We start from the raw sequence: 101,240 nt of genomic DNA, 5'->3' as shown, positions 1-101,240 counted from the left end.
AACCCATTGTTGATGAGGAATCAATAAACCCATTGTCGACGATGAATCAATATGTATCTTCAAAAGGTAACCCATACATTCAAAAGGTAACCCGATTCCAACACCCATGGTCGATGAAGAATCAGTAACCCATACATTCAAAAGGTAACCCGGTTCCAGCACCCATGGTCGATGAAGAATCAGTAGACCCCATTGTCGATAAGGAATCAGTAGACGAACCCATTGTCGATGAGGAATCAATAAACTCATTGTCGACGAGGAATCAATATGTATCTTCAAAAGGTAACCCATACAAATTTTTCTTCTTCCCTTTTTTGTGTCCTCGGTGAACTAAAAGGTAAGATTGGGATTAAGATCAAGTGTATTTAAAAAACACAACAAAGCAAGCCATGTCGTAATGGGGTGTCCGATGACTGACTGATGGGCACGTCTACCAACCAAACCAGCTTCAAGGACTGTCAGCCAGCTTCAAGGACCACCAGCGTGAAAAATTAATCAATTGCATCAACATATTTCCACACCCTAAATATCATTCTATCGATTTCAAATAATTGTTCTATAAGATTTCGATACAAGTATTAAAAATGATAGTAAAACTAAACTTTTCCACTATGTTTACATTTTATTTTGGTATTTATTAGTTAAAAGAGAAAAGTATTTTAAACTGGTGATAGATTAAATGAACAGTCATTTTTCCCTTCAAAACCACGTGTTAAGTAAAATGGGAGAAGTGATATTTAATAACATACAATCATCAGGTTAATTCAGACATTCTCTACATAAGGTGGACATTCTCTACATAAGATGACTCAATTAAATTCTAGAGTATGAACGCTTATTAATAGGTTAGTAGATAATCAAACTTTGTTACACATTTGTGGTTTAGTTAAAGACATGAAGAAAACGTTCCCGGATTTTTATCAAACATATGAATGCTATTTATTTCAAAATCGACTTGTATTACAATCTTTATAATATGAAAAATTTAAATTCGAAATTATCAAAATCTTTTGTACTTTTTGTTTCTCTAGTTTTCGATAATTAATCGAGACAAATTGGTTAAGTATCCGACTTAATTCAAAAGGGTGGGACCAAATGGCCCTTATAACCAAAGTATAGTGGGCCAAATGTATACACTTTTCAGTTGCTAATCGAGCCCAACTTTTATATAGTTGTTGGGCTTTACATGGTTCTTACAAAGTGAAACACACCGTATCGTAAATTTCTTACAAGATTTATTGTATTAAAAAGTTGGGGATTTTATGCATAAGTCCTCAACCAAACATTTTTATTATTCTAGGTTTAGGGGACATATCTCTTTCACCAATAAACTCATCCCTTTAATATTTATTATAACTAAAGGAAACATTCATGTATATCCCAATATTACCCTCAACCATTTATACTCAATTCTTAATTATAACCCCAATTTATCAATTTTGTCCACAAAATCCAATTTTGACTTTTTTTTTTAGCATAATTTAATGGGTAATAATATACGCAGGCCAAATTAAACATTCATGCACTTTTTTACCATGATTTTTTACCTTTTTAACCTTTTTACCATAACTATTTACCTTTTGTACTATTCCTACCCAATTAAAAAAAAAAAGAAAAAAAAAATTAAATTGTTGTGCTTGTGCAAAAACATGCGAGCATTTCAACAGTGCTCGTCTGATTTCACACGAGCACTGTTGAAATGCTCGCATGTTTTTGCACGAGCATCTTATAATTTAAAAAATAAATTTATAAAAAAAAAAATTAAAAATGCTCGTGTAAAAACACGCGAGCGGTTGAAAAGCGTTCGTGTGAAATCACACGAGCACTTTGCAACCGCTCGTGTATTTTTACACGAGCAAATTAAAAAAAAAAAAAAAATTAACAAGGCCTGCTCGTGTGGATTTACACGAGCGCAGTGGATGCGCTCGTGTAAATTCACACGAGCAGGCCAAAGTCCGATTTTTTTCGTTTTTTTTTTCGGATTCGTAATCTACATAACAAGAGGATCGTAAAAACGTAAAAATTACCTCCGATCTGTTGACGATTTGCATGGGCTTTGCGAAAGAAAATCGAAAGGTTGAGAGAGTTTTTGAGTTTTTTCACTTTTTGTTTTTTGAAGAATGGTAAAAAATGTGCATGACTGTTTAATATGTGCCTGCACAAATCATTTCAATAATTTAATATGCTCCAATTTCATCTTTAACTTAATTTAATCTCAATTTGACCCCAAATTTCACAATTTATTCAATTTTGACCCAAAAGTTTTTTGCCGCCGGATTCCGCCGTTGACCGACGGTCAATGCCGGTCTCCGGCGTTGACTTTTCAACTTTTTTTTTTTCTTTTTTTTTTCTCCCGGATTTTTTCGCCGGTTTCCGGCGGTCTCCGGCGTTGACTTTTTTTTAGTGTTTTTTTAAGTTTTTTTTTTTTTTGTTTGGTTTGTTTTGTTTTTCCACGTCCGCCGCTAAACGTTGACCGTAATTGTGCTGTCACTGACAGTAAATTAACTTAATTATACTGTCAATGATAGTTAATTAACGTAATTGTACTGTCGTTGACATTACATTTATGTAATTGTGCTGCCGTTGACAGTAAATTAATGCAATATTATTATTTTTTTATTTTTTATTATATTTTTTTTTATTTTGTTTGATTTGTTGACAAGTCAACGTAATTATATTACTCTCGTTGACAGTAAAATAACTGTAAACACAATAATATTACTGTCAACAACATCAATATTATTATTTTTTTGGGGTTTTTGTTTTGTTTGAGTTATTCACGGAGTAACGTAATAATATTACTGTCTATTATTGTAATATTACTGTAAACACAATAATATTACTGTGGTTGACGGTAATATTACTGTTGTTATAGTAATATTGTTGTCAACCACATCAATATTATTATTTTGTTTGGATTTTTTGTTTGTTTGAGTTATTCACGGAATAACGTAATAATATTACTATTTATTTATTGTAATATTATTGTTGCTATAGTAATATTACTGTTGCTATAGTAATATTATTGTCACTCACAGTAATATTAATTATTTTGGTTTTTTTATTATGTTTACATTTGTTGAACGGTCAACATAGTAATATTACTTTATTACACAATAATAATGAGTTTTGTTGTGTTAATATTAATGTGCTAGAGATTAATATAGCAATATTACTGTGTTAAACTATAGTTTAGTTAATTTTACTGTGTTTAACAGTAATATAGTTAATATTACTGTCAATCACAGCAATATTGCTGTTTAAACGGAAAAAAAAAGTTACAGAAAAAAAAAAAGAAGAAAAAAAAAATTGAAAAGTCAACGTCGGAATCCTGCGGGAAAAAAAAAGTTTTTGAAAAAAAAAAATTTGAAAAAAAAGTTTTGGGTCAAAATTGAATATTTTGTGAATTTTGGGGTCAAATTGAAGTTAAATTAAGTTAAGAATGAAATTGGAGCATATTAAAGTATGAGGGGTTATTTTAGTCATTTACAAAAAAATGGGCCATGTGTGGACTTATTGGTAAATGAAATTTTTGTCTGGATTTCTTTATGAATAAGTACCCATTGATGGACTTATTTGTAATATGCCCTAAAAAGTTTATGTGCATGAAACTAGGGGTGGGCATTCGGGTCGGGTTATTCGGGTATAACCCGACCCGGTCGGGTATTACCCGACCGGATCGGGTAATTTTTTATGAAACCGGGTTTTTTCCGGGTTCGGGTACCCGGTGCTCCCAAACCGGCTCGGGTCCGGGTATTAGAAATCCTACCGGGTTACCCGATCGGGTACCCGGTTGAATTTTTTTTTTATATATATATATATATATATATATATATATATATATATATATATATATATATATATATATATATATATATATATATATATATATATATATATATATATATATATATCAGTATATGTATATGTAATGCAGTATATGTATGTATATGTCTATATATATGTATAGTCTGTATCTCTGTATATATATATATATGTATGTCTGTATATATATACATATATGTCTGTATGTCTATATATATATATATATATATATATATATATATATATATATATATATATATATATATATATATATATATATATATATATATATATATATATATATATATCTTAAGTAAATTTAGTTACTATTTATTTTTCAAAAATGAAAAAAAAAAAAAAAAAATAGCAAAACCCGAACCCGACCCGTACCCGACCCGAAATAACCGGGTACCCGGTTGCCGGGTACCCGGTTATCTCGGGTCGGGTTCGGGTAATATTTTTTTTTGCAAAAAACCCGAATAACCCGACCCGAATAACCCGAATAACCCGACCCGACCCGAATGCCCACCCCTACATGAAACTAATACTTGCCAATGAGTTTATGTATTTTAAGTTTGGGAAAACTCTCTCTTTAATGGCTTTCTTTTCTTTTTTCTTTTCTATTTATTTATTTATTCATTTGTGTACATTTCATAAATATCTGAATTTTCGTTCAATTAATTGATTAGTCCAACTTTAGATTTTTGCGTCTTCTTTGTTTTTGTAAGACCTACGTCTGCTGAAATACACTATATAATTTTACATTATTGATCTATGATAAGTGTTCGTTTTGCACGATTTTTGCTTATCAAATCTTCGAGTTTTGGTCTTCGTTCGTCCGAGTTTCGGCTTTATTTGTGTATATTATTGCGTTTCTTGTTTTATTTCCTTTTTTAGGTTTTGTTAGCTTTTGTTGCCAAGTCGAAGCCATTTGGAAGCGAAACCGATTTTTTTCAAGCCGAGAAAGTGGTCATTAAGACCCAGATCGCGATCCAGGAAAGCCGGATCGCGATCTGGGGGCAAATTCCAGTAGTGTGCAAAGTTCAGACCCAGATCGCGATCCAGGAAAGTCGGATCGCGATCTGGTGACAAATTCCAGTGGCAGACTAGATTCAGACCCAGATCGCGATCCGCACTTCCTGGATCGCGATCTGGGAGGCGGTTCGCGTTTTTTTTAAAGAAGCCAGATCGCGATCTGGCTTTATTGGATCGCGATCTGGCGCGTTTTTCAAGGCTAGATATTTTAAATTGCAAAGCTTCTTGAGGAAGCTTTGCAATTTACTATAAATAGAAGCAAGCCCTCACTCTTCATTTTTCTTCGACTTTTTACGGTTTTCGACGGTTCTTCGCGGGAATCATCAACGGGGGTTCCGACTTGGGTTTTTCTTACGCAATTTCTTTACGTTTTGTTCTTCATTTCCTTTGTACATTCTTTTGATACTATGTTTGTTATGAACTAAGAACATTTTCTTCTAGGGTAATGAAGCCTTGTATATATTGATTTCGATCGTCATTTCTACTTTCTAATTGTCGTGTTTTGATTTCGTTTATGTTTTCCTGTATTAAATGCTTCTGATTGTGTTGATCAGCTCTCAGACTGATATTAAATAGGAATGAACTCGAGAGAGGATTTCTTGTTTGAAGTTAGGAAAACATAGCCCGGGGTGTGGAAACGGAGACGTGATGCACTTCGGGTAGCCCTTAAGGACTTGACCTAAATGCTCTCTTAATAGCAGGTTCTGAACGGAGACGTCGGACCTGTGGGTAGACTCTAGCTACACTGGAGACGGGGGTTAGAGTATATTAGCGTCTGGGTTAACGAATAGGAACGTGATTTTAGATGGTGGATTTGTCGATCGTTGTTGATTATACCTAGGTGGATTTGGCCCTAGAAGTCCCTTTTAAATCGAAGTCCCCCGCGTTGAGTTGTCGTTACTTTATTTTACGTACATTTTATATTTGCATGTTTACGTTCTTGCATGCTTTTAAATTAGGGTTTCTCACCAATCCACTTATTTACGATCGGCTAGATAATATAACGATAATATAATTACACTACTCAGCATTTGAATCTACAAGGTCCCTGTGGATCGATATCCGGAACCACTGTTCTGCAAAATGCGATACCGTATACTTGCGGTAATTTATACGTGAGGAAAACGCGTATCAAGTTTTTGGCGCCGTTGCCGGGGACCAATTTGATTTTATCTATGTTGATAGTGTTACCAATTATCCGAGTATTACTTTAGCCATTTACTTGTTTTATTTTCGATTTTTACCTTGATCTTAACCACTCACTTTGTTTATGCCCAGGCGTCGAAATTTGGAAATCATACCTTACGATCCCGAGATTGAAAGAACATTACGTAGACTAAGGGCCACGCGCAACCAACAAAGTGAACCAATGGCCGAAGATCAAGGAAATCCAGAGCACCTGGCCTTTGAGTACGATCAAGAGCCAGGACGAGATCACGAGCAGCCAAGACCGAACCTGCCACCCGAGCGAACAATGCGAGAATACCGAACTCCAGCTATGAATGAGAACTATTCGGGAATCAGGAAACCGACGATAGCCGCAAATAACTTCGAGCTGAAAACGGGGCTAATCAACATGGTCATGGCGAACCAATTCTCCGGAGCAGCCACTGCGGATCCGAATCTCCATCTTGCCAATTTCTTGGAAATTTGTGACACGATCAAAGTTAACGGCGTTTCTGATGATGCCATTCGGTTGAAGCTATTCTCATTTTCTGTCAGAGACAAAGCGAAGAGTTGGCTTCTGAGTCTCAATCCAGGATCACTCACCTGTTGGGAAGAATTATCACAAGCCTTTCTGGCACGATTCTTTCCACCTTCGAAGACCGCACAACTACGAAGAGATGTAGGCAACTTCAGACAGATGAGCCAAGAGCCGATGCACGAGTCTTGGGAGAGATTCAAGGACTTATTACGACAATGCCCTCAACACGGATTCAACCCGTGGGATCAAATGGAGTTATTCTACAATGGGCTCGATCAACCAGCCCGATCTCTAGTCGATGCTGCTTCAGGTGGATCATTACAAAACAAGACTCCCACAGACGCTCGAGACATTGTCGAGCGAATGTGTGAGAATGCGTACCATTGGCCGTCCGAACGGAGTGGTGTACAAAAGGTGGCCGGAGTCCATCAACTCGAACCTTTAGCCGCAGTTTCAGCACAATTAGCGATCCTATCAAATCAGGTCGCCCAAATTTCAGTTCGAGGGCCACAGACCGAACGAGTAGCAGCAGCAAGTACCTCACAAGCCACAAACGACGATTGGGAGCAGGCACACTTTATGAACCACCGATTCAACAATTTCCGAGGAACCAACAATCAGAACCAAAACCCTACTCATTACCACCCGGGAATTCGGAATCACGAGAACTTCTCCTATGCCAATCCGAAGAATGCTCTACAACCACCTCCCGATTTCAACCATCAAAGAGAGCAACGAGGGCCAACGTATGACGAGCGTCTTCACCGACAAGAACAGGAAATGGAGGGGCTGAAATCAACAATGAAGAACATGGAAAAGCAAATAGGGCAAATCGCCCAATCCATGTCCACAATGGCAAAAGGTGGATTCCCGAGCAATACCGAAGTCAATCCAAAAGAAAGCTGTCAAGCCATAACCACCCGAAGTGGTCTGCAAATGACCGATCCTCCTTATCCGACAGACGAATCACCAAGGCCAGCTGTACAACCGACCCCGGTCGAGCCGGAAATCACCGTTTCAGGGAGTAATACAAAAGAGGCTAGTAAGCCCAATAACATTTCTTTTCCTGATAATCCCCCTCTTTTGGTAACTCCTATTCCTTTTCCAGAAAGACAGAAGAAGAAGAAGTTCAAGGATCAATTGAAGAAGTTCATTGAAAAGATCAAGCAGATTCGAATCAACATCCCTTTTGCAGAAGCCTTGGAGGTAATGCCAAACTACACCAAGTTCATGAGGGAAGTCCTATCCAAGAAAATTCGAATCGAAGAAGACACACCAGTGACACTCACGGCAACTTGCAGTGCCATTCTTCAGTCGAATCTACCACCAAAAATGAAAGATCCAGGGAGTTACACTATTCCTTGTATTATTGGCAATTCCACTTTCGATAAAGCTTTATGTGATTTGGGGGCAAGTATTAATTTGATGCCTATGTCTGTGTTTCTAAAACTGGGCTTAGGAAATTTGAACCGCACTCGCATGACTTTACAGCTAGCTGATCGTTCATTGAAATATCCCGATGGGATTGTAGAAGATGTGCTAGTTAAAGTAGATAAATTCATTTTGCCTGTTGATTTTGTGGTACTTGAAATGCCTGAAGATGATGAAGCACCAATCATTTTAGGTCGTCCATTCTTAGCCACTGGTAAGGCGATGATTGATATGGAATTAGGATCTTTAATGCTTAGGGTAAATGGGGAAGAAGTTGTTTTTAATTTGACAGATGCATTTAAACACTCTGAGCATGTTGAGCATTGCAGTAGAATAGACGTGATCGAGGACTGTGTTTCCTCCTTTTTTGATTTGTATGAATTGTGTGATTCTATTGAGCACTGCATTGTTAATTCTATTGATTTGCATTCTGCCTCCCCCGAAACCCCTATTGAAAATGATGTGCTTGACTGCGTGTTGTTTCTTGAGTGTGCCGAGATTTTAGGCATAGACGAGGTAGGGATCGTCCCCGAGATACCAGTTAGTGTGAAAACGGCCCCCGTACTGGAATTGAAGCAATTACCGGATTATCTTTGTTATGCTTTTCTTGGAGCAGACAAGACTTATCCGGTGATTATTTCTTCTAGTTTGAGCGAGTCCGAAACAAACACACTGCTGGAGGTCCTTAGAGAATATAGGTCAGCTATAGGTTGGTCTATTGAGGATATTAAGGGAATTAGCCCGTCTATTGTTCAACACAAAATTCTAATGGAAGACGTCTATAAACCGAGAGTCCAACCTCAGAGGCGGTTAAACCCGTCAATGAAAGAGGTAGTCAAAAAAGAAGTCTTGAAATTGTTAGGCGCTGGTATGATTTATGCAATTTCTGACAGTCCGTGGGTCAGTCCGGTGCAGGTTGTGCCAAAAAGGGGTGGGATGACGGTTATTGTGAATGACAAAAATGAACTTATTCCGTCTAGAACAGTCACTGGGTGGCGTGTATGCTTCGATTACCGATTATTGAATGCAGCCACTAGAAAAGACCATTTCCCCCTTCCCTTTATCGATCAAATGCTAGACAGGCTAGGAGGTTTCGAGTATTACTGTTTTCTTGATGGTTATTCGGGGTACAATCAAATTTCAATCGCCCCGGAAGACCAAGAGAAAACTACTTTTACTTGCCCCTACGGTACTTTTGCATTTCGTAGGATGCCTTTCGGTTTGTGTAATGCGCCTGCTACCTTTCAACGTTGTATGATGTCTATATTTCACGATATGGTAGAAGAGTTTCTTGAGGTGTTTATGGATGATTTTTCTGTGTTTGGATCGTCTTTCGATCATTGTGTGCACAATCTAGAACTTGTTTTGAAAAGATGTACAGAAACGAACCTTGTTTTAAATTGGGAAAAATGTCATTTTATGGTTCGTGAAGGTATTGTTCTAGGCCACAAGGTCTCGAAAAAGGGTCTTGAGGTGGATAGGGCAAAAATCGAAACGATTGAAAAATTGCCTCCACCGAAGGATGTGAAGGGAGTTAGAAGTTTTTTAGGGCATGCTGGGTTTTACCGTAGATTCATTAAAGATTTTTCGAAAATAGTAAAACCATTATGTCATTTGCTTGAGAAGGAAGCTGTCTTTGATTTTGATTCTGCTTGTTTGCAGGCTTTCACGTTTCTCAAGGAGAAGCTAACCCAATCACCGATTATGATTACTCCCAATTGGGAGGAACCATTCGAGATCATGTGCGATGCGAGCGACTATGCTGTAGGTGCAGTATTGGGACAAAGGAGGGACAAAATCTTCAAAGCCATCTACTATTCGAGTCGTACACTTGACCAGGCACAGAAGAACTATTCAACGACCGAAAAGGAAATGCTTGCTGTCGTTTATGCTGTTGACAAGTTCAGACCGTATATTTTGGGGTCTCAGGTGATCATTTACACCGACCACGCAGCTATTCGTTACTTGTTCGCAAAGAAGGACGCCAAGCCCAGACTCATCAGATGGGTACTCCTACTCCAGGAGTTCGACTTGGAAATCAGAGACAAGAAGGGGAGCGAGAATGTGGTAGCAGATCATCTTTCCAGACTCATACTAGAAGAAGTTCCAGCTGAAGGAAATATTCAGGAATCCTTCCCAGACGAGCAACTGCTCGCCATTAGTACTCACACTCCGTGGTATGCTGATGTGGCCAACTTCTTGGCCAGTGGAATCATTCCTGACGATCTTTCGTATCACCAAAAGAAAAAATTCCTTCACGACAGTCGTTTCTATCTTTGGGACGAGCCATTGCTTTTCAGAACCGGCCCCGATCGTGTCATCCGAAGATGTGTTCCGGAAACAGAAGTACGTGAGATTCTCACACATTGCCACTCTTCACCTTGTGGCGGGCATCACGGGGAATCTCGCACTGCCGCCAAGGTTCTGCAGTCAGGCTTCTTTTGGCCAACCCTTTTCCGAGATAGTTACGAGTTCGTGAAACGGTGTGATCGATGCCAACGAACAGGGAACCTTTCCAACAAAAGCCAAATGCCTTTGAACAACATGCAAGAGGTGGAGCTTTTCGATGTTTGGGGCATAGACTTCATGGGACCATTCCCATCTTCGAACGGGAAGTTATACATTTTGCTTGCCGTGGACTACGTGTCCAAATGGGTCGAAGCGATTGCCACCACCACCAACGATGCTCGTACGGTCCTCAAATTCTTCCACAAGAACATCTTCTCGAGGTTTGGGACACCCAGGGCAATCATTAGCGATGAAGGATCTCACTTCTGCAACAAACTGCTCACTAATCTCACGAACAAGTTGGGAATCCGACACAAAATTGCGCTTGCCTATCATCCGCAGACAAATGGCCTTGCTGAGTTGTCAAACCGAGAAATCAAACAGATTCTGGAGAAGACCGTGAGCACGAACCGAAAAGATTGGGCATTGAAGCTCGATGATGCACTTTGGGCCTATCGAACCGCATTCAAAACACCGATTGGGATGTCTCCGTACAAACTCGTGTATGGGAAAGCGTGCCACCTGCCAGTGGAATTGGAGCACCGAGCTTATTGGGCAGTCAAAAAGCTCAATTTCGATCAAACAGCTACCGGCGATCGTCGATTGCTTCAACTCAACGAAATGGAGGAGTTCAGAAATGATGCTTACGAAAATGCCAAGATTTACAAAGAAAAGACGAAAAAGTGGCATGACAAAAGAATTACGAAGCGAGAGTTCCGGGCAGGTGACCAAGTCCTGCTATTCAATTCTCGGCTACGACTATTTCCGGGAAAGCTCAAGTCCCGTTGGTCGGGACCATTCGTAGTCCTGAGCGCCACCCCACAAGGAGTAATCGAAATACGAGGACGAGACGGTCCGTCGTTCAAAGTGAATGGGCAACGAGTTAAGCATTACTACCCGAATGGTGCTCCCGAGGAAGTGGAGCGTGTCGCACTAATTTTCTCCCAATAAATCCAAAAGAAGTCGAGCCGTCGACTGTAAAACAGGCGCTAAATGGGAGGCAACCCATTGTTGCTCATGTTCTGTCATTTTTCTTTTTTTTCTTGTTTTCGTTTTTATCTTTTTTAGCTTTTTCGTGCATTTTTATATTTTAGGGTTCAGCATCTCTATCTCACCCTCATTTAAAATTTTCGTTTTGGCAGGTTTTAGGCGTCCCAGATCGCGATCCAGGTAAGCCGGATCGCGATCTGGGGTGTTTTTCCAGTGGCAGCGAATTTTGGGCCCGGATCGCGATCCAGGTAAGTCGGATCGCGATCTGGGACGTTTTTCCAGAAGCTGAAATTTTAAGGGCCAGATCGCGATCCAGGTAAGCCGGATCGCGATCTGGGGCCTTTTTCCAGAAGCAGCAAGGTGAGCCTCCAGATCGCGATCCGGGTATTGTGGATCGCGATCTGGGGCCGAAAAACAGCTCAAAAGGCTGAACCCCCCCCCTTTCATTTTCTTATTTCCCCTTTTTCTAATTCCAAACCCTAACCCCTCCCCAATTTCAAAATCTTCAAATTTCTTTCATAAAAGTACATCAATCACACACTTGAACATCACAAATTCACGATTTGCACATTTACTCCAAGAATTTGTGGGTGAATCTTCAAGAAAAGGTAAATTTTCAATCTAATCTTCATTCCTTTCATTTTCTTCAATTCTTTCGAATTTCCCCAAAATTTCATGTTTTTTTCCCCTTGTTTGTTAATTGTGTATGCTAGTACGTGATTTTGTACTTGGTGTTGGGATTCAAAACATGAATTTGCGGGTGAACCAATGTTTAGATATAGGAATTGCCCTATTGTTCTTAATTTCGAACTAAAGGATAAAATAAAGATTTGAATGACTTGGGTTGATTATTTAGCTACCTATTGTTAATTGTGGTGGTAGATTCTCACTTGGGTGTTGTGATTGATGTAGGAGGGATAGGTACCGAACAACCGGTGGAAATCAAAAGGCTTACCAAGTTGGGCACGCCAAGTGTTCGACAAAATTCCCGAACCAACTTCCAAAGGTTTTCGACCCTCCATCTCGCACAAATTCGATCGAAATGACGTCGCCGGCCAAGAAACTCTTAAAGACGGGCGAAACCACCAAAAAAGCCCAACCCAAGGAGAAGGCACCGGCAAAGGGAAAAGCCGCACCGAAGAAAAAGGCGGCTTCTCGAGGTACGGGAAGCCAAGAAGGCACTTCGAGCGCACCACCACCATCTCAAGTGCCGGAGGAGCAACAAACCCCACGCACGGGAAACGTGCAACTTGAGATGGGATCCCGGGCTAATCAACACACCATCCTTGACCGCGTAGTCCTCGAACCGGGAGATGAGCTTTTGTACGTGAACGTCGAGGCAAAAAGGGAATTCATACGTCGCCACAGCCGACCGTTTGTTCCAGAAAGGGAATTAGATCTCGATGGCATGCCAAGAGAGTCGATCTTCGAAAACTTTGATCGCCGACAATGGAAGTACTTGGCCAAACGACCGGAGGACTACAACGAGAATCTAGTGAGGCTCTTCTATGCCAATGCCGGTTTTCACCCGGGGTCGGTGGTCGTTCTTCGAAACCAAGAGGTGCGCTATGACGCTGCTACAATCAACAAGTTTTTCCACCTACCCGAAGTCCCGACCGAGCCGTTTCAACAACTGAAGATGGCAACGACCTATGAGGAGCTGATTCAGACTCTTTGCCCGAGGGGTTCGAAGTGGGAAAAAGGAGAGCACTGGTTTCGTCGGGGAGAACTTTCAAGAGAAGCGAAGGTTTGGATGTACTTCGTCAGTAGCAGGCTAATGCCCACAAAATCGACGGCCAAGACCTATGCCCCACGTCTTACACTGATGTATGCCATAATGAAGAGGACACCTGTGAACGTGGGCGCGATCATACACTCTGAGATCCGACGATGCTTAGGTGATACCTCTCTAGGTCTGATGTTCCCTTCCCTCATCACTACACTGTGTGATCGTGCAGGGGTCCCCACATACGCTGATGACCGGCTCATCAGGTCACCACAGCCGATCTTCCCTTACCACAAGCTCCAGCCAGCGAGTGGACCCCTAGGCGAGGGCGACTCGGACTTACCAGATGCGGGTCCCTCAGGTGTTCATGCGGCTGGACCACAACCAAGGGCCAGAAGAGGCAGACAAGAAGCAGCACCACAGCTCCCGGAGTATGTCGGCCAATGGATGGATGTTATGGAGGAAAACGTGGGATGGTTCAAGAAAATGATAAAGGCCATGGCTGCAGCGCTTCAGTGCAGGACCGATGACATTGTCGAGCCACGGCCGTTCCCACCACGGCCTCGATATGATGGAGCATCAACCTCCGCCGCCGACGAACAAGCACAAGCGGCTGCCACTACACTGGTGACACAGGCCTGGGAGGAGTACGAGCGGGGACGACCGGAAGAGGAGGGAGGAGCCCACGAGGACGATCACGACAACTAGGGGACGTTGTGTTTTCTTTCCCTTTTATTTTTTATTCTGCTTTTGAGCATAGGGACTATGCTAGAATTTAAGTTTGAGGGTGGTGTGTGTTGAACCTGTTTGTTTTTAGTTCGTTTGTTTTGGGATGAGTCGTTGGATTGATATTTCGTTTACGATGTATCTTTGCTAGACTTTGTTTATTTTCTTTTTATTTTATTTATCTTATTTTGATTTGGTCTTTTGCATGCATATCATATAATTTAGTCTCGTTTATGTATTTCGATTTCCGTAATTGTGTTATGTTTGTCACATGCATCTCATTTAGGATCGAGTGTAATTTGCATTTCCGGGTTCTTTTGAAGCAAAGCAATTAATGAATTAGTAGATGGGCTAGTTGATTTTAAAATTGAAATTTTGGATCACCGGCTAATTATAGATGAACCTTCCGACTGCGTTTTTGCAACTTGTGTGGATAGCCTTTCGAATCCTTTCCGATTAAGCTTGAGCGCATTTTTCTGAGGGGTATAATAGCCTGAGGTTTGGGGGGCAGGTTAGAATTGAATTATGTGTTCACGATTTCGAGTTGTTGGCTAGAAGTTCTATCAATGGTCTTTACGTTTTTATTCGATATTGAAAAAAAAAAAAAAAAAAAAAAAAAAAAAAAAAAAAAAAAAAAAAAAAAAAAAAAAAAAAAAAAAAAAAAAAGAAGAAGAAAAAAAAAAAAAAAAAAAAAAAAAAAAAGAAAGTTGTGAGAAAAATCACAATTTATTGTTGTTGTCGTATCATATTGAATAAAAGGACCTACTTATGCCCAACTCGAGTTTTTGAATTTCAGAATCAAAACTTACTTTTCACCCACATTTCTACTCAAAACCCTCGATGATTGTGTTTATTGTTTAATTACGGATTCTTGAGTCTATCTTTCATTTTGGTGTAGAAACAACTAATTGCGTCGGTAGGAAAGTCGAATACCTTAAAGCCGGGGGCCACTCTGAGATTTTAGGTTATCTAGCTCGTTTTATCTTTCGAATTAATTGCAATGCTTTGACCAATCCGGCAACTTTGTGGGTGTGTTGTCTGAAAACCCTCACGAGACACAACTCGTCCTTTGGTGGTACCCAGGGGTTCAACGGCTTGTTGCATACGCTAAATGCAATCGTGTTTCCCTACGTTAGTGGCCTAGTTTAGTTTGTCGTTTTTATTTCATTTTTCGTTTTGATTTACTCGGGACGAGTAAAGATCTAAGTTTGAGGGTGTGATAAGTGTTCGTTTTGCACGATTTTTGCTTATCAAATCTTCGAGTTTTGGTCTTCGTTCGTCCGAGTTTCGGCTTTATTTGTGTATATTATTGCGTTTCTTGTTTTATTTCCTTTTTTAGGTTTTGTTAGCTTTTGTTGCCAAGTCGAAGCCATTTGGAAGCGAAACCGATTTTTTTCAAGCCGAGAAAGTGGTCATTAAGACCCAGATCGCGATCCAGGAAAGCCGGATCGCGATCTGGGGGCAAATTCCAGTAGTGTGCAAAGTTCAGACCCAGATCGCGATCCAGGAAAGTCGGATCGCGATCTGGTGACAAATTCCAGTGGCAGACTAGATTCAGACCCAGATCGCGATCCGCACTTCCTGGATCGCGATCTGGGAGGCGGTTCGCGTTTTTTTTAAAGAAGCCAGATCGCGATCTGGCTTTATTGGATCGCGATCTGGCGCGTTTTTCAAGGCTAGATATTTTAAATTGCAAAGCTTCTTGAGGAAGCTTTGCAATTTACTATAAATAGAAGCAAGCCCTCACTCTTCATTTTTCTTCGACTTTTTACGGTTTTCGACGGTTCTTCGCGGGAATCATCAACGGGGGTTCCGACTTGGGTTTTTCTTACGCAATTTCTTTACGTTTTGTTCTTCATTTCCTTTGTACATTCTTTTGATACTATGTTTGTTATGAACTAAGAACATTTTCTTCTAGGGTAATGAAGCCTTGTATATATTGATTTCGATCGTCATTTCTACTTTCTAATTGTCGTGTTTTGATTTCGTTTATGTTTTCCTGTATTAAATGCTTCTGATTGTGTTGATCAGCTCTCAGACTGATATTAAATAGGAATGAACTCGAGAGAGGATTTCTTGTTTGAAGTTAGGAAAACATAGCCCGGGGTGTGGAAACGGAGACGTGATGCACTTCGGGTAGCCCTTAAGGACTTGACCTAAATGCTCTCTTAATAGCAGGTTCTGAACGGAGACGTCGGACCTGTGGGTAGACTCTAGCTACACTGGAGACGGGGGTTAGAGTATATTAGCGTCTGGGTTAACGAATAGGAACGTGATTTTAGATGGTGGATTTGTCGATCGTTGTTGATTATACCTAGGTGGATTTGGCCCTAGAAGTCCCTTTTAAATCGAAGTCCCCCGCGTTGAGTTGTCGTTACTTTATTTTACGTACATTTTATATTTGCATGTTTACGTTCTTGCATGCTTTTAAATTAGGGTTTCTCACCAATCCACTTATTTACGATCGGCTAGATAATATAACGATAATATAATTACACTACTCAGCATTTGAATCTACAAGGTCCCTGTGGATCGATATCCGGAACCACTGTTCTGCAAAATGCGATACCGTATACTTGCGGTAATTTATACGTGAGGAAAACGCGTATCAATCTACACATAATAATACACACCCATATGTACGTGTGCTTAGTTAATAAACTATTAGTGGGGATATAAATTGACAAGACTAATGATTCAAAAGATAACATGAAAGCTAAGTTAGATTTTGTCTAACAAAAAAATCTGACTCTTTGATTTTAATCCAAAAACAACCTAAAAGATAACATGAATACTATTACTTTACAAGTATTAATTCCATCAAATTCTTAAAACACAAACGTTAATTCAATAATATATCATGAGACCAAAAAGGTTATAATCAATTTTTTTTTTCTTTTTTTTATAATGAGAAATATGTAGCCAATCAGATAGGTGAAATGAGTAACCTTTAACTTTCGTACAATAGCTCGTAAACCACACGAGAGATGTAAAATATTCATTAGGCTAACTATGTGTGATGAACTCATAGAAGAAACCGTTGGCAATAAAATTTAAATTTGAGTCAAGTGACACAAACTTTGTTGCTCTAACTGCCAGTCCACCCCTTATTAACAATAAATAGTCCAGAAATTGTATGTTGTACTTTAGACTCCAGCATACATGTTGATGAAGGACAGAGCAATACTCGACAAACGTGCGATTCTCAGAACTAAACCTCGTACCAAGATGTTCATTCTTCCACTTGCCCTAAAATCATCCATGCAAGTATCATCATCCGTCAAAGCCGCACTAACCCATGTTTGAATATCGTTCATTTGAAGCTCAAATTTCAGCCCCTTACGAGAAAAAAACAACTCTTTAAAGGACTTTTGAAGCTCGTACACAGAGTCACTCACCTCCTCCACACACTCGAGTAGGCCCTCCTTTTCGCCGGGATTCAAGGCCCGATTTCTCGATAAATTTCTCAGTATTTTGTACGTCGATTGTGTGGTGTTGAAGGCGACTAGTAGGGCAGCGGTGGCTAGGGTTTTGGGGTTTGTTTTAATTTTGGTTGAATATTTTGCAAGAGATTTATTGCACAAGTCCGGGTACAAGGTTTTCTTGCACGATTTTTGGATATACTCGGATGCGTGGTACTTTTTCGTCGAAGGCCTAACTATACCCGAAGACGAAACTTGATTTGTGATCATCGATGATAGAAAAATGCATAGAAAAAATAGGTTGCGACACAAATGAAGAATGTTCTTCATGCTTGGGGAAGTTTGAGAAGATTAAGGATTTAAGGTTCCCTATTTATGGAAACTATTTTGACACCAATTTTGTTTAGTGATTTTCATTTATTTATTTATTTATTTTGAAGTGATATTTAGTGTGAGGAATATTCTGGTGAGGATAAGAATTGGACTAGTTCAACTAAGGACTAAGAGAGTGATGTGACCTTGATAGAATTTTCTTCTTGATATTTGGTAAAAACAAATTAATTTTATGAGTGTGTCACAAATTTATTGAATAATTAGATATTGACACAATTCAAGTAACTCTTATATTTTTTATAAGCCAAATTTCATTAATGTTTCCTCATTTTAACATTTGGTTCCACTTTAGTTATTCATGTCTCAATTCTCTCATTTTCATCATTTATCTTTATAATACATTTATCGTCATTCATCTGTGTACAAATTTGTTAATTTTAACGAAATTCTTTTACGAACAGATGAAATATTCCATTGTTAGAATTACTTTTTGATAAATTATGATTTTTTTCAATCAATAACAAAAATTTGTAATTTAAAAATAATATTTGCTACCAAGAAACATATAACTTAAAAACTATTATTTTTACGAAATATCAATTTATATTAAGATAAAAAGAATCATTTTCTTTGTGGATGTATGACTTCAATTAAGAAACGTATTTAAATAATTATAATATGTCATCTACATATATTATCTATCAAAAATTTATTTTTATTTTTTATGATCTTATGTTAATATTTAAGTAACTAATTCAATTATACATGTTTTTTTAGTATTTATTAATTTGTTTATAGTTTATTACAAATAATTATAAAAAATAGAATATTCCATCCAGTAAATAAAATATTATGTTAAAATTAACTAAATTATACACCGAATGATTATATTGAGATATGCTATAGAGTTAAAAGGAATATAATAAGACAATAGATACAAGAAGGACTAAAGTGGAAATAAACAGTAAGATGGAGAATTATTAGTGTGGTTTGACATTTTTATAAACATTCGAAGGAATTCCTACTTAAATCTTTTTACTTAGCTTTTACTTCTTCTGCATGTGTTTACTAACTTAATTAAATTGAAGGGTTTCAATTATAGAGCTAATTAAATATTTGAAAATGCATGGTAAAACTAAATTCATTGGAACAAGTTGAATTGTTTATATAATTTTATTTTTTAATTCTAAATTCTTCCATTCAAATGTAATTTAAGCTAAATAGTTATAGTAATTTTGTTTTGAACGAGACTATCATAAAGAGACACGCATTTTATAATGTTAGGTCTTTAATCTCTCAACAATCAATTTTTTGCAATAAATTGATTACGAAATCAATTCCAAACAAGTTTGTGTCGTGCACGTAATTTAAAATCAAGATTGACAAAAAGTATATTATATGGGCAAATGGCAAAAAGGCACATCACAAGAGACTTAAACGCACATTAATCCGCAAAACAAACAGTCTTTCAAATAAATTCATCCCATGTCTTTAGTCTAAAATACCTTTTATAATATAATTCTTATTAATTCTATCCATAATGTTCTAACTTTTTTAATATTATACATTGACCCTGGATTTAAACAAATATATCACATTAATCCCCAAAATAATAATTTTTTGAAAAAACAATTTTTTTTTTCAGAAAATAATTTTTTTTCTGAATTTTTTTTCCTGCCAGATTCCGGCGTTGACCGCGCGGAGAGCTTTTTTTTTTTTTTGAAAAAAAAAATTTTTCTTAAATTTTTTTCCGGCCGGTCAACCGCCGTTGACAGCTGGTCTCCGACGTTGACTTTTTTTTTTTTTTTTCTTAGAAAAAAATATTTGAATTAATATTACTGTCTTGGCTGTTAAATTACTGTCTCAGACAGTAATATTACTGTTTGGGACAGTAATATTATGAATATTATATTTCCGAACATTAATATTACTAATATTACTATCCCAAACAGTAATATTACTGTCTGAGACAGTAATTTAGCAACCAAGACAGTAATATTAATTAAAATAATTTTTTTAAGAAAAAACAAAATTTCTAAAAAAAAAAAAAGTCAATTAACAGTTAAACTACTGTCTCCGACAGTTAAATAACTACTGGAGACAATAATTTAGCAACGAAGACAATAATATTAATTAAAATATTTTTTTAAGAAAAAAAAGGTCAATTAACAGTTAAAATACTGTCTCCGCAGTTAGATAACTGCTGGAGACAGTAATTTAGCAGCCAACATAGTAATATTAATTAAAATATTTTTTTAAGAAAAAAAAAGAATCAATTAACAGTTAAATTACATTCTCCGACAATTAAATAATTGCTGGAGACACTAATTTAGCAGCCAAAATAGTGATATTAATTAAAATATTTAAAAAAAAAAAGTCAATTAACAGTTAAATTACTGTCTTCAACAATTAAATTATTGTCTCCGACAGTTAAATAACTGCTGGAGACAGTTATTTAACAGCCAAAACAGTAATATTAATTAAAAAAAATTAAGAAAAAAAAAGTCAATTAACAGTTAAATTACTGTCTCCGACAGTTAAATAACTGCTGGAGACTGTAATTTAGCAGCCAAGACAGCAATATTAATTAAAATATTTTTTTAAAGAAAAAAAAATTATAAAAAAAAAAATAAAAATAGGTCAACACTGGAGACCGGCGGTCTCCGGTGGTGGTGGGTCAAAATTAAAATTATGGTTAAAATTGGTTAATTGGTGAAATTAGGTGTAAATCATGAAATTTAAGTTGAATTGAGGGTAATTTTGGTATATGTATAAAAGGATTTTCCTTATTTGTATAAGTTTGAATGAACTGGATTTATTTGAAAGACAAAAAAGTTGGATGTCCCTTTTTTAATTAAATGCTCTTGCCATGTGCCTTTTTGAGATTAACCCATATTATATATATGTATTGCAAACATTTTTTTGCAATAAGTTATTACTGAAGAATTTTTTTAGTTAAAAATAAATAAAATTTGTGTTGAAATCTTATTTCCATGTGATTTGTGGTTATTTGCACAAAAGTGTGGTTTATTGAGTGTGCATATGTAATTGCGAGTCAAAAAAGTAAATACATAAATTTGTGTTTATTATTAATAGGATGATTTTCAGGGTTTTGTAGAATCCCTGATCTACGTATAATAATATATATTCATGTGTATTTGTGTTTAGTGGACAATTATTTATGTAGATCTATAGTTTAAAATCACATGATAAATTCACCAGATGTAGGATTTCATAAGCCTGATTTCTAGCTCCCTGGTCCCCTAATTGTAACAAAATCGTGACAGCTCGTATTTCTTTTAGCAAAATTATTCGAACCTTCGTATTTTTGGTAGCGGGTTTTAAATGAGGCGCATCCCGAGAATAGCTCGAAAATCGATTTTTTTTTTTTGCCATCCCTAATAGAGACGAGTTAAAATACGACTTAATTCGAAGTGGTGGGGACCAATGGGACCTTATAACCAAAGTATATATATATATATATTAGTCGGCCAACGAATACACGTTCTTTTATACTAATCCAGCCCATTAACTTTTAAATGGTTTGCAAATGCCCTTGTGGGGCCCATGTTAAAAAAATTCACTATTATTTTAGTGTAAAGATAAAGATTTGCCAAAAATTGTTATGTTTGTATGTAATCTATTATCTACATATGCTTAGGGTGTTTACTTGGCTGGTAAATCGATGGAAACAAATTCAGTACGTACCAAATTCAGTTCGGTGTTCGATAAATATTTTTTGGAATTAGGGTATTCGTTACAATATATGGTATTGATACCCAGTATATACACCATACCGTGCCAAATACTGAAATATTTAATATATTATTTTTAAATTATATAAGGTTATAACAATTTATAAAATACTTTTAAATTGATAATTATTTTTCATTATTTACAAATTAGCCTCTACTTATAATCATTTTTTTTATGGTTGATTATTGAAATTTGTATGTCAAATTCAAGAATTAATTAGTTGAAATATATATTTTTTTATATTTTTTAAAATATTAAAATATATTTTCGATTTCACCGATAAAAATCATACCCAACCTAATACTTAGTTGAACAATACAAATTTTTGAAATATCCAAACTTCGATATACCGAAATTCCGTTACGATGCGTTAAGATATAACCAAATGAACACCCAGTGTATGCTTGGAAAGAAGTCTACTAGAGGTGTCTCATAAAATAATTAAGATAATATAAATTAATTGAAAAGATCAATATGCTATTAAGATTTTTATTGACTCTATTCCCACTAAAAACGGCGGGAACATCGAACATAAATTCAGGCATCTTAATTAAATATCTACCTTATTATATAGATATAGTTTATATTAAACAATTTATTAATATTTTCTTTTTCAGATTACTAGATAGGTATGAAAGAAATTATCAAAAAAAAAAAAAAGATAGGTATGAAAGATACTTTAGTTTGTTCTTCTTTTTGGTTTTTCTTTTTCCGGACATGAAAAAGCAGATTCTAACTCTAAACAATTGTATATCACTTTTATTAGATATATATGATATACACTTTATAATTATTTTTACATTTTTTGTCACAAAATTTAATTTAAATTTAATCAATTGATTATACTTTAGTTACCATCAATTAATCTATTCAATTATTTACTTGATGATTTCTTTTGTTGTACGTAAATTTTATTTATATAGATATTTGGATCAATAGATTTTTTTTATTGAAAATGCATGCAAATTAAACTTCACCTAATATATAATCTTACCACACACAAATATATACACACACCCACACATAAGTGTTTAAATCAAAGGGATATTATAAATATTGTTTCAGTTCTAAAAATACCATTTAGACTTCAAACGTGAACATTTGATCATTTCTAATACAAATTGAATTAACTAGACTGAATATCAAGTGAGAAAATTACTCATGAATCACAATAAACATTGTCCATAATTTTGATGTTTTGAGTTATCTAAAATTCAAAATGTAACTCATTCATATATACATTTATCACCCGATGTCGAATCTGGTTGGTTCAAGTCGGATTATACAGTTAACTCAAAGGACTACCGTTTCAGTGCTTCGAATTTCGCCAAACTACAAACTGATCGAAATCACATTCAGATTCATAAACAATATTAGTAAAATTGATACGACAGTTAACATTTCAGATCAATTAGTTTAGTGCTAATTATCTAACTTGAAAGCACACTTCACTAAATTTAGCATAAATAAAACACACTACTAATTAATTACAGCAACAACAAAATCAGACAACACTTGAGCTACAAAACTGAACCAACAACAACAACAAACAAAATTACACAAACATTAAAACAACTATACACAAGTAATTATTTTCTCAAAAAAAAAAAAAAAAGAGTTTAAAATATATAACAACGACTTTAATTAATTAAGGAAGTTTATGCCTAGTTGCAAAGCGATTAACCAAAGCCAGTGCATTACTAGTAACCTGCGCACAGTTCAAAACCCTTCTCCTTATCGCAGCCTTAACACTTCCGTCGAATGCGGGGCCCACAAACCCATCGACGCACGTGTTCTCATTCGTGAGGGCTGCACTGGTCCACGTCAGCACGTTGCTGACGTGCCAGTTGAAGTCCTGACCCGCGACCCGGCCCATCGACCCGAGTTCCTTCATGGACCGGCTGAGTTGATCCACCGTGTCGCCCATGTTGTCTATGCAATCTCTGACGGCTCGGTGTTCGGCTGGCTTCATTCCCTTCATCTTAGCCAGCCGGGAGATGAAGCTAGCCGAGGAGCGAGCTCGGGAGAGGCTCACGGAGAGTGCGGCTTGAGCCAGCTGGCGGTGGGTGAGCTGAGGTGTGGTGGTGTAGTTGGAGAGGCACTGCACGCAGAGGGCTGGGTAGCGAGTGGCTCTGCATTCGGCTTTGATGAAATCTGCGGCGGCGGCGGATTTAGGGTTTGTGTCGGTGGAAGATTTTGCTGTGTGGGAATGTAAGAGAAGAAGAAGAAGAAGAAGCGAGAAAATGGTGACGGCTTTTGCCATTAATGGAGTTTTTTTTTCAGTGTTGTTAGGTTTTTGCAGAGAAGTGAAATATCATGTTTATACTTTATATATATATAGAGAGCTTTTGAGGAGCCCTTTAGTTAATTTCAAATTTCAATAAAATAGAAATAAAAATTTTGGATAAATTACGGTCACCACTGAGGTAAGATCAAATTACAAAAAAATACATTATGTTTGGGTAATGTAACCATCTCCTAAACTATGGATCTTCTTTCACGTCTATTTCTACGGTGTCAAATTAATTTAGTGGAATCTACTAAATAATTATGTGTAATATTCTCTAGTTTGTACGCGTTTTAGTTTTTGCCCCATTCGAGCTCCACATTTTGAAACAAGATGATCATAAGATGTGTCTCTTGGCTTGTACATATCAGATTGTGGTACATCAGAAACTGCATTTTTATATAAAATGAGTACAAAGTAGAGAACATCCTACAAAATCTAGAAGATTAATTAAGTTGAATTAGACATCATACGCATAGACATGTAAGAAAATTCATAATTAAAGAAGGTAGTCGTAATTACCCAAATATGAGAATTTTTTTTTGTAAGTTAATCATACTCCACGGGTGGCCGTAATTTATCTTAAAAATTTATCATTTTCTTTTCCAAAAAAGAAAAGCAAAAGTTTTTAAATGCATGATGAGAGATGAGTAGATGACCATCTTTAATTACTATATTTTAAATTTGCCACACACTTTCTTTTTACTGGCTCTTTTTTTTTTTTCTGTGCTTATTTCTTTCTTTTAAATTATTCTTGTGTACTTTTTCATTTGTTAATCAAGAAAAAACGATAGTTGGCAAGAGAATTCGAACTTGCTCCAATCACTAGATCATCATTTGCGGAAAGTCACCAACAGTTTTAAAATGGTAATAAGTAGAGAAAGCAACTTACTTGAATCTTACTGTATCCAGCCAGAAATAAAAAATGTTAGATCTTGCTTTGAAAACAAATTGTGCATGAAATCCATATATAAAAGAAAATAAATAAATAATCACACAATCAATTATCTTGGTCTTGGTCAATTCTAGTTTAATATAGTAACTGACTTGTACAGGTTGGAGGTCAACTTGATCTTGGATGATTTTTGTCGATGGTTCTAGACTTTTCTTAGCTGTTCATACTAAGCTTTGTAATTAATGTACACAACATTGTTAATCCTTTGTTAACAGCTAGGGGTGGAAATTGGAACGAAAATTCCGATTTCCGCCGAATCCGATCCGAAATATTCCGATTTTGGAACGACTTTTTCAATTCCGAATTCCGAAATTCCGATTTCCGAAAATTCCGAAAAAAATCGGATCGGAATCGGAAATACATTACAGAATTTCGGAATTTCCGATTTCCGATCCGAAACTATTCCAATTATTTCCGATTATTTCCGATTTATTCCGATTTTTTCAATTATAAATTATTAATATTTATTACTATATATAATATATAATATATGTATATATAATATATCTATCCGCCTGTACTAATTAATAGTATATTACTAATATTTTTTTTACAATTATTATATATATATATTATTATTATTTTTTAATTTTCTAAAACATACAAAATTCAAAAACTCAAACCCTAATTTCCCGACTCTCTCTCTCTCAGCAATCCGACCGTTCTTTCTCCCCCACCACCACCAGCGCCTTCTCCGACGACCACCACCACCACTGCCTCTCGGTTCTCCGACGACCACCACCACTAGCGCATCTCGGCTCTCCAACGACCACCACCACCAGCAGCGCCTCCCAATTCTCCGACGACCACCACCACTTGCGCATCTCGGCTCTCCAACGACCATCACCACCAGCAGCGCCTCCCAATTCTCCGACGACCACCACCACTTGCGCCTCCCGATTCTCCAACCACCACCATCGCAACCAGGCCTCCCGGCTCTCCGACGACCACCAGCAAAGCCGCTCTCTCTATCGGGTATTTTTAGAATAAATTTAATTTAACTGATTCACATTTAATCTTCATTCAATTGATTTAATTTAATTATCAAAAAATTATAAATCCAATTATTTGCATAATTTATTTGACAGTATGTCAAGTATGTCTTCAAGTGAACCAAATCTTTCCAAAAGCACTGTGGAGACGAGTAAGAAGAAAAAACTTACGGGAAAATCGGGATTGTCTGGCCACCATGGTCGTTCTGAGGTATGGAACCATTTTGAAAAGATAATAGATGATGAGTCAAAAAAATGGGTTGGGAATTGTATGTGCATCAATAACCTCATATCAATAGAAAAGAGTACGTGTTAGTCTTTAATTTATAATATTTTAGTTTATTACAATTGTTTCTAATAAAAATGTTAATATATTTGCTTATTTTTTCATTGTAGATTTCAAGGAATTGAAGGTTAAGGATTGAGCAAAATTAGAGCATAACTCTACGTCTACGGTTGTTCGTTGTTTTTTCTTCTTTATATTGGGAGTTCGTGTTATTTCAAACTTGAATCGCTCTTTTTTTTATGTTTTATTTGGAGTAGCGTTGTTGATTTATATTTATCCTACGAAGTTGTGTGCTTTTAATTGGTTTAAGAAATTGTTTGTTGTTTTATTAAGAATATTTGTTTGGATTTTATTTTCAATTAAGCTATGTTTGTGAATTGTGAGTCTGTTGTGTGTGTTTATGGTGTATGTTGTGTGTTTTTGTGTGAGTGTCTGTTGTCTGTTGTGTGTTTTTGTTGTGTGTTATTGTGTGTTTTAAGAATGTTCTGTTTTGCTACTGTGTCGGTGCGCTTTTTTTTTTTTTTTTTTTTTTTTTTTTGGGAAAATTCTGAAAATTTCCGAAAATTTCCGAAAAATTTCCGAAAATTTCCGAATAATTTCCGAAATATTTCCGAAAATTTCCGAAAATTCCGAAAATGAATATTTCCGAAAAATTCCGATTTTCCGAAAATTCCGAAAAAATCGGAATCGAAATCACTTTTTGAATTCCGAAAAAATCGGAATCGGAATCGGAAGTCGTTTTGGAGTTCCGAAAAAAATCGGAAATTTTCCGAAACACCCAAATCCGATCCGATCCGTCCGATTTCCACCCCTATTAACAGCTAATGGATACTAATAAACTTAATTAATTAGTTAGTTAATTAATTGGCCTCGTTTTCCCAAACAAAAGCCTACATGTCAACCCTTGGAAATTAACATTAATTGTAGTGGCAAACATGTAAATGACTAGGACTAGTAGGGGTTTATAGAAAACTGTTCATCCCTATTTTAAATCTAAAGAGTCGGCTAAAACATATACTAATAATTTAACTATGATACGCCATTAGCCGTTAATTGTATGGATAAAGTACAAAGAACTCACTGAGGTAAGGCTTAATTACAAAAAAATCCTCATTGTTTACATAATTACTAACACCCTTTGAGGTATTTCCCGTCTAACGAATTTACCTTTACAGAGTTAACAATAATGGAATCAAATAAATTTCATGGAATATCCATTTTAGAATGACCAGAATACCCTTAGGGGTTTAATTGTAATGTTTGTAAAACAAGTCTATTTTATTTCTTAAACTCTTTACTTTTTATAATTTTTTTGTTTGTTTGCTGTTAACTAGCCTTTTTGTGTCATAAGGTGTTATGCCTGGGGTTTTACATGAGAGGCCAAAATGTAAGAAAATTAGAAAATTAAATTTATGACCGTTTTTTTTCACCCCGTTTAATTATTTCAACACAAAGGGTATTTTAGACAACTACATTTTCTATTACGGTTTGTTGCAGCCCGTTGGTTTCAGTGCAAACAAGGAAGACTTTTCGTAATTAGGCCTTACCTCAGGGAGGTCTTTGTAATTTGTCATAATTATGTTATGCAGCAGGGGTCAGGAAGCATCTTCGTACAGATTTTGCCAAAAGGCAACAGGGAGGATTAGTTAATCACTAATGACTTCCATTATAAATAATTTCCGGCTTCGATTTCCGATGACGCATTTTCGCGATTGCATCTTCCAAGAACACCACCACGAGAATACGTGTAAAAAAACTAATTAAAATCTAATAAGAATATAAGTTTAGAGATATTGTACTACAGTAATTTCTCCCTAACCACAGATTAAAACTCGAATCGTAAATCGAAACTTCCAGCACCTTTCATTTCATACTCTAACGAACCTTTCGTATTAGCATCTCATACAACTATTGTACAACATTAATCTTCTGTCGTAACATTAATACAGTGTCGGCCCCCGAGTTTCTAATTTTACAATAAAAGATAAAATACAACGAACAAAATTACTGCGACAAGCAAATCTCAACCCTCAAAAAGTAGTGTACATATTTATTTACCGGTGTTACATAAAATCAAACCGTTAGGTATTTGAGCATCGCTCCACGAATCTTTTCCATATACTGTGCCGCTTGTGTCTGCATTATCGAGAAAAAAATAATATTATAAAAAAAAATAAAAAAATAAAAAAATAAAAAAATATCGTATCGAAAGAAAACCTTAATTACGACTTTGCCCCTCTCACCTGGTTACCCTGATATGCAGTCGCAATATTTTCATCGAGAAGTGTCAATAAAGATCTGTTCAACTCGTTACTCTCGACCATGTCCAATAACTGCGCATTTTATAAAACGGAATTTACATTATATGCAATAAAATGAATTATTTACCTAAAATGTTATAAAAAAAAAATCGAAAAGAAAAGGAGTGGCATTACAGTAGCCTTGACATCTTTTGACGTAAAAAGTTTCATCAAGCTGCTTCTTGCTGTCACAAGTTCGGATTGCATTCGATCGTATGCTTCTGTATAATATGGCGAAATAGTTAAAGAGAATATCCTTTTTTTTTTAAATATATAATTATTTTTACGAGTGGTTTCAATCTTAACCTATTCCTTCTTGCAGGGCTTTCGAAAGTGTTTCCAGCTCGAATATTCTGTCTTCCACATCCTACAAATGAAACCGTTGGATATGCATTTCACGTGTGTACTTATCATTAATCGAGTGGATAAAATACAAAAAGATGACGACGAAAATACCTGAGTTTTGGAGACGGCAAATCTTAGTTTTCCCAGTTCGAGTTTCAGGTGAGAGAAAAATTCCTCGTTCAATCTGTGAAAACAGGTGGCAGTGCAAACACTAAGCAATCCAATTCACGAGATAAAAATTAAACTTATCCAAATTAAATTAATTTCCGGGTTTCTTGGAGACGACAGTCTGAAATTAGATGCATAGCAAATGATTGGTTGACCATGCTTAACAGTTTCTTTAATCTTTTCGTTGAATAAGATACAAGAAAATATATTAAATGCAATGGTACTGTAAGCTAAGTAAACTAAAAAAAAAAAAAAACTTTTATAAATTAAACGACTGCGCGTTTTTAGGATAAAGAAACACTGACCGAGGCCTCAATCTTGCAATCTCGAATTCAATCTCCTGTGCTTCAGTATCTAGAAAATACTCAACCAACTTCTCTTCAGTATCCGGTGCCACCCGATTCTAATTTAAATTAAACAAAAAAAAAAAAAAAATGGATGCGTATTAATAGATTCCACGAAGAGCAACAACAAATGCAAGCACTGCCACATTCATCAAAAATATCAAATTAATTCTGCATTCAATCAGTTCCTTTTTTTACTTATCTCCAATATCTCAAACATTCGTAAATCCAAATCATATTTCCCGGCAAAAACGATATACAGGACTTAAACCAACTGACCTATTTCATAAAATAAACGTATAATTCGGCCCTGCACATTGCTCGAATACACATGATAAAAATCAATTCTTTGAATAATATCCACATAAAAAAAAATTGATTTCCTATAAAAAAGAAAGTAAGCAGAAAAAATATAATCCACCTCGCGAAGAGCACGCATACGGTCCTTCTCTTCGCGGACTTGGCGCTCGAAAGCTTCTCGGGCATCGGCATCCTTATCGAGGCGTCGCTTGAATTCCAGCCTCGATATGTGGTCACCCTTCGGAGCACCCAATACGCCTTCTGGGTCCTTCCTTCACAAACAACAGACAACATTTTCATCAAGAAAAAACCATTTTCACAAAATGTGATCAAAGCGGCATTTTATCAAACAGTTTGTGTGCGTGGAGAGAGGAGAGAGAAAGAGAAGGAGAGCGCACCCATCCTATGCAGCGGATTTTAGTAGAATGAACTCTGGGCTTCGTCGGCTTGGAGATGGTGATTGGGATAGCAAGTTTAAAGCTGAAAGAAGTGGCCATGGATGGATGGCCGTTTGTTTCAGCAGCAGTTCTGTTTTGATTATCCCTTTGAAATTTTGCATTTTTTTTTATTTAAATATAAATATGAAATGGAGGATTTATTGGATCTATAGCCCATTTTGTGGCCCATTACGTTTTGGAACAATATTTTTAATTTTAATTTCTTTTCTTTTCTTTCTTTTTTTTTCCAATTTATTCTGAAAAAAATAATTCTGATAGTTTCTTATTTTGTTCCAAAGTTTATATTTATAATATCAATATTATTATTTATATATTTTATATTATAGGTGATGGAAAATAGGAATTTCGATTTTTGGTCGCTTTTGATAAGAATAAATCCGGATCATTTTTTTTTTCATTTCGAGTTCTCTATTTTTTAAAAAATTTCTGGAAATTAGTTTGAATTATTTTTTTACATACAAGGAAAATAAAAAAAGGAAAAAAACCAAAAGTATTAAAGACAATAAAAAACATGACAATTGTTTTTTTTTTCGGTCTTTTACAATTTTCATTGCATCAAAACGGATAAACTTTCAAATGCACGTATGACGTGCTCGATCTACATACCATTAGCAAAACGGATGCAAATTTGGATTAATTGGCACAAATTATTTTGCTCCAACAGCTAAGTCACTGATTGTTATAAAAAAAGAGAATTATATGCCCGTATGTATGTGTGTGTGATTTGACGTATATTATGGTGCAAAATTATTCCCGATGTATTTGACCAGGTATAATACTCAAGATCCTTGTCTATTGCTTAAAAAATTGAATTTGTAAAATAGACTAGGAAGTAGTTCATACTTAATCATATTCACGAGAGCGTGTCTTTATGGTCAATTCTATACTACACCCGATAAAGTGTACATTTGATACATTTTTACCGTCAATCTACACGCACTAGCTTACATGTATGTTTGTTTTTGAGTGAATTAATGATTGTGACACATGTCTAGCAAAAAAACCTTAGGTATGTAATTAGATTCCACTGTGTTTAAACACACTAAAAGAAATGACATATAATATTATATTCAAATATATTTAAAATTTTAAAAGTGCACAATGTTTTTGTACGTCTCATAATCGTACTAAATATTTTCGATTATGTCTCTAGATACACAACATCAACGAATTAAAATGAAAGAATATCATCTTCTCTTTTATATTAAATCGTTATTCGTTATCTAAAATGTTCGCTTAACAATCACTATAAATATTAGAAAAATAAGTTCGCATTTGCACGTATAATCACGTAATATGCATTTGATTTGCACTTAATTTCCAAGCTATTTTGATCGGGGTAAAATTATTGAATTATCATATTTTGTATCAACTCTTATTTTTGTGTTAACATTTTATTATAAAGTAATAAAAACATCTAAAAATATGCTGACAAGCGTGTGATTATAAATCAAAATATTGTATTAATAAATGATTCAAAATGTGGGTCATATTATATTTTGAAATAGGAGGTTATTTAGATAAAAGACTCAATTTCCATATTAAAAAAAACACTTTAAAATATATTTCTTACCAAACCCCATTAATTAATATATTTTGACACAATGAAAAAGCACTATCTAATGAAAGTACAAATAGAATATAAGTCAACAAATCTTTCTAATTGCCTCGTCATTAATCCATTGATTATAAGAGTAGATTATTATTACAAAACAACTTCTTAAGTACTCCAAACTATAGTTTAAGGTCCTAATTAAGTGTGCCGACAAGATTAGATTATGCTATATTATATTGGAAAATGGAATTACTCATTTGAATATTTAAAAGGTTGATAGGGATATTAAATTATATATTTGTATTTTCTTCATTTATAATCATTATATTATCACCCTCGAAAGCCCTAATTATTTATTAAACTTGCTGAGATTAATTAAATAATTATTTAGTGACGATGTCATTATGCACAAATTGCATCATCATTAGTCCTTTAATTTTCGTTTTATAATTCAAATTATAATCCACTAATCGTGGATATATAATATAATTGTTTTTTTCCCCAAATTGTTAGCTCAAAAATCCCTTTAAGTTGTTTTATTGATGTGTGCTTAAGCTATAATCGACAGTGTTGTCTTAATTGTAATTAGAACTAATGACTTCATGATTATGACTTAATCCCATTTTACATCCTTGAAATTTACAATTTTGGCACTCTACCTTTGAAATAAATTAATATATATATATATATATCTATATCTATCTATCTATATATATATATATATATATATATATATATATATATATATATATATATATATATATATTTTAAATGTGTAGTTGTGAATAAATTTGAACATATATATGAGAAAATGTTTCCAATTAGATTGGAGATGTTCCACCTAAAAATACTTAATTGAACGTTGTACTCAGTTGATTCATCAGTCATTCAACTCAAATAGTTATTCTTAAACAAAATGATTAATTACTAATAATGTGATTAATAATTCACAACCAAACATGTGCAAGTTGAAAATCTAACATTTTTAATTGAGTAGTATTATTATTTTCTTTCACTTGGTTTCTTCTGTCTCTATAACTCTATATTGAAATTAAATTCCATTTAATTGGCAAAGTTATAATCTTATTCTTTAAATTTGTCTACCTTTCGAAGACGATCGTGCGGCCATTCGGTAACTTTTAGGGGTACAAATTATAACGAAATTTTCGAATTATGTCGACTTGATAAAAAAAAAATCGATTTGGGGATCAACTTTTTCATTGTAATTTCTGATTCTTTTGGAATGTTTTTCTACGGAATTGTATACGAAATGTATACAAAAGTATTACGGCCCAATTGGTATGCATGAAAGGAATAAGATAGGAATGGAATAAGCATTGGAATGGAATAATGATGGGAAAGGAATGATAATGTTGTTCCCTTTCCTATGTTTGGTATAAACGAGGAATAAGAAAGGAATGAAATCTAATCATTTATCTTGTTTCAATCTTATGTTTGGTAACTTAAATAAAATGTATTGAAATGAAATAAAAAAATTTAGTGACCAAATTATCCTTTAACTGAAAAAATTTTGTAGCAATTTTTTTAATTATTACCTTGATTTTTAAATTTATAATTTTTAAAAATTTGTGATTAAACGTTTTTTACAATTCAATTACTCATCATAATATGTTATTTTTTGATATAATTTTTAACTGAAGAAAAAAAATAGTGAGTACAACAAGAACATGTAGAACACAACTAATAATGAAACACACCAATGATAAGAAAAAATAATAGTGATGATTAATTATAATATAAGTTATTTAAATACTTATTTAAATTTATTATTTTTTAAATTGATAGAAGAATTGATTAATTATGTTTAAGTTATATGGAATCTACGTGACAATTTTGTAAATAAAAAGTATTAATAAGGATAATTTTGTCAAAAGAAAATAATTGTTTATTCCCAAAGGATTGGGAATACGTAAAACCATGGGGGAGTAGAGGAATCACTAATCCTATAGTTTTGGGTATGAGCATTCCAGTAGGAATGGGTATTCCCATTCCCAAAACATACCAAACATGTGTTTTAGAATAAAATTGGGAATACGTATTCCATTCCTTGCCCATTCCTATATACCAAATGTGCCGTTAGAACTTTTGGAATCGGAATTAGATTCAATTTTTCCATTTACAAACGTTGAAACATCTTCCAAAAATTATTAAAACATAAAATACACGTGGCTGATCATAAATACTAATTATGGTTGGGAAATTTCAGGCAAATCGTATCTGTATATTTGTGAAGTGGACATGCAAATTATATATTACTTCCTCTCTTCCTAAATAAGTGTCGTTTTTTAACTTGATACAAATCTTAAGAATCTCAATAAATATGTCATGATTTTAGGAAAATAGATATTGATGGACCAAAATACCTTGTTTATTAATTAATGCAGGAAAAGTGCTATAGAGTTAATAAAGGTAAAATTGAAAAATAAACAATTAATGCAGCATTGTAATTGTAAAATGACAGATAATATGAAACAAAAAAAATTCTCAAAAGAGACAGATATTATGAAACAGGGAGAGTAATACACATTATTTATATTAATGCAAATTATTTGTCGATTTATCTTTCCTTAAGAGGAACTATGAACACATGCACGTACGTATGTAAAATTCTTTGACAAAACCAAAACAATTATATATAAATAATAATTAATTAGGACTTATAGAAGACAACATTTTGATTGTAATTGGCTTAATTAATTTAAATTCATGTCACGTCTATGTGTGTTTATATATAGGTTGCCCTACAATTGAATAAGCTACATGTCTCATGATGCAAACCATTTGTTCATGTGTCATTGGTTCGAAATTAAATATAATTGTATATATATGCCTCCATATATCTAACATATTTTAATTTCTTGGGTTGCGTTGTCAATGAGTGGCGAGTTCAGAAATTTGTTATATGGTGGATTTAATATTTTTTGGGGTGTTCGGCATGAATAGTCCATAAGGTGTCCGTCCGGTAGGGTGTTCTCTACTGCCGGATACAAAACGTATCTGAAATGCGAAAATATTAAGAAGTTAAAGATTCCGTACTATATATATATTGTCAGATAGTTATATTTTTAATTTTCACCAGCAAACATATATAATAAAGTTAGATCGCATGTTCCTATATTATGTAGAAAGAAATACATAGGTACAGTTTGTTATTTTGACACATAAATCAGAGTGAAATATACAGTTAAACATCTATAAATTAATACAGTTGGAATTATGGAAATTCTATTAATTTAGTGAATTATTACGTAATTGAGTTAATAATTTAACCTATTTTCACCGAGTCGGAACCGAAAGAAACTATTTTAATCGAGATTTTTAATTTATCGAGATTCAACTGTAGATAACAATTTATAAGTGAAAATGTCTTAAAGTTTGATGTCAATCACAAATTATCCAAAAAAAAATTTCTCCTTTCGAAATCAACTATCCAAATTGAACATGACCTAAATTGTAGGGAGCTATTGGGGAAAAATTGAGACTCATATTAATTTACAATATAAAAAAACTAAAATGTATATGTATTTTTTTTAATTTTATATAAAATTTAGAATTTATACCCTTATAAATTATAAACATCTTCTATAAATTTAAGGTCTTCATTTTTTTTTTATTATTTATATGAAAATAAATTTTATTTCTGGACATCTTAGAATCCAAACACTGCCAACATCGTCATCCTATACAGTTCATATAATATATATGTAATTATATGTTTTAAATAATCATCTACAAATTTAGAGGATATTTAAAGTAATTGCCTCTTTGTGTAATTATAACCACCCATAATCTATGTATTGTCTTATAAAAAATCTCTTATCCAGTAGGTAAATTCGACACTGTAATGGCGGGCCGTATGTTAGACAGCACATGGTTGAGGTATGAGGGGATAATTGTAATTACCTGAGCATGAATAATATTTTTTCTTTAATTTGAACTTACTTCGGTGGTAGCCGTAATTTGCTTATAATATATTAAAGGGTAAATTACAACCACCCCTGATGTATGGTCAAATTACGAAAACCCCCTCTTATTTAGGTAATTACAACCACCTCTGAACGATAAATATTCTTACACGTCTACTCTAGCGGTTTCAAATTTAGTGGAAACTTCTAGATTATATGGAATATTTCTCAATTTAGGACCCGTTATATCCCATTCGAGCTCCACATTTTGAAGTTAGATGATCATAAGATGTGTTTTTTGGCATGTATATATCAGATAGTGGTGCATCATAAACTGTATTTTTGCACAAAACAAGTTCAAATTAGAGAACATTCCACGGAATCTAGATGGTTATGTTGAATTTGACACCCTAAGGGTAAAGATGTAAAAAGATTCATAGTCGAGGAGTAAATGTAATTATCCAAAAATAAAAAGTTTTTTTCATAATTTGACCATATCTCAGGGATAGTTGTAATTTACCCTTTATTAAAAGTTTAGACGAATAAGTCTGGAAAAGAGACCCACGTTGAAAAATATCCACCTAAATTAGACCCTCAAGTCAAAAAAAATAAACCTAAGTATTGGGATTATTACCTGCCCCAATTCATATTCATCACTTAGATACATTTAACAATATTATTAAATTCCTTAATCTTGAAACGAAAATCTACATAATTTATTGGGATTGAAGTAATATATATTAATCAGACACGTAGAATTATAGGTCAAGAAAAAACCTTAAAGAAATCCTCAAACAAACTTGTACCAAATTATTCAACAAACTCAATTGGCCCACAAATATATATACATCCAATTTGCAGGACCCCCCTGACAAATTTGCTAACCTTAAATTAATGATTAATGAAATGGAGCAATATAGATATATTTAATCTTAAACGAGGAGACAATATTTTCATGCAACGTCGTCGTACGATCGAGCCACATTAACAAAGATAATTTTAATTTATTATTTGGTCATTTTCATATGAAATATTAAATATGGTTCGTGTTCACTTTTGTTTAAACATGCACGTATGCATATATTTAGTCTATTATTATTATTATTATTATTATTATTATTATTATTATTATTATTATTATTATTATTATTATTATTATTATTATTATTATTATTATTATATATGTATACATAATTTATTGTCGTTGTATTGAACTCCCATATAATTTTTAATAATTTAGTTTTATATAAAAATAAAATTAAGTATTTTTTTATTAAAAAAATAATAAATAAGTTTAAAGAGTAAGATAAATAAGTTACGAATCGTAATTTAGAACGAGGGGCGAACCCACCATTCGGTAAAGATTATCGGCCGATGGTAATAGGGGCTATTGGAGTACTTAAATAGATCACTAGATGAGTTATGACTGAATAATAATAATTTATTTTATTTTCTTAATTTTATTTATTTAAATTATAAAGAAACTTTCGAAAAAAGGAAAATGATCTCCAAAACTGATATAATTATAAGTTTATTCTCTTTTTATTATTATTTTTTTCTTCTTATCCAAACAACATTGAAGAATAATATAATTTTAAATAAATAAAACTATATAACTTTATAATTTGAGTTCCGGTCATAATAATAATAATAATAATAATAATAATAATAATAATAATAATAATAATCTTTGAAATATGAGAGTTGTACGTCAAATCAAACAATATATTTTACAAGTATGTATCGGTTTGAAGACATTGGGCGACTCAGTTTTTCATAATCAAAAGTGGATAAGAATTCAGAAAATAGACAGATGATAAATACTCTTGTCCTAACAATTAATTAACTTATTTCATTTACATAAGGAGTTAAAAAACTACTACATGTGACAGCATCTTCTCTTTTCCTTAAATTCTAAATTACCATGATTTCGAGTAATTTTTCAAACAATATTGTTGTCTTGTTTCATTTCGTAATAAAGAAATAGATACACATAAACCATCATATTTATTATCAGAAAACGAAATATGATTTTATTTATGAATTTATTTAATCTTTTAACTTAAAGAAGGGTTTCTTGTATTATATTCAATAGTTGTACTATTTTTATTGGCAAAAATACTTTAACAGACTACTCCATCAGTTCCTAAATAATAGTCGATTTTCAGCTTTGCACAAGTGTTGAGAATTCTAATAAATATTTTGTTTGATTTTTAATGATGTAAACGAGAAAATTAATAGAGTTGAATATATATATGCGCAAAACATGAAAAAAAAAATTGCTTTTATTATAGTATTTGAATTCTAAAGTGACAAATAATATGAAATAAAAATATTTCTCCAAAATTGCCAATTATTGTTGAGCGAAGAACGTATTAACTATCTGAAAAATTCATCGTTAATTCACAAATTGCGTGCTACAAAAAATGCATGTTAGAATTTTTTTATTTTGCTATATGAATAACAGTAAAAAAATCTTAGCAATTCGATATAAGACAGACGTATCGTACCGTACCAAACCGAATAAATTTTTTAAACATATTCTATCAAAAGTTAAAAATGAGAAGATAAATATATAATTAATTAATTATAAATTAATATTAATTAATATCCATCTATTGTTTCCTTCTTCACACACACACACACACAAACACACACACATAGTCACACACACGTAACGTGGCAATGACGAAATAGGTGATGTTATGCTGGAGTAAGATTGCATTCACAGGCTGCCACTCTGTAGCGAAACAGTGAAGAAATATATTTAATTATTTTTCTCTACTTTAATTAGATTTTTTTTTTTTTTTAATTTTATTTTTTGGGTGTGGGGTTAAATGTAGCTTTGTGATTGGGTCACCCAATGATTCACTATCTCCACTATCGTGGAGTCGATAACACCAGATCAAACACCCTTTTGTAGTTCATCAGTACCTTTCCCCAAAACCAATGGTGGGCCCACCTAAAAAACACACACACACACACAAACAACATATTAATAAATAATAATATTTTATTCAATCCGAAAATTTGGTACTAGTATATATAGGTGGGTAAGGGGGACTTTTGAGTTCAATTCAACCAAAGTTGTTCTTTTTTAATTTAAATAAATAAATTCAAAAAAAAAGATATTAATATTAATATTATTGTGGAAATTAATAAATAAAAAAAAATGGGGAGGCAGCCTTGCTGCGACAAGCTGGGGGTGAAGAAGGGGCCGTGGACGGCGGAGGAAGACAAGAAGCTGATCAACTTTATACTAACAAACGGCCAATGCTGCTGGCGGGCAGTCCCCAAACTGGCGGGGCTCCGCCGCTGCGGGAAGAGCTGCCGCCTCCGCTGGACTAACTATCTCCGCCCTGACTTGAAGCGTGGGCTTCTCAATCAGGCGGAGGAGCAGTTGGTCATTGATCTTCACTCCCGTCTTGGTAACAGGTATATATATATATATATATATATATATATATATATATATATATATATATATATATATATATATATATATATATATATATATATATAACATGCTTTTCGTTGGTTAAAATATTTTGTTGCATGTTTTTGTTTCCCCTTTTGCACACTTTTTATGTATATTAATAACAAAAAAAAAAAGGTTAGCTTTTTCAATCAAATCTTTTACCACCTAGGTATTTACATTTGCATGTAATTATATATACTAGGTTGTTACACATAGATATATTATGGATAGTCATTCACATATAAAAATACAAATTCATATTGATACTGATATTAATATATATATGCACAAATGGCTGATAATTTTTTATTAGATTCGATTTTCGTTTCATCAAGCGTAACATAAATTTGACCTGGTACAATTAAACTAAAAAGGTGACTCGTCGATTTCAATTTGTTCGTACTTTGGAGTAGAGTTGAAACAAAATGACCACTCACATGATGTTGAAAACCTTATTTTGTTTCTTTAATTTACAAAAAAAAAAAAAAAAGATATAGTATTTGTCTTTTTAGGTCTCCAAATGCATAATTGTTTTTTTTTACCAATTTTATCTTAAAAAGTGAAAAGAATAAAATGAGATTGAATATACAAATATGGTTGAAAAAATCAGCCACTCGAAGTGCGATGATTAAACTCTTTTAGTGACATATATTCATGTTATATATATTGCTTTTTTTCAAGCCAATAAAAATTTTGTACTAAGAAAACTTTTTGATTTATTTTTTTAATTTAATAAGGTGGTCGAAAATCGCAGCAAGATTGCCAGGAAGAACAGACAACGAGATCAAGAATCACTGGAACACACACATAAAGAAAAAGCTCATCAAAATGGGCATCGATCCGGTCACTCACGAACCCCTCCACAACGAAACTACCAACAAGGAAAATAGCAACGACAACGACCCAAAAAACACACAATCTCACACACCACAAGGTACTTCTCTAGGCCTGGAAAACGGCACACTGTCCCCAGAGGGGGCCACGGCCCCCTCTGCGGCCAGCCTGGAGGAAAATTCATATAATTCACCAGCATCGACTGATCAAAACAGTACTTCCTCCGAAGATACTGAATCGAACAATGAGAAATTATACGAAAACGATCCCTTGATTAGCTGCCTATTCAATGACGAAGATCCGATTATTGAATCTCCATGGGAATTATTATTACAAGCTCATAGTAATGAACAAGACAATTTGGACAGCTTTTGGGCGATGATGCCTTGGGAAGAAAATTGCCCATGGTTGTTGGATTGTCAAGATTTCGGGATTCATGACTTTGGTTTCGATTCTTTTAATGATTTGGAAATGGTCGACGATGATGCTTTTAATCCCGAAAAATAAATAAATGATCACCAATGAAGGAATCATCATGCACATATTATTATTTATATATATATAGTTTATTTTTATTTTTTGAAAAAAAAAATTGGAACCTTTTTAATTCCTGTGAAGAGGGTTCTCAACTGTCAAAATTAGAGAGGGAATTATGAATTTGAAATTAAATATATTATGTCATATGTGCCACAAAAAGAATGGGCACACATAGTGTAGATAGTGGTTATTATTATTATTATTATTATTATTATATATATATGTGACAGAATATAATGTACATGTAAATATATGTATATGAACATTATCTTATAATTTATGTGTTATTTGTAATTTATCATGCCAATAAAGAGGAAGCTCCTTTTGCTCTTTTTTTTCTTTTTTATTATTTTATTATTTTTATTTTTTAGGTTTTTGAAAAGTAAGATGATTGAGACCATACTTGCTTTATGCATAATTGTGGTAAATTTTAAGGTAATAGTGACAAAAGTTCGAGGCCAGAGCGTAGTGTTATTTGACTGAAGTTCGATTTATAAATTAATTATATTATGTTTGACACTTCTATATTGAATTTTAGGCCGATAAGGTTCTTAAAACTTCTTGCTTATACACAAATGCCGCAGTTATTTAGTGTATTGGGGCAAACTTCGTTCTTATAAAGTAGCTCGTAATCTATGGTTCCAGATTCCAATCGAATCGTGGAGTTTTTATTATATATGCAGAGTACTTCAATTTTCTTATTAGTTAATTAATTTTTATTTTATTTATATATGTTTAATCCTTTGAATACATAATACATGTCTAAAAATATATATAGTTATATTTACACATCCCACAAAGTTGAATATTATTAGAATGGAGAATGGGATTATGTAATTTGGAGTCAAAAGAAGTGAAAAGTTGGATGATGTGTGAAAATGAGCACTTAAATTAATTAGTTGTTAATTAGCTTAATAATTTTCAATGTGATGATCATTAAGAGAAACATACAAACTAAGATGTAGCTTTTGTCACCAATTAATTAATAGAGTGATTTTGAGTGGATAATTTAATCATGGCTCTTATAGAAATAATTAATGTTCACAAAGATACTCATTAAAAAAATTATAATTAAGGACCACTTCACCACACTTTTCATGATCTCCAATGGAGCTTTTTTTGTTGAACAAAAATAGATACTAAATTCAGTCGTTGGTACATTATACTAGGCATATATAATATGTGACAAACTCGTCTTATTAAGGCTGCTAAGGGAATTCAGACTCGAGTTATTTGATTCCGCACTTTCTACACTAACAATTAAGTCATCTTTACGAATGACTAATGCACGTATTTGTTCATATTGAGAGCTAAAGATTTGAAATACATTATCAAAAGAAACAATCCACACAAGCTTAATGAATTTGTTAACTATCGCAGGTTAATTAATTTAATTTGCAAGATCACATCCCTTATTAGTTATCGACGATCAAATGGTGTTAGGAAATGGGTGGTGCGTTGTTTGTTCAAAAATGCACAAGCGCCAACATAATTGGATTCCTGACGTAGCCTCTATTTGGGTTTATGCAACCACATGACTTGACCACACTCGAACTTCTAACGCCTTATAATAACTTACCGACTATGCTTTAGTCTATCGTGGTATCACGAGCTTCTGCTATAGTGTTGTTTGGTGAGAGGTTGAGAGTTCGAATCTGTTTGAGTGCGTGCGTTGTAATGCCATATTGTACGACCAATTTCTTTATTAAAAAAAAAAACACCTTACAACAACTTGAGCCACACAAATGGATTAATTATTGCATTTCACACTACATGCACCATTTTATCACGTTTGATGTTAGGAAAGTTGTACATGTACTAACAATGCAAATATCACAACGTGGCACTAGCCACGCTCAAACATTCACTAATTTACTATTTGACCCATGCTCATAGCGTTTCGTAAATCCTAGATCTGCTGAGATACACAATGTAAATTTTCAATTGTACAGTGCGATTATATTCAATGAATTTCACCAGATGTAAGTTCGGGATTAACAGAGACAATTGATTTCAATAATTTTGCCCACAAATTATACTTCAATATTTATATATATAAAAAAGAAGGAAATAAAAAAAGGAATCAATATCCAAATTAAATATTCCATGTCGGAAATTGGTAGTTAATTTATGTGAGAAGTGAGAATAAGAGCATGAGGATATATAATAGTGGCCCTACGGCCTACACCAAAGATTCACAATATCTCAACACTGGAGTTGGTTGCCCAACTATGTTTTTTTTTTGGGATAGTGGAATTTTGAATCATTTTTAATATTTAATAATAATATTGATTCTTGTGGCTTTCTTTATTTAATATGTTCATGCTTGCAAGATAATGTTGTTTGTGTCACACATATAATTAAAAATAAATAGCTATATACTTTTTATTTTTATTGTTTTTTAATTTTCGGTGTTACATAATTCTTTAATTCAAGAAAATGTAAGAGATAAAAGTTTATACTTTTAATCCCACTTCTAATAATTATGATGTCATTGATTTCAAAAAATATAAATAAAATCAGCCAAAACTCTTGTGATTGTGTATTTTTGGTAATGTTATTCTAGCACTTGGGTTTTATATTGTGACATTTATTGATGGTGGAGAAATTATTAAATTACCAAATTACCAGGTGAAGTATCTCTTTCATACCTTAAGAACAAAAGAATAGCTTCAGTGGAGTTGCTGTTATTATTATTATGTAATTGTGTACAATTGCAACAACAACAAGAAATAAAAATAAAAAAAAATAAAAATAAAAAAGGAAACAAACAAACAAACATGTGTAACAATCTACAGCAGACTACGAAACTTGGACGAATTGGTTTCTCATGCACCTAACCTATAACCATTAGGTCAATGAAAGAAACTAATTGCCACGTACGACATGACTTAGTCGTTGGAGCAAGTGAGCATATGTTAATTGACCCAGGTTCGACCCCCTTGTTAACAATAGTCTAGGTGGATTTTGTCACACATAGTTAGCTTAGTTTGCTTTACGTTTTTTGTATGATTTGCAAACTGTTATACGAGAATGTAGGTTTACCTAGTGCACCTATATGGCTGGCTGCAACTAAGAAATGAATTTCTTCAAACAGATTGTGGAAATCCTTATCCTTCAACCAAATCGTAGGAGAAAATGTTAATTACGTTTATTTTGAAATCGGCCGATTTGGAATCAGTTCGAAGTAATTTTATTCTTTATACTAAAAAATAAATAGTCGAACTGCCAGATTAACCCGTTAGAATTGTCGGTTCAAAACGACCAACGAATCGCGATTGTTAATCTACAACCGTCACAAAATCATGTCCGCTAAAAAAAATTGATTTAATCTTTGTAGAAAAATATAAATTAGTTTCTTTATTTCCTTTTCTTTCTTTTTATTGGGGTTTATGAAGTCATCATGATCACTATTGACATCACCAAAACATGAACTTTGTAGTAAAATGCTTTATAGAAAGAAAAAAGTACAAGTATTTTAAGCATGGTCATTGTTAAAGTCTATAGGCTCTTCAATGTTTGTTGAAAGAATTGGTAAAAAGTAGTACTTTGTGATCTACCAACCCCTACCAAATATGAAGTCGCATGCAAAAAATAAAATAAATAAATAAATAAATAAATAGATAATAAAAAAATAAAATAAAAAAGGACGTCACATACAATCTGTCTCAAGTACAAAAGTGTGAGGAAAAGGAAGACAATTAATTAAATTCAACTATGAATCACTATATCCACAATGGTTGGTCGATCAGGATGACAAGAAAACCCGATCCGCTAGCTACCCATGGATATCCACTTCGTTTAAAACTCGTTACCGTAACTATTAAGGGTTATAATGATTTTAATAAAAGAAATACAACCCGTCACATTCTTGATATGGTTCTGGTTTTATCTCATCAGTAATGGGTATCCAAACATTTAATATATATATATATATATATATATATATATATATATATATATATATATATATATATATATATATATATATATATATATATATATATATATATATATATATATATATATTTCAGTTAAAGTATAAATAAAGTATTAAATTAAATAACATAGAAATAATATAACATTCTAATGATTTGCTCAAGCATATAACAAATTACGTATGATTCCATTCAATTGTACATCCTAAGTTTCATACATCTGAAATTATTTATTTACATTTTTAAGATATTGTAGTAAATATTGCTATTGTAATCATCTTTTTGTTGTTGTGGAACTTCAATTGATGAAGCGTCTCATTTCATTTTATATAATTAGCTTAAAGTTATTAATTTAAATGGTAAATGGATATCCGATTGGTGGTGATGGTATTTAGAATGATTATAATTTGAGATATACTTAATGATAATGGTTTTACTATTTCACTTTTTCGAGGATAAAAGAAAAATAAACAATCATACTGTTACTGTGGCACCAGCTGCCCTTTTTTAGGCATGTCTAAGGGCCCGTTTGACAGGATTAAGTGCTGAATGCTGAATGCTGAATGTGTGTCTGAATAGCTAAGAGCTGTGTCTGAATGCTGAATGCTGATCAATTAAGTCCATTTGATAACTGAATATCAGTGACATCTGAATAATGTTGTTTTCCTATTATACCCTTATTTAAGTGCTGACATTTCATTTTTTTAATCAAATTTGATTAACCTATATGTATAAAATTTTAATGGAATGGAATAAAATATTGGCAAAAAACAAATATATGTATAAACACAAATTTTAAGCAGTATATACTTTATCAATAAAATATAAAATTTATCGGACATTAAACATCTTGAGATAGAATAAATTTAAAATATTTAACATAAATAAAATATAAATTTAAAATATAAAATTCCAATAATTAATAAATATATCATTCATAAATAAAAGTAGCTAAAATATAAAAATAAATTAAAGTCGCTAAAATTGACATAAAAGATTAAAGTCGCTTTCAATAAGTTATAATTGATCTCTCAATGCATCAACCTGGTTGCTATTTCATCGCGCACATTCGCCATATATTGCATATCTTCTTCCCCCCACCATGGACCAGTAGTTGTACCATCATTCTCATGGTCTTGTCCATCCTCATTCGGACCATCAAACGGCATATTAGGTTGATCAAGCTCTTCAAAAAATTTATCATTAATACGCTCTTTTCTTATAAAATTATGCACCGCAAAACAAGCAATCACGATATTTCTCTGCACATCAAACGAGAAAGGCGCCATCTTTTCTAAAATCGGAAATCTATTTTTCAGAACTCCATAAGTTCGTTCAATGACATTCCTTAATTGAGCATGAGCATGGTTAAATTTTTCTTCTTTAGTCAAAGCACGCCTACGACGATAGTCTCCTAACCAATATCGCACATTACGATACGGAGCCATAAATCCTCTAGTATGCGTGTATGCAGCATCACAAAGATAGTATTTACCTGTAATCATTATAAAAATAATACAACACCAGATTCAACGTATAAATAATTGGAATTTAATGTGAATTTAAAGTAATACCAGCGGGAGGCCATGGAAAACCGTTTCTCGGATCAGCAACTGTATCCGTTAAGACTCTTGAATCATGTGTTACCCCTTCCCAGCCTGCCCAAACGAACGTAAATATCATATTAAAGTCGCATATTCCTAAAACATTTTGAAAGCATTCTCCCTTTCCTCTACCCCTATACATGGTTTGTTTTGAAATTGGAACAATGGCATGTACCAGTGTTCCATCAAGTGCACCAACTGCTCCCTGTATTTAAATTAAAAAAAAGTTACAAAAACAAGAAGATAATTAAATAATTACCGAAAAAATGACATGATGCAATATCTACCTTAAAAATTCGTTGTAACCTCCTAAAATTTGCCGAAATATTTGGATTCGGATCAAATGTTGTAGGTACTATTATCTCCCTTGCCATATTCATCATTGCACTCAACACTTCGTGAAAATACACATGAACTGTTTGTGAAGAGTGTTGAAATCTACGCTTCACTACTCGAAGACGCTTATTATGCCCAATAATTTGCAAGAACATTGCCATTTTTTCTTCTACTGATACATGTTTACTATCATGTAGCCACCCTCGTTGTCTAAAATGCATGCTCAAACGAATATATGCAACACGAGACATGCGCATTAATTCAATACACTGTGTGTCTGATCCAGACAATAGCTCTAACGTGTAAGCATGTCCCGACAATGCTGAATTGTTGTCTCTGTTTCTTGGTACACGCATCAAATATTTCGGTCGAATTTGTGTGTACCAATAGATCATCATCAAAATCATAATCTCGTAAATTTCCATATTTTACCTGTCAACAATAAATGAACAGTACAACATTTGAGTATGTACATTTTATAAGCAAAATATTGAATCATAAAGCGAAATCAATTGACAAGGTAAATGTAAAACAAGTCTATCATTATTAAAAACGTAGCAAGTAAACAAGTCTATCGTTACTAAAAAATGAAACTAACAGCATAAAAAGCTTATAATGACTTACGAAACTTCAAATAAATCCACAATCATAAATAAAAAAATACTACTAAATTTTTAAAATTTGATAAATAATCCATTGCATGCGAGTTAAAATTCAAATCCCATATTTCGTCCAATTCTTTTAATCCACGCTTTCAGAACTCCCACATTATCCTTAGGGAGCGCCACCCAAGCTTCTCTATGTCCTGCACAACTACCAAAGATTACAACAGCTGAAACATATAAGTTGTCTTCTTTATCCCATCCAAGTTCATCCAATTTAGCAATGCAATCTGTAACTGAAGGTCCGCTATTATTTTTTATCATAAACTTCAGAGCAGCCGACATCTCTTCTACTAAATTGTTATCACTAGAAGAAGGTTGAATTTTTTTCTTTTTCTTTTTAGGCTTTTCTTCTTGAGACTGACGGCTGGAATCATTAGACTGAGTCTCTGTAGTAGGGGCAAAATATTCGCCTTCATCACCAAACAAAATATCTTCTATGTCATTTTGTACCGTATTTCGAACAGTCGAAGAAAATGAACTAGTGCCAGGATTTGGATCTTGGGAACTAGGTCCCCAAGAATGAACCCCTGTAGCAGTGGTTCCATCAAATAGTGCTCTACAAAGGTTAGGATATGGTAAGGGTGCAAGTCTTAAACTCTTTGCTTTAGGATGCGCCTGTATTTAGGTAACAAATAATTCTTAATATAGTGGAATAGTTAACGAAAAGTACTGAAATAACACAATAAAAAACTTAAGCATTAGACCTTTATATACTCCGTCCACTCATCCTTTGTCATGTTGATGGTGTTGGTCGCATGATTGTAAATGTTGCCTGTTTTCATAGTTAAAGGCAACCAAGCTTGATACTTTTGTTTTAAGTAATCGTATCTATTCTTCATTTGTCTTTGAGAAACCACAAAATTATAATTATTCTTGAGAGTATTCATAATCTTGCTCCAAGATTCCGCCTTAAGACTTCCCCCTTCTCTACCATTTAAAGCAACTTCTTGGATACACGATTCGAGGAAACATTTATCTACTTCGTTATTATTCCATCTGACTCTATTATTTTCATCCGATTCCTCCATTTCTAGACTTATGGATGTTCATGTGCAAAAGAAAAAATAAATCAAAACAACATCACATTCCATTACATCATACAAACAGACACATGATAAAACAAAGAATATGAAGAGCTAAGGGAAAAAATTAAACCCACAAACACATCATATATTATATAGCAAATATTTGGCAGATTAATTATTCAACTATGTTCAAATGAGAAATTTCTCTACAAAAAAATTTTGCACCAAAAAATAACCCCACTATGCAAAATTCAAGACTACCCAACCTGTTCTCCATATTACCGACATGACTAAAAACATTCTCAAAAATTCTTGCCAACAAAAGGTTGACAGTTTAGCACCTCTGTATTTTGTTTTGCTATTTTTGAAAATTAAATAATTTTAGATTAACTATTCTATTTGCAAGTCAAACCATAAGATTTATTAATATAATATCTAGAAATCTCAAATATAATAGGTAATGATTTTTCTCTTGTGTCGGCTCCATTATTTTTGCAGTACATTACATCTAAATAAACTAGATAGAAAAGACAACCCCATTAAATTATCTTATACATTCCTTATTGGTTTGATATAAATATTATTGTATTCTATATAATCATAAAACACTTCGTAGTTAACTGTCGAGAATTATTAAATTCCACTTCATTGAAAAAAATCACAGATTATTTATAACTATATATGCACAAGGTCCTCTGTACTCTAGTTTTAAATAACGTAATTATATATCATAACACAAACACACAGTATAATGACTTGTCGAGAGGAAGATTGATGAAGAACAAAGATATAACTTACTTGTGTGATCGTACAATTTCTGAGTATTGTTTTTTATGTGCTATCAAAGCCGTCGCTCAGAGCAGATTATTGTGGAGATGGAGAACAGAACAGCCGTGTTATGAGGTAGGTCAAGAATTTAAAGTTTTATTAAAGTATAAAAGAGTCCAAGATTCACTCATATATTGTGCTGAGCGAATAAGCGTCATATCTTTGACTGAATCGGTAAGAGATATTCTGTCCCATTCAGAAGTAATTACCAAACGCACTTAACGTGAAATTTGCTTACCGAATCAGCATAGGACTCATTAAGAGGTCCATTAAGTGCAATCAAACGGGCCCTAAATGAGATGTCACGTGTTTTCTATTTTTATTTAGAATTATATATGATTTTTTTTTTTTTTTTTTTTTATTTGGCCTTATAATACGGCTTTACAAGGCACACATGACAGACCCAACTATGGGTGGTAAACAAGTTGTGCCGCTCGTGAGCTCGATGAGTCGGTTCTAGAAAAGATCGAACTCGAGTTTTTCGAGCTCGAGCTTTTTGACGAGTCAAATTCGAGTTTTTTTTTAGTTCTTCGTGAGTTCGGGAGCCGGCTCGCGGCCTTATTGTTATTTATTTAAATAAGTTATAATAATATAAAATATTATAGAAAAAATATAAAAAAAACATATAAATATTAAAAAAATTAGGGTAAATTACAAACACCCCCCTGAGGTATGGCCAAATTACAAAAACACCCCTCTTGTTTGGATAATTACAACCACCCCCTCAACTCATCAAATTTGGTGGAATCTTCGAGATTATATGGAATATTATCACTTTTGTACCCGTTTTATCCCATTCGAACTTTACATTATGAAGCAAGATGACCATAATATGTGATTTTTAGCTTGTATATATCAGTTTGTGGTGCATCGGAAACTGTATTTTTTACACAAAAAGAGTACAAACTAGAGCACATTTCACGGAATCTAGATGACTATGTTGAATTTGGCACCATAAAGGTGGAGGTCTAAGAAAAAATCATAGTTGAGGGGGTAGATGTAATTATCTAAACAAGAGGGGGGTTTTTGTAATTTGACCATACCTCAGGGGGGTGTTTGTAATTTACCCAAAAATTTATTTATTATAGTTTATTGTTTATTTTGAATTTATTTTATTATAATCTAAAATTGTTAAATAATAAAAAAAAAAAAAAAAAAAAAAAAAAAAAAAAAAAAAAACCAAAAATGAGCTCGAGCCAAAAAAAAAAAAAAAAAAAAAAAGCTCGACCTCGGCTCGTTCACACCCTTACACCCTTACACCCAACACATACGGGATTTGAACATAGAAGATAAACCTGGTTGCTTTCTGAACTTCGTGTCAACAAGAATTGTAAGAAAAATAATTAAAAAAAGAAAATGAGTTATTAATTTTTTTTCGAATGAGTATAAACACGAGATAAAATTATAATGACTAGGGTTCATTTGATATAAAAAGAACACGGCTAACTCGATCTCACTTTACCCCTTATATTGTTAATTGTATCACTTGTTTCTATCTTCTTCTACAACAAAAGTTGTATCATTTTTTTGTGTGGATGGGGTGTATAATGAATGTTACACTTAAACGGGGGGATCTAGTTAGAGCAAAAGGGGGCTAAATAGAATTTGGTCTAAAAAGGGGGCTAAATAGAATTTGGTCTAAAAAGGTGGCTAAATAGAATTTGGTCTAAAAAGGGGACAAATTATTGACACCCCCTGAAGTATGCTCACTTACAAAAACCTCTCTCGTGTTTGAGTAATTATAACCACTTCCTCAACTATGTCTTGTTTTACATGTCCATCCTTACAGTGTCAAATTTATCTATTGAATTAGAGTTTTTTCATAAGACAATACATAATTGATGAGTAGTTGTCATTATCCAAATTGGAGAGGTTTTTTCGTAATAAGGGATTACCTTGGGCCCGTAATTTGCTCTAAAAAATATAATAATTAAAATTGATGTAACCAACTTTCTTTTCTAAATATTTTTTTTTTATCTTAAACTAATTGTATTATTTGTTTTCTTTTTGTATTCAGTGAAGAAATAAGAACCCAGTAACTTTAGTGCATATCCATAGACTAAAACAATGAATGCAAAACCTAAAACAAGTGCAGTATAACAGCAGAAAAATTAAGTAGCACACCTATATATATATATATATATATATATATATATATATATATATATATATATATATATATAAATAAAAAATAAAAAAGCCTTTAAATCCATTAATCTAGTTAATAGGATGGTAGGTTATGAATTTATTCAAAGTTTAGTTAATGTCACTTTGGTAATCCTAAATAGGACTACCTATGTACCGACAATTTTTTCACACTCAAATAACTCCAGAGGAAAACGAAACAGCAACAATGCAGAATCTCGAAAAAGAAAAAAAAAATAATAACTCTTCGAAGATTTTTCACCAAAGCAAAAACCCATCGAAACTTTGCCTCCGCTGCCACAAACAAGCGAGAATATAGGTTCGTTAATACGCAACAAAAAAGATAAAAATATTTCAAAGCCTAATAGTTTTGTCCGGCCATTAATTTTCCCAATGAAGGATAATACCTAATTACCCTCCGACGCATTGACTTGCTGCCTGAACCTGCGTGCACAATTTGCATAATTCTCGACGAATAGGGCGCATTTCAATGGATCCTTGATATGCTCCTTGTAACACTTCAAACAAGCATCTTTCTCATCCAAACAGGGCATTAGCTTACGATGTGGGAGCTTAAACTCTTTATCGTGAAGTTCCTTTGCTCGTTGAGTTACCTCTTGCAGCATATTCTCCTCTTGCTTCTGCAACTTCTCCACAACTTTCTCGCTCTCGTTAAGTACGGATAAGATTGAATCTAATTCCACGTTTGCCGATTTCTGAGGTGGAACTGGGAGGTATAGAGGAGGTGGCTGAATAGGCCATCCAGTTGAAGAGGGAGCTTTGTAAGTATTCGATTCATCGGAGAGTTGCTGCTTAGGATGTTCTTTCTGGGGTTGCTGTTGTTTAGGTTCTCGAGGAATCTTTTGCTTCGGCTTCCTTGTTTTCCTAGTTACCTTCTCGGAATCATCGGCCAGGTGTTTGACTAGATTGCTGCTTATTTGAATTGTAAATGATTCACCCATGATTGTAATTCGCTTCAAATATCTGCAGAAATTATTCCAATGCAAAAGAGCAGATTTCATATCAGTACCAAAAAGAACACCTTCATAGTCATTTGAGGTGAAACAACCTATTTATGACAGTGTATGGTAAGATTATCTGACCGGCAAATACAATAATTGCGTAGAGTACATTATAATATCTGCAGACGAAGGTAACGAGTGTCCACACAAATACGTCAAAAAACTAATTTAATACTTTTAACAGTTAACCAGTATAGCGCTATGAAGAATCAAGAACAGGGATGAATACATTTGTCATTAACAGCAGCAATTTCATTAATTCGCGACTCTCCAAACAGAAAGCAACCCTATAAGCACAAACCACCACATCAAAAAATTGGTTTTAATGATTTTAGTGGCAAGAGTTCAATTATTCATTGATTATAAGAAAAAACAAAAACTATCGGAAATTGTAAACCATTTCATCTTCATCCAAATACAGATCGCGAACTTCGCATCCGAAATTAGGAATTTGAGCAGAACCGGAGAGGGGATGTAAAATTGGAATCGCAATTCTATATAAATTGTAAAAGAAATAACATGCTAAAACGATGAGCTGCTCAGATTTATGAAGAAAAAACAATTTGAACAGAATCAGAAATTAGGCATCTGGTGTTTACCGCTGTTTGCACCGCCTCTCAAGGGAGTCGATGCTGCTGGTCGTTCTCTTTTGGCAGAATAAGGTTTTGTTTTTTTTCTTTTCATTCGCTGCCAATTAATCAATTTAGGCTCATAGGCTTTGGAGAAAAAAAATATTTCAATCAGGCCCAATAAACGAATTTCAGCCCAATTTTATTTGAGAAGTACAATCCTTAAAAAATCCAGACTTCCCGATTTTAGTACCTATTCTGAATGATTTACCTGTTTAGATATTTTTTTGCAAGTTATGGGATAGTAAAATCGTAAAATCCTACAATTTTACGAATTTTACTCCCGATTTTAACTAACATGAGCATATCAGAAAATTTCATGAGTGTGATGTACACATCAAACAACTAATCTAATTCTGGAGCAACCATTTCTGCAAGTATTGAGGACACAAAGAACAAGCTTATATAACAAATTGAAGTGTTGAAGAATACTCAATTAATAGTTTAATATTCTAGACCTTCTCCCTATTCATGTCTTCATTATTTTACGTTTAAATTATTACCAAAAAAAAAAAAAAGAAGCAGCCAAACATGTCTCTAGTGGTATGCATGATCACTACATAGACGAAAACAAAAATTTAGTCAACGATTCTAACATGTTCCCAAGTTTGTCCATGCTGAACACTGGTAGGAAGCCAGAGAGAGTGGTGATTACTTCTAACTACTTACCATATCATGGCAACTGCAACGAGAAATATAGAAGCTAATATATGTGCCCATCCTGATGCGAATAAAAGCCAAATATGTATAGATGAAAATGCGTTAACAAATAAAGGCTACATAAAGGTTTTGGTCTCATTTACTTTTATATTTTGCATTCCGGAGACTTGCTTTGACTCTCGGTTAAATCATCTTACATGTTAACAAGGTTTTTATTTTTTTTTCTCATTAATAAAAATAAGAAGGCTGATATAACTATGCAAATATTAACCAGACGCACAAGATAAGATCTAAAAACCATCAGAGCTATTAATTGATAAGGTCTCGGCCAATATAGAAATATAAAATGAAGCATATAACAAGAATTTCAGTCAGAAGGGAGATGTTTAAGGATATTATTACCTAGTCTTTTTGTAAGCAACGACGGTAATTTTACGTATCTGCACCCATCCATCACACTTCTGAACGCAATAGTCTCGTGCATGTACTTACGATCAAGAAGACTACAATATTCAAAAGGTACTACATCTAAAGGCAAAGTGTAATGCAGAATTGGGCTATCACACAGTTCGATAAGCTCTTCATATTGCATATTACGAATGACCATGCCCATAAGTAAGTCAATACGAAACACTAATTGCATCTTTACTATGATCCTGGAAACTTTATGGAACATTTTTAAAATACGTGTAACCATTGAAGCAATTTGTTCTATGTACTATCTTAAAACATAGTCTTCGGCATAGTAAAGTGCGCCCAGCCTTGAATTTTCATGAAAAGGGGAGGATTCTTCGAAAACGGACAGTTCATAGCTACTCTCACATGTCATAGAACTTTCAAATCATTTTCAATTAAATTAAAATTACATTGAGGAATGCAGAATTATGCCCTAATTTCTTCGGATTTTCCGTTGCCAATGCCACTCATACGATCTGATAAACCCCATTCATCAATAGCAATTCGCAAAAGGAAATTATAATAAAAAACATATATAATAAAAGTAGTCGTGCTAAAACGAATTAGAACCTGCGAATCTTATATCATCGATTAGTTTATCTTCGATATATGTTTATTTAGGATTGAAAGCAGAATTTCTAGGGTTATTGATCTTTACGACGACGGAAGAGAAAAATACCTTTTGCAGAAGCGCGAGCACTTAATTTTGAACTCTCCGTCAGTCGACTAGCGGTGGCGAGCCGGCGGCGAGTGGCCTCCGAGTTTGCTTTTGCTGTCGATTTCAATTTGCGCTCTCTCTCTCTCTCTCTCTCTCCTCTCTCTCTCTAAATGTTTGACAAAATAATGGAATCGATTTAACTGCATATTGGGCTGAAAAGTGTGAAGTATTCCAAAGAATTATAAGCTTAAAATTGGGCTCAATTTATATATTTTTCGTTTCCAAATACTCCATCCATTCTCTTTTAATTAGTAGTTTTTAGCTTTGCATACGGATAAAGAATTTTATTAAATGTGTCTTGATTTTATAAAAATGTAAACTTTTAAACTAAAATTGACCTTATCTTATAATAAATAAAAGTTAGAAATACATTAAAAAAGAGTATTACGAAGAGTTAATAAGATATAAACTGGAAATTAAGTAATTAATGCAGTATTGGAAATCTAAAGTGATAAATAATATAGAATAAAATATTTTTAAAGAGACGGTTATTATGTAACAGAGGAAGTAACTATTAGTTCAACTATTCAAGATTCAGAATTGTACAAGAAAAACTAATAAATATCTAATGATTATTTAGTTTTTAAAATGCTGGATATTTATTTTGTATGAATTGCATGTATGGCCACTATTTAGTGCGAATTGCGTGTCTAACTACACTTCAAAATATTTGAATATCCCACTATTGTTTTCGAACAATATGTCGTAATCTTCGTAATGGTAGTAAAATTTAACAAGTTCTACTAACGAGAGTAAGGTTACGAAAAGTGAAATATGGATTCCGAAAGTGAAGGATGAATGCATTGGAAATTTGGAGCATTTCGGTCCGATTCGATAAAATTTTCGGTTTCACGAACTAAATACCATGCATGAATAGAAAATATTTGTTTTTCAAAAAATATAAAACCAAACTAATGGTTCACTCTGGGTCGGTTCGTAATGCCTCGGTTTTTCATTCGGTTTATTAGTCTTTTTTTTCTCACCCCTACCCTAAACCCTTACTCTCTTGCGTGTTATTTTGTTCTGAGTATATCTTGAGATCGCTGAAAAAATCCCTCCCCGTTTTGAGTATATTTGGAGTTTCTATAAGCTTGCTGGAGTTTTTCAAACACTTGCAAGCAGTCGCCCTCAAACTAATCGAAATTCTCTGTTCAAAGGAAACTATGCATTAAATAAATTCCCCCAAGAGGAGGAGTTATATTATAAATATAGACTACATAGTTACTTATAAACTATAAGATCATTAAAATATATTAAGGGAAAATTGACTGTTATATTGAAAAAATTAACTATTCCCGGAAGTGAAATACCTAAATTCAATTTTGTCCAAACAATTCCCCAAAAAAAAAAAAAAAAAAAAGAAAACCTTAATCGGAAGCTTGTTTTAAAATCGCAAAATTCTAAATTAGAAAAAAATGACGGAAGTTCATTTTTTATTCACCTAAACTAAAATAGTTAGTAATATTAATATTACAAATATTACTTTAAAAAATCCAAATGCTCGAAATGACGAAGGAAAGTTGATCCAAAAGAAATTCAAAAATATAGAAATTAAAATTTCAAAATTTGTAACAAAAAAATTATTCAAAAGTTAATTTTCTATAGATGAAAACTATGGAATTTTGGAAAGTCCGTTCCAACTTTCGGTATTAAACCGCGAATGGCAAGTCAAAGATCCTTTAACACATGATAACTAAATTTGCAATGGAATCTAAAAGTTGGGCAGCCTTAAAGGATTCTTCTTCAAAATTTTAGCACATTCAAGGCAAACATTTTTGTCCTTGTTCTAACATCGGCCGTCACTGAATAATAGTTAGGGTAAATTACAACAAACCCCTAAGGTATGGTTATATTACAAACAACGCCCTCAAATATAAATTTTCTTATACGTCCACTCTTACGGTGTCAAATTTAGTGGAATCTTCTAGATTATATGGAATAATCTCAATTTTATACCCATTTTACCCCATTCGAATTTCACATTTTAAAGCAAGATGATCATCATAAGATGTGTTTTTTTGGCATGTATATATCAGATTGTGGTGCATCAGAAACTGCATTTTTTTTTCACAAAACGAGTACAAACTAGAGAACATTCCACAGAATCTAGAATATATTGTTGAATTTGACACCATAAGGATGAACGTGTAAAAAAATTCATAGTTAATGGATGGTTGGAATTATCCAAACATGAGGGGTTTTTTCATAATTTGACCATATCTCAGGGACGTGGTTGTAATTTACTGTAACAATAATATCGGCCGTCCAATTCCAATCTTGATTAAAGTTAAAATAGGATATAAATTTATCGATAAACTCGCTCTCCATTTATAGCAACTCTCTCTACCAATATACTAATTAATCATGTATACTAAAGCTTTGGATACCATCTCCGATGCCTGCTCACGGTGGTGGCGGAGCAGCGGCGGCGCCACCGATGATCGGGCCACACTCGTGCTGAACTCCGCTTTAGTCGTGCTTGCCGCCTTGTGGATTCTGATACTCTTCATCAAGAAATCAAGCAACCGGAATATTCCTCCACCGCCGCCAGGCCCAAGGGGGTTGCCCCTCGTCGGAAACCTACTCTCTCTCCAACCGGAACTCCACACGTACTTTGCAAACCTCGCCGAAAAATACGGCCCGATTTACAAGCTCAAGCTCGGCGGCAAGATCGGCGTCGTCGTCAGCTCGCCGTCAGTCGCGAAGGAAGTGCTCAAGGATCAAGACACCACCTTCGCAAATAGGGATGTTCCGGTGGCCGGAAAAGAGGCCACCTACGGCGGCGCCGACATAGTCTGGACGCCGTACGGCCCGGAATGGCGGATGCTGAGACGAGTCTGCGTCCGCGAAATGCTGAGCGGCGCCACCCTGGACTCCGTGTACGCCCTCCGCCGGAGGGAGCTCCGGCGGACGGTTCGTTACCTGTACGGCAAGGCGGGATCTCCGGTGGCCGTCGGCGAGCAGATGTTCTTGAACATGATGAACGTGATCACGAGCATGATGTGGGGCGGCACGGCGGTGGGGGAGGAGCTGGACGGCGGCGGCCTTGGATCGGAGTTCAGGCAGGTGGTGGGCGAGATGACTGGGCTGCTCGGGATGCCGAATTTATCGGATTTTTTTCCGGGGTTGGAGAGATTTGATCTTCAGAGCATACAGAAGAAGATGAAAGTGTTGGCCCGGAAATTCGACGGCATTTTCGAGACGATTATCGAGCAGAGATTGAAGATCAACGGAGAATTAGGTGACGGCGGTGAAGAAAGAAAGGATTTTTTGCAGTTTCTGTTGAAGATGAAAGAAGATGGAGGAGATGCCAAAACACCTTTCACCATGATCCATCTCAAATCTTTACTCATGGTAAAATTTTCATTTATTTTAACCTATGGTAAATATAATGTTATTCTTTCACATACATATATATATATATATATATATATATATATATATATATATATATATATATATATATATATATATATATATATATATATATATATATATATATATATATATATATATATATATACTATCGAGATTAGAATTTAGCTAGCGAATTTGCAAATCTGATTTGCTATGAAAGTCATTAGAGAAAAAAACCTGAAAAATAGGAAATGAAAAAATATTAATAATTAATATTAAAAAATTACAAATATGTCATTAGGGTTACTTACGTTGTCCTAGCTTTTCTTACTTTTATATGTAAGATATATTCACTGTATACACATTTTTAGGGGTAGTTTGCTAATAAAATTGAACCAGTGGATTTTACTAATATTTATGATAAGAAGACATTTTTAGACGATTATGTTAATATAGGGGTAGTACTAAATGCAATTAACCCTTATCGGAACTACTTACGGCATCCGTATGACCTATCAATTAGTCTTTTCGTACGTACATTTAATTTTTCATAATTAATTAGTTATTCGGAAGTTCTATACTTGCTATTGATCGTAAATAAATTCGGAAACAGGATATGGTAGTAGGTGGAACGGACACAACGTCCAACACGGTGGAATACGCTCTTTCCGAAATGATGAACAAGCCCGAAGTCCTCGAAAAGGTGCAACAAGAACTGGAGACGATAGTAGGCAAAGACAACATAGTAGAGGAATCCCACATTAATAAGCTCCCGTATTTATACACCGTCATGAAAGAAGTGTTGCGTTTGCATCCGGCACTTCCACTTCTCGTCCCTCACTGCCCGAGCGCCACGTGTACCATTGCGGGCTACACGGTCCCAAAGGGGGCCCGCATTTTCGTCAATGTGTGGGCGATCCATAGGGACCCATCCGTGTGGGAGAATCCACTGGATTTTCGTCCCGAGAGATTTTCGGAAGGGAAATGGGATTATAGTGGTAATGACTTTAGCTATTTCCCGTTCGGGTCGGGGAGAAGGATATGTGCCGGAATAGGTATGGCAGAGCGGATGTTTATGTATTCGCTTGCTTCTTTGGTTCATTCCTTTGATTGGAGTTTGCCTGTCGGAGAAAAAATGGACTTGTCTGAAAAGTTCGGGATTGTTTTGAAGAAGAGAATCCCGCTCGTTGCTATTCCGACTCCAAGATTATCTAATCCTAGTCTCTATGAGTGACAATGCAATCGATGTTGTCACTAAAATAAATATTTTACGCAACGTTTCCATATTTGTATCCAAATTTGTAAGAACTTTATGAAAATTGCATGAGAACTCTATAAAAATATCTTTTTTTTTTTTTTTTTCAAATATGAATTAGTTGAAGTTGTAATTTATATGGTACCAATTTTCTTAGATTTTAACGGTCGAATTCGAAAATGCGATCTTCACGTTAAAATTTTCTCAATTCCCCGCGAAAAATTGGCTAAAAATCTTACACTTATACCAGAGACGCGTCTTACACCGCTCCCAACGACTTTTAGCTAAAGAAAATACATGGGTCGTTTCGTAGAATGAACACATGATCAGGGACTTTTCATGAAACTAAAATATATATATCTTTTTTTTTTGTATTTTTAATGTTACAAAAAAATAGTTTCGAGGGACTTTAATTTTAAGATAATTTCCATTTAAAAAATCTATAATAAAATTATATAAAAATAGTTTGTTCTTAAAATGATGAATTCCTTCTTTGAGTATGAGTTTGTTTAGATCTGGATCCAATTATTAAAAATGATATGTACAGAAACTTGTGGATATAAATAGATTGATGTGGATCTGATCCAATTAGTCAACATGACTAAGAACACTACTGCTTCAGTAGTTGTCACAATTAATTTTTAGGCCCGTTTGTTTGGCAAGATAAAATTAGCCTAGATAAAATTAAATAATTTAATGAAACTCAATTATTTTATTGGAGTTTGTAAGGTCAAAAAACAAACTCATTGGAAGGCAAGATAAGCCAAGATAAGACAATATAAACCATAATTATATAATTTTGGCGGGTCGACCCGACAATTTATTGGGGATACCAAACATCAAATTAAGTCCAACTAATAAGTTAATCATGCCTTATATTGCCAACCAAACGGAACCTTAATGTACTATTACATCTGTCTACAACTATTTATTGTATTTATAGTTTCTTCGGTGCATGATCAAAATAATCTACGTGTCAGTATTTTTTAGATCGATCTTATCACGCATAACTTGATAACTTATGGTTCGTGTTCTACGTCTTTTTGTCTGATTTACAAATTATTGCACGAGAACATAGGTTTATAAATTATTAATGGTATTTAAAATATTTTATTTAATTAAATTTATAAAATAAGATGGTTGAATAAGAGAAATTGAGGATGGAGATAACACCAGTATCAAATTATCAATCTACTACAAAAAAATTGGTACATTTGATTAAGATAAAATTCTCTTTTGTTAATAATTGAATTTTCTTGGATCAAGAAAGTTTTGTCTCTTCATGAACAATACAATTTTAATATGATTGATTATCATAGAATTATCCACCAGCTGGCATTTCTTGGTATGCTCAATAATACGAGGCCTCTATTTCTTCTTAATATAAAATATGGATCCATCCTGAGGTACGGTCAATTTACGAAAAAAATTCTCATATTTGGATAATTATAACCACTATTCAACTATAAACTTTTTTTACGCGTACACCCTTATGGTGTCAGATCTAGTTGAATCTTCTAGATTATATATGTAATATTCTCAATTTTGTACTCGTTTGATCACATTCGACTTCCACATTTTGAAGGAAGATGATCATAAGATGTATTTTTTGGCTTGTATATATCAAATTGTGGTACATCAGCAACTGCATTTTTTCACAAAAATAAGTACAAATTAGAGAACATTCATGGAATCTAGAAGATTATGTTGAATTTGACACCAAAAAGATGGACGTGTAAGAAGATCATAGTCGAAGAGGTAATTGTAGTTATTCAAACATGTGGTTTTTTGTAATTTGACCATACCTCGTGGAGTAGTTATAATTTACCGTTTAAAATATCTATACTACTCCATCTGTTTCCTTTTAACTGTCTGCATGTTTAACTTTACCCTACCACTAATTGTAGATTGATGAATTATTTTAAAAAAAATGGAAAACATCAATTGCCAAAATGGTGCATAGCAAAAACATCCATTCAATCATAACCAATGTCGGAGCCATTTTTTCAACTATGGGGGATTCCATTCCACTCTCGATTTAGTTTCTACAGCATGTTATATCATGTTTGTTAATTTAGTCCACCCAATTTATATAATTAACCCACGAAATGATATTTTTTTTTCACAAAATAAAAAGGGTAATGGGAAATAGGCCCATGACAAGGGCACTTAATTAAAAGAGGGACACCCAACTTTTTTGTCTTCAAATAAATTCAGCTCATTCAAACTTATTTGCAAATAAGTAAAATCCTTTTATATATACCAAAATTACCCTCAATTCATTGAAACCCAATTTAACTCCAATTTCATGATTTACACCTCAATTTAGCCCAATTTCATCAATTAACCAATTTTAACCATAATTTCAATTTTGACCCCAATTTTGACCTGCCACCACCGGAGACCGCCGGTCTCCGGCGTTGACTTTTTTTTTTTTTGAATTTTTTTTTTCCAAAATTTTTTTTCCGGCCGGTCAACTGCCGTTGACCGCCGGGTCTCCGGCGTTGATTTTTTTTTTTTTTTTAATTAATATTACTGTTTTGGCTGCTAAATTACTGTCTCCGACAGTTATTTAACTGTCGAAGACAGTAATTTAACTGTTAATTGACTTTTATTTTTTTTTCTTCAAAAATATTTTAATTAATATTACTGTATTCGTTGCTAAAATACTGTCTCCAGTAGTTATTTAACTGTGGGAGACAGTAATTTAACTGTTAATTGACTTTTTTATTCTTAAAAAAAATATTTTTAATTAATATTACTGTATTCGTTGCTAAATTACTGTCTCCGGCAGTTATTTAACTGTCGGAGACAGTAATTTAACTGTTAATTGACTTTTTTTTTCTTTTTTTTTTTTCCTAAAAAAAATTATTTTAATTAATATTACTGCCTTGGATGTTAAATTACTGTCTCCAACAGTAATTTAACTGTCTTAGACAATAATATTAATAATATTACTGTTCGGAAAAATAATATTCATAATATTACTGTCCCAAACAGTAATATTATTGTCTGAGACAGTAATTTAGTAGCCAAGACAGTAATATTAATTAAAATATTTTTTTTCTAAGAAAAAAAAATCATAAAAAAAAAGGTCAACGCCGAAGACCGGCGGTCAACGGTGGATGACCGGCCGGAAAAAAAATTCAGGAATAAAAAATTCAAAAAAAAAAAAAAAAAGTTAACGCCGGAGACCGGCGGTCAACGCTGGAATCTGGCCGGAAAAAAAACATTTCAGAAAAAAAAAAAAAAGTTTGGGGGTTAATGTGATATATTTGTTTAAATCCAGGGTCAATGTGTAATATTAAGGAAGTTAGAGCATAATAGGTGGAATTGATAAGAATTATATTATTGAGGATATTTTACACTAAAGACATGGGGATGGGCTTAATTGAGAGACTGTTTTTTTTGTGGACCAAAATGCATTTAAGTCCCATGTGATGGGCCTTTTTGCCATTTGCCCTAATAAAAATTCAAAACAGTTTGTACTATTAAAGACTAATATTTATATTTATTTATGCTTCTCGGTTTTAAAATTTCGGAAAAAATGAAAACGCTAGAAGGAGGGGTCGAACCTCCGACCTTTTGGTTAACAGCCACACGCTCTAACCAACTGAGCTATTCCAGCCAATTTGCTACAAATTTTACATGTTAACATTATATTTCTCTTAGATATCTGATGATTTTTAATATATGATTTACAATCTTATATTAATTTCCTTATGTGTTATTTATACTACCAAAGAACTTATACTTACGTACATACCAAAGAAAATATGACAATATTCAGAAATCAGAATTCCACAACCTTTGTTCATATTTTACTTGCGTAAATTGATTTGTTCTTAGAATTTTTAGTTCTTCTGATTATTTAAAAGTCATGCTACATATGTTAAAATTTTAAATTTATTTTGATTAAGTAAAGGGTAGGGAATCATATAGTAAATGCTTAAAAGTCAATGCTTTTATGTAATGATTTTTTTTTTTTAATTAATAAATTTGGATTTTGCCTTTTAAAATGAAATAATATTATATATACTACACTAAAAATCATCTCGAAAGATGGACAAAGGAAACATGAGGATGTTTTTCTTCGTTCATTTAATTTGATCAACTAAGGCCTCGTTTACTTACATATATCATATATATTACATTGAATTAAGTGAGATTGGATTAATATCCCCTGATTATATAATTATTTAGTCAGTTAGATGTTTGTTTTATCATATTCAATCTTTTATTAAATTTGTAAAGTTCTGGTATTAAATGTGTTAAAATAGTTTTTTAATTATCAAATCAAGTTCTGATATTATTTGAAGCACAAAATTGTCTTTTCATTTTTCAATCACCCCCTATAAATAAAAATAATTGCAGAGGAGAAAATTGCTACTAATTTAACCAAATAGTAACATCTAATTGCATGTAGTGAGGCTTGACTAAACACGAATTTTATCAACCAAACATCTTACTAATTAACACCTACTGTTATTTTAATAGGTCAAGGGAGCATTATATATATATTGGGGTATATTTTATGGGGTTAATTGTTGATTTTAATAATTTAAGGGGTATTTGATGTGTTGGGTGTATAATTTACAGAGTGTATTTGACCCAAAACCAAATCAGAAATTTTAATTTCAAAAATAAAAATGAAAAGGACGGTTTTAGAATAAAAAATCTATATCTATATATATATAAAAAGACAATCTATAGGCCTAAAATGGTGACACGTGGCATATTTAGGGTTTCAAACCCTAGGGCCGTTTTTGTAATATCTTGGTTTTCTAATGGCGTTTTGTTAAATTTCAGTCGGTCAGTTTTATTAGCATTTGGCAGTTTTTTAAAATAAAATCTCCACAGGATATTAAATTCATTTCCTATCCGAAAACTTCCATTTATCAGAAAAAACACACCGTTTCATCTCCCCTAGATTTCTCACGTTTTCCATCTCCTCTAAATTTCTCTCTCAATACTCACTCCTTCAACTTTCAACTGCTTTTCATGTCTCATCCGTATATCAACCCGAATTTTCACACAAATCTTTGAACAATTATTAGTTCCCAGAGAATTAAATCTCTAAAATCCACCTGCCAAGAATTCAACAAAATTTGTCGGGAAGCGGGAGTGAAAAGGACCCCTTTGCGCAACCGCTCAGTGTTTGCCAGCGAAAGCCACTGCCGGTGATCGAAATTTCAAGTAAGAAAATCCTCATATTTCTGTTCATCCTTCTTTCTGTACTTTCTGTAAGAATTTGGGTACGGAAAATCAATGGCTTTGAGAAAACCAACATGGAATAAAAAGTATTTTGGAAATTAATAATATAAAAATAATTCGTAAAAAAAATTCAATTGGGGAAAGATCTTAGCCGTATATGATGCTCTGTGTTCCAATTTGCGAAAACACTGTCTCGGTGGGATGTTGAGTCAATTTCATCCAAATAGTGGTTGCATATTTGCAGAGTGAGAAAAGTGCTAATTGGGAATTTTTGTTGCGCATCCTTATTTCTTTAATTACTCTGTATCAAAAAGGATTTTTTTCTAAATTATGGGTTTTCTTTTTTCAGAACGGAAACCTTCATATTGTAAGCCATTTGGCTGTTACGTAACTCATTGATCGATATGTTAATGGATCTTATGAGGATTTATCGTTGCAATACTAGATACGTCAATTCTATAAATATGCATTCATTCTCTGGTTGTCGTGCAACTATTCTGATCCGTTTTCTCAGATATGTACCTTTTTTTTTTACTCAGACATGTTCCTTGCACGTGTTATCTTGAATTAGAGTTCAAGTTGAAATGGTTATGGTAGACTCACTCCCCCCCCCCCCCCCCCCCCCCCCCCCCTATCTCCATATCCGTAAGTATATGGTCTGAGGCTTCATTAAAATTTATGTTTCTATTTTTCTCTAGACTTATCTTCTTATTATTGTAACTTTTTATTTATTTATAGTAATGTAATATAATAACTGAAATGAATTTCAATTTTAGCAGATGGTGATATGGTGATGGTGATAAAACTGTCAGGGACATCAAAGTCCTTTTTCGGAGAAAAGATGACTTAGTCTAATGGAAATCCCTTTGATGGTATTGTCAACTTACGTAATTCCTTATTTATTTTTAATAACGATTCACTTTTGTTCAATTTTGATCATATTTTATTTGAGTTACTGTTTAAAGTTTATAAGAGCTATTGGTCGATGGCTATATAAATGGGGTCTTTTTTAAATAAAATAAAAAAATTGTACCCTTTGTACAATTGGTAAGTGATGCAAAAAATATGGCTATACGAGTAAATCTTATATATAAAAGAAGTAAGGTGTTGTTCTATCGATAACATATTTTTTTGGCTCATTTGTAGCGACATGTCTTATGTACTTGACTCAGTTGGAGGTAGAATATTAGTAGTAACGACTTTCATTTACAGTCTTCAATTTTATATATTGATGATTTAACAAAAAACGGGCTATAGCAACGTGCTGAAAGGTTGTGGAGAAGCAGATGAGACATATATGTGATGTGGCAGAGTCAAGAAAGGCATAAATGTTGGCTTACACAGACGTGCATACTTTACAAACACGGGTATGTTGGCTATCCTTATTTACACACAAATGCCAATAATCAACTCGATTTTTTCTATGTACTACATCTTCATTACAAATTAAGAAATTAGAAATTACATGCCTATTTTGAATCTGTTCCACATTGACCGATGAATTTTATTTTAATATACCTTTCATTTGTTTTGGAAAACTAAAGTCATTTTGATTATGCCTTTCGCTTTTGTTGTTTGAAGTTTAAGTAACAGGGTGAATAATGTGATTATATATCTATTGTTTTGAAAGAGAACACATTAGTTTAAATGTGAGTGAGAGAAGAAAATGGTTATAGTTTGGGGATTTTTTTGTTACATACATTTGAAAGTTTATTTCCATTTTTTCTATAAAAGGAATTACAACTTTGAATCCCACTGCACAGTTCAAAGTTCATATTAGTATTTTTGGTTATATGATATACATTAGAAAAAAATTTTGGGAATCAATTAAGATTTTCACAAAGATGGGTTTCATTTTAATTCATGTTTTTTCAAATGTTTGACATTTGAAAAGCTATAACATTCAATTAGTAATTTTATCGTACAATTTATTATTTTATTTTTCTTTAGGGTAGATTACACCCACCCCCTGAGGTTAGCTTAAATAACTTTAAGGTCTTTGTGGTATTGATAATTGCACTCATCCCCTTGAAACATAGTTATAAACTCTAATGGGATAATGCATTGGATTAGTTATTACGATAGAGTTCTAACGGTCTATTAGTTTCAGGAAGTGGTGGAGACAACAAAGAATTATGGCTGATTTAAGAAATATTGGGGGAGCCATGTCACCCCATAACTCCCCATAACTCTATGTTATCTCCACTACTAGCTGAAAGTAATAGTCCATTAGGACCCTATCGGAATAATGTATCCAATGCATTATCCCGTTAGAGTTTATAACTACGTTTCAGGGGGTGTGTGTAATTATCGATACCATATAGACCTTAAAATTATTTAAGCATACCTTAGGGGTGTGGGTGTAATTTACCCTTTTCTTTAAGTAGTTTTCTTTACCTGTATTAGAATATTTTTGTTTCTATTTAGGGTGATTCAAGTTTAAACCTTATTATGACTTAGAATCTTGAAAAACTTAAAAGGCCTAATTCACCCGTTTAACACTTTGTCAGGGGGCTTCCCTAGATGTCACTCTTGATTTTATTGGGGATGCATTTGCCAAGAGGAGAAGGAGCAGGCGTTCAAATTTTGACTTCGACAAGCGCCTCTAGAGTCAAAGCATCATTGCTCGGGTTAAACTCTTACAAATGCAAGCTACAATATACAATTAGTAATTTCATAGTATAATTTTTCTTACGATTACTAAAAACTTTTTACTACGATCACGACAATGGTATAGTTTATAATTATTGTATTTTATGATTACGACTACGGGTATACAACTGTAAACATTGGTTTATGGATGTTTGTATTTAGGTAATTTTATGTTACTACGAAATGAATTTAAATGGAATGTATTTTTGTATACGTATTTTTAATCGGTTTTGTTAAAAAACTAAATAATGGTGTTCGTCAATTGCTCGAGTTGTAGAACAAATGTATGGCACGTTTATTACTTTTTGATTTATTCAACATACTTCATTTCATTAACAATAAATCCATATTATGATGATTTAAGTTCATATAACCCTTTCTCAATTTAATTTTGCTAATATTTTTGTTACTATATATTATTTTATTACTATTTTTATTGATAACGTATTTAATATTTTTTTTTTCACCTTTTGAAATGCTATCCCGTGCATCGCACGGGTGTATCACTAGTATATATAAAAAGACAATCATTGGCATAATATGTTGACACGTGGCGCTTTAGGGTTTCAAAACCCTATGGCAGTTCTTATAATTTTTTGATAGTTCTAGGACTATTTTGCAACAAATAAAACAAGTTCTCCTCCCCCAACTGCATGTATAACCTCTCACGAGATTTATTTTTCCGAAAACTTCTTTTCATCGGTTCCTTTCGCTTGAATGAATAGCATAAATAAATCTTTCAAAAATTATTGAAGCGCCACCATAAATCTTTTAACTATTGAATTCGTCCGGGCACAAGAATGTTGGAAACTGTCGTTTTCGTGCATCCAAATCCTCAAGAGGTTAGTGATAGTCGGATTTTATGCTCAAATTTATTGGGTTTTTTTATAAGGTTCTTAGTGTTTTTATTTGTTTGGTAATGAAGTAGGATTTCGTCTCCAGGCACGCAATTTTAATTTGTTTGCTTATAATTTGAGGATTTCTTAATTCGCTGTTTATTTATTTTATTTTTTAATTGGGGTTAGCGATTTCTCCAGATTTCGTTGAAATGTTATTCAGAAATTAATGTTCACGTATTATTACCAACAACCCTGTTTCCAAGTAAGATCCAAAATTTATAGCAAACATCTCCTGTTTTAATCTTTTTTTTATTGTTCAATTTATATATATATATATATATATATATATATATATATATATATATACATATATATATATATATATATATTATATATATGCGTGTGTTATATTATATAATATGAGATGAATGCATCACATTAAGCTCTCACAAATATGACCCACATGATTATTAGTAGAAAATGAAGGAGAAAAAGATGAATGGAAATGATACATAGGTTTTTTTTCCCCAGGTAAATGATACATATGTTAAATCGAAATACATATACTTTTTGGTTCATTTATGTCCACACTAAATTTTTTTCCCACAACGACACTGCAATTATATTATTGTGTATTTTTTTTTCCAGGTGCAATATATGGGTTAGTCTAATTATTATTGCTTCAAATTCAGACCGTACATATTAAGATCTACCATGAGGCTCAACCACATATTCTCTACTATTAAGGAAGTATATTTCAATATTATTTTACATATATTTGGTGTTTAATTTATTTATTTTTCGATAAGGTATGTATTGAATCTTATTCTATATACGTGCATAAAGAAATATAACGATGCACCTTAATGGGAAAGCAAAAAAATTCTTTTATATTAATATGCCCTTATAGTTTTATAACCTTATTTTCACAATTTAGATGACATTGTTTTTAGAAGTAAATTGCATTAGTATAAGTTTGTTTGTGTTTGTGTTTTGATTGTCGGGGAAGTTTGTAACATCAAATAATAGTTAAGTTTTAGAAATGATATCTAAGTTTTATATTAGTAGTAGTTAGAGATGTTCGAATCGATGATGTTCATGAGTTTGGACAAAATATGTTTTTGGTTGCGTAATTTGTATTGATTTCTTTTTCTTTTTATTTCTTTCGTTGTAATTTTTTTCTTTCATCATGGACTGCTAGGAAGAATGATTGTACGACATGGTATATATAATTTCTCAACCGCATAGGCATTTCCTGTGAATCTGTCTTTTTAATAATTTTAAATTTAACAAAATGTTGACATCTTTTAACAAAAGTGTTGGCATCTCTATATATGTGGATCAGCACTTCCACTGAATTTATATGGCTGATATAGTTAATTCATTTGACAGGTGGCAGGTGCAAATATGCAGTTCACTAACAAATTCATTTTAGGATGACAAGTAATCTAATACATCTCCTCTATTTTTTAATCTTTGCTCGCGTGATGAAGAACATGGTTATGTAATACAAAATAGTCTATTGTGGTTCTATACCTCTAAATGGATAAATTGTTGGTGTATGCAGGGAACACTTCAACTGTTTTACATCCCCAACATGTGAATGCAAGCCCGATTTCCCCGTTGTATCTCCATATCCTTCTCTGAAATAACCTATGGTATTGTCAGCTATTCACTTCAAATTCAGTTTATTTGCCCAGCATATTGTATTCCAATTTATGCCAAAACAATTTCAGATATTGATTATTCATAGTGCTCTAATTTGTTAGTATTAATCTTCAGATATTTTTTTTTACGATTTTAATTGCTACCATTTATGCGTTTTTGTTGATGGAATTTTATTTCTTAATCAAAGTATGTTGAACCCTATTCCGGTCTCCATCTCAGCAAATAAGGTCTTCTCCAAAAAAGTGAATCAGGATTCGCTCAAGGGCTACGACTTTTCATACATGCTATAACTGTGATCGAGCATCTTATCCAAAATATATATGTAATAAATTTTTTTTTCTATGATTTTTCCAGGAATCAACACGACTGCTTCCTACATCAGTTCACCGTTGATTACAAGCTTCGTCAACTTCGTATCGGCAGATGACGAAAACTCAAAATGGCACCCAGTATGATTCTCACATTCATTTTCTTTACCGCATAGTGTGTAGAGTCACTCTCTCAGAGGTAATGGTATTTTGGTGCTCATCGTATTGGAATCGGAGTTTGAAAACTTGTCCACAATTTGTATTTTTTTAAATTTACAAAGTTTATTTTCATATTTTCGATAAAGCGAATTACAACTTTGAATCCCACTGCACAGTTCAAAGTTCATATTAGTATTTTTGGTTATATGATATACATTAGAACCAAATTTTGGTAATTAATTAAGATTTTCACAAAGATGGGTTTGGTTTTAATTATGTTTTTTCAAATGTTAGGTTGAGCAATTTGTTATTTTAGTATTCTTTAAGGTTGAGCAAGTAACTGCATTAGAATATTTTAGTTTCTATTTAGTGTGGTTCAAGTCGTACAGTAAATTTTATTATGACTTAGAATCCTCATAAACTTAAAAAACCTAACTCACCCGTTGAACACTTTGCCAGGGCTTCCCAAGATGTGAATCTTGATTTTGTTGCAGATGCATTTGCCAAGAGGAAAAGTAGCAAGGGGCAACAAGTATTCAAATTTTGACTTCATCAAGCGACTCCAGAGGCGAAGCATCAGTGCTCGAATTTGAAACACTTACAAATGGAAGGACATGATAGTATAATTTTTCTTACGATTACTGAATTGTTTTTAGTACTATATACATTGATTTATGGATTCGTATTTAGGTAATTTTATGTTACTGCAAAATGTATTTAATTGAAATAAATTTTTCGGTATTTATATACGTATTTTTAATTAGTTTTGTTAAAGAACTAAATAATGGAGTTATCAATTGCTGGAGTTCTAAAATACATGTATGACACGTTTATTAATTTTTACTTTGTTCAATATACTTCATTTCTAAACGATTAATTCATAATATGGCGATTTAAGTTCATATAACCCTTTGTCAATTTAATTTTACTAATAAATTTTATTATATATTGTTTTATTACTATTTTTATTCACGACGTATGTAAATATTTTTCCTTTTCACCTTTGTAAATGCTACCCCGTGCATCGCACGGGTGTAGTACTAGTTAAAAAGTAAAATCAGATTCAAAATAGCACAAATTGGAAATTATGTTCCAATTTTAAACCCTAACCCTAACTGCAACTGTAAGCCCTACGCCAAACTTTCATAGAGAAAAACCAATGAATGCTTCCCGCCAGAAATTAAAAAAGAAAATCTAGAAGGTTGTTAGGTACATAAATTCATCTCTATCAACAAATCCTAAAATTAATTTCTTACCTTAATATTAAATCCTTGTATTTATTTCCTCATTATTGCCAGAAAGGAACATCAATCCATGGCACCATAACCAGGCAAATAACATTTAACTCCACACACTAATGCTGACATGTTTATTCCACACAACATTATCCACGTGCCCGAAAATTAATTAATTGCTACCAATCACATAATTTCAATATAAATCTATATAAACTCACTATTCACATTTTTCCTACTCCAATCTTTAATCACACACCAAAAAAAAAAAAAGAATTATGGATCAAATCTCTCTTGCACTTCTCAGTGTGTTTTTTCTTCTAGTATCAATCGTTTGGTACTCATGGATATTCAAGAATTGGACAAAAAAACTCCCACCTGGCCCACGTGGCGTACCGATCCTAGGTTACCTGCCCTTCCTGAGCCACAACCTGCACATCCAGCTAACTGACCTGGCACGTAAATACGGGCCCATCTACAAGTTGTGGCTCGGGACCAAACTCTGCGTCGTGATCAGCTCGCCATCACTCATCAAAGAGGTGGTCCGCGACCACGACGCAGTGTTTGCGAACCACGACCCCACCGTCGCTGGCCTGGTGGCCACTGGTGGGGTCGATATCGTGAATTCGCCCTACGGGCCCCACTGGCGGAACCTCCGGAAGGTGTTCGTGCGCGAGATGCTAAGCAACAAAAACCTCGACGACTCGGGCCCGCTTCGGAGGTACGAGGTTAGACGGGCTGTTAGAAATCTGTACGGAAAGATCGGGACGAATGTCGATGTGGGGGAGTTGATTTTTATTACCGAGGTGAACGTGGTGTTGTGCTTGATATGGGGTGGGGCCCTTGAAGGGGAGAAGAGAGATAAAATCGGGGCTCGGTTTAGGGAGAAGGTGGCGAAATTCGTCGAACTTTTGGGTAAGCCTAATTTGTCCGATTTTTTCCCAATTTTGGCGAAGTTTGATTTTCAAGGGATAGAGAGAGAAATGAAGGGGGTTTTGCCGAGCGTCGACGAAATTCTTGATTCTGTGATAAGTGATCGGATGAAGATCATGGAGGATTCCGGTGGAGAATTTTCGAGTGCGAATAGAAGAAAGGACTTTGTGCAGATTTTGTTGGATCTTATGAAGCAAAATGTTGGAGAGCAAGCAATGGATGTTGCTCAAATAAAGGGCTTATTGATGGTAATAACTATCTAATTTTCTTGATATATATATAAACATTCTTGCATTTTTTTCATAGCTAGGTTTGATCTACAAATATTAGCATATATATTTACCACTGGACACCGAAAACTTTTTGCGATCCCGGAAACATCCAGTAACTTTTTTGTGCAATTTTTGTAATTTTTTAAAAGTTAAAAAAATGCGTTTCTATTGTGGAAGTGCATTTAAGTGACAAATCCCCAAAATATTTTCTTTATGTAATTTGACGATTAATTGAAATTTTATACAGTTGATAAGCAGTAATATTTATTCGAATAAGTTTACATGGAAATATATACATGAATATATATATATATATATATATATATATATATATATATATATATATATATATATATATATATATATATATATATATATATATATATATATATATATATATATATATATATATATATATGGAAAGTGGCAAATGAACCAATAGTTGCCGATATGTTTTAATAATTAATTGCAAATTGATAGTTGATTGCCATATTTACTAAAAACGGTAATATGAAGAAAGAAAATATGTATTTTAATTTTTCGTAAATAAATACATACGCACTTACATAAGTGAATATGCATTTACTATTTTTCCCTTGTCCGTTTTCGTATTTTGCCATTTCACGTTCTTGTGTCTGTGCTAGTCTGCTAGATATAAAATACCCTAACAATACTGCTTCCCCATAAAACCCTAATATATTTTTGCGCTCCACTTAACAGGATATCGTGATAGGCGGGACCGACACGACAGCAACGATAGTCGAGTGGGTCATGGCCGAGCTCCTACAAAGCTCGCATGCAATGCAAAAAGCCCAACAAGAACTAACACAAGTCGTCGGACTAAACAACATAGTCGAAGAATCCCACATCACCAAACTCCACTATCTCGACGCAGTCATTAGGGAAACTTTCCGACTCCACCCTCCACTTCCATTGCTTATCCCGAAAATGCCGAGCAAATCATGCACTATCGGTGGGTACACAGTTCCAGAGGGATCTAGGGTTTTGTTGAACGTTTGGACAAATTATAAAGATCCGCAAGTTTGGGAGAATCCAACCGAGTTCAAGCCAGAGAGGTTTTTGATCGACGATGATAGTGGTAAATGGGATTATATTGGAAACAATTTTCATTATCTCCCGTTTGGATCGGGGAGAAGGGTTTGCCCCGGGATTCCGCTGGCGGAGAGAATGGTGACGTATTTAGTTGCTACGCTCTTGCATTCGTTCGATTGGAAGGTTCCGGAAGGGGTGAAGCTTGATATGGAAGAGAAGTTTGGGATTGTCATGAAGAAGAGTACACCACTTCTTGCAGTTCCTTATCAAAGGTTGCCTAGTTTGGACATGTACGAGTAATCTTGATACTATAGTATGGCATCGAGAATCGCTTTTTTTCTTGTTTTTTTTGTTTTTTTTTTGTTTTTGTTTTTGTTTTTGTTTTTGTTTTTGTGTTCGGTATCGAGAATCGATTTTGTTGCAGTGGAATGGTTGGAATTCCTGGTCGGGTCTGAGTCCCTTGCCGAATTGACATATATGTTTGTTATTGATTCTTTATTTGAATTCTACTATATATTATGTTTTATAGTACTATATTCAGCTTGTCTGAATTTATCTACCTGGAGTAAGGTGGTGTTTGCAAAAGCTTTTGAAAGTGATTATAAGTTTTTTTTTTTTTTTTTAATTTATAAATAATCAGTTTTTAAGCATTTACAGAAACAACTTTTGTTTTTCCTTGTTTTAAAATGAGCAATTTTAAGCTGTAATCTCGAAAACATGCATGAGGTAGCTGTTGTGATTTTAAAGCACTTCTACAAATAATTACTTACTATTTGTTTACATTCATACACTTATATTTTTTATCTGAATCTTTTTTATAAGGATATTATATTCTAGACATTTAATCCAAATAAGCTAAAAATTAGAGTTGATTTGCAGAGACACATACAAATTTTAAATTGACTGCTTAATGTAGATTTTCACAACCGCCAACTTAATACAACTTATTAGAAAGCTTTTGCAACTTAATCATCCCCTAAAATGAAATGAAGCTTCCAATAAATTGTTCGGGCAAGAAAACAAGTTGTTGATTTATATGCCTATAGAAATTACCCTTTCTGTTGAAACAAAGTATTGTTTAGACAGATTATAAGACATCTACGATGTAAAACAGTCTTTATGGAATAAATACGAGAATGTTACTTCACGCTTTTTTACCTTTTTTTCTAGATAACGAAGTTCTCTGATGATGTAATTACGAAGTAATGTATAAATCAAACCATAAAAATAGATATAAATCGTTTAACACCAAACGGCAATAAAAAATAAACTTACAAACGATTTGAAGGTTCTTGAATTGCTATGGAAGAGGAACTGCAAATTCGTAACTAGGGTTAGTGATTTGTAGAGATTTATGGGAGAAGGGGGGCGGCATATATTTTGGGGGGCAGAATTGAAGGTTTCACGTAGAATTCATTTCGTTGATTTGGCAGATATTTATAGGACTATTTGTTCCATATATTATCAAAGGTATTTTCGCCACTATATATACAATGAATTTATTAAAAAATGAAAATTTTGACTAGAATATATAGACCTAAAATCTAATATAGAGGGACCTATAGCAAATTGACCCAAAAAAATGTAAATAAGCAAACAAAACTAAATCATACGCAAAACATAGAATTCGAATTTTCAAATTTAGAAAACATAGTATAAATCGGTCTGGATAAAATATTCTTATTCTTCTTCTTCTTCTATTAAAAATGAAGATGACTCTCTTCTGATATACATAATTGGGCCAACCCAATGGGCCTACAATTTCTTTATCTACTGGGCCACAAACTCAATATTGAAGACCACTACCACCGAGGCCCAATCACCTTCAAGTAAGGTTTGGGCCCAAACAATCTCGACTAAGGTATAAATAAAGGTTTGAACTCATTCCTTAAGGTACGTCCTATTATCTGAGCAATACTATTAAATGTATTCTCTGGACTATTTCCACTATTCGCACGTCTGACTTGAGGATCGGAGGGGTTTCCATCGGATCAACCCCCGGCCTAGTTCACGTGTTCTATGATCGCAAGTATCTCAAGGTCATCAAGCTCGTGAGCCAGTGACCAGTGATCCACTTTGCTCTTCCAGCTCATCCTACTTCAACTACTTAAGGTGATCTATTTCGAGCATCATGTTCTTCTTATCCTTATCTTAAGGTAAATCCTATTTACTTAATTCATCAATAGTTAAATCGTTTTTTTTAATGGTATATATTCAGATATTTAGAGATTCAAATCGATGATGGAATTCCCCTAAATTGGAGGAACCAAATAATGGACTTAATTCCGGTATGGGAATTTGTTAGGTTGATCAAATAAGATGAAAATTTAGTTAAAGTTAGTTTTTATTTTTCAGATGTATGATTATTTTTCGTCTTCGTTCTTGCGTGTTCTTAGGACCGCATGCATCGAGTTTCTTGATTAAAAATATATATATTAGATGTGAATTTTTTTTTTCAAAAATTTCATAGTCTAAATATCCATTTTGATTTCATAAGTTTTAAAAATGTAGAAAAAAAAACTATTTGAGGTTTCAAATAGTTGATTTTTTTTTCCCCAAAACACTTCATTTGGTCTAAAAATGCAGATATTTAAATTAACATAGAATAAAGTAAGTTAATGCAGATCTATGCATAATAATACAATTTTTATTTTTATTTTAAAATATGAGATTTTTATGAATTATTTTTGAAAATTAAAAGTTGATATTCTCCATTAGCATAAACACATATGTAACAGTCGGGTTAAAAGTTTTTAGGCCAAATCTCATTAATGGTCCCTCATCTTAATATTGAGTTTCACTTTAGTCCTTTATATTTCAAGTGTCTCATGGTCATCCCTCATTTCTCTAATACATCTCGTTATGGTCCATATATCGTGTATACTTTTGTTAACTTTCATGAAATCTCTTTAGAATTGGATGGAATATTCCGTAGTTGTTAGAATAAGTTTTGATAAATCATGAAAGAAAATAATAAATATTAAATTTTATAATTCAAAAATAATATTTGCAATCAATATAAACACAATTTATAAAAATATACCTTAAAAAATTACTATTCTTAGGAAATATTACTTTATGTTTGATATACAAAGAATGATTTAGATTTGTTTTGTCGATATATGACTTGCATTTAAAAATGTATTCAATAATTATAATATATTATCTACATATATCTCCTATTTTAAATTTATTTATAATTTTTACCATTTTATGTTATTAATATTTAAAGAACTAATTCAATTATATCCAGTTTAATAAATAAAAGATTTCGAGTTTTTAATTTGCTAAAATCTATAAAATTCCCCAAAAACGCTAGAAGGAGGGGTCGAACGTCCGACCTTGTGGTTAACAGCCACACGCTCTAACCAACTGAGCTATTCCAGCCGATTGATTATGAATTTTACATTTTAACATTATATTGTAATTCGGTTAATTAACATTTCTTGATAAAATTTAGAATCTCCTACTTAATCCCATCTCATTTATTTAAAATTATAGTTAAACCTCTATAAATCAATACAATCGGACTAGCGAAATATTAAATTATCGAACTAATAATGCATTTTCAGCGAGTCGGACCGAAAGAAGTTATTATTCAGGGCAAGATTATTAATTTATTCAGTATTAATTTGTCGAGATTCTACTGAAAATATGATACTACTCGGAATTCGACAGAGTTAGACCATCCTGATACAATTTCACAATTATCATAAAGATTAGGAGCTTCATATCTATTAACAAGAAATTAATATTTTTATTTCCGTAAATTGATTTTGTTCTTAGAATTCTGACTTAGTCGTGTGATTGATTTTTTTACGCATACTATCTTCTTTTCATTTGTTGTATTTTTCTACTATTTAACTGCGATTTTTAGTTCCAACTTCCAATATAATTTGATCATAGACTCAAGTATAACATATGTGTTAGGATTGGAAGTTTCCATCAATAACATTATTCAAATGGTTTTCTCTAGTTCATATTGTATTTTAGAATTTAATTTTCTTTGAATTAATTCATACAAAAAAATTATTTTTATGTTTTCGTGCTTCTTTTATTTTTTTTTATTAAAATCCCAACTTTTATTTGAAAAAAAAAACATTTTTTGACCGATTGCCACCGAAGTTTGACCCACTTTAAGGTTTGACCGCCTCGGACCGCCTCAACCCGCCTCAAACCGCCTAAAACCACCTCACATGCATAAATCGATTTTTAAAACATTTACACTAAAATCGTTTGGGACCGCCTCCGCCTCGGAGGCTGATTAATCGGTCGCCTCTGCCGATTTTTAGAACACTATTAAATACTATGAGTTAGAAGCACACAATTTTATATCACCTCTTTAGCCTATGTGTCATCTTTGAAAGACTCGTGCATCGCATGGGTAGGGAGTAAAATCGCCTTACCCATAACTAGACATAAAAGCACCAATTCGCTAGCAGTTGGCAAATCTTGTTATTTTGGAGTACCCTGTAATCGACGTCTATTTACTCTCACAAACCTACGATTTCGATGTAATAAACGGCATTATTCCAGGAAAGTGGGGATCAAGGTGTGACATTTAAGGAGGAAGAAATCGAAGATGTGAGATATCTAGACAGTCAAGTTTCAGATCTGTTGAACCGTGATGCCAATGAATCGGAAGGGGCAAAACGGTCTGAATCAGCTTCTGACAATGATAATTCAAACTTCGCAGTAACTGAAGAAAATAATGGCGTGATGAGTAAATCATGCATTGAGCAATTAACTGCTATTGGTGATTTTGACTTTGAACCGGGCTCGGTTGACTTTTTTTGGCCGGACCTTATTGGAGGTGATATTAGCACTGACGACTTTATTGAACGGGACTCGGTTGCAATTGATCACTAATAAAATAAAAAAATGAAAATAATTTCATTAATCAAACCACAAAAATTTATAGCAAGTAGTATATTACATCTTTCTTTTCTTAGGGTTCCGTTGGAATGGAAATGGACAACCTCAAGAGACAACTAGAAGGCGGAGACGGTGCGGCAGAAGAAAACAAGCTGGCGGGGACGTCCTCCAAGGCCAAAACGCCGGCGTCGACGAAGAAAAAGAAGCCAGTCGCAGATTACCAAGAACAGCGCGCCGCCGCCGAATTAATCCAAGTTTCCGACGATTATGAAGAAGCCAACGTCGACTTGGCAGACGATGAAAAAGATGCCAACGTCACAGATCACTAAGAACAGATAGCTGCCGCTGTAGCCGAAGTAATCCAAGTGTCCGACGATTCTGAAGAAGCCAACGTCGAAGAAGCTCCCAAAGCCCAGGTTGTGGTCAACGTCGAAGAAGCTCCCCAAGCCCATGTTGGGTTTCGGGCACGCATACGCAGCGGAAAACAAAAATTTATGTGATTTAAACGACTTTAAAATACACATAGTACATGCCCGACAAATTAAATCAATTAATTGCGTACCTTTGCGCTTCCAGCGAAATTAAAAACAACATACATGCTAAATAATTTAACCGAATTTAAATCAATTAACATGCTCGCGTTTAAACCAATTAACATGCTTGCAAAGATTAAAACGATTACACATAATCACATAAAATCATACGATAGCAAACATGAATTCATAGTTTAAACATAATCGAATCGAAACTAGGGTTTCGTATATTTACCTCTTGAAGCGTGAGGTAGGAGCGATTAGCAAGTCGAGATTGCTACGGAAACCAATCCGTACAATCGGGGCAGCAGCGGTGCAGCGGCAGCAGCAGCAAATCGGCCACGGCGGCGCGTGAGGTACACGCGCGGACTTCCGGGGCGGCGCGTGGGGCAGCGTGCGGCTTCGGCTCGTGCGCTGCTCTTCGATTCTTCGATCTTTGATCTTCCTCCTCTCGGATTTCACCTCGTATACTTCGATCTACTAAACACGTGGCACTAGACACGTAATAGTTAGAAAACTGGAAGAAAAAGAGAAGGAAAGAGACTACCAAACCAATCGGCCGATCAACGGCCGATTCCGGCGAAACGGCGGAGTGGGCGGCGGTGTTGGCCATGGGAGAGAGAGGCCGAGAGAGAGGTGGACGGCTGCTAGGGTTAGGGTTGTGTTGTATTTTTGCCTATAAATCAAGTATTTATATGTCTTGCATAAAACCCTAGCGGGCTTAAGTTGGACCGGGCCCAACAGCTTAAGTCCGTTAGTATCTTTACTTGCTCGTCTCTCTTAATTCAATGACCGAAAAATTGCAACGATTACATTTTCGGATTCATTATAACTTCCTCGTCATTACGAGTGCCATCTCTCATTTTCCAACTTTCCAAAAGTGGAAACCCTAGTTCAGTGCACTTTCTAAATTTGGAAACTTCCCGATTTAGAAAGTTCACTAATACGTTCGCCTATTCTTTTCCTTTTCTTATTCTCATTCATAATTCCAAATTACGAATGTTGGACTCGATCATATTGACTTCCAATCATGCAAAGATAAACTATTTTATCTCTGACCGTTTATTCAAAGATCTCATGTGCACGAGTAGTGTGACCCTCGATGGTTCAGGTGTAAGCTAGCCGTGGGCCCACAACTCTTTGTGGTCAAAACTCGTCCCTTACAGTTACGATTAAGATGAAGCTCGTTTCACCTTAATCACCCAACGAATCAAGATAGGCGTCTAGCAACTACGCGTCATGATTCCCTAGATACAAATGAAGTGCCTGCAAGAACCTTCAGATATAGTTAATCGTACAGTACGGTCCCTTCGATACATATGTCCCGATCGAACTAGAGGCATTGGTTCATCGAGACCTCTTTATATGTTCGATGACGGTGCGATCGTTCTAAGTGTTGTAATCCTTACATGCATGACTTAGAGAATCGAATTCTCTAATCATCACTTAGTCAGCTCTGGCCAGAGACTTAGAATGATTACAAACTTTCAGAACACACAGGACATCCAAGACTATTCTAGCGATCGAATCCCCGACTACAATGCACAGACCTCCCACTAGATTTCGGACTGCACGAACACTGGCCCTTGGGATGGTCCTCGGTGGAACTCAGGGACAGGTCACGATACAGCTGGTCCTCTAGTGAAGTCACGGTGATGTCTAGGTCATAAGGACTAATGGTGTACAACTATACCATAGATATCTCTACTCGATTATTGGGAACCACTTAGAGATTTCTAGGGTGAGGGAGTTCAGTGAACTCGTCAACTTACGAGCACCCACTTATGCATGCCGATATCACAATACCGTATACTGATGAGATGCAGTACACATACACTAAGTGCTAGTCTTCATGGGAAAGGCCGATATCCTCATTAGTGGCGTAACCCTTCGACTAGGAACACGTTTAACAGTTATAATACTTAAGTAAATATCTCACGATCCTAACGATCAATTACTAGTACTTGTAATAACTGTAAGGACTATATCTATGCTTGTGACAAAGGGACAAAGATATAGAATGCCAAGGTGTTTTATCATTAATACGAATAAAGGTTCGTTTATTACAATAATAAATACGAAAGACCACAGCCACATGTTGGCTTGTTGGTCACCTACTCTAACAATCTCCCACTTGACCTAAAGCCAACTACACATAAATCGCAATCCCATCGACTCTCGATGTTTCTCATGGACCGATCTCGGTAAAGGCTTTGTGAAGGGGTCTGCAACGTTCTCTTCCGAGGTGACTCGTTCAACCTTAACTTCACCTCTATCAATGATCTCTCGGATCACGTGATACTTCCTCAGAATATGCTTCGACTTCTGATGAGATCGTGGCTCCTTAGCTTGCACCACGGCTCCGGTGTTATCACAGTACAACGGTACTGGATCACTAGCATCAGGAATGACACCCAACTCTTGGATGAACTTCCTTATCCAAGTCCCTTCTTTTGCAGCCTCGGATGCTGCAATGTATTCCGCTTCGGTAGTGGAATCGGCCGTCGTGCTTTGCTTGGAACTCTTCCAACACACGGCACCACCATTAAGCGTGAATATAAATCCAGAATTCGACTTGGAGTCGTCCACATCCGATTGAAAACTAGAGTCAGTAAAACCCTCTAATTTCAACTCGGCACCCCCATAGACCAAAAATATATCCTTAGTTCTTCGCAAGTACTTGAGGATATCTTTCACGGCTTTCCAGTGAGCCGGGCCGGGGTTAGACTGATATCTGCTCGTGACACTCACAGCATACGCAATATCGGGTCTCGTACATAGCATGCCATACATTATGCTTCCTATGGCAGAAGCATAGGGCGTCCTTTTCATCTCCTCAATTTCACTAGGTGTTTGCGGACACATAGATTTCGAGAGACGAACCCCATGGGACATTGGCAAGAATCCCTTCTTGGATTCTTCCATGCTAAACCGTTTCATAACGGTGTCTATGTACAAGCTTTGGGATAAGCCAGGCATCTTTCTCGCTCTATCTCTATAGATGCGTATTCCTAATACATAAGATGCTTCTCCCAAATCCTTCATTGAGAAACGTGTGGACAACCATGCTTTCGTTTGCTGCAACATTCCTACGTCATTCCCAATGAGTAGAATGTCATCAACGTAAAGCACTAAAAATATCACTGCCCTCCCACTAACCTTCTTGTATACACAAGGTTCCTCCGGATTCTTCTCAAAATCAAACTCTTTGATAGTTGAGTCGAACCTAATGTTCCAACTACGGGATGCTTGCTTCAATCCATAAATGGATCGCTGGAGCTTGCAAACCTTTTGCTCACTTCCAGAAGATATGAAGCCTTCCGGCTGCGCCATGTAAATTTCTTCCTCAATATCTCCATTAAGGAAGGCGGTCTTCACATCCATTTGCCATATCTCGTAGTCGTACCACGCAGCTATGGCCAGCAAAATCCTAATGGACTTCAGCATCGCGACTGGCGAAAAGGTTTCCTTATAGTCAACACCTTGCCTTTGAGTGTATCATTTTGCTACCAATCTAGCTTTATAGGTCGATACCTTTCCATCAACTCCAATTTTCTTCTTATAGATCCACTTGCAGCCTATAGGAACAATTCCTTTGGGTGGATCTACCAAGGTCCATACCTTGTTGGAGTACATGGAGTACATTTCGGATTTCATGGCAGTTAGCCAATGTCCCATGTCCGCATCCGATACGGCCTCATTGTATGTTCTTGGATCTCGTCCAAGATCAACATGATCTTCATCATTCTCGGGGAGGAATAACCTATCCGGCATTTTCCGAACTCTTTCGGATCTACGTACTGTAGGTTCAGGAGGTATATCAGTGGTTTGTTGTATTGGTTCGATTACATGTTCTTGCGTTTGAACTTCACTTTGTGGTTCTTGAACTACTTCAAGTTCTATCATGCTGCCCTTTCTATCGGATAGAAACTCCCTTTCCAAAAAGGTGGCATTTCTCGAAACAAACGTCTTTGCTTCTTTGACATAGTAGAACTCGTATCCCATCGAGTCTTCGGGATACCCCCCAAAGTAGCACAAGTCGGATTTACTATCCAACTTATCTCCCACTAATCGCTTCACATAAGCGGGACAACCCCATATCCTAATATGTTTGTAGTTGGGTTTCCGGGAATGCCAAAGTTCATAAGGTGTGGATTTAACTGCTTTGGTGTTAACTCTATTCAGCAAATACGCGGCAGTACGAAGTGCATGACCCCACAAGTATGCCGGTAAGTTTGTGAACCCCATCATTGATCGAACCATATCCAATAAGGTTCGATTCCGACGTTCGGAGACTCCATTAAGTTGAGGAGTTCCCGGTGGAGTCCATTGGGATTGTATCCCATTCTCTTTTAGATAGTCAATGAACTCGATGCTCAAGTATTCTCCATCACGATCGGATCGTAGCTTCTTAATACTTCGTCCGAGTTGCTTTTCCACTTCGTGTCTAAAATCTTTGAACTTTTCAAATGTTTCAGACTTGTACTTCATCAAGTACACATACCCATACCTAGAATAATCGTCGGTAAAGGTAGCGAAGTAGTTATATCCACCCTTCGCACTAACACTTAGTGGACCACATACGTCTGTATGGATCAAATCCAAAAGACCCTCGGCTCGTTCCATTTTCCCTTTGTAGGGTGACTTGGTCATTTTCCCTTTAAGGCAGGATTCACAAGTTTGTAGTGATTTCACGTCCTCCAAAGAGAACAATCCTTCACTGACAAAATCGTTCATCCTTCTTAAAGAGACATGACCTAATCTAGCGTGCCAAAGTTGTGCGGGGTTTTGATCTATCTCCTTACGTTTTGCTGATATAACATTAATAGGTATTTCATTTGGATTTAGTTCATACAAGTTGTTTAATAGTCGTCCTTTGCAAATTAAATTCTCATTCTTTTGTATAATGCAAATCGAATTTCCAAAAACAAAAGTAAAACCTTCAATGTCTAATACAGGAATAGAAATAAGGTTTCTAATGAGCGACGGAACAAATAAACAATTGTTCAAAACAATAGGAAAACTAGAATCCAAAACATTTAAGTAAATTGTGTCAATGGCTTCAGCAGCAACTCTTGCTCCATTCCCCATCCTTAGGTAGGTCTCACCCGCTCTAAGTCTTCGACTTCTTGTCATTAGCTGCAAATCATTGCACAAATGTGAGCCACAGCCCGTATCCAATACCCAAGAAGAAGAGTTGACAGACAAATTTACGTCAATGAAATACGTACCCTTTTCAGAACCTTTCTGCTTTAGGTAAGCCTTGCAGTTGCGGCGCCAATGTCCTTTCTTTCCACAGTGATGGCAAGCATCATCAACTTGCTTACCAACCTTTGCTTTGGGGCCCCCACTACCTTCACCCACTTCGAACTTGCTGTTTGGGAAGGGAACTCTTTCCTTTCTCTTCTTTTGGAAAGAACTCTTCTTTCCAGAAGTAGCAGCAATGAGAACAGACTTCTCTTTCTTAATGGTGGACTCGAAGCTGACCAACATGTTCATTAACTCATCCAAGGGAGGATCTAGTTTGTTCATGTTGAAGTTCACTATGAACGATTCATAGGAACTAGGAAGAGACAACATGATCAAATCCAACGAGAGCTCGGCCGGGAGGGTGACATCAAGATTCACTAGCTTTTCAATGAGAGTGATCATTTTGAGACAGTGCTCGTGGACCGAAGTCCCTTCGCGCAGTCTCGCTGTGATCAACTCCTTTGTAACAGCGTACCTCGATGCCCTAATATTCTCACTATACATGCTATCGAGATGAGCCTTTATATCGAAAGCATGCATGTGAGACTCATATTTCCTCGCAAGCGCGGGCTCCATGGCGGCTATCATATAGCACCTAGCATGAGTGTCATCTTTCTTCCAAACTTCATAAGTTTCCTTTTCAGCATCAGTCGCTGTGGCAGGTATAGTGGCGGGAAGCCTCTCGTTCAAAACATAGAGACGCCCCTCAACAGTTAGCACAAGCTTAAGACTACGCAACCAATCTAGGTAATTTGGGCCATTGAGTTTATTGTCGAGGATTGACATTATGGGATTCTTAGACATGATTATCTGAGACATATAGAGAAGAGGATTATTAGAGATTCGCGTTAAATGATTGTTACAATTAAATGTTTGGACTTATGTTATTTAATTGTTCTCCCACTAATTTTATCGAGTTCCACTTCCCTCTAGTAGACAAACGAGAAAACTGATTTTTCTTAATGGGCTTTAGGTCCAATAGACAAATATAACCCGTAGTTAATCTAGCCCGATTATATTTGCCCAAAGGTAGATCACAATCAATCATATCCACAATATGACCCTAAATTAATTTTCCTCACACTTGATAATGACCTAAGTTAATCTCGCGAATATCAAAATCGTCGTGTGTCAAGTCTAACCTACCAATCAAAGATGCTCATAGAACTTGATTATGCCAAACTAATGCAGTCCCTAGTTAATCTAGCCGACCACGTTAATCCAACATAACCCTTTTCTATGGCTACCTTCATCATTATGTCAATTGAATTACAGCTTACTCTACCATAGCACTCCCCGCTAACACGGCTTACTGCACTACAGCAAAGGGCTACACATAATCCAACCGTTGGCAGAAGGAAAGAAATAACTCAACAGATTGGGTTTTTCTTTATAGCTTGAAATGATTCTCAATTAGATTAAGAATGAGGGGTTTTATTAAAAGTTTTATCTCATCAGAAGGTTTGGATTGGTCTATGTGATTCCTACATCTATGTTCTCTAAAGGTATATGGAAACGCATATCTTATATATAAAAGAAAGAAACGCTAGGGCAACCATAAGAAACCCTAATGTCATATTTGTAAATTGTTTTCAATTTTTATCAAATTTTTATCCCCTTAATATTAATTTAAATATTATTTTCGAATTTTATCATATTTCTATCCCCTAATATTATTTTAAATATTATTTTTTATTTTTTAGATTTTTGTCTACTAAATATTTTTTTTTATTTTTATCAAATTTTTATCTCCTAAATATTATTATAAATAATATTTTTTTTAATTTTAATATTATTATAAATCATATTTTTTTTAATTTTATCAAATTTATATCTCCTAACTATAATTTTAAATATAATTTTCAACTTTTTTCTGAGACACCTAACTTTTTTTCGAATTTTATCATATTTGTATCCCCTAAATATTATTTTAAATAGTTTTTTTATCAGATTATTGTCTCCTAAATATTATTTTCGATTTGTATCAAATTTTTATCTCCTAAATAAAAGAAAGAAACGCTAGGGCAACCCTAAGAAACCCTAATGTCATATTTGTAAATTGTTTTCAATTTTTATCAAATTTTTATCCCCTTAATATTAATTTAAATATTATTTTCGAATTTTATCATATTTGTATCCCCTAATATTATTTTAAATATTATTTTTTATTTTTTATCAGATTTTTGTCTACTAAATATTTTTTTTTATTTTTATCAAATTTTTATCTCCTAAATATTATTATAAATAATATTTTTTTAATTTTATCAAATTTATACCGCCTAACTATAATTTTAAATATAATTTTCAAATTTTTGCAGATTTTTATCTCCTAAATATTATTTTCGAATTTTATCCAATTTATATCTCCTAAATAATATTTTAAATATTTTTTTCGAGTTTTATCATGTTTTTATCTTCTAAATATTATTTTCGAATTTTACCAAATTTATATCTCCTAAATAATATTTTAAATATTTTTTTCGAGTTTTATCATGTTTTTATTATTTTTTTATCTCCTAAATATTAATTTTGTTTTTTATCAGATTATTGTCTCCTAAATATTATTTTCGATTTTTATCAAAATTTTATCTCCTAAATATTATTTTAAATAATAATTTTTATTTTAATCATATTTTATCTCCTAAATATTATTCTAATTATTATTTTCGTATTTTATCAACTTTTATCTCATTAATATTATTTGAAATATTATTTTAGATTTTTATCAACTTTTATCTCATTAACATTATTTGAAATATTATTTTCGATTTTTATCAAATTTTTATCTCCTTACTATTATTTTAAATTTTATTTTCGAATTTTATCTCCTAAATATTATTTTGAATATTATTATCGATTTTCATCAATTTTTTTATCTCCTAGATATCTTATATATAAAAGAAAGAAACGCTAGGGCAACCCTAAGAAACTCTAATGTCATATTTGTAAATTTTTTTCAATTTTTATCAATTTAAATATTATTTTCGAATTTTATCATATTTGTATCCCCTAAATATTATTTTTTATTTTTTATCAGATTTTTGTCTACTAAATATTATTTTTTATTTTTATCAAATTTTTATCTCCTAAATATTATTATAAATAATATTTTTTGATTTTATCAAATTTATATCTCCTAACTATAATTTTAAATATAATTTTCAACTTTAAGCAGATTTTTATCTCCTAAATATTATTTTCGAATTTTATCATATATGTATCCCCTAAATATTATTTTTTATTTTTTATCAGATTTTTGTCTACTAAATATTATTTTTTATTTTTATCAAATTTTTATCTCCTAAATATTATTATAAATAATATTTTTTGATTTTATCAAATTTATATCTCCTAACTATAATTTTAAATATAATTTTCAACTTTAAGCAGATTTTTATCTCCTAAATATTATTTTCGAATTTTATCATATTTATATCTCCTAAATAATATTTTAAATATTTTTTTCGAGTTTTATCATGTTTTTATTATTTTTTTATCTCCTAAATATTATTTTCGTTTTTTATCAGATTATTGTGTCCTAAACATTATTTTCGATTTTTATCAAATTTTTATCTCCTAAATATTATTTTAAATAATAATTTTTATATTTTATCAACTTTTATCTCATTAACATTATTTGAAATATTATTTTCGATTTTTTATCAAATTTTTATCTCCTTACTATTATTTTAAATTTTATTTTCAATTTTTATCAACTTTTATCTCCTAAATATTAGTTTTTGTTTTTTTTATCAAATTTTTATCTCCTAAATATTATTTTAAATATTATTATCGATTTTCATCAAATTCTCCTAGTTATATAATCTGATTTTCAATTTTTACAGAAAAGGGTAAATAAATCTGATTTTCATCCCTAGCGGATTTTGTAACATCGTTTTACAGAATGTCCGCAACATTTGAATTTTATGTCTTCCCTACCTAAGGCTTCTTCTTTTGGTAAGCCGACTTTAGATTTTGTTTCTTATATTCTTCTTCATCCTATTGACTCTGTGGCAATTAGTTTACATTTTTTTCCATCATGGCTTATAGGTAATTTCATTTTGTTAAATTATGTGTTTCATTAATTTATACCAAAGTTTTCAAATTTTATGTATAAAAATTATTTAATTTTATATGTTATTGGACATGTTATTGAAATGGATGATTTGAGAAAATTAACCGAAAATGGGCGGAGCCACAAGCTATTGGAAGTCGACCTTCAAGACTTATTGTTTGTATGCGATATTTAATTTAATGTTTCTTAATTTTCCAATTGTTAATTCCAGTGGCAAAACAACATTAAAATGAGGCAGTGGAGAAGGGCTTAGTTCCGATGCAAGATGTATAGATGGCTTTTTACGATGGTATGTTGTCGATAGTTTAGTTTTGATTATGTTAACTTAGTTATTAAATCTAATTACTTTTAAGCTCAACATGAAAGACATAATTGATGATTTTTTTTCCTGGTTCAAATTTTCAATCTACTGGTATTAGCTGATTCAATTCATACGATACTTATTCAACAGTAAAGTTATGTCCTTTTTTTTGTGTGTAGTATACTTAATAATGTTCCAGTATAATAGAATTTTAATCATACGATACATCAAACGTTTGTTTATATTCTTACAACATCAAAACAATGTAATTTGTTGTCCCGTGCATCGCACGGGTACAATTACTAGTTGTCCTAAGAGGAACATACGACCTAACTATATAATTAATTACATTAATTAATTATCGAGTTTTTCAAAATAATTATAGAACCTCAACTAGCATAAATCATTCAAATAATGTTGAGGTACTACTAATTAAGTTGAACCATAATCAAAATTATGAATGTGTTCTATTAATTGAAATCAATTTAACAATTTAAATTAATTAATTAATCTAACACCTATTTACTAAAATAGATGATTGGCGATCCAATTATCTAATTGGGATTAATTGAAAATAATTTTCCAAAAATTAAAATCAATTTGTTTTAAGTTTAATTTTAGAAATCTGAAATAAAAAAAAAAAAAAAAATTATTTTTTATTTTCAGTGAACCGGTTCGGCCCAACCGGTCTGACCGGTTCGGACCGAAGCGGTCCGGTTCTGTCCGGTCCAGCTGACCCAAATCAGTGGGCCGGGTCAGTCGGACCGGGAACCGGTCTGACCGACCCGAATCCACGCGGATTCGGTCAACTAAATCGTACACAACCATCGAACCGGTCGGTTCGACCGGTTCGATCCGATTAAACAAAAACCGATGTTTTAAAAACATTTTCAGATCCGATTTTCCAATTTTAAACAATTTTAAAGCTGGAAAAGTTCTAAACAATATTTCAAAAATATTTTAAACTTACGAAAACTCCCAATTACATAATACGACAATCACTACTTCAATAAATCGAACATGCATAAAATCATAGCATATTATACAACGCAATTAATTACGCAACGAGCTCTGATACCACTGTTGGGTTTCGGGCACGCATACGCAGCGGAAAACAAAAATTTATGTGATTTAAACGACTTTAAAACACACATAGTACATGCCCGACAAATTAAATCAATTAATTGCGTACCTTTGCGCTTCCAGCGAAATTAAAAACAACATACATGCTAAATAATTTAACCGAATTTAAATCAATTAACATGCTCGCGTTTAAACCAATTAACATGCTTGCAAAGATTAAAACGATTACACATAATCACATAAAATCATACGATAGCAAACATGAATTCATAGTTTAAACATAATCGAATCGAAACTAGGGTTTCGTATATTTACCTCTTGAAGCGTGAGGTAGGAGCGATTAGCAAGTCGAGATTGCTACGGAAACCAATCCGTACAATCGGGGCAGCAGCGGTGCAGCGGCAGCAGCAGCAAATCGCCCACGGCGGCGCGTGAGGTACACGCGCGGACTTCCGGGGCGGCGCGTGGGGCAGCGTGCGGCTTCGGCTCGTGCGCTGCTCTTCGATTCTTCGATCTTTGATCTTCCTCCTCTCGGATTTCACCTCGTATACTTCGATCTACTAAACACGTGGCACTATACACGTAATAGTTAGAAAACCGGAAGAAAAAGAGAAGGAAAAAGACTACCAAACCAATCGGCCGATCAACGGCCGATTCCGGCGAAACGGCGGAGTGGGCGGCGGTGTTGGCCGTGGGAGAGAGAGGCCGAGAGAGAGGTGGACGGCTGCTAGGCTTAGGGTTGTGTTGTATTTTTGCCTATAAATCAAGTATTTATATGTCTTGCATAAAACCCTAGCGGGCTTAAGTTGGACCGGGCCCAACAGCTTAAGTCCGTTAGTATCTTTACTTGTTCGTCTCTCTTAATTCAATGACCGAAAAATTGCAACGATTACATTTTCGGATTCATTATAACTTCCTCGTCATTACGAGTGCCATCTCTCATTTTCCAACTTTCCAAAAGTGGAAACCCTAGTTCAGTGCACTTTCTAAATTTGGAAACTTCCCGATTTAGAAAGTTCACTAATACGTTCGCCTATTCTTTTCCTTTTCTTATTCTCATTCATAATTCCAAATTACGAATGTTGGACTCAATCATATTGACTTCCAATCATGCAAAGATAAACTATTTTATCTCTGACCGTTTATTCAAAGATCTCATGTGCACGAGCAGTGTGACCCTCGATGGTTCACGTGTAAGCTAGCCGTGGGCCCACAACTCTTTGTGGTCAAAACTCATCCCTTAGAGTTACGATTAAGATGAAGCTCGTTTCACCTTAATCACCCAACGAATCAAGATAGGCGTCTAGCAACTACGCGTCATGATTCCCTAGATACAAATGAAGTGCCTGCAAGAACCTTCAGATATAGTTAATCGTACAGTACGGTCCCTTCGATACATATGTCCCGATCGAACTAGAGGCATTGGTTCATCGAGACCTCTTTATATGTTCGATGACGGTGCGATCGTTCTAAGTGTTGTAATCCTTACGTGCATGACTTAGAGAATCGAATTCTCTAATCATCACTTAGTCAGCTCTGGCCAGAGACTTAGAATGATTACAAACTTTCAGAACACACAGGACATCCAAGACTATTCTAGCGATCGAATCCCCGACTACAATGCACAGACCTCCCACTAGATTTCGGACTGCACGAACACTGGCCCTTGGGATGGTCCTCGGTGGAACTCAGGGACAGGTCACGATACAGCTGGTCCTCTAGTGAAGTCACGGTGATGTCTAGGTCATAAGGACTAATGGTGTACAACTATACCATAGAATTCTCTACTCGATTATTGGGAACCACTTAGAGATTTCTAGGGTGAGGGAGTTCAGTGAACTCGTCAACTTACGAGCACCCACTTATGCATGCCGATATCACAATACCGTACACTAGGCCAAAACGCAAGACTGGCGACGAAAATTCGCGACGAATTTTATCTCCTAGCGACGTTTTATCACGGTTAGCGACGTTTTATTTTCGTCGCCAAATCAGTCCAAAATCGACGCCAAATGCCCCGTCGCAAAGTCAGCGACGAAAATACAATTGCGTCGCCAAGTTTGGCGACGAAAAAAACACTTCGTCGCTAAAACCGTATTTTCTGAAAAAAAATATTTATTTATTTTTCGCGACGGATAATGCATATTCGTCGCAACTTGTTGCTACGAAATTTCATATTTCGTCGCAAGTTCACTGAATCTTTTGGCGACTAAATAGTTTTTTCGTCGCCCGACTTTAATTAATTTGGCGACGTTAACGGAATTATATTTCGTCTCAAGTACTCATTTTTGTTTGTGACGATTTTTTTTTCGTCGCAAACGTTTTTTTTTTAATTAGTTTATTTATTTTAATTATTTTCTATTACAAAATAAAATCAGTTGTTAAAAAAAAAAAAAAAAAAAAAAAAAAAACCAAAACCATATTTACTCAAAAATATTAAAAACCACGATTACCAACTAAATATCAAAATACAACACAAACATCAATTCAAAAATTACATAAAAACTTGAAACCATAAATGTATTAGTTGAAGAGGCACACTAATTTCATCTCGTGTTCATACTCCACTATTAAAACGCTCGAGCAAGGTGTTCAAAATACCTCGGCTTTCTTGCAATTGCTCTTCTAATCGATCAACTTTTTCATCTTTAACTTTATTTTGTTCTTGCATTGTTTCTCGGTTTTCCTGCAATTGTTGTAAGGACTCAATTTAACTTAATTGAAACTTAATGACTCAATTGAACTTTTGAAACTTACCCAAACTAGAAATTGATTGAAATGAAGCTCTGGTTCTTCTTCTCTTCCATGGGAGTTTCTCCCCCACTATTTTTTTCTTGACTAACAATACCCTTTGAAGGGTAACCTCTGCCCATGTGCATCAAAATTCCTGGAGACAAATGGAAAGAAAGAAGGGGCCCAGCGGCGACGGGAGGCCATAAGAAGTGGTCTTTTTTTTACCAAGACCACTTAATGAGAAAAATACATTTATCAATTCCCCTGTTTTCCATGTAATTTCGCACAAAAATTAATCGCAACCCTTAAAGAAATACGTCCGAGTACAAAAACTTAAACCCAATATAAAACATCAAGAATATACTGCAAGAACATATATAACACAAGATTAGCAAAATTAATCTGCAAGTGTGGGCAACAATTATACCTAGAAATTGGGAAGGGTCACAATTATTAAAATCACAATTATTCTATCAAGTCAAAGTTACATTCATAAACTAAAACTAAATTAAGGTAGTAGTCGCAACGAGAAAGCTTTTCAATTTTTAATTGACATCAATTTTCAATTTTCAACGGGAAAGCTTTCAATATTTAATTGACATCAATTTTTAATTTTCAACGGGAAAGCTTTCAATTTTTAAAGTTGTGTTTAAATTTAATTTGAATTTCGTAAGCCTATCATACTTTAACTAAATCGGACACAAACTATAGCACAAATCAGAGCTGTTGTCGATTATTTTTATTTTTACAGTTTAACATTTTCTTCTAATCGAACACAAATACGAGTTTGAGCCAAGTATATAAGCATTTCCAGAACACAAATACGAGTTTAAGTTTATTTCGTACTGTTAACAATGAGTTTCAATAATCGTTCGAAAGTCAGTAGTTTAATTTTTTCTTGAATTATCGAATGTTATGGAATATAACATTCGATAATTAAGGATTAGCAAACAGTATATATCTTGTTCGTCCCACGACGGAACTCATTTCAAATTCTTAAACGACATTTAGAAAAATCAGTTATTTTTAAGGTTTCGACATAGTTTAGTATAAGAGATAACATTAACTCTTGAAATTAACAATCACCAATCTAACAACAGTTGATTGACAAAAAACAAAAATGAAGCCGCTTTCTCAAACCCCAAAATTGGAGACAACGGATATACCAGATCATAAACAAACACATACGCATTTCTTCAAGGGACTAAACAAACGGTTCATCATAGATTTAAGATCATGCGAAGGGTAAAAAAAAGGATTTGCGTACCTGCTTGGCCTTGTAGCCGAGGCGGCGGGCCTTGTCGGGGCGAGTGGGGTGGGTGACACGTACAACAGCGGGAAGCTGACGGTACTCCCAACAGCGAACCCTAAGCAAAAACCGCATCACATCGGATTGCTTCTTCTTCCATAGCTCAGAAACGTAAGTGTAGGCACCTGCAAATTAGAAAATGGAATCAAACTCGCTATTCCTGAAGAAAAAAAGAGGGGAATTAGGGTTCGGAGGAAGAAGAAAGTAATACCCACCACTCAATCCGAAACCTTAAAAATAACGGATTTTTCTAAATGTCGTTTACGAATATATTTATCAACTGAGGAAGCACACTTAGCTTTGAGGTAATTAAGGATATATTTTGACAAAAAAAAAAAAAGAAAAAAAAAACCTTCAATATAAACTTAGCAGCAAACAAAATTGCCAATATAATTCTGGACGGAAGAGGGCGGACGGAGGACGGCTGGCGGCAGAGGTCTGGCGGCGACGGAGAGGGCTGACGGCGACGGCGACGGCGGCAAGGGCTGGCGAGAGACTTCTGCGGCGGAGGGCTTACGGGATCGGCGACGATTAGGGTTCACGGAGGAGGGCTAACGCCGGTGGGCTGACGGGGAACGGCGGGCAGCGGACGACGGGCAGCGGGCGGCGGACAGCAGGCGGCGGTGGGCTGATCGAAGAAGGAGAGAGAGAGAGAAGAGAGAGACAGCAAAGTGAACGAATTAGGGTCTGTGCAGAATAATTAATCTAAAATTTGCGACGTTTCTAAATTAAAGTCGCACGATAATATTTTTTTAAAAGGAACCCTAGCGACGTATACAGGTTTACGTCGCCACCAAATTCAGGGAAAAACAAAATTGAAAATATCTATTGCGACGGTTTCCCCGATCCGTCGCAAACAAAGATATATATATATTTTTTTAATAAAATCATGGCGACGTTTTTTCAAATTCCGTCGCCATATATTAATTATTATTAAATAATTGGGCATTACTAGCGACGTTTCAACATAACCGTCGCAACGTATATTATTTTTCTTTTTTTAAAAGAACTATGGCGACGTATTATACTGTTTCGTCGCGAGTTTTCAAATATAAAATTGCAAAATATGTAAATCGTGCGACGAAAGTCCTATTTCGTCGCAAAATTTTTTTTAATACGTGCGACGTTTTCATATGTTGCGTCGCTACCTAGAGACGATTATCCAAATCGTCGCTAGTGTTTTTAACAAAACCGGGGTTTTCCACAAAAAGCGACGATTTTAACTCATAAACGTCGCAAACATGCTACGAACATAAAACCGTCGCTAAAAAAAACGTCGCCAGTCTTGCATTTTGGCCTAGTGGTATACTGATGAGATGCAGTACACATACACTAAGTGCTAGTCTTCATGGGAAAGGCCGATATCCTCATTAGTGGCGTAACCCTTCGACTAGGAACACGTTTAACAGTTATAATACTTAAGTAAATATCTCACGATCCTAACGATCAATTACTAGTACTTGTAATAACTGTAAGGACTATATCTATGCTTGTGACAAAGGGACAAAGATATAGAATGACAAGGTGTTTTATCATTAATACGAATAAAGGTTCGTTTATTACAATAATAAATACGAAAGACCACAGCCACATGTTGGCTTGTTGGTCACCTACTCTAACAGCCCAAGTTGCCGTCTGTCACTGACTTGTTTCCTTAACAACGAAATGTGCGGTCTTAGCTCATTTTCGTCCCTCGGAATAGCTAAGTGAGCCTCCCCAAAAGTGTTGCGAATGCTAAGTGATGGAAAACGAACAAAGAACTTAAAAAGATAAGAGAGCTTGTTAGAAAGTACTTGTATTGGTTGAATATTTTGGATTTCTTGGATGATTACAAATGAAGTCCATACTCCTATTTATACTAGGTCACCTCCTTAATGGACGGTGGAGATCTATTAATCTGTTGGCTATGAGTGGTTCACTAGAACACTCCAAAGAATTCCTACAAAATATCTACAAAGGGAGGGTTCTAGAAAGTTTTCTAAAATCCTCCAAGAATCTCTACCAATCTCTATATACACTTGGGCCAACTTGGGCCTACTCTATTTGGGCTAAGTTTTGGACTTTTAACCTCCCAACCCAAGGGAAACTAGCAAAGGATTGGGCCAAAACTGGTAGGCCGTGACATCCTCCCCCGCCTAATCCGGCGACGTCCTCGTTGCCTCGAACAAGTGAAGACGATCATGAAATTGCCACAAGTCTTCCTCAGTCTCCCATGTTGCATCGGACTCGGGTAGTCCCTTCCATTTGATGAGATATTGAATACTCGGTGGAAAACACCTACGTCGCTTCAGTTGTCGGCCGAGCACTTCCTCAATCTCCTTATCATATGACTTGGTCATGATGGGTGGTGCTCGGTGTGACATAAGCATATATTAATGCTAATTAATAGGAATTTAGATGCCCATACTATTAGGAATTTCAAAAATTATGATTGGGTGTTACGAAGCGTGATAATTGCTGCAAAGGCAATATTGGGAATAAATATTCTAGGGGTTTATCACAAAGAAAGAATTATAGTATGGACATATCACTATTTTTTATCTATAGGATGGAGTTATTGCTAATGACCCCTTTAGGTAAAGTACTCTTATCGCATAGAAAAGTTTTGGCTATATTTTTTTTTTTTTTTTGGTATTGAAGGAACCCGCAGCCAACCATATAGGTGCATTAGGTAAACCTACACTCTCGTATAATAGCTTGCAAACCCCTATAGGCAAAGTACTCTTATCGCATAGAAAGGTTTAGGCTAATATTTTTTATTTTTTTTTTTGTAATAAAAGAATCCGCAGCCAACCATATAAGTGCATTAGGTAAACCTACACTCTCGTATAATAGTTTGCAAATCATACGAGAGATGTAAACCACACTAGGCAAACCATGTCTGATAAGCTCGACCTAGCAACCGTTGGCAAGGGGATTCGAACCTGGGTCAATTGATACATGCTCACTTGCTCCAACCGCTAGGACATCCCTTGCGGACGGTTTTGGCTAATATTAATTATACGAGTAGTTGTTTAACAGTTCGAAATAATTCATGGTTCTTTTACAACTCACTCAAACTTTGTTTTATATAGTTAAACCTCTATAAATTAATATAGTTAGGACAATCAAAATTTCATTAATTTAGCGAAGTATTAATTTATCGATAAATTAATAATTATTAATTTATACATTAATTAATACTTATTAATTTATACATTAATTAATACTTATTAATTTATGAAATTATTTTTATTATTATTTTCAATAAATACATTTTTTTTTAAATTTTTTACGTGTATATTGTTTGTTATACCATTAGTTCGATGCACTATAGAGTCAGTATCACGAACAGAAGCTCTTAAAGCAACAATGGTATTGAACAATTTCCCTGTTGAGTTATGAGAAAACTATACCAAAAGTTTTAACCATGTTAAGAAACGTGAGGGATGAGATTGATGGTAATGTGTTCTTCATCAAGAAAGAAGCGACAATTAAAATATATTTTATTGAACCTTCATGGATCTATAAAATATGTATTTCACCATGTAATTTAAGAATTATTTTTATGCATTATTAATTTATATATTATATGGGGCTTCTTAAAATTTCCGAATGTGTATTATCTTATAAATTTAGCGAATTATCAATTTATCATGTTGGGACCGGAAAAATGTATTATTTAAGTGTGATTATTAATTTATCGAGGTTCTACTGTAGTTAGTTAGGGCTGAAAAGACACCCTGTTTTAAAATAAATGGATATTATTAAATGAGAAATTACTCGATTTATTTCTATCTTATTAACAAAATGGAGATTGATTTATAGTACGTCCCCTTGACTAGGATTGATTATATCTTTCTAGTGGAGCTCGAATCATAGTAGTCAGTAGCGAAACCAGAATTATAGATGAAGGTGGGCTAAAAGCGACGGGATTTGGAGACATTGCTCCCGAATTGTTTCTTAGAGGTATACAAAAATAACCCAAAATAAATATTTTTTATGTTTTTTTTTTTTTGTTAACTAGAACTTCCTGATTTGCATGGCTATCTTATTAATAAAAGTAATATTGCTCCTGTTAAACCCTATAAAACTTTTCCCGCTCATTTGATAGCTATATTGATTTATTTATTTGATTATTTATTTTTATTATTTAATCTCATTCAATATAATCCGGGTTAATATATCCACTAAGTATCCAGATTTTTCGACCCCAAATTCACGTATCTTATTAATAAAAGTAAGGTTGCTACTGCTAAGCTGTAGGAAATTTTTCACGCTCATTTGATAGTTATAATTTTCATTTACAGTAACTTTACTGAGGCCTGTTATGGGTGATAAAGAAGAAGATTTGTCAAACTTCAACATTAACTGAGATAAGATAACTATACAACCATATTACATCAAAAATATAAATAAATATGGCAAAAAGAGTTTATGGATGGGGGATTATCATCAATATATATATAGCAAAATATCAAAATGAATTGAAACTTCAATTTTGTCGTTTAAATTGAACTTTACTTTGTAAATACACTTTACCCTCTTGTACTATTTCTCATGTAACACTTACCCCCTCGTACTATGAAAAATACAATTACCCCCTTATTTTAACGGTCAACATATTTGACTCTTAACGGTGTTAGAAGTAAAATAAATTTAATATATTTTTAATAATCCTTATTAAATGACACATTTTCTTTATTTAAAAAAATATTACATGTACTATGAATATATTAAATAAATATTTAAGGTAGCAATTCTTTTTTAAATTTCGAATTAAATATAATTTACTTGTTAAATATTTATATTGCAAATTAATATTTAGATAATATAATTTTTCATATATTATTTTATACAACCAAGTAGCAAGTTTAATTTTTTATATTCTGGATTAAATTATTTAACTCATTAAACATTGTGTACATTGAATTTTTAATATTTATTTGTAACATTCAATTCCGTATAGTGAATCCTAAAATGTAAAAGGCTTAAGTGAATTTTGATGTTACAAATAAATAAAATAAATCATTAGCATATATCGTTAAAAAATAATACTGTAGAATTACAATTTTTAATATAAATATTTAATGAGTAAATATTTTAATCCTATATTTAAAAATTTATACATGTTAAATATTTATTTAATATATTTATCCACAATAAAAAGATATTTTTTTTAATAAAAATAATATGTCATTTCTTATGAATTATTAAAAAGTAATAATATTTTTCTTATTTAATCAAAATTTAAAAATATTAGTATCTTAAATATTTATTTAATTTATTGATAGTACATGTAATATTTTTTTTAAATAAAAAAAATGTGTCATTTAGTAGGGATTGTTAGAAATATATTAAATTTATTTTACTACTAACACCGTTAAGAGTCAAATAGTTTGACCATTAAAATAAGGGGGTAAGTGTATTTTCATAGTACAAGGGGTAAGTGTTACGTTAGGCATAGTACACGGGGGTAAAGTGTATTTTGTCCTTAATTTTACTTCAATCATGTGCATCGCACGAGCCAAAAATCTAGTAGTAGTAGTAGTAATAATAATAATAATAATAATAATAATAATAATAATAATAATAATAATAATAATAATAATAATAATAATAATAATAATAATAATAATAATAATAATAATAATAATAATAATAATAATAATAATAATAATAATAATAATAATAATAATAATAATAATAATAATAATAATAATAATAATAATAATAATAATAATAATAATAATAATAATAATTATTATTATTATTATTATTATTATTATTATTATTATTATTATTATTATTATTAACTATATATATATATATATATATATATATATATATATATATATATATATATATATATATATATATAAATTTCCGGGCCGGCCCGAATAGACCCGAAATCAAAGTGAACCGGCGGGCCGACCCGACCCGATGAACCGTATGTAGCACGGCCGGTTCTAATTCCTGAAAAAATGAATCGTGAACCGGAGTGAACCGGCCCATGGCCAAGTCTAGGTTGGGTTGCTCCTACATGAAAAGTAATTGGGTGGCTCCTCGATTTCCCAAACACACCATTTATTGCCTAAGTTACAACAAATATGCATAGAACTATCATCAATCAAGATTCAATTATTTCCCACGATAATTTTTATAAAATCTCAAATTATTAAATATTATGATTAACTGAATTTATATTAAAAAATTTTTTATCAAAATCTCAAAACTCAAAAGTCAATAATACATAATACCAATATTCATAATACTAATATTCATAAGTACAAAAAACTACAACCTACTACTGTTATTGTTCCCACCCCTTGGATAGTGGTGCTCCACATGTGGGTCGTACACCCACGAGCCCGGGAGTGCAACTGACCACCCGGGGGCAATCGAAGTACCCGGGGGTACCCACTTGTACAGCGGATCTAGAAAAGGTGGAACATTGGGTGTGGGCGGTATCTGCGGCAACGGTCGATTAGGTAGACCCTGCGCCCTCGGAACAATAACAGGCGGATCGCCCCTAAAGCGCAGCGGGACGATCTGACTGAACTCCCACACTGAGTGGAAACCCGGTGGCACGGGCACCCAGGTGGGAGGCACCAAAACAAAGTCGACTATAACAAACTTAAACAGACCCTGTCACATTTAACAAGAATTAAAATTTTATAATTAAAACAAATATAATAAAAAAAAAAGAAAAGAAAGACTAGTTAGTTGAAAAATTACATAGACAGTTGAGCCAAAGGGTGGGTGAGTCGGGGGACAGGTAGTCCATCTGAATGTCCATCAGAATGTCCACCACCAGCAAAGCCCAACAAATACATGAAAAATATTTCTCAAAACCTAGCATTACGGGAGTTACGACGTTATACGAGAGGAATAGAGAGAAACTCATGATTGATGTAGAGGACAAGATCTATTTTAAAATTTCATCGCAAAATAAACATATTAGATAGAATAAATTTGCATGTGTCCAGACAGACATAAGTATAAATTACATTATTCAAAAAGAAGCATACACATGTTAGTATTTCAAATTTGTTTACCAGACAGTGAATATTATTTGAAAGAAGAAAAACATAACAAAAATCTACTAATCATCAACAGTTCACAACACCCAAACAACTTTCCACAAACCAATAAATACTATAGGGTGGCATTTGAAATACGGCATAAGGATATTAATGATCTGCTAATCATCAACAGTTCAACACCCAAACAATACAAACCAATCAATACTACGGATATTAAAAATCTGCAAATAAACGACAACTCAACACCCAAACAATACATACTATGGGGTGGTGGCATTTAAAATATGGCACAAGGATATTAAAAATCTGCTAATCATCAACCGTTCAACAACCAAACAACTTCTCACAAATCAATACAATACTATGGGGGTGGCATTTGAAATACAATACAAGGATATTAAAAAAGTACCTAGGGCAGAGACGGTGATGGTAAGGAAGGGTCTGACAGAGAGAAAAAAAGGGTCTCTATAGTAGGGGACACCCGACGGGTGAGAAAACGATTATGTAACTATAACAAATAAGATAAATAAAAACAAACGAAACAACAGAACCAATGGAAGAAAAAATATAAAGAATATACCTCCCTGACCAGCCTGACCAGAAACTCTCGCTCTCATGTTTGATGTCAAGTTATCAGAAACAATCTCACAACTACTTGCTTGAAGAAACAATCTCACAACTACTTGCTTGAAGACCCGTCGTACGGTAATTAACAAAATAATCACTAATATCAATATCACCTAGACACGGCCATGGACCGGTTCACGATTCACTTTTTCAGGAACTTGAACCGGCCCATACAACATACGGTTCGCTGGTTCACTCCGGGCCTATCCGGGCCGGCCCGACAATTTATATATATA

The 101,240-nt window shown here is 33.8% G+C and overlaps 9 protein-coding genes, 4 long non-coding RNA genes and 2 other non-coding genes across 20 annotated transcripts; 7 read left to right on the top strand and 8 right to left on the bottom strand.

Moving 5' to 3' along the window:
- Positions 1-6,049: 6,049 nt before the first annotated feature.
- LOC105954563 (uncharacterized) lies at positions 6,050-14,140 on the top strand. Its single transcript, XM_088818641.1, has 2 exons — positions 6,050-12,102; positions 12,407-14,140. Exon 1 carries the CDS (start codon positions 6,131-6,133, stop codon positions 11,453-11,455), a length of 5,325 nt encoding a protein of 1,774 aa, XP_088674767.1. The 5' UTR covers positions 6,050-6,130; the 3' UTR covers positions 11,456-12,102; positions 12,407-14,140.
- Positions 14,141-16,877: 2,737 nt separating this feature from the next.
- Positions 16,878-17,774, bottom strand: LOC105969804 (Plant invertase/pectin methylesterase inhibitor superfamily protein). Its single transcript, XM_012994581.2, has one exon. The coding sequence runs from the start codon at positions 17,696-17,698 to the stop codon at positions 17,093-17,095; it is 606 nt and encodes a 201-aa protein (XP_012850035.2). The 5' UTR covers positions 17,699-17,774; the 3' UTR covers positions 16,878-17,092.
- Positions 17,775-22,904: 5,130 nt separating this feature from the next.
- LOC105969801 (21 kDa protein) lies at positions 22,905-23,781 on the bottom strand. Its single transcript, XM_012994578.2, has one exon. It carries the CDS (start codon positions 23,718-23,720, stop codon positions 23,106-23,108), a length of 615 nt encoding a protein of 204 aa, XP_012850032.2. The 5' UTR covers positions 23,721-23,781; the 3' UTR covers positions 22,905-23,105.
- A 1,508-nt stretch (positions 23,782-25,289) lies between these two features.
- Positions 25,290-26,354, top strand: LOC148772674 (uncharacterized). Of its 2 annotated transcripts, none has more exons than XR_016031369.1 (3): positions 25,290-25,674; positions 25,788-25,996; positions 26,088-26,354. It is a non-coding gene; the product is annotated as an uncharacterized LOC148772674 (long non-coding RNA). The 2 variants fall into 2 exon arrangements; XR_016031370.1 differs by having other exon boundaries at positions 25,292-25,674; positions 25,788-25,902.
- A 1,463-nt stretch (positions 26,355-27,817) lies between these two features.
- On the bottom strand, positions 27,818-29,993 carry LOC105969808 (dimethylallyl, adenosine tRNA methylthiotransferase). Its single transcript, XM_012994586.2, has 8 exons — positions 29,833-29,993; positions 29,556-29,702; positions 29,096-29,193; positions 28,734-28,806; positions 28,584-28,644; positions 28,413-28,498; positions 28,221-28,310; positions 27,818-28,113 (listed from the first exon to the last, which is right to left on the bottom strand). The coding sequence occupies exons 1-8, from the start codon at positions 29,929-29,931 to the stop codon at positions 28,051-28,053; spliced, it is 717 nt and encodes a 238-aa protein (XP_012850040.2). The 5' UTR covers positions 29,932-29,993; the 3' UTR covers positions 27,818-28,050.
- An 8,443-nt stretch (positions 29,994-38,436) lies between these two features.
- LOC105969810 (MYB-like transcription factor ODO1) lies at positions 38,437-40,568 on the top strand. The gene is made up of 2 exons (XM_012994588.2): positions 38,437-38,808; positions 39,589-40,568. Exons 1-2 carry the CDS (start codon positions 38,546-38,548, stop codon positions 40,190-40,192), a joined length of 867 nt encoding a protein of 288 aa, XP_012850042.2. The 5' UTR covers positions 38,437-38,545; the 3' UTR covers positions 40,193-40,568.
- A 4,484-nt stretch (positions 40,569-45,052) lies between these two features.
- Positions 45,053-48,896, bottom strand: LOC105969802 (uncharacterized). 3 transcript variants are annotated; one of them, XM_088818609.1, is made up of 5 exons: positions 48,589-48,896; positions 47,470-47,800; positions 46,052-47,380; positions 45,735-45,969; positions 45,053-45,655 (listed from the first exon to the last, which is right to left on the bottom strand). In XM_088818609.1, the coding sequence occupies exons 3-5, from the start codon at positions 46,523-46,525 to the stop codon at positions 45,192-45,194; spliced, it is 1,173 nt and encodes a 390-aa protein (XP_088674735.1). In that variant the 5' UTR covers positions 46,526-47,380; positions 47,470-47,800; positions 48,589-48,896; the 3' UTR covers positions 45,053-45,191. The 3 variants fall into 3 exon arrangements, with proteins under 3 accessions (XP_088674735.1, XP_088674743.1, XP_012850034.1); XM_088818617.1 differs by lacking the exon at positions 47,470-47,800 and having other exon boundaries at positions 46,052-46,532; XM_012994580.2 differs by lacking the exons at positions 45,053-45,655; positions 45,735-45,969 and having other exon boundaries at positions 46,626-47,380; positions 47,470-47,795.
- A 1,914-nt stretch (positions 48,897-50,810) lies between these two features.
- LOC105965685 (copper ion binding protein) lies at positions 50,811-54,386 on the bottom strand. Its single transcript, XM_088818668.1, has 5 exons — positions 54,210-54,386; positions 53,477-53,577; positions 52,385-52,472; positions 51,171-51,747; positions 50,811-51,057 (listed from the first exon to the last, which is right to left on the bottom strand). Exons 2-4 carry the CDS (start codon positions 53,556-53,558, stop codon positions 51,171-51,173), a joined length of 747 nt encoding a protein of 248 aa, XP_088674794.1. The 5' UTR covers positions 53,559-53,577; positions 54,210-54,386; the 3' UTR covers positions 50,811-51,057.
- A 2,168-nt stretch (positions 54,387-56,554) lies between these two features.
- On the top strand, positions 56,555-58,971 carry LOC105965691 (flavonoid 3'-monooxygenase CYP75B137-like). Its single transcript, XM_088818663.1, has 2 exons — positions 56,555-57,602; positions 58,219-58,971. Exons 1-2 carry the CDS (start codon positions 56,613-56,615, stop codon positions 58,837-58,839), a joined length of 1,611 nt encoding a protein of 536 aa, XP_088674789.1. The 5' UTR covers positions 56,555-56,612; the 3' UTR covers positions 58,840-58,971.
- A 3,443-nt stretch (positions 58,972-62,414) lies between these two features.
- On the bottom strand, positions 62,415-62,488 carry TRNAN-GUU (transfer RNA asparagine (anticodon GUU)). The gene has a single exon. It is a non-coding gene; the product is annotated as a tRNA-Asn (tRNA).
- Positions 62,489-64,952: 2,464 nt separating this feature from the next.
- On the top strand, positions 64,953-66,939 carry LOC105965697 (uncharacterized). Its single transcript, XR_001173462.2, has 2 exons — positions 64,953-65,441; positions 66,585-66,939. It is a non-coding gene; the product is annotated as an uncharacterized LOC105965697 (long non-coding RNA).
- A 432-nt stretch (positions 66,940-67,371) lies between these two features.
- LOC148772672 (uncharacterized) lies at positions 67,372-70,401 on the top strand. Of its 2 annotated transcripts, none has more exons than XR_016032378.1 (6): positions 67,372-67,568; positions 68,214-68,315; positions 68,958-69,008; positions 69,133-69,223; positions 69,588-69,682; positions 70,160-70,401. It is a non-coding gene; the product is annotated as an uncharacterized LOC148772672 (long non-coding RNA). The 2 variants fall into 2 exon arrangements; XR_016032372.1 differs by having other exon boundaries at positions 69,588-69,740.
- A 788-nt stretch (positions 70,402-71,189) lies between these two features.
- On the top strand, positions 71,190-73,537 carry LOC105965668 (labd-13Z-ene-9,15,16-triol synthase, chloroplastic). The gene is made up of 2 exons (XM_088821072.1): positions 71,190-72,116; positions 72,861-73,537. The coding sequence occupies exons 1-2, from the start codon at positions 71,214-71,216 to the stop codon at positions 73,491-73,493; spliced, it is 1,536 nt and encodes a 511-aa protein (XP_088677198.1). The 5' UTR covers positions 71,190-71,213; the 3' UTR covers positions 73,494-73,537.
- A 2,969-nt stretch (positions 73,538-76,506) lies between these two features.
- On the bottom strand, positions 76,507-76,580 carry TRNAN-GUU (transfer RNA asparagine (anticodon GUU)). Its single transcript has one exon. It is a non-coding gene; the product is annotated as a tRNA-Asn (tRNA).
- Positions 76,581-91,687: 15,107 nt separating this feature from the next.
- LOC148772670 (uncharacterized) lies at positions 91,688-93,570 on the bottom strand. 2 transcript variants are annotated; one of them, XR_016031364.1, is made up of 3 exons: positions 93,311-93,570; positions 92,068-92,307; positions 91,688-91,996 (listed from the first exon to the last, which is right to left on the bottom strand). It is a non-coding gene; the product is annotated as an uncharacterized LOC148772670 (long non-coding RNA). The 2 variants fall into 2 exon arrangements; XR_016031365.1 differs by having other exon boundaries at positions 92,068-92,276; positions 93,311-93,568.
- Between the last annotated feature and the right edge of the window lie 7,670 nt (positions 93,571-101,240).

This window comes from Erythranthe guttata, chromosome 1 (genome assembly GCF_056151865.1).
Source record: "Erythranthe guttata isolate IM_541 chromosome 1, IM_541, whole genome shotgun sequence".
Classification (NCBI taxonomy): Eukaryota; Viridiplantae; Streptophyta; class Magnoliopsida; order Lamiales; family Phrymaceae; genus Erythranthe; species Erythranthe guttata.
The sequence above is the reverse complement of the archived record's forward strand: the minus strand, read 5'-3'. Positions and strand labels throughout refer to the sequence as shown.

What these genes read in the sequence shown, in the direction of transcription:
- LOC105954563 (XM_088818641.1), top strand. Translation starts at nt 6,131, where the DNA reads ATGCCCAGGCGTCGAAATTTGGAAATCATACCTTACGATCCCGAGATT.
- LOC105969804 (XM_012994581.2), bottom strand. Translation starts at nt 17,698, where the DNA reads ATGAAGAACATTCTTCATTTGTGTCGCAACCTATTTTTTCTATGCATT.
- LOC105969801 (XM_012994578.2), bottom strand. Translation starts at nt 23,720, where the DNA reads ATGGCAAAAGCCGTCACCATTTTCTCGCTTCTTCTTCTTCTTCTTCTC.
- LOC105969808 (XM_012994586.2), bottom strand. Translation starts at nt 29,931, where the DNA reads ATGGCCACTTCTTTCAGCTTTAAACTTGCTATCCCAATCACCATCTCC. An exon ending in CAAAAGATGTCAAGGCTACT is followed by an intron (nt 28,311 to 28,412) that starts GTAATGCCACTC and finishes TAAAATGCGCAG; the next exon opens with TTATTGGACATGGTCGAGAG. An exon ending in CTGCATATCAGGGTAACCAG is followed by an intron (nt 28,114 to 28,220) that starts GTGAGAGGGGCA and finishes TCGATAATGCAG; the next exon opens with ACACAAGCGGCACAGTATAT.
- LOC105969810 (XM_012994588.2), top strand. Translation starts at nt 38,546, where the DNA reads ATGGGGAGGCAGCCTTGCTGCGACAAGCTGGGGGTGAAGAAGGGGCCG. An exon ending in CACTCCCGTCTTGGTAACAG is followed by an intron (nt 38,809 to 39,588) that starts GTATATATATAT and finishes TAATTTAATAAG; the next exon opens with GTGGTCGAAAATCGCAGCAA.
- LOC105969802 (XM_088818609.1), bottom strand. Translation starts at nt 46,525, where the DNA reads ATGGAAATTTACGAGATTATGATTTTGATGATGATCTATTGGTACACA. An exon ending in GGTTACAACGAATTTTTAAG is followed by an intron (nt 45,970 to 46,051) that starts GTAGATATTGCA and finishes ATTTAAATACAG; the next exon opens with GGAGCAGTTGGTGCACTTGA. An exon ending in TTTTCCATGGCCTCCCGCTG is followed by an intron (nt 45,656 to 45,734) that starts GTATTACTTTAA and finishes TAATGATTACAG; the next exon opens with GTAAATACTATCTTTGTGAT.
- LOC105965685 (XM_088818668.1), bottom strand. Translation starts at nt 53,558, where the DNA reads ATGCACGAGACTATTGCGTTCAGAAGTGTGATGGATGGGTGCAGATAC. An exon ending in GTTGCTTACAAAAAGACTAG is followed by an intron (nt 52,473 to 53,476) that starts GTAATAATATCC and finishes ATTAATTGGCAG; the next exon opens with CGAATGAAAAGAAAAAAAAC. An exon ending in GAGAGGCGGTGCAAACAGCG is followed by an intron (nt 51,748 to 52,384) that starts GTAAACACCAGA and finishes TAATTTCTGCAG; the next exon opens with ATATTTGAAGCGAATTACAA.
- LOC105965691 (XM_088818663.1), top strand. Translation starts at nt 56,613, where the DNA reads ATGTATACTAAAGCTTTGGATACCATCTCCGATGCCTGCTCACGGTGG. An exon ending in ATCTCAAATCTTTACTCATG is followed by an intron (nt 57,603 to 58,218) that starts GTAAAATTTTCA and finishes ATTCGGAAACAG; the next exon opens with GATATGGTAGTAGGTGGAAC.
- LOC105965668 (XM_088821072.1), top strand. Translation starts at nt 71,214, where the DNA reads ATGGATCAAATCTCTCTTGCACTTCTCAGTGTGTTTTTTCTTCTAGTA. An exon ending in AAATAAAGGGCTTATTGATG is followed by an intron (nt 72,117 to 72,860) that starts GTAATAACTATC and finishes TCCACTTAACAG; the next exon opens with GATATCGTGATAGGCGGGAC.